Here is a 144,179-nt window from a genome sequence, read left to right on the forward strand (position 1 = left end):
TTCGATTATACCGATTTCGCCGCTTTTGAGAGATCGCCGGCCATCTCCTGATTTATGTCGGGAAATGGCCGGCGGTCACCTTCGAAAATAAGCCTGCTAGTTACTAATAACTGGGGTTAATTGCCCTCCTAAATTGCTCTGGCCAGATGATCCCCAGAGTTTCAGGGGCAGGTAAATACAGGGAAACCACCATGGCAGTATCTCATTACTCCTGGCATGTCCAGAGCGGAGCTGTGGTTTAATGGGTTAGCAGTGATTTTCAAGCTACTAAATGGGTAAGTGTCCAGATAAAGTTAGGACAGCGAAAAGGTCAAGCCTGAATATTTTTTTTTGTTACATTTGTACCCCACACTTTCCCAATCATGGCAGGCTAAATGCAGCTTACATAGGGCAATGGAGGGTTAAGTGACTTGCCCAGAGTCACAAGGAGCTGCCTGTGCCTGAAGTGGGAATTGAACTCAGTTCCTCAGGACCAAAGTCCACCACCCTAACCACTAGGCCACTGGTGCCTGGATTAGTCCTGGAATTGAATATCTGGGTCATATTCTGCCCATGGCAGTTAGTGCTTTTAAGATTTTTTTTTTACTGCCATGGGTTGAGTATGAGCCTGGTAGTTTAATTTAGCTTTGTTGAATAGTGTATGAATTTATAACATTTAACTCCACTATTTTGCATCTTTATGTTTGTAGGGAAGTAGATAATAAGCCTTGAGATAAATAAATACATTTTAGAAAAATTACATAATGAAGATTGATCCAATTCTGGCTTTAGCTCAAGGCCTGAATGGAGCTGGACTTCTTTCTTATAAGGGAACTAGATCAGGACAATGGAAACTATAATTCCACGCAGGCTGTGGAATGAAATCAGGACCTCAGGGGTGGACTGACAGTGATCTGGGACCCGAGCAGTAAGGGTCATTGGGCCCCCTGGAAGCTGCCTGATGCCCCTGCCATTGCTCTGCTGCCCCTCCCCACCACCATGCTGCCGTCATCCCCTCCTACACACTACAGCCCCCCCCCCTTACTGCCGCAGCTGCCACCCCCCCTCCCGCACATTACAGTCCCCTGACCCCCAGTGGGCCCTTCCTACCTTGAAGGGCCCTGGTGGTCAAGTAGTTTTTTCAGGGGCAAGAAAGAACCCCACTTTTTCCTGCCCACTACCGCTATTCTGTCCAGCACCGCCATTGTGTTTTCAAAATGGGTGCTGAGACTTCCCGCGGTAATCTTGCAGATCTCGACACTCCCAAGAGACTGCCGCAGGGAGTCTTGGCAGCTATTTTTAAAACACGGTGGCCCCAGGCAGAATAGCATCAGTGGCAGGAAAGAGTGTTGTTCTTTCCTGCCCCCGCAGAGGCCACTAGACCACCAGGGCTCTTTAAGGTGGGACTGAGGAGGGCCCACTGGCTTGGGTGGCTGTGGTGTGTGGCTGCAGCGGGGGAGAGGGGAGAGCCCCTGGGTACTCAGGCACTGCCCAGTTGCCTGATTGGTCAGTCTGCCCCTGCAGGACCCCAACGACAGACAGCCTTAAGTGAAGCTGAATAGCTCAGACATAAGTATGGCGCTTCTTGTGAATCTGTATGTCACATACTTTCCTGTAAGGAAAACGAGCAGTAGAACAAGGGTGAGGCTGCTTGGGAGAGACTTAGGATTAACATACAGAAATATTTCTTTATTGAAAGGATGGTAGATACATGGAACAGCCTCTTAGGGAAGGGGTATTCAAGAAAGACTGAGTTAAGCACAGAAGATCCTTAATGATGGACAAGTCCATAGACCGTTATTAAACGGACTTGGGGGAAATCCACTATTTCTGGGATAAGCAGTATAAAATGTTTTGTACATTTTTGGGATCTTACCGGGTATTTGTGACCTGGATTGGCCACTGTTGGAAACAGGATGCTGGGCTTGATGGACCTTTGGTCTATCCCAGTATGGCAATACTTCTGTACTTATGTACTGGGGATTCTGAATGGAATCTTGCTACTTTTTGGGGTTCTACATGGAATGTTGCTACACTTTGAAATTCTGCATGGAATCTTGTTATTCTTTAGAATCTTGCTACTCTTTGAGGTTCTATATGGAATGTTGCTATTCTTTGTTTTCCTGCCAGGTACTTGTGACCTGGATCATAGGAGCCAGCTCCGTGGGTGCTGTGGGTGCTTGAGCACCCCCAATATTGAGAAAATTCCTTGTATGTGTCCAGGGAGGGGTTATTTCCACTGGGCTTAGCACCCCCAATAATTTTGAAAAGTTGGCTCCTATGACCTGGATTGGCCACTGTTGGAAACAGGATGCTGGGCTCGATGGACCTTTGGTCTTTCCCAGTATGGCAATACTTATGTACTTATGTAAGTGAGCAGAGCTACCAAATTACCCAGTACCAGGAGGAAAACGTTTTGATCAATCCTGGCTTTGAACTTTCATCCCAATGTACTGTGATATTTATCGTGTCTGATTCTACCCATCACAATGCACAGGATGGGGCTGTCAGAAATCCAGGGCTGGCCTCCCTCCTGGAACTGGCCAGCTAGACAGCTCTTAGTGAGGGTACAGGCGGAGATCAAATGGAACCTTGGGTCTTGCAATAGGAAACGGAAATGAGCAGACTTGTGGTTGTTATTTGAGGGTATAGTTCACTAGTGAAAAGCACAATACATTTCGTCTTCACTGATGCTTGTTCATTTCCCGTGTGTAAGGTCTCTCTGTTCAGGGATGAAGTACTCTAGCCAGTAAATTCCGAGCCTCAGCATTAACCTGCTAATGTTCTGAGTAAATAGCTCCAGAAAGCTAGCATCGCATTTCCACCTGAGAACGTGGTGCATGTAAAACCTGAGTTCTGAGTCTCTGGGAGAGTGCCCAGGATCATCCGGGTCTCAAAGCCTTAAAAATAAACAAACAAAAAAAAAACCGCTACGGCAACAGGAGAGGAAAGTTCCTTTCCTGGGCACACGCTGCTCCAGAGCTGCCAAGTTACCCATTCCAGGAGGGAGAGACTTTTTGACCGGTCCTGGATTTCTGCCAACTTCATCCTGGTGCACTATGGGATCTGCAGCACTGATTGCAACGGATAGAATCATGGACTACAAATACTACACTGCTTTGGGATGCAAGTTTCAAAATCAGAACTGGCCAAAAAGTCTCCCTCCTGGAATGGGTAACTTGGCAGATATGCTGCTCCCTGTGAGTGGTACCGTGGCAACTCTTTCAGATCAACACAAAGCTGCTGATCCAGTCCCTGTTTTGCCCTGTGCGTGTATGGGGTTGTCTTCTAACTCAGAAACATAGAAACATGCTGCCCAGGAAGCTGGCTCCTTCCTGGGCAGCCAGCTTTGGAACGCCTTGCCTTTAGATTGTAAGCTCTTCCGAGCAGGGACCGTCCTTAATTGTTAATTTGTACAGCGCTGCGTAACCCTAGTAGCGCTCTAGAAATGTTAAGTAGTAGTAGTAGTAGTAGTAAGATCCATCTGAACTATCAGCAACCATCTACCGTTCAGGAAAATGCTAAAGACCCACCTTTTCAAGACAGCTTACCCGAATAACCCAAAATTCGCACTTTCCTTTCTGAGCACACTACCAGAACCCTCATCCACACTCACCTCTCACCTCTCACTTAGACTATTGCAACTTGCTTCTCACAGGTCTCCCACTTAGCCATCTCTCTCCTCTTCAATCTATTCAAAATTCTGCTGCATGACTAATATTCCGCCAGCGTCGTTACACTCATATTAGCCCTCTCCTCAAGTCACTTCACTGGCTTCCTATCCGTTTCTGCATACAGTTCAAACTCCTCTTATTGACCTATAAGTGCATTCACTCTGCAGCTCCTCAGTACCTCTCCACTCTCATCTCTCCCTACACTCCTCCCCGGGAACTCCGCTCACTGAGTAAATCTCTCTTATCTGCACCCTTCTCCTCCACACCTAACTCCAGACTCCATTCCTTTTATCTTGCTGCACCATATGCCTGGAATAGACTTCCTGAGCCGGTAGGTCAAGCTCCATCTCTGGCCGTCTTCAATCTAAGCTAAAAGTCCACCTTTTTGATGCTGCTTTTAACTCCTAACCCTTGTTCACTTGTTCAGAACCCTTATTTCATCATCCTCACTTTTAATATTCCCTTACCTCATATTTGTCCCGTTTGTCTGGCCTAATTAGATTGTAAGCTCTGTCGAGCAGGGACTGTCTCTTCATGTTCAAGTGTACAGCGCTGCGTACGTCTAGTAGTGCTATACAAAATGATAAGTAGTAGTAGTAGTAGTAAAATAATGACCTACCCTTTTACCCGCTGTGTTAAAAGGGGGCCTCGGCGCGTGCCAAAATCACGTGCCAATGCCAGCGCAGGCCCCTTTTTGCCATAGCTTGGTAAAATGAGCCCTCTAGTACTTATGCATGCTCCTAAACAATAAAACCTAGGGCACTTAACACGTGTAGGTACCAGTTAATCCTGCATTTACGGGTTTTAGATGTAATTCCTTTATGTGCACTGGATGTTCTGAAGCTCTTATCGATCAGTTACAGACCATACAAAATATGGCCGTCAGGTTTAGTTTTGGTGTGAAAAGATATGATTCGGTTAAAAGTTATTACCTTAAATTGCATTGGTTACCTGTTAATGAAATGTATATGCTTTAGGGTATCTGTGACTGTGTTCCAAATCTTATATGGTGACTAGTAAAAAAGGCCCGTTTCTGTTTGAAAGGAAACGGGCGCTAGCAAGGTTTTCCTCTGAGTGTGTATGTTTGAGAGAGTGTATGTGAGAGTAACTGTGTGAGAGAGGCTTCTGTTCCTGCTGCTGTGCATTCCCAGTGTTGTGCTGATTCGCTGCTCCCTGTATCGTGGCTCCGCCCCTCTCCCTTCTACTGGCCAATCTGGTGTGGGTTGTGTGACGTCACTATTATCTACTACATGAGGGACACCACCTCCAGCGGAAACAATGGTTCCAGGCAGCCTCAGAATGTTGGAGGTGAGAATTATTATATAGGATGTTCCTTCTTACGTGATTGAATTGGTCTCATTTTAACACAAAACAAGGAATCAGCACTACAATTCCCATCCATTGGCAAGTTAAAATCAGTTAAACATTTTTCTGACTCTCTCCAATATCAAATGCCAAATATGGAATTCATTGCTTTTATCGCTTCGATTTTGTCCTCATTATCTGTGCTTTAGGGAGCTTTTAAAAGCGCTATTTTTCAAGCAGGATGATGTTTAAATTAGCTGATAAATCACTGGATATGATTATGTAACTCATCAGAATGTTTGTTAACTGTTGTTAGATTGTTGATTTGGATGATAATTTCCTGGAAATATTATTTCTAGCTTCTTGCTGTTGTTAGTCGCCTACAACTGAAAGGTATTGGGCAGGTGATAAGACTTGGAACAGCATAGCATTTATGTATTGTATTATTTACAATTTCAGATTTTTGTGTCAGTGTTCATTTACATGGTACCCCTTATTTATAGTCCTTTTATTTCTGCCTGTCTATTTATAAGCTATTATGATTTTTACTAACATTTTAACTTGTTCTATTTGCCTCTGATGCAGCCCTACTGAGGGCGGAACAAGGCCGTTTTGGGTAAGGCTGCCAACCGAATCTAATTTTGCAGGACAGGGTTGATCCAGTCCTGGGTTTACCCCGTTGCATGCAGGGACTTGCAGTTCTCATGTCCTTAAAAAAAAAAAACCCCAGCAAGACTACAAGTCCCAACATGCACTGAGGTAAACAGGCCTGGGTTTACCCTGTTGCATGCAGAGACTTGCAGTTCTCATTTCCTTAAAAAAAAAAAAAACAGCAAGACTACAAGTCCCAACATGCACTGAGGTAAACAGTCCTGGGTTTACCCTGTTGCATGCAGAGACTTGCAGTTCTCATGGCCTTAAAAAAAACCCCAGCAAGACTACAAGTCCCAGCATGCAGTGTGGTAAACCAAGGGCCGGATTAACCCAGTTGGCAGCCTTAGTGTTGGGCAACATGTTTTAATCCTTGCATGTGTCATAGCTATTTAATAAATGTGTTTATAAACCATCCCTATCTGGTTTGCTACTATACTCCATCTTGGCGGATGGACTGTTTTATTGCTTTCTTGGACCTATATACTAGTTAGGCACCCTGCTGAATTAAGTACTCTACTTGGGATCATTTTGAAACTGCCCAGGTTGGACCTGCAATTTTATAGGGAAACTCCTTGCAGTCTTTACTTTTGAAAATGTGAGTTGGCAAGCAACCGTGTGGAGTATATGTGCAGCACCTGCCCTTCCCTGCTCCAACCGCCTGTCTGTTTCATTCACAGTTAGAAATGTTTTGATTTGATTTGAGTCAGCACATTCGGCAGACTTTTACCTGCACTGCATGGCTCTAACTTACTGAGAACAGAATTTCAGTGCAGATGAGAAAAGTCTCTTATTTTATGTCATGAATTGGCTCACACCTTTTTCACGTGTAGCTCAAAGCCAGTTACATTCAGGTACAGTAAGTGTTTGTATGGCAGAGGCAGATAGGGCTGCAAGAATCATGTGGGAGGACACAAACCCCTAGTGCCATGGTCCAATTTATAGGCTTCAAGTTCATGGTGACCTGGCACCTGTACATACACATGTATTTTATAAAATATGCATGTAAGTGCTAACCTGTGCCCAATTCTGCCCTCCAAAATGCATCAGCTCCGGTGGGATAAACCTATGTCCTCACAGACTGTACGCTCATATTTATACTTGCATATAGTTCCTGGAGGAAAAGTCCACAGTCTGCTGTTGAGACAAGACCTGGGGAAGCCATTGCTTGCCCTGGGATTTGTAGCATGGAATCTTGCTGCTACTTGGGTCTGACCCAGTATGGCTATTCTTCTGTTCTCAAGTTCATAAATATGTGTTTTATGCGGGTAAATGAACTAGGTCTGGATTAATGACTGGAAACTTTTAACAGAAGACAGAGTGAACATGAAGATGAAAAACAAAAGGGTAACATTTTATTTAAGAAAAAAAAGTCACCAATTAATAAACAGAAAAATTTGTTTTGTGAACTTTTCCTTTGCCCATTAACACAGAATAAAAAAAGGCAAGGAAGGGAATGTAAGGAAAACATCCAGCCTCTGGCTCCAAGGACTAGGATGTCTGCTTCATTCAATTGGCTGGTTGAAAATCTTCCCTGCAACTGGAATTTTGGGAAAGTGTGAGACCCTCTGCACACACACCCTGCAAAGTTCCCAGTTGTCCTGTGATCTGCTGGATCTGGAGGGGGAACTTTTCTGCAGGAGCAAGTGGGGAAGCTGGAATGCAAAGAGCCCGACAGAGGGGAGGGGGGCACTTGGCAAGAGGCTGCGAAACAATAGGTCCCTTCCTGCCCCAGCCTCTGCCTTTTCCTCGGGCTCTGGGAGGGACCCGCCTTTCTGATGAAGCAGCAGGGGAAGGAGTGGAAGGCGGCCTAATATGGATGACGTGAGCAGAGGCAGCGGAGGAGGGCACAGACTTTGCAGTGCAGGGCAAGTCCACCTTTGATTGTTAAGCTGGAATGTGATGGTGTGAGCCCTGCAGTGCAGGCAGTCAGAGGAGGAGGAGGGGGCCAGGGGTTTCCTGGGACACGGATACAGCCAGCAGTGGAGTGGAGGGGGGCTCCCCCACTTCCAAGTCAGCCCGGACTCGTTGCATGCTGTGCTATGGACCTGCCGATCCTCACATGGCGAGGTAGGAAAGCCCAAATTCCGGTACTTTTATTGTCTGGCAGAGTGTGCGCTGGGGGGGGGGGGTCAATTTGTGGATGGACTTCACTAGGTTTCTTCAGGAAATATCACTGTTTTTGGCCCATCGGCACAGAATTTGGGAATCTGGGCTTTTGGAATGAGGCCCTGATGTCTCCCCGACCATCTCTCTGCCGGGTGTATATGTTCTTTGGCTCGGGCGCTGCTGCCGCTGTATTGCCCGGCTGGAGAGATCAGGTGTCCTGGTGGGGATCGCTTCCTGTCTTGTTCTCTAGCGGGGGGGGGGGGGGGGGGGGGGGGGATGGGGTATTCTCTGTAGGCAGGGGAGATTTACCGCAGGCATGCTGGCAAAAGTAATTCAATGCAGATACCATTCCGGCTCTCCTCCCCCCCCCCCCCCCAAAAAACAAAGCAGGCGAGTCCAGGCAGGAGCCGATCCTCTCTAGAAGCTGGCCCTGCCGGGGGAGGGTGGCTGAGTCCGGAGCTCCGGTTACATGGGCCGAGGAGAGAGCTCCGTACCCAGCGTCCCGGGCCTGACGTGCACTCTCCTCCGGCCGCAGGAATGCATGGCCATCCCGTGCTGCCCGCCTGGACTCGGCTTGCATTTCTGGCTGCATCCCTCTGCTGGCAAGCCCTGCAGTAGTGCAGTCCGCGGCAGAATCGCATGGATGTTGCTGCTCCGTGTCTTTTGCACTGCCGGAGTTGCTGGGATGCTGCTAGGTGCTTACTGAATCTACAGGGACACTCTTTGTCTCCCTTGCCCGGTTCCAGGGGCATCACTTGGGTATGCTTTGCACTAGCTGGTTATAAGGGTACTGCCATATGTCTCTTCCACACAGAACTGAGTGTCCAGTTCCTCACCTTAGCGGAATGGTAGGGACCCAACTGGGTGCATAGGAGCTGGTGCTCTGTGAGTGGACACCCCCAGTATTAAACAAGCTCCTTCACTGTGTCCAGGGAGGAGTAATTTGTATTGTGTGTGGCATCCCCAAATCATTTTCAAATGTTGGTGCCTGTGACTGCCTGTCTCTTGCTTTAGCAGGGTTACTGGGATATTCTACTAGCAGACACAGGGATGTTGCCAATATGGCCCTCACACTGGCAGGGTTATAGGGGCACTTTTTCTTCCCAAGTCTGTACATGAATTAGAGGTGAATTGATGGGATTTGGTACTCCTAGATCAGTTCAGGCAAATTAAAGATCACTTTATAAAGCTTTTTTGGCCCTGGTATGGCCTTTCTTACATGCAGAGAAAGTATGTACCTGTTTGGGTTTTTTTTTTTTGTATTTGGCATGTAGGCAATTTGGGCAGACTCGAAGGGATGCTGTGATTATGGGCATGCATTACAGAAAATACATACACACACATAGAATACATTCACAAATTTACATCTTTGAAGCAGGTCATTTGGCATTTGTGCGCTGTGGGGTCAACCCCAAACAAGGGCATCAAAGGACGTAACCTGTACGACGGAGTGGCAACTACTACCCAAAACAACTACTACCCAAAACAAGGGCAGATGGATTAGGGCATCAAGGGATGTACCCCGCATGGAGTGGCAGATGCATCTATAGCCATCTTACTAGTCAGACTAGATGGACCATACTGGTCTTCATCTACCATCATGTACTATGTTGCCTTCTTAAAATAGGTGCCTTGTTATAAAACGTAGCCCATTTTGGTTTGTAAGTGAGGTTCTTGGAAAGCCACAGTCTAAATAGTTTAGTGAGTGAGTAGGGGATCCATCTTTGTACCGAGTGCCTGGTATGATCCTGACATAACTTGTATATAAAGGAAAACAATTTGCTGGTTACTAGGTGTTGGTTCCTAATGGTTAAATGTAGTCAAAGCAAAATACCTTCAGATAAAATTCTTCTGCATCACAAATAATTATTTTGATCAGAAATACCCCCCGGGGAAGATATGTTCTCACTCAGTTTACTCTCAGGAATGTTTTGGGTTTCTGAAGATGCACCAGTCCCCAGGCACCTTGGATGAGCTGACACTAGAAAGGGGATGGGATTTCTGTGGTTACAATCAAAGTGGTTTCCGTGGTATATACCAGGTACTTATTTTGTACCTGGGCAATGGAGGATTAAGTGAGTTGAACCTGGAACCATTAGGCTACTCCTCCACTCTGAAGCAAAGCTGGTGTGGTACTTAACCTGCCAAGAGCTTGACAGCTCTGACTGTAAAACACATATTAGCGTCCCACACTGGGAGCAAAAGTCACAGCTGCTCTGTACTCTCAGTTTCTGAGGAGAGAGTCGCAGTGCAGGGAAAAATGTTTTCAAATTGAAGCTTGAACATGGCAAAGCCTCGAGCTCATGATTGGATAATGGCAACTTTGAAAACGATAGGGGGATACAACTGAAGCACGCAGGGGTCAAAGCATGGTGATGGATTGAGCGGGGGCTAAATCTGTGGTATGTGGGGCCTGAGTTGTGGCCTATTCTATTGGGGGAGAGGGGGCAGAGCACTAACCTAATGGTTAGAGCATTGGGCTGGGAACCAGAAAGCCCAGGATCAAATCCTACAGCAGCCCTGGGCAAGCCTCCCAACCTCTCATGCCCCCAGGAGAAGGCAATGGCAAACCACTCATGCATCATGCCAAGAAAACCACAAAGTGTGTGTGTGTGGGGGGGGGTCCCCTTATTGCATGGTTACTTGGAGTTAATTCTGACCCAAGGGCACATCTGGATCCATGGGTTGGAGGAGGAGGGGGGGGGCAGGACTGGGCAAATGGGACTAGGGCAGAAAACTACAAAGCAAGGGCATACACACATTTTAGTGTATAGGTCTGGGCTGGATCAGCCAGACCAGTTAAGCAATAGATTGGGAAGTGTGAAAGTGGGAAGTCCCACAGGGAATGTCCCAAACATACCAGGCTGTAGTCAAAGGCTAGGGTTAGAATACATGAGGCCGGCACACAAAAGTTGCCCTAGAATTGTATTGACCTGAACTGAATTGTATTGACCTGAACCTTGGAGGAAAGGAGAAATGGGTGATATGATACAGATGTTCAAATATTTGAAAGGTATTAATCCGCAAACGAACCTTTACTGGAGACGGGAAGGCAGTAGAACTAGGTTAAAGAGGGGCAGACTCAGGAGCAATGTCAGGAAGTATTTTTCACAGAGAGGGTGGTGGATATGTGGAATGCCCTCCCATGGGAGGTGGTGGAGATGAAAACGGTAATGGAATTCAAGCATGCGTGGGATAAACACAAAGGAATCCTGTTTAGAAGGAATGGTTCCTTGGAATCTTAGCGGAGATTGGGTGGTGACGCCGGTAATTGGAAACAAAACGGGAGCTGGGCAGACTTCTACGGTCTACGCCCTGATTTTGACTGAATAGATAGGGATGGGCTGGAGTATAAATTTTAAGAGGCTTCGATGTTAGCTTCAGAACTTAGTACAAGAACAGTACTGGGCAGACTTCTACGGTCTGTGCCCTGAGAAAGGCAAGGACAAATCAAACTCGGGTATACATATAAAGTATCACAAAAACAAATGGGGTTCACACTTTCCACAAAAACAGAACACAACAAAAACAGGGTGGAAAAGAAACAAGTCCAAGAGATCAGTCCAAACACCAGGATAAGATGCTCCAAACACAACTTTATTTGGACCCTACATGGTCTGTGTTTCGGCTACAAAAGCCTTCCTCAGGGGCCAATCGATGAGTGCTCAGTTTTATATATCGACTGATGATGGAGCGCATGAATATATATCTCTTAGGATCTTCAATCAGTGGAACGCAGCCTGGACGAGTTGTAACACTGATTGAAGATCCTAAGAGATATATATTCATGCGCTCCATCATCAGTCGATATATAAAGCTGAGTACTCATCGATTGATCCTTGAGGAAGGCTTTTGTAGCCGAAACATGGACCGTGTAGGGTCCAAATAAAGTTGTGTTTGAAGCATCTTATCCTGGTGTTTGGACTGATCTCTTGGACTTGTTTCTTTTCCACCCTGTTTTTGTTGTATACATATAAAGTATCACATACCATGTAAAATGAGTTTATCTTGTTGGGCAGACTGGATGGACCGTACAGGTCTTTATCTGCCATCATTTACTATGTTACAATGTTACTCTTTGGGGTTCTACATGGAATGTTGCTACTAATTGGGATTCCGGAATCTTGTAACTCTTTAGGATTCCAGAACCTTCAGAACTTTTAGTGCAAGAAGAGTGCTGGGCAGACTTCTACGGTCTGTGCCCTGAGAAAGGCAAGGACAAATCAAACTCGGGTATACATATAAAGTATCACATACCATGTAAAATGAATTTATCTTGTTGGGCAGATTGGATGGATCCTACAGGTCTTTATCTGCCATCATTTACTATGTTACTATGCTTTTAGAAGAGGACTAACACGGCTACCACATCTCTCTTGCCATTTTGAAAAACAGAAAGAAGAGGTTAAAAAAAGGCTTTCAGGACACCTGTACAACTGAGCAATGGGGTCCAGTGATTGGTGGGTTAGAAAGAAGGACTGTGAAAGTGGGTTGCCAGTCTGTATTGTTTCAGTGCTATCTGAGCCTGTGGCATGTGCACACAGATGCTTCAAATGATTCTCCCAACAGAATGTAATGTTCTAGTATCATCCCTGTGAATTGGGTGATCAATGCAGCCATACACAGGGTTAACTTCGTTTCCCAGGTTTAAGGAATGTGCCAAAAGGCATCTGTTACAAAGGGGCTTACATACAAAAAAATGGAAAACACTCCAGAAATGAGTGATAAAAGTGAACATATTCTAAATGAGAGTTTCCCCCCCCCCCCCTAAATTTTTGCAAAACATTCCTGTCACTTTAAAGGGCAACTTCCTCTCCGGGAGGTCTTTGGGGCTTTGAACTCCCCAGTAATTATCTTTATAGATTTGTAGGGAAGTGTGTGGGTTTGTTGTCTGGTCCAGTCTGGAGCAAGCAGAACACAATATTCCTCACCCCCTTCACTCTCCTTCTTAAAATTTCAGGTGCTGGACCTGGAATGTAAGTTCTGTCAGTGTAAGGGCTGTGGTGTTCTGTTATGTTCTGTAGTTATACAGTGGATTGGTGCAGTGGATATCAATTCATCTAATTTCATTCCTAAAGGAAGGCAAAAGGCCTCACATGAGCTTCAGGTAAACCCAATTCCCCCCCCCCCCCCCCTCTCCCCCAAGACGCAGAGGAGGACAGATCTCCGGATCAATACAGTGTTTGTCAGTTGCAATCTCTGCAGATCTGCGTAGGCAGTTGGTGCTGTTAACCTCTGGAAGTTCATGCAGGTGGCCTGAAAACGCTTAGGAACCACGGGTAGTTCAGGTGAGCAGAAGCAGCCGCTTTTATCAGGAGCTTTTACCACATTCTGTGGCTTTTATGTCCCTGCTCAGTCTTTGGCATCTCTGCACCTGTGTTTTACCTCCAGGCCTGGACCCAAGTGTCTGTGGGGCTGCGGTTGTAACTGGAGGCCTGGTCCCCGGTACCTTTGTGGCCTTGTCCCTGGTGTCTGTGCAGGCCTGGCTTTTACCTCATGCTTTCCCTGCTACCTCTGATCTTACTTTTTAACTTGCTTTGCTGGCAACCTCTGTCCTTTTGGCATTCTGCAGCTGCTTCCTGTTGTGTATCCCTTCCACCAGACATCTCCAAACCTGTGCTAACAGTCAGAAGCGGCAGTGATCAGGTTCCTGTTGATATTTGTTGTTATTATTATTATTATTAAATAAGTGTCTCAAATTCTTTGTGTGTGTGGGGAGGGGGCTGGGGCTGTTCCTACCCATGTCCCCTCTTAATTTTCTCCAGGTTGTACATGTTTCTTGGTTTGTTTGTTTGTTTTCTTCCTTCTGTATCTCCTTATCTTTTTCTCTGCCTTGTTTGTATGTGTCTCACCGACCCTCTCCTTCCTCCGTGCTCTTCCCCATCATTGTTTCTGTCCTCCGTCTCTTTCTCTGCATTGTAGCACCTGGTCAAAAACATTCCTTTACAGTATCACAAGCTGTGTCGCATCACGGCGGCCGTAACCACTACTCAGATATTCTGAGCATGTTTCCTCTAAAATGCTTTAGCTATTTTGGTGCAGGCAGGCATAGCTCTGGCTTCCTGCCAAGCATGTGCCTTCCATCTCTACATGAACGGATAGCTTGCAGTATTGACACTTTCTCCGGTTCTTAGGGGTCCTGGTTGCACTCTCGGTGGGTGACAGAGAGCCCTGGCTCTGCCCCTTTTTGGTGCTGCATTGCTCTCAGGGGTCTCTCTGTATCTGTAAGGGGGAAGGGGTAGGGGAGAAGAATGGCGTTTAAGGTGTGGGGATCCTGCTGCCAACTCTTCAAGTACAGGAAAGGTAAGGGGGCCACCAAAGTTTTGTATAATGATGAGTGGTATTGCTGGAAGTTAAATTTTCTGTGGTGAAAGCCAAATGGGGAAATATATCTGGGTTCGCTTCCATTTATTATTATTATTAACATTTGTATAGTGCTACCAGACGCACGCTGCGCTGAACACCTGACACAGAGAGACAGTCCCTGCTCGATAGAGCTTACAATCTAAAAATACAGACAGACAATTAAGGAGCTCGTAATTCTTGCCTGGGAAAAGTCTGCAGCCTTTTCTAAAACTTGTGGATTTTCCCTAAAATTTACTGCTAGCTAGAGGTGCAGGCTTCAGGGCATTCCAGTTTAAGGGGCCCCTCCCTGATGCACCCAACTGGCAGCTCTGTGCCCCTATATAGTTGCAAAGCATCCTCCCACTGCAGCAGAGAGTGGTGTCTTCATCAGTGTCGCCACTGCATCTGGAGGGGGAGGTGACCCATGACACCTGCAAGGGCTCAGTCACAAGCTGTGAGCTGCTGGGGGCTGCTTCTGTCCCCCCACAGCTGCCTTTCCATCTCAGAGGAATGCATTTCCTTTCCCCAGGCAGTTCTTGTATTTAGCAGATTGGCCTCTTTCATATTGCCCTGTGTGGGTTCTGCATCTTGATAGTGGTAAAGTGATTTCCTAAATCCAAGCAGCTGTGCTTTAAGGGAGCAATTTCAAAATTGTTCGGTGAGCTCCTAGGACCTGCAAGATCATTTTTTTTTTGTAGTTAAATATTTTATTGGCGGTGATATGAATGGTAATACAGTTCATAACACATCAACAGTTTTATCAGTGCAAGCTTCCTACACACGCACCCCCCCCCCCCCCTATAGAAGAAGTACAGCACAGGCACCAGCAGTGCAAACTTCCATCAAATGTAGACACTGCTCCACTACAGAGCAGATACATTATAAGCAGCAACAGGCGGATACAGAAGAGACGGTGGCAGTGCATACTTTCCTCACACACAGCCTCAACACAGAACATGTACAGGGCATGCTTTCCTCACCATGGAACACATATAGCATGAAAGCAGCAGGGCATGCTTCTCTCACACCCAGCCTCACCATACAGCACGGCAGCAGCAGAACATGCTTCTCTCACACGCAGCCTCACCATACAGCACGGCAGCAGCAGAACATGCTTCTCTCACACACAGCCTCACCATACAGCACGGCAGCAGCAGAACATGCTTCTCTCACACACAGCCTCACCATACAGCACGGCAGCAGCAGAACATGCTTCTCTCACACACAGCCTCACCATACAGCACGGCAGCAGCAGAACATGCTTCTCTCGCACACAGCCTCACCATACAGCACGGCAGCAGCAGAACATGCTTGCCTCACCATACAGCACGGCAGCAGCAGAACATGCTTTTCTCACACGCAGCCTCACCATACAGCACGGCAGCAGCAGAACATGCTTCTCTCACACACAGCCTCACCATACAGCACGGCAGCAGCAGAACATGCTTCTCTCACACGCAGCCTCACCATACAGCACGGCAGCAGCAGAACATGCTTCTCTCACACGCAGCCTCACCATACAGCACGGCAGCAGCAGAACATGCTTCTCTCACACGCAGCCTCACCATACAGCACGGCAGCAGCAGAACATGCTTCTCTCACACGCAGCCTCACCATACAGCACGGCAGCAGCAGAACATGCTTCTCTCACACGCAGCCTCACCATACAGCACGGCAGCAGCAGAACATGCTTCTCTCACACACAGCCTCACACGGCAGCAGCAGAACATGCTTCTCTCACACACAGCCTCACACGGCAGCAGCAGAACATGCTTCTCTCACACACAGCCTCACCATAGAGCACGGCAGCAGCAGAACATGCTTCTCTCACACGCAGCCTCACCATACAGCACGGCAGCAGCAGAACATGCTTCTCTCACACGCAGCCTCACCATACAGCACGGCAGCAGCAGAACATGCTTCTGTCACACGCAGCCTCACCATACAGCACGGCAGCAGCAGAACATGCTTCTCTCACACGCAGCCTCACCATACAGCACGGCAGCAGCAGAACATGCTTCTCTCACACGCAGCCTCACCATACAGCACGGCAGCAGCAGAACATGCTTCTCTTACACGCAGCCTCACCATACAGCACGGCAGCAGGAGAACATGCTTCTCTCACACGCAGCCTCACCATACAGCACGGCAGCAGCAGAACATGCTTCTGTCACACGCAGCCTCACCATACAGCACGGCAGCAGCAGAACATGCTTCTCTCACACGCAGCCTCACCATACAGCACGGCAGCAGGAGAACATGCTTCTCTCACACGCAGCACCATACAGCACGGCAGCAGCAGAACATGCTTCTGTTACACGCAGCCTCACCATACAGCACGGCAGCAGCAGAACATGCTTCTCTCACACGCAGCCTCACCATACAGCACGGCAGCAGGAGAACATGCTTCTCTCACACGCAGCCTCACCATACAGCACGGCAGCAGCAGAACATGCTTCTCTCACACGCAGCCTCACCATACAGCACGGCAGCAGCAGAACATGCTTCTCTCACACGCAGCCTCACCATACAGCACGGCAGCAGAAGAACATGCTTCTCTCACACACAGCCTCGCCATACAGCACGGCAGCAGAAGAACATGCTTCTCTCACACACAGCCTCACCATACAGCACGGCAGCAGCAGAACATGCTTCTCTCACACACAGCCTCACCATACAGCACGGCAGCAGCAGAACATGCTTCTCTCACACACAGCCTCACCATACAGCACGGCAGCAGCAGAACATGCTTCTCTCACACACAGCCTCACCATACAGTACGGCAGCAGCAGAACATGCTTCTATCACACACAGCCTCACCAGAGAACACGTACATTATGGCAGCAGCAGGGCTGCTTCTCTTTTACACGCTTCCATTATGTAGAAGGGGTTCATACGGACAGAAGCAGGGCTGTGGAGTTGAAAGGAATTTTGGGTGGACCCAAGAGGCAGACAGAGATCCGAAGTCTCAATGCATGGATGAGACGGTGCAGGGAGGAGGGATTTAGGTTTGTTAGGAACTGGGGAACATTCTGGGAAAGGCGGAGCCTATTCCGAAAGGGTGGACTCCGCCTTAACTGGGATGGAACCAGGCTTCTGGCACTAACATTTAAAAAGGCTATAGAGCAGCTTTTAAATTACAATGGGGGGGGGGGAAGGGGGGAGCCAACAGCCTCTCAGGAGTGCATGGTTCAGAGTGAGGTATCCTTGAAGTATGCTATTATAACAGAAGAGTTAGGGAATCCCAATAGACAAGTTTCAATAAAGGCGAAAGAAAGCCAGGAGTGTTTAAGAGTAGAACACAGCAAAGGTTGCAAAGTATCCCTGTCAAGTTCTAAGCAGCTTGGAGATGCAAGGAAAAAACACATTTTGACGTGTCTGTATACAAACGCTAGAAGCCTAAAAAAATAAGATAAGAGAGTTAGAGCATATATTACTAAATGAAGAAGTAGATATAATAGGTATCTCAAAGGCCTGGTGGAAGGAAGACAATCAATGGGACACTGTGTTATCAGTCCCCCTCTCAACTCACCACTGTTATATTCCGCTGTTCTTTTCCCAAATGATATCCTGAATTTACTCTGTCTTCTATAACTCATCATAATGTAATCCATAATCGTACTGTAACCAATTGAACTTCCATCATTCTCAAAGTATTGTAAGCCACACTGAGCCCACAAATAGGTGGGAAAATGTGGGATACAAATGCAAATAAATAAATAAATAAATAAAGAAATAATGATAGGGTGGATCAAATTGGAGGGGGGGGGGGGGAAGTTGCACTGTATGTTAAACAGGGAATTGAGTCAAATGAAATAAAAATTCTATGTGAAGCAGACAGCAATGTGGAAGCCTTATGGTTAGAAATTCCATATGGGAAGGGAAAGAATATATGCATAGGGATATACTACTGTCCACCAGGCCAGAACGATCAGACAGATGAAGATATTTTAACAGAAATTAGAAAAACTAGTGGCAACCAGTATAATAATGGGTGATTTCAATGACCCCAGTATTGACTGGTTAAATGCCACGTCAGGGAGTGCTAGGGAGGTAAAATTCCTAGACGTAATAAATGACTGGTTCTTGGAGCAACTGGGAATGTATAAGAAGGGGAGCTGTTTTAGATCTAGTCATTAGTGGAATGCAGGACTTAGTTCAAGAGGTAACGGTGTTGGGTCTTTTGGGAAACAGTGATCACAACATGATCAAATTTGACTTAAAAACTGACGTGCAGTCACTAAAGAAATCTACTATTGCAACATTTAGCCTTCGAAAGGGTAACTATGATAAAATTGAGGAAAATGGTAAAAAAAAAAAAAGCTGAAAGGCTCAGCTGCAAAGGTACGGACTTTAATTCAAGCATGGACATTGTTTAAAATGACCATTTTGGAAGCCCAGACCAGATGTATTCCACATATTAATAAAGGTAGAAAGAAGAGCAAATGACAGCCAGCATGCTTGAAAGTGAAAGAGGCTATTAAATCCAAAAGAACATCTTTCAGAATATGGAAAATGAATGAAGAAAACATGAAGTAATATAAGCACTGGCAAGTTAGATGCAAAACACTGATAAAGAAGGCCAAAAAAGAAACTTGCCTCAGAGGCAAAAACTCATTGTAATAACTTTTTCAGGTATATCAATGTGTAATTAAACTCTGGAATTGGTTGCCAGAGAATGTGGTAAAAGCAGCTTAGCAGGTTTATAAAAGATTTGGATAATTTCCTAAAAGAAAAGTCCATAAGCTAATATTGAGATGAACTTGGGAAAATCCACTGCTTATTTCTAGGATAAGCAGCATAAAATCTGTTTTACATTCTGGGATTTTGCCAGGTATTTGTGACCTGGATTGGCCATTGTTGGAAACATAATACTGGGCTTGATGGACCTTTGGTTTGTCCTAGTATGGCAATGCTTATGATCCTTTGTTCAGAAAGCCTATGAGGGAATTATTGGGACTGTTAGATCATCAAGGACTTAAAAGGGGCACTCAGGGAGGACAGGGCCATAGCAGAGAAGCTGAATGATTTTTTTTGCCTCGGTCTTCACTGAAGAAGATGTATGAAATCTACCTGTACCAGAAATGGTTTTCAAGAGTGACGATGTAGAGGAACTGAAAGAAATATCAGTGAACCTGAAAGATGTACTGAGCCAAATTGACAAATTAAAGAGTAGCAAATCCCTGGACCGGATGGTATACACCCCAGAGTACTGAAAGAGCTCAAATATGAAATTGCAGATCTGCTGTTAGTGATCTGTAACCTATCATTATAATCGTCTGTAGTACCTTAAGATTGGAAGGTGGCCAATGTAACTCCTATTTAAAAAAATGGATCCAGGAATGATCCAGGAAATTACAGACAGGTATGCCTGATATCAGTGCTAGGAAAACTAGTTGAAACTATTATAAAGAATAAAATCACTGGACATATAGACTAACATGGTTTATTGGGACAGAGTCAAAATGAAGTCAGCCAAGGGAAGTCTTGCCTCCCCATTGTGCTTCATTTCTTTGAATGTGTGAATAAACTTGTGGATAAAGGTGAACTGGTTGGTGTAGTATATCTAGATTTTCAGACTGTGTTTGTCAAAGACCCTCATGAGAGACTCCTGAGAAAATGTAAAAACCCACAGGATAGGAGGCAATGTTCTGTTGTGGATTAGGAATTGGTTGATGGATAGAAAACAGAGGGTAGGGTTCGATGGCCAATTCTCTCAGTGGAGGAGGGTGAATAGTGAGTGCCTCAGGGATCTGTATTGGGACCAGTGCTCTTTAACTTATTTATTAATTATTTGGAAATGGGAACGACAAGTGAGGTGATTAAATTTGCAGATGACACAAAACTAGTCAAAGTTGTTAAAACACATGCAGACTGTGAAAAATTGCATGAAGACTTTAGGAAGTTGGAAGACTGGACATCCAAATGGCAGATGAGATTTAATGTGGACAAGTGCAAAGTGATGCACATTAGGAAGGATGATCCAGATCATAGTTATTTGATGGTAGGTTTCACCCTAAGAGTCAGCACCCAAGGAAAAGATCTAGGTGTTAACGTGGACAGTACATTGAAATCTTCTGCCCAGTGTGTGGCAGCAGCCAAAAAGGCAAACGGAATCTTAGGAATTATTAGGAAAGGGATAGAAAATAAGACAAAGAATATTATAATGCCTCTGTATCGCTCCATAGTTCGATCACACCTTGAGTATTGTGGAATTCTAAGACATAAGCATCGCCATGCTGGGACAGACCAAGGGTCCATCGAGCCCAGCATCCTGTCTCCGACAGCGGCCAAAAGAACAAGCATTTCGTCCCGCCCATCCCAGAAATAGTGGATTATTCCTACCTCCATTCAATGACATTGTATGTCCTTTTCCTCCAGGAAGCCGTCCAACCTTTTTTTAAACTCCGCTAAGCCAACCGCCTCAACCACCTTCTCCGGCATCGAATTCCAGAGTCTAACCACGCGTTGAGTGAAGAAAAACTTCCTACGATTCGTTTTAAATTTACTACACTGCAGCTTCATCGCATGCCCCCTTGTCCCAGTATTTTTGGAAAGCGTAAACAGACACTCCACATCCACCCGTTCCATTCCACTCATTATCTTATAGACCTCTGGTCACTGTATCTTAAAAAAGATACAGCAGAATTAGAAAAAGTTCAAAGAATGGCAACCAGTATGATAGCGGGGATGGTACTCCAGGACTCTGTCTGGAAAAGAGATAGCTGGGGGGGGGGGGGGGGGTATATGATAGAGGTAAACAAAATACTGAGTGGTGTAGAATGGGTAAACGTAAATTGATTTATTTACTCTTTCAAAGAGTACAAAGACTAGGGGACACTCAAGGAAGTTACATGTTACTGCTTTTAGAACAAACAGGAGGAAATTTTCACTCAACGAATACTCAAGTTCTGGAACTCGTTGCCAAAGTTTGTGGCATCAGCAGTTGATGTATCTAGTTTTAAAATAAGGTTTGGACAAGTTCCTGGAGGAAAAGTCTATAGTCCGCTATTGAGATAGACATAGGGAAAGCTACTGCTTGCCCCTGGGATCAGTAACATGGATCTTGCAACTATTTGGGATTCTGGGACTTGTGACCTGAATTGACTACTGTTGGAAGCAGGATACTGGGCTAGATGGACCATTGGTCTGACCCATTATGGCTATTCTTATGTTCTTATGTTACTGACTCCAACTTCAAAATTACTACTACTACTATTTAGCATTTCTATAGCGCTACAAGGCGTACGCAGCGCTGCACAAACATAGAGGAAAGACAGTCCCTGCTCAAAGAGCTTACAATCTAATAGACAAAAAATAAATAAAGTAAGCAAATCAAATCAATTAATGTGAACGGGAAGGAAGAGAGGAGGGTAGGTGGAGGCGAGTGGTTACAAGTGGTTACGAGTCAAAAGCAATGTTAAAGAGGTGGGCTTTCAGTCTAGATTTAAAGGTGGCCAAGGATGGGGCAAGACGTAGGGGCTCAGGAAGTTTATTCCAGGCGTAGGGTGCAGCAAGACAGAAGGCGTGAAGTCTGGAGTTGGCAGTAGTGGAGAAGGGAACAGATAAGAAGGATTTATCCATGGAGCGGAGTGCACGGGAAGGGGTGTAGGGAAGGACGAGTGGGGAGAGAGACTGGGGAGCAGCAGAGTGAGTACATTTATAGGTTAGTAGAAGAAGTTTGAACAGGATGCGAAAACAGATAGGGAGCCATAATACTTGACAAATTTATCATTTTATACTTATATATACAAACCTTTTGTTCTGGATCTATGTTTATACTTACCAGTACTTTAGATCCAGAACAGAGATATATTCACGGTGAGCCAAAAAAAAAGTAACCCCCTAGAGTGTTTTGCTGTTTTCTCAGTAACCGCTTGGAATTTCAAAGTGAAATTTTACCACTTTATTTGTTGTTACTGTCTACGTTTACATGCTGAAGGGAGTGAGATTATCTTTAAACGCGGCAAAGCTACAGACATTTTAGCCTGACCACCCAGCGGCTTTTGCTTGTTCAAAAATATTTGCACTGTAAAACTACCATTATTTGAAAAAAGAAAAACAGCGTCCCAGCTTACTGTTAATGAGGTCACAGTGATGTAGACTTTTGTAAACAATAATTTGAATTTGTGTAATTTGTCGGACCTCAACCCCTTGGACTATCGTGTCTGGGGAGCAATGTTGGAGGCCTATTTATTTATTGATTGTATTTGTATCCCACATTTCCCCACCTTTTTGCAGGCTCAATGTGGCTTACAATGTATCGTTCATGGTGGATGATAGAACAGTAAATAGACAGTTAGTGTTACATAGGGATCGAGCATAACATAATAGAAAGTTAAACAATCTTACAATGTATCGTTCTTGGTGGATAATGGATCGGAAAATAAACAGTATTGCGAAAAGGTCGTGCATGACATAATAAAGAATTAAGCAAATATATGAAAAAGAACAGATCCGATTATAGGTAAAGTGGAGATGTGTTACATTTACACTTGTTGGTCTTTCTGGTATGCCTTGTCGAAGAGGTGGGTCTTCATCACAAGCTCCACCCAAAGCCACAAACAATCGCCAAACCGAGGGGTCCTTTTATTAAGCCGCAGTAAAAAGTGGCCTGCGGTAGTGTAGGCTCATGTATTGGGTGCACGCTGGGCCAGTTTTTACCGCATCTACAAAAAAACTGGCCTGAGTCCTTAACACCACCCACTGATCTAGCGGTAAAGGCTCACGCGCGGTGACCGGTTGGCGCGCACCCATTGCCGATTACCGCCGGAACTGTCATGCGTAGGAGAAAATAAATAATTGAACCAGGCGTTTTGGGCGTGCGCCAAATCTGAAATTACCGGCAGGAGGGCGCGCTGGCCTGTCTGTAGTCTCATTTTGGAGCACGCGGCACACGCTAAGAGCCTACCCCGCCTATTAAAAGGGCCCCCGAAGGAAGCGCTGCAGATGATCTTGGACAGCCCTGCCACAGGGACCAATCGACAAGGCTGTTAATAACGTCCCAAAGCGACTCTGTTAAAGCATTCACAGCTACTGACACATTGTTAATTGTATCATTGGGATGATGTTATTGTAATGTGTTTTAGCTCATACATTTTTAACGCGCAAAAATTGCCAGATGTTAATGCTAAAAGAAATGGAGCAGGAAAATTTCCCGTTGAAAATATATTTGTAGGCTTGTGGGTGCCAGATAGCCAAGAGCCTGTAAGCAGTGGAAACAATTAAAGTTGAAACTCTTTTTGTGTTTCAGTTACGTAAGCATCTTCCCTCTCAATTGTTCATTTTCATTAACTTAGTGTTTATTCAAAGTTTTGTAAAGTTACAATAGCAAAAAGCAAAAACAGACAACCATCTAAAAGAGTACAAAACAACCTACCAAAGAACCCCTCCCCCCTTACTATAAGGTAGTATAGTTTCTGTTGACCATCACGAACCTCAGCTACACAGCAGCTAGTTTTGGATCCGTTGACAAACAGAATTTAGATATCTTTGTTGAACAATATCAACTGTTCTTTACAATCAGGCACACTCCAAACATTAGGCTGAAAGGCCTTACTCCTCCTCTTTCAGCCATATTTATTCTTCCACGACCACCTAGGTGTTTATCATCACTTACATCATACAAGTCTTCTTATGGGTCTGACGTTACCTCATTCTTTATCTCTCCCCTCTTACTAATAGGTATCTTCAGAACTTTACTCAGGTTAATGGACATCTTAGCAATTCTAAGGTGGTCTTTCAAGATTAGTAGAAGGTTTGTTGAGTTTCTTAAGCGCCTTTGATAAAACGACATCTGGGACTGTGCCTATATAATCGGAATGGAAAATATTAATTGTTGAAATGATTAAACAGGAAGTAAAATCTTACTGTTCAGCCATTTAAATATTAAGCTATATTAGCACAAGCCAGGAACCCACTCAAGTTGCCCTACAACTGAATATAGGGTTCTCCTTTCCTTGAGTAGATTGGGATTCTATTAGTCAACCCAAGGAGCGTGTGGGGGGGAGTGTGAGACTTCTGTAGCTGCAGATGGCTCTTCATTATTTAGGGGTAAATTCTATAACCGAGTACCACAGTGTAGGCACCTAGATGGGGCACACTCACACTTGTATAACGGCATCTAGCGTTAGTTGGCATCCATGTGAAAGGTGTAAAAGTGGGCACCGAGATTCTGTTATAGAAAGCTAGCATAAGTTGGTATCAATGTGCCTACATTTAGGTGCACCCATTTATCCCATGTCAATAGCAGGCATAAATGTGGCACTTTAGGGGGTCTTTTATTTTTATTTTATTTATTTATTTATTTGCTGCATTTATATCCCACATTTTCCCACCCATTTGCAGGCTCAACGTGGCTTACAATATAATACAACAACAATCACATTGATGGAATAAGAAAATCAGAATATAGATAACAGATAAGGTGCAAAAATATATCATGGCAACCACATTAACGGAGTATGAATTTCAGCATTGTTGCAGATAAGGTGCATAAGAAAATTATGTATAATAAGATAAGAAGTGGATAAATGGGTAAAAGCATAACTTAATAATAACAGGACAAGATATAATGATTCCGTAATTAGGGTGCAAGTTAAATTAAGCAAATTAGAAAGGTCCATTATAAATGTATCTGGTGAAGCTTAGGTGTCAGTTTCTTATGGGGGATCTTTTTTGTACGTCTTTTTGAACAAGTAAGTCTTGAGTAACTTCCGGAAGGTCAACAGGTCATGTGTTGTTCTCAAGGTGGTCGGCAATTCATTCCATAGTTGTGCGCAGATGTATGAGAAACTAGACGCATGTATTGATTTGTATTTTACTAAGCCGCATTAATGTTTTTAGCTTGCGGTAGAAATCAGCTTATTATCCTATTACATTGCACACAAAAATTTAGACTACGCTTAAATTTGTGCGTGCAATTTTCGGTGACCTTTATTGAATCAGGGGTATCCTTGATTCATAAAATTATCTATGAAGATGCCCCGGTCTACATGTTAGATCTTATTGACCTACCACCCAGGAATATTAAAAGGTCTTCACGCACACGCCTAAATCTTCACTTCCCTAGCTGCAAAGGACTGAAATATAAGTTAATACATTCATCCAGTTTTTCTTATATAGGAATGCATTACCACTTGATGTGAAAAAAATAAGTGACCTTATCAATTTTCGGAAATCACTGAAGAACTATCTCTTCAATAGAACATATCATAATCGACCCACCACTTGAACTCTAGTCAGAGCCGTAGCGAGGGGAGATGACACCCGGGGCGGGTCGCCATTGCGCACCCCCCCCCCCGGGTGCAGCACGGCGCACCCTCCTCCCGCTGGAGCGCACCCCCCCCCCCCCCCCGGAGCGCATACCTCCCCCCCCCCCCACCGGAGCGCATACCTTTCGGCGAGGGACGGGCGGGAGGGCCGATCCGCCTCGAATGCACGTTGCTGGGGTGTGTCGGCTCTGCGCTGGTTCACTGCCCTCTCTGTCCCGGAACAGGAAGTAACCTGTTCCGGGGCAGAGAGGGCAGTGCACCAGCACGGAGCCGACACCCCCCAGCGGCGTGCACCCGGGGCGGACCGCCCCCCCCATCCCCGCCTCCCCCTTCCTACGCCACTGACTCTAGTAGATTACTGTTTTAATTGTTATTTCATTATCGATCTTGTTATACCTAATGTTTTATTCCACTGTGTTACTCATATTCTTGTGTTATTATTAATTGTAGGGCAGAGCAATGTAAGCCACAATGAACCTGCAAATAGGTGGGAAAATGTGGGATACAAATGCAACAAATAAATAACAAAAGAGTTTAACCAGCCATGTCTGGGGAATCTACAATATACAGAATGGAGAATTACAAACAATAAGTATTAAAAACAAAAGCTAAAAAGAATTGTTTCTAGAAAAGTTACCATTTTTCAGTGAACAACAAATAATTAGGAAAAAGGGCAATGTATTCCATAGTTTTACATTTGGTAGGATAATGTGGATGAAAAAAGACGCTTGTATTTTACATTTTTAACAGGGATAATTCAGGCAATTTTACTGTCTAGATTTTATAGTTTTCACAATTAGTGGAACGTGTGATAAGTTGGTTCAAGTAAGATGGGGCCAAACCAAACCAAATTCTATGAATAAACAAACAGCATTTAAATTTGATACGTGCTTGTGTTGGAACCAATGTAATTCAATGGGGAGAGGGATCAAATTTTCTAGCTGAATATGAGAGTCTTGGGCTGGTATTTTGTAAAGTGTGGAATCACCTAAGCACAGAATTTGAGCAGCGGGAATATGAGGATGGATCATTGTCCGAATTACTGTTTGAAAATGATCTCCTTTAAAAAAAAAAATAATTTTAGTGTTAAATTAACCATAAATGGGTCAACACTAGTAAAAAAGGCCCATTTCAAAACACAATGAAACAGGTGCTAGCAAGGTAAATTCCCACCCATCCTCCCTCCCTCCTTGCCGATTTCCATAACCCCCTCCCTTTCTCCCTCCCTCCGTCCCTTCCTCCCTCCCGAGTTGCAGATACCCTTCCTCCCAGTTCAAGGCCCCCTTCACGCCCCTCCCACCGAGTTGCAGACTCCCCCCTCCCTCTGATTTGACCCCCCCTTCACGTTACTGCCTGGCCCCCCCATGGCGCGACCCTCTGGACACCACCCTTTCCTCCGGAAAACCTCCCCCGAAGCCTCTGCGTACCTCTGCTGACGGAGGCGAACTTCTCTACTGGGCTGCGGGGCGTTCCTTGTTGAATGAGCATCTGTTGAAGTTTCTGTCTTGTGCGTCTGATGTCAGACGCACGCAGGGAGACTTGGACAGATACTCCTTCATCAAGCCACGCCCCGCAGGCGAGAAGAGAAGTTCGTCTCCGTCAGCAGAGGTAGGCGAAGGCTTCGGGGAAGGTTTTTAGGAGGGAAAGGATGGTGTCCAGAGGGTCGCAGCAGGGGGGTCCAGGGGGCAGTAATGCGGAGGGGGGGGGGTGTTCCAATCGGAGGGAGGGGAGAGTGCATAACTCGTTGGTAGGGGCGTGACGGGCCTTGAAGTGGGAGGGATGGAGGAAGGGAGTGACGTGTGTGGGTGGGGGCAGGTGTGTGGATGACCGTCTGTGTTCCGCCCTCGGCGTCATCACGTCTGACGCGAGGGCGGTGCACAGAGACATGGTGAGTTGGATGGCTTCACCACCATGAACTAACGAACCCTTCAGGGAGTGTGCTGATGGCTTCAGAACGTTGGCTTCAGAACGTTGAGGGTGCGTTTTATTATAGTAGATGTTTTCTTTCTTTTGATTTTAAAATGTTTGTTGTATCTTTAAAAGTTTAATAACTTAAAAAAAAAAATTTTTTTTAAAGATTTTATTATAACCGCTCAAAAAAAAAAAATCCCTAGAAAAAATGGCCATGTGGTAAGATTACTCTTACCACGTGGCCATGTGGCAAAGGGCTCCTTAGTACACGGCCATTATTACTAAAATGGAAAATGCAGTCATTTTACAGCTATGCTAAAAGTGGCCTCAGCACGTGGAAAACCCGTGCACTAGTCATAGTGCAGGCTGCTCTCTAGCGCAGCTTAGTAAGTGTGAAACTGGCGCTTACATTTAGGTGGCAGGGTATAGAATGAGGGGGGTTATTGTTTAAATGCTTAATCATTTCAATTTCAGAAATTGAAATGGTTAACTTTTTAAAGGCTACATAATGCCAAGGCCTGTATTTTGGGGAAGAAAGGCATTGTGATGTCATCGATAAAAAATTGTTTCAAGTAAAGGGTACATAATGCATAAGTGGAAAAGAAACTAGAGTAACGGTTAATATAAGACTGGAAAGAGTGAGACTAGAGTGTGACACAGGGACATATTTATTCACAGAAAAGGTGTTGGGTGCATGCAACTTCCTGATGGATATGGCATGTGGCAGAATAAGTATCCAAATTAAAAAAGGCATAGCAGAGGAACAGAGAGGACCCAGTGCATTGGGAAAGCAAGGGTGAAGTTGGAGACTCAGTAGGGTGCGCTGTGTTGCAGAAGGTAGAGAGAATTGGCAGACTCTCTGGACCTGGTGTCTCTTACCTGCCAAGTAGCTTGAAGTGGTTATGTGTCCCAGGAAGTTAGTCTTTTTTTTAATGAGCAAAATCAGTTTGAAGTGCTTGGATTGTATATTACTGCATTTGGCCAGTAACAGCAGCAATGAAGCTAGAAAGCGGTAAATTTAAAACGAATCGGAGAAAATATTTCTTCACTCAACGTGTAAATTCTGGAATTCATTGCCAGAGAATGTAGTAAAAGCGGTTAGCTTAGCGGGGTTTCAAAAAGGTTTGGCTGGCTTCCTAAAGGAAAAAATCCATAGACTATTATTAAAATGGACAGGGAAAATCCACTGCTTATTTCTAGAATAAACAGCATAAAATGTATTGTACTGTTTTGGGATCTTGCCGGGTACTTGTGACCTGGATTGGCCACTGTTGAAAACAGGATGCTGGGCTTGATGGACCATCAATCCGTCTCAGTATGGCAATACTTATGTACTTATGTAACCAAAAACTGTGGGTTAGTGCTTCCACAGCAATCAAACGAGCAATCCAGAGAGTGGAAGAGAGAGTTCCAAGAACTGCCAGAAGTCCAATTTCTTTAATATAAAAGTAGCATATACCGTCCAAGACCCAACAAGGGCCGTGTTTCGGCAGTGTGCCTTCTTCAGGGGTCACAACTTAACGGATTACAAAAGACAATATGGAGAATAGCCACAGTGTCAGCAGACGAACTCAATAGCCAGCAACTGCAGCCGACACATTGCATTTCAGAGTAAAGGGTCCCAGTCTATACTCAGCCCTCAGGTGTGGCCCAGATGAAGGACCTTGTGTGTTAGCCAAATTTCCATCCACATCGTTATACCAGAATTCTGTCCAGAAACGCCTGTTCCCTGCACATCAACCATAATAAGTGCAGACTGTGTGGCTTGGAACAGTGTTGGTTTGTTTTAACACCCAAATTCCTTTTCTGATTTGTCTTGGCTAGATGTGACTCATTCAGTAGAGTGACACGCTTGCTTGTTATTGTGGTTTACCTTGATCACTGTGCATTTGTTGCATTTAACTCATTCGCTGCCAGTGATCTGCCTGCTGTCCTCGAATGCAGGGCTGCGGAGCTGGTACACCAAGGGGTCCTTTTACTAAGGTGCGCTGAAAAATGGCCTGCGCTACTGTAGGCGTGTGTTTCGGACGCGCACAGATCCATTTTTCAGCGCACCTGTAAAAAGTACCTTTTTTTTTTTTTTTGCCGAAAATGGACATGCAGCAAAATGAAAATTAGCGTGCATTCCATTTTGGGTCTGAGACCTTACCGCCATCCATCCACTTAGCGGTAAGGTCTCACGCGTTAACCGGGCGGTAATGGTCTACGTGCATCAAATGCTTTTTACCGGCCGGTAGCGCCTGGAAGCCGGTGGAACCTTAAAAACAATGGAGTAACCTGGTCCCTAAAATGGACTTTATCTAATAAATGGATGGCTGCATTTTGCTTCTCTCCTCAATCCCCACTGTTATAATCAGCTCCTCAGCCATCTCCTCCCCTCTAGTGTTGGCCAACTTTGTGGACCAGCTCTAGCTTCTAATTCCCAAAATCAAATTCTCTTAACCTCCTAGATGTTTTGGAATTACTAGTGGCTTTTTCCCTCTCCATACTCCTGAAGCTCAGCCCATTCCTAAATTAAAAAAAAAAAAAAAAAATTCATTTCATTTATTAAAAACTTACTTATAGATCACAAGTGTGGAAGAAGTCGCTCATAGAGGTTTACAAAATATTTAAAAAATACTTAAAATTCATCCACTGATCATAGAGGGGTTGATATTCAGTGGTTCTTCTCAGATTTTCTGTGGCATATAAACCAGATAGTGTTGCTGAAGATCCGGGTAGCTTTAGGGTGGTCTGGGGCGGAGCCAAGACATACTCGGGCACCACTGATTTTTCAGCTGCAGAGCCTGGATAACTCTTTAACTAAGGACAGCTGTTGAATATCGGTGTTATTTGGGTAACTCCCAGCAGGCCGCCGACTGCCCGGATATCTGGGCAGGTGCCAGGCCTGAATATCCAGACACAATTCAGCCAATGATGATCAGCATTTAAAAAAAACGCTGACTGCCGTTGGCTGAATTTTAACCTCAAACTTTGATTGCTTTTATTAGCTTGTAACATAGTAACATAGTAAATGACGGCAGATAAAGACCTGAATGGTCCATCCAGTCTGCCCAAGAAGATAAACTCATTTTACATGGTATGCGATACTTTATATGTATACCCAAGTTTGATTTGTCCTTGCCTTTCTCAGGGCACAGACGGTAGAAGTCTGCCCAGCATTGTTCTTGTACTAAGTTCTGAAGCTAACATTGAAGCCCCTTAAATTTACGCTCCAGCCCATCCCTTATCTATTCAGTCACGATCAGGGCGTAGACCGTAGAAGTCTGCCCAGCTCCCGTTTTGTTTCCAATTACCGGTGGTATATAAGAATTTTATAAATAATAATTATAAACAACTGCTTTGGTTGTACCGCAGAAAGGCAGTATATCAAATGCATTATCCTTACCCTTACTCTTTACTTAAATGGAGCCTGACTGGACAAGTGACTGCTCACTAATGGCCCCCTTTACCAAGCTGTGGTAAAAGGGGCCTCGTGGTAAGCATCACCATGTGAATTTGCCGTGCACCAAGCATGGGCGTAGCCAGACCTCGATGGGGAAGGGGGCCAGAGCCCAAGGTGGGGAGGGCATATTTTGGCCCACTTCCCCGCCGCCGCCCTCCCGCCGCCACTTCTCCCCCCCCAGGGGGTCACTGCCTCCCTGCCACCGCTTTCCTACCTCCACTTCTGCCCCCTGCCACGACTGCCCCCTGCCACTTCGAAGGTATCTTGGCTGGCGGGGCTCCCCAACCCCCGCCAACTAAAGCGTTTGTCCCACACTGGTCTCACATTTTGCCTGGCATTAAAACGAGCGTGCACAGAGACTGAAAACAGAACAGGGCGCCATCTGGCGGGGGGTTGAGGACCCCCCCCCCCCGCCCGCCAGCCAAACCGGGGACCCCAGAGCCAATTTGGGGGGCCCAGGCCCTCGTGGGTCCCCCATAGCTATGCCGCTAGTGCCAAGGTCCCTTTTACCACAGCGGGTAAAAGGCAAAAAAACCTGAAAATGTCTGTGTGGTAAGTGCACACTTGCTGTGTGGCCATTTCTGGGGGGAGCCCTTACCGCTACCTAATTAGGAAGCGCTAAGGGCTCCCAAGCTAACCCGGCCCCTGGCACTAAAAAAAGAAAAAAAATTGACTGTCATTATGGAAATAGCGCACTCTGGGGTGGCAGTACCACCGGCTTGATGTCCGCCAACACCACAGTAGCTTTACTGCGATGTTGTAAAAGAACCCCTAAATTTATTATCTAATCCTCATCTTTTTATTTTCATTTATTGTTTTTGGTAAGTTCCGTCCAGCACCTCTGTCAGCATCTCCCCGACCGATATCTCTTTTTCCCACCCACTTGTGTCTCTTCAGATCCTAACCCATAGGTCTTGTGTTTTGCTCGTGCCTCGGGGATTCTGATTCATTCCGCCAGCGTTAACTATCAGTAATAACACCCTATGCTTCTCCATTTCTGTTCTTTAAGTTTCATCACCTTGATCCCGGACGTCTGCTGCTCCTCAGGCACTTGCTTATTTCCCCTACTTCTTCACTGTAACATTTTATTTATTTATTGCATTTGTATCCCACATTTTCCCACCTATTTGCAAGCTCAATGTGGCTCACACAGTTTTGTTAACATTGTCATTATAGGATAACAGGTACTGATATCAGTCTCTTCCTCTCATATTCTACTGCAAAAAGGCTGCACTTTCTTTCAGCATTCATTTCTCCCTCTCTTCCTTCTCTTTCCATTTCACTTCATAGTGAACGCCTCATAAAATGACATTTAATAACCTATATATATATTTATGGGGGATAGGGTATGGACATTTGAATACCTCTAATGAATAAATAATGCAGAAAGGACCCCCTTATTTATGGTCATTTAAGTCACGTACAGGCTTATTTTCGAAAGAGAAGGACGCCTATCTTTCGACACAAATTGGAAGATGGGCGTCCTCACAGGGTTGTCCAAATCGGTATAATCCAAAGCCGATTTTGGATGTCCCCAACTGCTTCCCGTCGCAGGGATGGCCAAAGTTCACGGGGGCGTGTCGGAGGCATAGCGAAGGCGGGACTTGGGCGTGCCTAACACATGGACGTTCTCGACCCATAATGGAAAAAAAAGGGCGTCCCTGACGAACACTTGGACGACTTTACCTGGTCCTGTTTTTCTTACAAGCAAGGCACAAAAAGGTGCCCAAACTGACCAGAGGACCACCGGAATCAGGGATGACCTCCCCTTACTCCCCCAGTGGTCACTAACCCCCTCCCACCCTCAAAAAAATCTTTAAAAATAATTTGTGCTATATGCCAGCCTCAAATGTCATACTCGGGTCCATCACAGCAATATGCAGGTCCCTGGAGCAGTTTTAGTGGGTGCAGTGCTCTTCAGGCAGACCTAGGCCCATCCCTCCCCCACCTGTTACGTTTGCGGTGGTAAATGTGAGCCCTCCAAAACCCACCACAAACCCACTGTACCCACATCTAGGTGCCCCCCTTAAGGGCTATGGTAGTGGTGTACAGTTGTGGGTAGTGGGTTTTGGGGGGCTCAGCACACAAGGTAAGGGAGCTGTGTACCTGGGAGCAATTTTTGACGTCCTCTGCAGTGCCCCCTAGGGTGCCCGGTTGGTGTCCTGGCATGTCAGGGTCACCAGTGCACTACAAATGCTGGCTCCTCCCACGACCAAAGGGCTTGCATTTGGTCGTTTCTGAGATGGGCGTCCTTGGTTTCCATTATCGCCAAAAATCAGAAACAACCAAGTCTAGGGACGACCATCTCTAAGGACGACCTAAATTTCAAGATTTGGGCGTCCCCGACCGTATTATCGAAACGAAGGATGGACGTTCATCTTGTTTGGATAATACGGGTTTCCCCGCCCCTCCATCAGGACATTTTGCGAGGACGTCTTCAGCAAAGCTTGAGCGTCCCCTTCAATTATTCCCCTCTTAGGGGTCCTTTTACTAAGGTGCACTGAAAAATGTCGTGCGGCAGTATAGGAGCAGGTTTTGGGTACGTGCAGAATTATTTTTTAGCGCACCTGTAAAAAAGGCCTTTTTAAAATTTTATGACAAAAATGGACATATGGGAAAATGAAAATTGCCGCGCGTCCATTTTGGGTCAGAGACCTTACCGCCAGCCATTGACCTAGCGGTAAAGTCTCACGCGGTAACCAGGCAGTAATGACCTATGCACACCAAATGCCACTTGGCATGCGTCCGATACGTGGCTCGGTAAAAGGGCCCCTTATAACCTGCAATTCAAACATGCGTGGGATGTGCATAAAGGAATCCTGTGCAGAAGGAATAGATCCTCAGAAGCTTAGCTACAATTGGGTGGCAGAGCAGGTGGGGGGAAGAGGGGTTGGTGGTTGGGAGGCGAGGATAAGGGAGGGCAGACTTTTATACGGTCTGTGCCAGAGCCGGTGATGGAAGGCGGGACAGGTGGTTGGGAGGCAGGAAAAACTGCTGGGCAGACTTATACGGTCTGTGCCCTGAGAAAGACAGGTACAAATCAAGGTAAGGTATACACATGAGTTTATCTTGGGCAGACTGGATGGACCGTGCAGGACTTTTTCTGCCGTCATCTACTATGTAAATCTGTTCGACCATCCTATGCCGCAAACAACAGAAACCTACATGATAAAAGTACATTAAATCATAGGCACTCTTGACGACAAATATCAACTACAAAGCAAAAATAGTTTTTATATACTTCTCTCTTTATGCCAGTCTGTCTCTGAATTTACTGCAGCCTATGTAGCCAAAGGAAATCCGCATATAGTTCAAACTCCTATAACTGTATTCACTCTGCAGCTCCTCAGTACCTCACTCTCATCTCTCCATACATTCCTCCCCGGGAACTCCGTTCACTGGGTAAATCTCTCTTATCTGCACCCTTCTCCTCCACCACTAACTCCAGACTCCGTTCCTTTTATCTTGCTGCACCATATGCCTGGAATAGACTTCCTGAGCCAGTACGTCAAGATCCATCTCTGGCCGTCTTCAAATCTAAGCTAAAAGCCCACCTTTTTGATGCTGCTTTTAACTCCTAACCCTTATTCACTTGTTCAGAACCCTTATGTTATCATCCTCACTTTAATATTCTCTTATCTCTTGTTTGCCCTGTTTGTCCTAATTAGATTGTAAGCTCTGTCAAGCAGGGACTGTCTCTTCATGTTCAAGCGTACGTCTAGTGGCACTATAGAAATGATAAGTAGTAGTAGTAGTCTTTGGAATTCCGGAATCTTGCTACTCTTTGTCCTTATCCCTTATTTGTCCTGTTTGTCTGTCTTAATTAGATTGTAAGCTCTGTCGAGCAGGGACTGTCTCTTCATGTTCAAGCGTACGTCTAGTGGCACTATAGAAATAAGTAGTAGTAGTAGTCTTTGGAATTCCGGAATCTTGCTACTCTTTGGGATTCCGGAATCTTGCTACTCTTTGTCCTTATCCCTTATTTGTCCTGTTTGTCTGTCTTAATTAGATTGTAAGCTCTGTCGAGCAGGGACTGTCTCTTCATGTTCAAGTGTACAGCGCTGCGTACTTCTAGTAGCGCTTTAGAAATGATGAGTAGTAGTAGTAGTCTTTGGAATTCCGGAATCTTGCTACTCTTTGGGATTCCGGAATCTTGCTACTCTTTGTCCTTATCCCTTATTTGTCCTGTTTGTCTGTCTTAATTAGATTGTAAGCTCTGTCGAGCAGGGACTGTCTCTTCATGTTCAAGTGTACAGCGCTGCGTACTTCTAGTAGCGCTTTAGAAATGATGAGTAGTAGTAGTAGTCTTTGGAATTCCGGAATCTTGCTACTCTTTGGGATTCCGGAATCTTGCTACTCTTTGTCCTTATCCCTTATTTGTCCTGTTTGTCTGTCCTAATTAGATTGTAAGCTCTGTCGAGCAGGGACTGTCTCTTCATGTTCAAGTGTACAGCGCTGCGTACTTCTAGTAGCGCTTTAGAAATGATGAGTAGTAGTAGTAGAAATCTAAGCCAGGAACTCACAAGCTGAGGCTCAAAGAAGAAGTATCAGAAGCTATTGGTGATGGGGAGCAGGCAGTGGAGACAGGGACAGTAACAGAATTCTAAGAATCCTGGGCTGAGCATGGGGGAGTCATTAACTGCACGAAAGTGAAATGATAGCCGGAGATCACCTCACGTCCATATCAGTGCACATACGAGAAAACTGGGCAGAGCAGGTTAGCTGTATGGTTTGCACCTGATAATGGATTGTCAGTCCATAATACCTCTTCCAGTTCAAATGCCCTGAGCTTGTTTCCCCCCCCCCCCCCCTTTGTTACCTCATCTGCCATCGCTGTCTGCAAAAATGCTAACTCTTCAATTCTGGCTTCAAAGTGTGACACATCAGAGTCCTTATCACTTTAGGGAATGAATGTGTGAAGCTAGCGCTGGGTGCATGTTGACATGTGCTCACTGGAGTGGAAATGAAAGGAAGAGAATGGGTCCTTCCACAAAGTGAGGCTCATATTGGGCCATTGTCAAAATTTGGATTCGGACAATGTCAAAAGATATCCAAGTATTGGAGAAAGCAAAAAAGGGACCCTAAAGTAATGAAAGAAATGACCGTACTGTTTTGAAACAATCAAGTACAAGCTATCATATATCTGGGAGCCCTATAGGGATCTTTACCTCCAAAAAAAATTAAACAGAGGGACATCCTTTTGGACTAAGAGGGAAGGATTCCACCATTTTCAGAATAAAGGTTTATTCAGTGGCATTATGGACTATTTTGCTGACTGAAATGGTTGTTTCCTCTATAAAATTAGACCAGGATGAAGGGAGAGGAATCAGTGTGTAAGGTAATAAGGTGCTAATCTAATGTGGAGGAGTGGCCTAGTGGTTAGAGCACCAGTCTTTCAATCCAGAGGTGGCTGGTTTAAATCCCACTGCGGCTCCTTGTGATCTTGGGCAAGTCACTTAACCCTCCATTGCCTCAGGTACAGACTTAGATTGTGAGCCCTCCTGGGACAGAGAAATATCCAGAGTACCTGAATGTAACTCACCATGAGCTACTACTGAAAAAGGTGTGAGCAAAATCTAAATAAATAAATAAATCTGGGGACCGGTGCTGACTTCCTTATTGAAGGCTAAGACTGATTTTTTGTTTTTCACTGTGTAGCTGAGTTGGCTACAGACACTGGTGCTTTTCCCTTCTCTAGCCCAGCATGGAGAGATTATTGTCTGGCAGTCAGAGGAGGGTGTGGAACTCCATGGACCATGGATCTTCTTTCAACCCACTGTTAAGCAGGGTAGGAAGAGTGGATTTAGCTACATTCCTGCATGTAGGCTCAGAACATGCTGCCACACGATCTGTCTTCTTCTTTACTTCAGGTGTTGGTGTAATTTCATACAAGTAAATGTATCTTCTTGAAACATGCTCTGAATGTATGAGAGACAGGACATCTGCCAGCAAAAGGATGAAACGGTTCGCATGCAAGCACTTGGTCTGTGGTAAAATCTGATTTTGGCATTTTTAGTAAGGGAGTGTAGGTATTGTAAGGGGGAAGGAATATGTGGCAGGAAATGGAAGAAGCTGGGGGAAGGAGTATGTAACAGAGAATAGAAGAGGCTGGGGGATGGAATACGTGGCAGGGAATGGAAGAGGCTGGAGGATGGTATATGTGGTAGGGAATGGAAGAGGCTGGGGGATGGAATACGTGGCAGGGAATGGAAGAGGCTGGTAGGGAAGGAATGTGCAAGGGAGTGGAAGAGGCTGGAAAGTAAGGAAGACATGGCAGGGAATGGAATGGAAGAAGTTGAGAGGGAGGAATACATGGCAGAGAATGGAAGAGGCTGGGGGAAGGAATACATAGCAGAGAATGGAAGAAACTGGGGGATGGAATATGTGGTAGGGAATGGAAGAGGCTGGGGGAAGGAATACGTGGCAGGGAATGGAAGAGGCTGGGGGATAGAATATGTGACAGAGAATAGAAGAGGCTGGGGGATGGAATATGTGACAGAGAATAGAAGAGACTGGGGGAAGGAATACATAGCAGAGAATGGAAGAAACTGGGGGATGGAATATGTGGTAGGGAATGGAAGAGGCTGGGGGAAGGAATACGTGGCAGGGAATGGAAGAGGCTGGGGGATGGAATATGTGACAGAGAATAGAAGAGGCTGGGGGAAGGAATACGTGGTACGTGGTAGGGAATGGAAGAGGCTGGTAGGGAAGGAATGTGCAAGGGAGTGGAAGAGGCTGGAAAGTAAGGAAGACATGGCAGGGAATGGAAGAGGTTAAGGGGGGAGGAGTGCATGGCAGGGAATGGAAAAGGCTGGTGAGGAAGGAATATGTGTGTGGCAGGGAATGGAAGAGGCTGAGGTGTTGTTGGAAGTACTGCATAACAGGGAATGCCCGAGGCTGCTGGTAACTTGTTCTTCAAGTTAATATTTTAAAAGAATGCCAAAGATGTAAGATTCCTAGAAAAAGCACCAATTTGTATGTTTTTGCTTCAGTTGTGGGCAATGATTCACTGACTGATCCAAGTATTCCTGGTGTGTTTTGCCACTTGCTTTCCTGTAGGTGTAACTTCAGTGAAACTACCCTCTCCTCTCATCTTCTGTCTTTGTACTGAATGTAAAACCTTGCTGCTTCTTAAGGATGTGAGGGAGAACCCTGCTTCTCATCATGAGAATACCGAAGGGTGGAGAGAACCCGAGGGAGAGGAGAGCTCTAAGTGATGACAGGATTAGGGCTGGAGGGGGGAAGTCTGAGGAGTGAAGGAGTTCCAGAAGGGTGAGGGGTTGAAGTATCAGAGGTCCCAAGTGATAGCGAAAGGTGGGCGTGGTCTGGGACAAGAGGCAAAAAGCGGAGGTGGTGGGAGGCCGAAGGACAGCAAGAGACTAAAGCCAGGGGTGGGGGGGGGGGGGTGAGAGAGGTCTGAAGGATTCATGGTGAGCACTAAGGCCTGAGGGATTTGGGGTGAGTGCTGAGAAAGGGGGATGACGGTTTCCAGCTGTTCCTAAATACATACAGATGGTGCCTCCAGAAAAATTCTTGGATCCTTCTGCCAATTTCCACTTTGAGCTGTTAATATGTGTCTTCTGCTGACTGTGTTACATGGTTGTAGAAAAAGCAGAGAAGGCCCTGCTTTCTGACTGGCTGCTGACTGTTCTGCCCTTTCCCGTAACGTTGGATTTCAGACCTGTAAAAATAGCTTTGATGAAATCATTCTTTCATTGCAATAAAACACACCAGGTGCATTTCTGTATCAGCACTAGGTACAAAGCACAAGGTCAAAAAACGCACCTGGGGCGTGCCGGTATCTGCCCACGATATACACCCTGTCTTTCCTTATTGTTTAATTACAGAGGAGTGTAGTCGATCTGAGTATGCTGCACAGCGTTCTTTTATACAGGCTGATTACATGATTGCTTTATGTTACTGGTTGACACCGGGTGGGTGGCCGGATATTATTTAGGTACTAGTAAAAAAGGCCCGTTTCTGGAACGAATGAAACGGGCGCTAGCAAGGTTTTCCTGGGAGTGTGTATATTTGAGAGAGAGAGCCAGAGTGAATGTGCGGGTGTGTGACAGTCTGTGTGACAGTGTGTGTGTGTGAGAATGAGAGTGTGTGACAGGGCCCCCTCCCCTGTTCCTAATGCCCCTCACCCCGTTCCCTCCCCTCCTTTTCCTCCTCCTTCCCACACTTTGGGTTCCTTAAGGCTTTCAAAAGTCTATGTACCCCCGTGGCCCTAACGCCCAGTATCCGGATACCCCACCGCTTTCCTCCTCACCCCTCCCCCAAGATGTAATACTTTCACGTCCTTCATTTTTTAAAAAAAGTGTCCTATCTACCCTGTGTACAAATGCCCGACATTCAGATTGTGTTCCTCTCATAAATTTTCATTTCTTTCATTCATTCAGAACTTGCCCCCCCCCCCCCCCTCAACACTTTTGGTTCCTTCAGTCTTTTAAAACTCTCCTATCTACCCTGTGTTCTAATGGCCAGCATTCAGATTGTTTTCCTTTCCCAAATGTTCATGTCTTTCAGTCGTTCAGAACTCCCCCCTCCCCCCATTTAACATTTTCGGTTCCTTCAGTCTTTTAAAACTCTCCTATCAACCCTGTGTCCTAATGGCCAGCACTCAGATTGTTTTGCTTTGCCAAATTGTCTGTCACTGATGTCACTGAGGTCAGTGCATGCCTGCCTAGCAAACCACTTCCAGCAGGCACGGTCCCAAGCACATCCTGTTGGAGGTGAGAATTATTATATAGGATGGCGTTGTGTCAGTCCATGGCAGTGTACAGGTGCATTGCGGTGTGGTATTCTGCAGATACCAGTGTGGTGCGGTGCAGGCACGTTGTGGTATGACTGAATTGCAGGGACCCAGCCGTGATTAATGTGGATGTGCCTAGAAAAGAAAATGACGGGGAAAATGCTTATAAGGTCTTGAGTTGCTGGTACTATACCCCAGACAGATTAAAAGCTATGTACCCAACAGCTGTGGATATATGTTGGCGCTGCGAGCGGGGAAAGGGAACATACTATCATATCTGGTGGGAGTGCCCAAATATACAGGGGCTCTGGAAATTGGTCGCGGAGCATATAACTTTAGCAATTGGGGTCCAGTTTCCGTATGATCCCAAATGTTGCCTACTGGGGTATGAGAATAAAAAAGGGAAGAAATGGCAATGTAGACTTAAAAGACTATGTCTAGCAGCCGCAAAGCTAATTATAGCAGCGAAATGGAAACAGACTTTGGGTCCCACGGGTCAAGACTGGAAGGTAAAATTACGTATGCTGGTAGAACTGGAAAAGTTGACTGATAGGCGCCGGGGACAATATAAACCAAATGCAGAAGAATGGTTGCAGTTAGAGGGGGTTTTGGGGGGAGGGGAGGGTAAGGGATAGAGGACTTCGATCAATGAGGAAATTGGTGGGGGGGATTGAAGGGGAGGGGTAGGGGAGGGCAGGGTGGGGGGAGGGAGAGGGAAGCATGGAGGGGGGGGGAATAAAGGGGCAGTGGGGGGAATAAAATGGATAAAGTCGGAACATATATGTTGTTGTTTTTGGGAATGTAAAGGAGACAAAGCTTTTGTGAATTTGTACTACTGTTCTCTTAATAAAGATTTTCAAATAAAAAAAAAAAAGAAAATGACGGGGCCAGTATGAAACCCGCAGTAGTCTGCATTTTTAAAGCGCTTGCTGCCATGAGTAAAATGCACCGGATATCTAGTGTGCTGGTGTCTGGATTCCAGCCAGTGCAAAATATCTGGGAATCAGCACTGGCCAGTAATGATATCCGGTTAGCAGTGACGCTGAATGAAGTTAGGAGAGGTCTGACTTGATCTGGTTAGCGGTCTGAATATCACCACAAACGTGATAACTCCTGGTTCTGCTCATGAACCATACCGGCGTTGCCTGGATAGTGCCAAGGTGGTTAGAGGGAATATTCCTCAATACTATCCGGCGCGTAGGTGCCAGTGAGGGGCATAATCGAACGGGGCCGGCCATCTGTAAGGCGGCCATCTCTAATGACGGCCCCGTTAAGCGGCGTACCCGACTGTATTATCGAAGCAAGATGGCCGGCCATCTTTCGTTTCGATAATACGGTCGGGGCCGGCCAAATCTCAACATTTGGGCCGCCCTTAGAGATCGCCGCCATTGGTTTTCGCCAATGTGTATAAATCAATAATTGGAATGAAATGAAATATCTCTGTCCCATCGTTTCTGTTGAATTTTTGTTTCTCTCGTTCAGTCGGGCTTTAAAGGTCCAGACTGATGTGAAATTTAACAGGAAAGGAAGTGACAGGACAAAGGTGGTCTTTAGGACAGACGATAGGGTCTTGCAGGTCACCCTTTTCTTGTCTGCAATGCATCCCCTTGAACTGGTTCCGTGATAATGCTCCGGTTCGAGGTGAGTTATGGGGACGTAATTTTGTGCAGGGAACAAATATATTTAGAAAACTTGGCATCAGTCAAATAAATATTAGGAGCTGGGGAAACTGTTTTCTGTACTTTTTTTGCTTTTTGTTATTATTGGTGTCATTTTGCTTACGTTTTTTTTTCTTTTGCTGGTTTAATTTAGTGTCTGTGTATATGTAATTTTAGGCACCCAGGTGGCCTGGCTGTCAGAACTTTCCGCCCCTTGACTTTTGTTTGAACCAGTGGTTGTACAATCCTTATCATCCGATTTCACCAGATATAATTCGTTCAGGATTCTTCATTGTTGAGGCTCTCTTTTTCCTAGAAAAATAGTATGTCAAAGTACTTTTAGGCCTGCGACCCACTTCTAGCTATTTGGGGCCTCTCCATTCTTTTCTTTGTAAGTCTGAACAGTATGTAGCCTTTCCCTATTGTGCTTTCTGCAACTAGGAAAAAAGTAGGCACATCGGGATGAGTGATGCAGTTTCCTCACAGAGTATTATTACTCATCATGCCCTTTGACCTGAAGTACTGTCATGGAATGTGGTAGCGTGTAGACAGGGTTCAGGGATGGCAGCAAAACTTGTGCCCCATATCTCTGTAGACTAGGGGTTCTCAACCCAGTACTCGGCAAACAACGGGGCCAGAGCATGCAAATTTATCTCCTGCATATTCCTTGTGGATATCTTGAAAACCAGATTGGCTTGATGTGTCTCAAGGACTGGGTAGAGAACCCCTGCTGCTCGGGAATAACTTGTATAAGATGTTTGGGAAGTTGCCAGGTTCCCTTGACCTGGATTGGCCGCTGTCGGGGACAGGATGCTGGGCTCGATGGACCTTTGGTCTTTTCCCAGTATGGCATTACTTATGTATGTACTTGTGTTCAGACATATTTTTTCCACAAGGAAAAGGGGTTGAATCCCAGTTTGCCTTGACGTATCGTGCAGCTTTTTTTTTCCATATGAAAATGGTGACAAAAGAGTGATGTAACCTGCCACAAGATATATATATATGATTTGTAATTCTCACCTCCATGTCCAGCAAACCTCCTCTCTCCCCTGCCCGCCCCTCCCCTGATCCATGTCCAGCAACCCTGCTCTCTCCCCTGCCCTCCCATCCATGTCCAGCAGCCCTCCCCCCATATCCAGCAACCCTCCTGTTTCCCTTGGCCTCCCCCCCGTCCACCAACCCTGCTCTCTCCCATGCCCTCTCCCCATGTCCAGCAACTCTCCTCTCCCCTGCCCTCCCCTCCATCAATCCATGTCCAGCAACCCTGCTCTCTCCCCTGCCCTCCCCCCCCATGTCCAGCAGCCCTCCTGTCTCACCTGGCCTCACCCTGTCCACCAACCCTCCTCTCTCCCCTGCCCTCCCCACATATCCAGCAACCCTCCTGTTTCCCTTGGCCTCCCCCCCCCCCATCCACCAACCCTGCTCTCTCCCATGGCTTCTCCCCATGTCCAGCAACTCTCCTCTCTCCCCTGCCCTCCCCCCATGTCCAGCAACTCTCCCCTGCCCTCCCTCCATGTCCAGCAACCCACCTCTCCCCTGCCTACCCCTCCCCTCCATCAATCCATGTCCAGCAACCCTCCTCTCTCCCCTGCCCTCCCCCCATATCCAGCAACCCTCCTCTTTCCCTTGGCCTCCCCCCACCCTGCTCTCTCCCCTGCCCTCCCCCCATGTCCAGCAACCCTCCTCTCTGCCCTGCTCTCTCCCCATGTCCAGCAACCCTCCTCTCTCCCCCCTGCCCTCCCCCCATGTCCAGCTACCCTCCTTGCCGCTCCCCTCCGCATCGGGCCCCCTGCACTGACATGACAGCGCCTCTCACCTCCGTGTGAAAGCGCTGCAGGCAGCAGCAGATCGCTGTGCTGCTGCCTGCAGCGCTTCCACACGGAGGTGAGAGGCGCTGTCATGTCAGTGCAGGGGGCTTGATGCGGAGGGGAGCGGCGGTGGCGGCGACGACAGGGGAGGGGGTTGGAGGTTGGTGCGCCGGCGATGTTCTTTCTTCGTCTCCAGGCTCCAGCGGCAACGGCAGTGTCCGTTTCCGCCCTCTGACGTCATCACGTCTTGACCTGAGGGCGGGACAGAGAGGGAAGTCTCTACTACGCATTTGCAGGTGAGTCGGTCACTTGCCATTTATATATGTAGATACATATTTTTCAAACTAGGGTGTGAGGAAGGGACAACCATTCTTTACTATACGTGGATTATTCACCCATAATCTCCTTTGAAGTGGATCATTGCCAGAGAATGTGGTAAAAGCAATTAGTTTAGCAGGGTTTATACAAGGTTTAGATAATTTCCTAAAAGAAAAGTCCATGAGCCATTATTAAGATGGACTTGGGAAAAATCCACTGCGTGTTTCTAGGAAATCTGTTTCACATTCTGGGATTTTGCCAGGTACTTGTGACTTGGATTGGTCACTGTTGGAAACAGGATACTGGGCTAGATGAACTTTGCTCTGTCCCAGTATGGCAAAGCTTATGTTCCAACAATGGGGGAGACTTATGAATTAGTTAAAACAATGATATTTATTGTGAATAGGTGACTCAACACAGCCGTGTTTCGGCGCCGTAGCGCCTTCCTCAGGAAGATAGTAGCATAAAGGAATGCACAGTTCCTCCTTGAGAGCGAGCGAGTGGCGATGCAAAAATCTCGAGTGTTATCCATCTAACCATTGAATACTCCTTTGGAAGAAAGGATTGTGTATTCCTTAGTGTTTTTTTCCCAGTGTGCCAATCACCTTAAAGACCGAAACACTTCCGGAAGACTTCTGAGGAAGGCGCTACGGCGCCGAAACACGGCTGTGTTGAGTCGCCTATTCACAATAAATATCATTGTTTTAACTAATCCATACGTCTCCCCCATTGTTTGAATAGAGCCTGTTTTCCCCACCCCTTCTCTGTTTTCTCCCTTTTGTCCTGTGGGGATCAAGTGCACCTCCACACTCCGTGTGGTTTTTCTTTAAAGCTTATGTTCCCTCGTTTTTGTGTCCGTGGTTCAGTACCTTATTATTCAGACACTGTGTTAGGGAGAGTGTGGGTTGTACTGTATCCTGGTTAACAACTGTGGAAACAGTGTGATGATAAGGTATCCGTTCACAACATATATTCCCTGACCAAAGACTGGTTGATTTTCTTTCTCTTTTTCTTGGATTATCAGGTAGACAGAGAACCACAAGGCGATAAGAAAGTTTAGCACAGAGGGCGTCTGGTCTTCTTTCAACCTTACTATTGGCTGTTTCCATTTCCAATACCGAATTTTTCCATAAGCACAGAAGGGCAAAAACAAGTAGCTACATACTGGTTAGAACAGCAGGATGGGAACCAGGAAGCCAGGGGTTAAATTCCTGCGGACTCTATTTGTGATGTCTGTGGGAAAAGGTGACCTAAAGTAGCAGATCCGAAATGTTGAGAGTGACTGATTTTTCATGTCATAGGTTCATAAGAAGTCCGCAGAAGTTGCATGTTTGAATTTCTGTAACTATTTTTTTTAATTTTTTTTTTTCACACAGAAGGACAGGGTTTGGATTGTTGTACATAGCAAACTGTTTGCTACCTAGAAGTGTATTCACTGTACTGCTCCCCAGCACCTCTCTTGTCTCTCCCTACACCCCTCCTCGGGCACTCCGTTCTGTTGACAAATCTCTCTTGTCTGTCCCCTTCTCCTCTACTGCTAATTCCAGACTCCGTTCCTTCTAGCTCGCTGCACCACACGCCTGGAATAGACTTCCCGAGCATGTACGTCTAGCCCCGTCTTTGCCCGTTTTCAAGTCCAGGCTAAAAGCTCACCTCTTTGACGCCGCTTTTGAGTCCTAACCACTGCTCACTTGCCTGTACCTTTTATCCCCTCCTCTTTAATTCCCCTTACCCCTTAGTTGTTCTGTCTGTTACCTGTCTTATTTAGATTGTGAGCTCTTTGAGCAGGGACTGTCTTTATGTGTATGGTGTACAGCGCTGTGTATGCCTTGTAGCGCTATAGAAGTGATAAGCAGTAGTAGTAGTAATGTAGAAGCCTGTCCTTGCAGATCAGGAACGCGGCCGCGCAGGCTTCTGCTTCTGTGAGTCTGACGTCCTGCATAAATTCCATTGCAGTAGTCTACGTGGCTTAGTACCATTGATTGTATCAGGTCGCGAAATATAGAGACGATGAATAATTTTATAATGTAGTTCCTTAGTGGAGGAGTGGCCTAGTGGTTAGGGTGGTGGACTTTGGTCCTGGGAACTGAGTTCGATTCCCACTTCAGGCACAGGCAGCTCCTTGTGACTCTGGGCAAGCCACTTAACCCTCCATTGCCCCATGTAAGCCGCATTGAGCCTGCCATGAGTGGGAAAGCGCAGGGTACAAATGTAACAAAAATAAAATAGATACTATTGGAGATTCTACATGGAATGTTGCTGCTATTGGAGATTCTACATGGAATGTTGCTATTCCACTAGCATCATTCCATGTAGAAGGCTGTGCAGGCTTCTGTTTCTGTGAGTCTGACATCCTGCACATACGTGCAGGACGTGAGACTCACAGAAGCAGAAGCCTGCGCGGCCACATTGGTGATCTGCAAGGGCCGACTTCTACATGGAATGTTGCTAGTGGAATAGCAACATTCCATGTAGAATCTCAAATAGTGGCAACAGTGGAGGAGTGGCCTAGTGGTTAGGGTGGTGGACTTTGGTTCTGAGGAACTGAGTTTGATTCCCACTTCAGGCACAGGCAGCTCCTTGTGACTCTGGGCAAGTCACTTAACCCTCCATTGCCCTATGTAAGCCGCATTGAGCCTGCCATGAGTGGGAAAGCGCGAGGTACAAATGTAACAAAAAAAAAAAAATACACGTTCTGTCAAATCCATTGCCCCCAACACACCTTGAAATTCTCCAGAAGTATATTCAGTTGCTAAATTACGGGCCTATTTCTGGACTGTGTGCTGGAAGGGAGTAGGTTGAAATATTATTGAAAAGCTGTATTAGTCCACACTGCAATATAATCGTTCACCAGACTTTCCATGTAGCGGGAAGCCTGAAGATATAAATAATCAGAGGACTGATAACTAGCAGTGCTTCAGAGGATAACCTTTGAACATTCCCATCCTGGTGCAAGCGTCCTAAGGTTTTAATTCCTTTCTCTTGCCATGCTCGAAATCCTACCCCACTCAGCCCCTGTAGAAAATCCCCATTGCCCAGTAAGGGTCGATAAGGAGAGCACGCAAAGGGCAACCCAAGATGTTTTCTACTTAATTACCGTGCCCGTCTCACTGAGTCAAGCAAAGGATTATGGGAGAGTTTTAAAGAAGAGCTCTCTCTCGCATGAAGCGCTCAAGTTAAACAGTAATGGCTCACATCTGGGATTCTAGAGCTAAATTACAATACGCACTTGTGCCCAAAACCCAGTCATGTATGGGCTTCATTATTTATTTATTACATTTGTACCCCGTGCTTTCCCACTCAAAGCAGGTTCAATGCGGCTTACATAGTAATTGGGATTACAAAGTATTGGTGGAGAGAAATAAGTTGAGTATTATCGGAGTAATAAAAGAAATAAGAATGAAGGAGGAAGTGACGTCACCGCTACTGATGGCAGCCTAGCTCGATAGCTCCCGATCCTCGAGGCCATAAAAAGCAATAAAAAGCAGCCATCGGGTGTTTTGAACGGCGAGCAGCACGTTCCCGCAGACTCAGACAACCACCCGAAATGAGTAAAGCACAGCCGTCGCGAAATAAAGAGACGGAGAAGCCTGCAGGCGGCGGTTCCAGTCGGGCCTCAAAGCGCCACGAGGTAATGGCGCCGGGCTCACCATCTGACTCAGATTCGGCGCTTTCGTTGGCGGAATCGCGTAAGCCACCCACAAAAAAGGGAGTCTCGGCTGAACTTCGGCAGATTCTATCCGGTATTCAAGAGAACATTCAAAAATCAAAAGATGAAATACTGGAACGAATGGAGGTTCTGAGCTCTGACCTAAAGGAATTGGGGGGCAGAGTGGAGGATGTGGAAGTGAGACTGGATGAGTACGCGGAATCCCTGACTTCCCATGAGGCAAAAATGCAAGAGATAGACCGTAAAACCCAGGAATTAACCTACAAAATTGACGACCTTGAAAATCGGGGTAGGAGAAATAATCTCCGCTTTCGTGGAGTCCCCGAAGGAGGTGACACGGAGGATGTGTCGCGAATTGTGCATACCTTGTGTGCCTCTCTGCTGGGTGATGAGGAGGCTGATGCAGTGTCTATTGAGTTGGACAGAGCGCATAGAGCCCTGGGCCCGCGGCAAGATAATAAAGTGCGAGACATCATTGTTCGGTTCCATAAGTTTGACGTCAAGGAGCAGATACTAACCTGTGCCCGGAAAACGCAGGACTTGGAATTTGGAGGAGCAAGGATCTCTGTCTATCAAGATTTGTCCCAGTTCACTTTGCAACAGAGAAGGTTGTTGAAGCCAGCATTGGATGTCCTCATAAAGGAACGTATTGCATATAGATGGGGCTTCCCCTTTTCGGTGATCTTTACAATCAAAGGGACTAAGCATAGGGCTTGCTCATTGCCAGACGCATGGGCGTCCCTGCATGCGGCAGGGCTGGTAAACGCAGGCGCACCCCCGGGAGCGGTGGCTCCCGCCACTAAAGCAAAATTGCAAAAGTGGCAACGGATCCCCGAGTCCAACAAGAAGAACAACTCGAAGCGGCGGGCTGCAGCAGAGGGAACCTGAACTTTGGTGAAGTAAACCATTTGGGGTCTGTAGTGCTTGTCTTTGCAAATAAGAGGGCGAGATGGACAAGAGGTGAAATGGTGTGGTATAACAGACTGTGGCTATTAAGCCTAGAAGTTTTTCTCTCTCTCCTCTCTCCTTTGCTTCTACATGTCCTAAGGAGGTCCTAAGTTGGGACCAGTATGTATATTTGTATAGCAGTTGGGGGGAAAACTTAAACAAGAGGGGAACTTAAGCTGTGAAAGTGTTTAATGTGATGCGGAGGGTGGGCAATGTTTAAAGTGGCATGAAGAAATGGGAAACAAGTGTGTTATATTTGAAAGCTGTTCAGAGTGGAAATGTTTAAATAGACCTGATGGCAATTGGGAGATGGCTGATGGGGGGGGAGGGGGGGAGGTGGGGTGTCTGGCATGTGGTGGGTTACTTTCTCTTCTTCTTTTTTCCCATTTAGGGGACGTGTTTCCCTGGCTGGTGTACGGAAGTGGGGGGGGAGGGGGGGAAGTCCGGACTTGCATAAAAGGAGAGTTGCAGAACGTAGAAACATTCACTGGGCAACGACGAAATGTCCGCCCAGTCTTAGATATCAGCTATGAGTGCGGATATAAAGGTTTTATCATATAATGTGAAAGGTTTGAACATGCCCCAAAAACGGCAAAAATTATTTAAAGAGCTCCAACACTTGAAGCCTCATATAGTGCTGTTGCAGGAGACGCACCTCCGTCAGCGGGACGAGAGACTCCTATCCCAGCCACAATACTCTAGGGTTTTTTTTGCCTCCTCTGTAGATGGTTCTAGGAAAAGGGGTGTGGCGGTCTTGATTCACAAACAGGTACCTGCCCAAATAGTTAAAATGAAACGGGACCCTGGGGGGCGTTTTTTGTTTTTACACATAACCATAGACCAAGTGGATATAACTCTAGCCTCAATATACGCACCTAATGACCACCAAGGGGCATTTTACACTAAGGTGAAGAACCTTTTAGCTGCCTTCGCTCGGGGCTCTCTGATTCTGGGGGGTGACTTTAATGGGGTCATGGACCCGGTATTAGATAGGTCTGGAACTGCCCAGTCTGTGGGGAATAGGGACTCTATGGCCTTAGGATCGCTGGCCCTTTCTTTGGGAACCCTTGATGTATGGAGGCTCAGTTACCCACATGCGAGGGACTATACTTACTTCTCTTCAGTACATGCTTCGTATTCCCGTATTGACTATATCTTCCTTGATGTAACGCTCTCAGAGCGGGGCCCGAGGGCAGGCATAGGGAACGTGACAATTTCTGATCATGCGCCTGTCTGGGTGACGCTGCCTTCTATTAAGGTGGAGGTCAAAGACCAGAGATGGGCACTTAATGCTAGTGTGCTGCAGGAGGGTGAGGTAGTGGAGGGCTACAGGAGGGTGTTGAAGGAATACTTGGAATTGAACAAAGAGTCGGGACCCCCCCTTAGTATAGTGTGGGATACAATGAAAGCAGTGTCCAGGGGCTATTTTTTAAAGATAGCTAGCCAACGTGCTAGGATACGTAGGAAACAACTGGCACAATGTCTGGACAAGATTCGGGCGCTGGAAGCGAGACATAAGGCATGTGGTTCCCAGGCTACTCTGGAGGAACTGCGCAATCAGCGACTTCAGCTAGACTCTATTTACTCAGAACACTTATGCCAGCTTCAATCCAAAATGACAGCTCGGGCATATGAATTTACTAACAAAGCGGGCAGACTCTTGGCCATACGGTTGCGCAAGCAAAAGGTGTTGCGTGCAGTTACACATATCCGGGGGAAACGGGGGGATATTCTAAATACGTCAGAGGACGTGCGGCGGCGTTTTGCTGAATTTTACCAGGAGTTGTACACTAGGGAAATTAACCCTTCTGTGGACTCCATTACAGAATATTTAGCTGAGAGCGATCTTGCCTCGTTGACAGTTCAACAGAGAGCAACTTTGGAGGAACCTGTTTCTCCGGTTGAAATTCAGCAAGCAATTCAACATTTGCCATCTTGTAAATCCCCGGGGTTGGATGGCCTCCCGAACGAATTTTATAAAAAATTTGCCCCTGAGTTAGCACCACTTCTGGCTGAGTTGTTTAACCAAATTGGGAAGGGGGAGTCGCTTCCTTCCTCTATGCTGGAGGCATGGATAGCTGTGCTACCTAAGCCTGATAAAGACCATGCGGATTGTGGATCGTACCGCCCTATCTCGGTCTTGAATGCCGATGCCAAAATACTAGCTAAGGTCTTGGCTAATAGGCTGGGCCCTTTACTCCCTGCAATAATACATCCTGATCAAGTGGGCTTTGTCTCACACCGTAAGGCAACAGACAATACGCGGAGAGTACTCGATATCATGTATCTAGCTAAAAAACTAGGTAGGCCTCTATGTCTTTTGAGTCTGGACGCTGAAAAAGCTTTCGATAGGGTCCACTGGCCCTTCATGTATAAAGTGTTGGAGACCTTTGGGATAGGGCCGCAGTTTAGAGGGTGGATACAAGCGTTCTATAGCTCGCCCAAAGCTTGTATTAGAGTTAACGGGGGTAACTCTGGTATGTTTGCATTGCATAGGGGTACAAGGCAGGGTTGCCCTCTTTCTCCGCTATTGTTCGCCATGGTTATGGAACCGTTTGCATCAAGGGTCCGATCTAACCCAGGGTTCACTGGCATAACCATAGGGGGGAGAGAACATAAGTTGTCTTTATTCGCGGACGATGTGTTGTTGTTTGTCCCTAGACCTCTAATTGCCTTCCCTGAGCTCTTGAGGGACATTGAAGAGTACTCTGCAGTTTCAGGGTTTAAAGTAAATATGTCAAAAACTGAAGCCTTAAATGTGACTCTCCCTGTAGGAACTGTGGAGGAAGTCAAATCGCTGTATGCTTTTCGGTGGGCCCACCAGAGTCTTCGTTACCTGGGAGTGAATATCACTGCTCAGCATTCGGAACTCTTCACTGCAAACTATAAGGGTCTGTCTCGGGTACTTGCTGAGGACATGGAGAGTTGGGGAGATATTGGGCTTTCCTGGTTTGGTCGCATAGCCGCCATTAAGATGAATATCCTGCCGCGCCTGCTGTACCTGTTCCAGGCCCTCCCAATAGAGATGCCCCGTAAATTTTTAGCTGCGCTGCAAGATCGTATTGTGCGGTTCATTTGGGCAGGTAAGCGCCCTAGGCTAGCAAGGGCTTTTCTGTATCAGGAGAAAAACAGGGGAGGGCTTGGGGTCCCCAATTTGGCTAGGTACTATCGGGCAGTACAGGCGCGGGCGGCGGTGGAATGGTACCAGGATTACCCAGACAGGCAGTGGGTGCATATAGAACAGTCTATAGTGGGTGCCCGGCCCTTGAAAGCGCTTGTATGGATGCCGAATTCTCTTCGGTCTTTGGGGGAGGGTTTGTGTCCTTCTGTATACGTTACCTTTACCAACTGGGATAGTCTTTTTCCAAAGCGTCAATGTACACTATCTCGCTTGTCCTCGATAGCATATAATCCCTTGTTTTACCCGGGAACTGAGGTAGGACCATTTACTAGGTGGTATGAGGGCGGTTTGCAAACATGGGGTCAACTATTTGAGGGGGAGTCCCTTATGCCATACCAGACGGCCCGAGAGCAATTCCCAGTAGTGGGGACAGATGAATATGCATATTTGCAATTGACTCATTTCCTTAAGACGAGGGCAGTCCAGGAGGTGATACAGAGAGAGCATTCAACTCTAGAAAAACTTTGTGAGGGACAGGACATGTCAGGAGGGTTGATATCCCGATTGCATCATATTCTTAATCAATCTATACCTCGTCATACATTACATAGGAAGAGCTGGCAAAGAGAGCTGGGTATAGAAATAGAGGAGGTGGCATGGGATGGAATGGAGCGGGCCGCGGCGGGGGTGTCGTCTCATGTACCCTTCAAAGAAAATGCTATCAAAGTAATGTATCGGTGGTATATGTCACCGGAGCGTCTTCAGCGCATTTACCCTGCTTTGTCGGGTTTGTGCTGGAGGGGCTGCGGCCTCAAGGGATCCATGGGTCATATTTGGTGGCATTGTAGGAAAATTAGAGCCTTTTGGAAAATGGTCCGAAGTAGATTGCAGATTTGGCTGGGTGGGACAATTCCCTGGCACCCAACCATTTTCCTTTTCTCAGCAAGAGTGGCGGGATTTTCCCCCACCCAGCGAGATCTTTTGCGCTATGCCACGTGTGCAGCTAGAATTGTAATAGCAGCCTGTTGGAAACTACCAGTGGTCCCACCGCTGGGTAGATGGCTTCGAAAGATGGGGTATGTCTGTGAGATGGAGCGGCTCATGGCTGAGAGACGAAATCTAATGCCTAAGTGGCACTTAACGTGGGATGCTTATCTCCGCTATACTCATACATGATGAAGGTGTGAGAACTAGTGATGCAAGTCCGGACTGGGAGGGAGGGGGAATGAGGGGGGTAGGGGTTTGGGTCTGGTTATCTTTAGACAAAAGTTCTATAAAATTTGAAGTTTTTATGGCCTCGCTGTTCAGGGGTATTGTAGGTCTTCTAATAGCAGGGATAGGGCATATGGGTATAGCAATGCGCTGTTAACTGAACGATTTATTTTTCACTATGATCTTTCTGGTTTCTGTTCAGTGTTATGTATTAGGATTTAAGCCCTATCTTGTCATACTTTACTGGATTGCTGTATTGTCTATCAATAAAGACTTCGTACAAATAATAAAAAAAAGAAATAAGAATGAAGAAATGCAGGGATGAGGGAAGTAGGAGGAGTATGAGCAAGGGTAAGTGAGCAATTGGAGGGGTAGATGAAGCGGAAGGGGATGGGCAAGAATGAAGGGAGTAGGAGAGGTGTGAGTAAGGGTAGGTGAGCAATTGGAGGGGTAGATGAGGCGGAAGGGGATGGGCAAGAGTGAAGGGAGTAGGAGAGGTGTGAGCAAGGGTAGGTGAGCAATTGGAGGGGTAGATGAGGCGGAAGGGGATGGGCAAGAGTGAAGGGAGTAGGAGAGGTGTGAGCAAGGGTAGGTGAGCAATTGGAGGGGTACATGAGGCGGAAGGGGATGGGCAAGAGTGAAGGGAGTAGGAGAGGTGTGAGCAAGGGTAGGTGAGCATTGGGGGAGGGGTCGATGAGGCAAAAGGGGATAGAACAGGGGATAAGCAGGGGAAAATGAGCTAACAATGTTATAGACCTTGATGTATGGAAGACCCAATCCCCCCCCCCCAACTCCCATTTAACAATGTCAGACGCATACGTATTTTTCCCCTATCCATCTAAACGTTGCTGGTATTTTGTTCCATGTTCTCAGGTCTCCATTATTAATCTTAATGGGCAAAGGGTTGTAGAACATAAAGCCATTATCATTTTAACCAATTGTATTCTCTTCATAAGGGACAAAGGTATATCCTTCCAATGGATCAGCAATATATTCGTCTCGTCTAACAATGGTCCCATATTTAAGCCATACAATCGACTAAGATGCCTAGGGATAATAATTCCTAAATATTTTAATTGTCTTTTTGCCCACTGTAAAGGAAAGGGACCTGGCCACTGGCTGTCTTTTTCCGCTGTAATCTTAACATTATAAATTTGGTAGCATTAATCCGCAACCCAGTAAACTGACTAAAATTATGAAAAACACTGTTTTGATGTCATAATTTCCTGTTTGAATGCCCTTCAGTAGCAGCATCTTGACGGAATTTCCTAACTAATGGGGTCTACACACAGGACAAAAAGAGATGGGGAGAGTGAACATCCCTGATATTTGAGCTTGCGTAGGACTTCCCAGAGGTAGGACCAGCTACAGTATCAAATGCCTTCTCAATATCTAGGCCTACTAAAGCCGCATCAGTTGTATTGTTCTGCATGTCAAAAACTTCTGCAATTGTGCTTTTAATATTAGGGCAACTATTTCTCCCATGCACGAAGCCTGTTTGTTGAGGGTCCACTAAGGGTGGTATTATCTGATGTAGTCTGCTCATTGTGATTTTTGCATATATTATGAGGTCAGTGTTTATCAATGAGAGAGAATGATAGGACACCACTTGTTCTAAAGATTTACTCTGTTTCGAGATTGCTGTATTTAAGTGGGGAGAGAACTGTCCTTTGCTTAGGGCATTTTCAAAGACTGCTGCCAAAGCTGGCATTACATGTTGTCCAAGAGATTTATAAATTTCTGTTGGCAGCCATCTGGACCTGGTGATTTATTTTCCACCAGTTGCCCAATAGCCTTGGTTATCGCCTTTCCACTCAAAGGAGCATCATGTTTAGCAAGGTCTCCCTTACTCAAGTGGAGTAGGTCAGCCTCTCTCAAGAATGTCTTCAGAAGGTCCAAATCGCTCAAATGGCTCTTATAAAAATCAGAATAATAAGTTCTAAATGCCTGATTAATAACGATATTGTTTTTCACTATTGTGTTATCTGCATTCCTTATCAGGGGAATGAATCTAGGACCTTGTATTGTCCACACCAAACGTGCCATATCTGTCTTTGCTTTATTGCCATGGTAATAATATCTATGTTTACTATATAGTAGTGTTGTGGTAACTTATCAGTAATTTTTGAGTAGCTAAAAAAATGTTCCCTATTAGATGGGGGTAAATCGTTTGGCCAATTGTGTTTACGTCTGTTGTAAAGTTTTAGTACGTTCTAGCACCTCCAGTGTCTGTTTCCTGTTTTTCATATGTGTGTAGGTGATTATCTCTCCTCTCTTCATAGTCTTTCCTGCTTCCCCTAAAATAAATGTAGGCATTATACAGAGAGTGCATTTCCCATTTGTATTGTAATAAAGCTGGAAAGGCAGCATCGTCTCCCAACCGTCTAGGATATCGCCAAAGAGGCGCCTGATCCCAATGTGAGAAACTCCAGTGCACAATAACTGGAACAGGTTAATGTGAGCAGGTAGCAACAGGTTCTTTATACCAATATAACATTCTGGTACTTTCAAAAAGAATAATGCATAATTTTGCCTAGGTAAAGAATAATTAGGCATATTACGCATTAGGCAAAGAATACATTATTGTGGTTTGAACTACCCCCCAAATCCTAAGAATTATTTTGGTCATATGGTTGTCAATCACACTTTGTGATGTAGTGTAATTTCAGTTTGAGTCTTGGCCACACTCAACATGCGATATATAGGCATAATGAAATGATATATAAATGATCAACTACATCAATGTAAATATCTATATATATAAAACTCACCCTCAACGTTCTGTTGGCTTCTGACATCACTGAAGCCAAGGTTCGTATGTTCGAAGCTCTGAAGCCTCGAAAATCACAGTCTCTGGGCCCCGCCCTCACGTCAAACGTTATGACGTTGAGGAGGGAGGCGGAGCAATTCACCGTCCTCGCGTCAAACGTTATGACGTTGAGGGCGCAGGCGGAGCAATTCACCCACATCGACGACGGGTGGGGGTGGGGGTGGGGGCACAGGAAAGCCTTGCTAGCGCCCGTTTCATTGGCTCCAGAAACGGGCCTTTTTTTACTAGTACTAACATCAAATACATTATTATTGTCCAATCCTACAGTTGAGAGCTTTTGTGGATCAGAAAGACTTGGCAGTGGTCACTGATGGCTACGTTTGATTATTGTGATGCATTGTGTTAAGGACTTCCTAAGAATTATATGTGTGCTTTACAGTTGGTTGAGAATACAGTGGTTGGGCTGTTGTAGGGTCTGAGAAAATATACTTTTATTTCACCCTGATTTCTTCTTATCTTCTCTGCTGTTTACAAACCCTCCATTATTCCGCTGCTAGAGTGATCATGTCACTCCACTTTCCATCAAGTTGTGTTGGTTGCCTATCCCCAATAGACACTGGTTCAAAGTTTTTTGCCTTACTCACAAAGTACTTCACTTAGGATCCCCGTCTTATTTTTCTTTTACTACTATTCCTTATGCTCCAGAACAACGTTCGTTATGTTCACTTGACTCTAACCGATTGGTTCTTCCTTCCCCCAAGTTAGCTCACAATGAGACAACCCGTTCATCTGCCGCCTTCTTTTTGTCTCCATTTCTTTGGAACAATTTGCCCTCGCACCTAAGGTCTGAACTGGCCTTCTCCAAATTTAAGGTTCTTTTGAAGCAGTGGCGTAGCCACAGGTGGGCCTGGGTGGGCCGGGACCCACCCACTTAGGGCTCAGGCCCACCCAACAGTAGCACACGTTTAGTGGTAGCTGGTGGGGATCCCAAGCTCCGCCAGCTGAAGACTTCCCCTTGATAGTAACGAAAACGCTACTCTCCATAATAACGGCACCTGCGCATGCTCAGTATTCGGTGCATGCCTGCTGCAAACTGCCAAGATGGAAAGAAGCGTTTTCTCACCAGCTGAGATATTTTTTGGGTGGTGGTTGAGGGGAGGGGGAGAGAATACTTGGTGCCCACCCACTTCTTGCCTAGGCCCACCCAAAATCTGTTGTCTGGCTAAGCCCCTGTTTTGAAGACCCATTTCTTTGAGGAATCTTACTGGCCCATGGTTTTCCTGAGGTTCTGTGGTGTTGCGAGGATCAAGGTAATGCAGTATATAGTGTCTGCTTTTATCTGGCTTCTGGTTTGAATGGTCTACTCCTTTCCTGTACAAAATTTGGCACTTAAGTGTTATTCTATAAGCAGCTCCTAAAGTTTGGTGCGGTCTATAGAATAACATTTAAGCATTATGGTCGTGAGTAAATTTAGGCGCGACCATTTGCACCAGGAAAAATGTGGTGCAAATGCCCATGCCTAAATTTACCCTCGGTGCATCGTTATTCTGTAATTATGTGCGTAACTCAAAGCCACGCCCCCATTCCTCCCCCAAATGCCATGACTGTACCCTTTCCATGCCGCATGGAATAATTGATTGTTAAGCCAATTATTGGCACTAGTTGGCTCATCCTGTTAAATTGAATGCGCAAATCGGGACCTTGCCTAACTTTTTGTGCACAGTTTTCGGGGACCTGTATAGAATCAGGGGGTTGTTGTTCTTAGCCCACTGTGCATGCAGGTTCATTTTGTATACCCTTAAAGCCCAGCTGGATATGTCCCGAGGACTGAGTTGAAAATTACTGGTGTCGAAAAGGGCTTTGAGTTTCTGCAACATTAGAAAACTAGTAAAAGAGGCCCGTTTCAGAGCAAATGAAACGGGAGCTAGCAAGGGGTTCGTCGCCAACACCCCTCCCTGGCCAACCCCTTCGTTATTCTTCCATTGCTCCTCCCCCAACGTCATGACGTTTGACGTGAGGGCGGGGCCCGGAGCGATTTCCCACCGCCTCCCTGCCTCCCTCCCTGCCAACCCCTTCGTTGTTCTGCCATTGCTCCGCCCTACAGGGCGGGGCCCGGAGCAATTTCCCACCCCCCCCCCATGCCTCCCTGCCTCCCTCCCTGCCAACCCCTTCGTTGTTCTGCCATTGCTTCGCCCTCGAGGGCGGGGCCCGGAGCGATTTCCCACTGCCTCCCTGCCTCCCTCCCTGGCCAACCCCTTCGTTGTTCTGCCATTGCTCCACCCCCAACGTCATGACGTTTGACGCAAGGGCGGGGCCCGGAGCAATTTCCCACCCACCCCCCGCCGCCCTGCCTCCCTCCCTGCCAACCCCTTCGTTTTTCTGCCATTGCTCCGCCCTCGAGGGCGGGGCCCGGAGCGATTTTGGTGGCTTCACCACCACGAACCTTCGAACCTTTTTGAAGGAAGTCAGGGCTTGGCTTCACTGACGTCAGTGTCCTCAGAACTGTTGAGGGCATCGGAGCCAACTTTTTAAAATTATTGGGGGTGCTAAGCCCAGTGGAAATAATCCTTCCTTGGACACATACTAGGAATATTCTCAATATTGGGGGTGCTCAAGCACCCACAGCACCCACAGAGTCGGCTCCTATGGTTGAGGGTGAGTTTTATTATAGTAGATTTTCGTAGGAAAAATCAGGCTGTATTTGGTTGATGAATTGCTTTGGAACAGGACCAGACCCATGAGTTAGGGAAGAATAATACGTCGGAGTACTAGGTCAACTAGAAGTGAGGAGGAATGGGCTGCCCAGCTAGGCTGAGATAGATGGCTTAGGTTTATGGAAATGATGCTGGAGGGAACAGGAACAATCATGAACTAAATATTCTGGGCAACTAACAGTTGTGTAACGACAAGAAACTCAGGCTCAATTAGCAAAATATATCTTATGAAAGAAGCATGACAAATAGAGATGATGATTCAAATCTAATAACAATCAGTGCGGGAGTCACCGAGGCTGGATGGGAATAGACATATGACTAGGCAATCAATACAGAAATGCACATACTTAGAATACATTTTGCATGTCTGATAACATGCATGATGGGGGTGGGGGAAGGGTTCTGTTTTATGTATGAAGTCTAAATTATGTGCCATCTCCAAGGAGATCATTAGTAGAGAAATGGATGAGGGAGTGGAGGCTTTATGAGTCAAAATTAAGAGCAAGACAAACATGAGAGAAATAAGTGGTTTATAGCATACACTAGCATTCTACAGAATAAATGATTTACTATGATGATAATATTAGGAAAGCAGGTCATACTGAGATACAGCAATAAAAGGGGGACTTTATTCAGAACTTGACTGGGATAAGGATCAAAATAACAAGACCGTAAGACACACATTTCAGAAAGCATTTTTTTCCCCACTCACTAGACAATAAAGCTATGAAATCCGTAGCCAGAAGATGTAGTCAAGGCATCTTTATTACCTTTATTTTTGCTTATATGCTGCCAAGGTGATCTAAGCAGTTTACATAAAATCACACTCACCCCAAACTTCTCATTGGGTTGGGAAAAGGTTTTGAAAGATCAGTCTGTAAACCAGTGTTAGATAAGAACATAAGCGTTGCCTGAGGAACTGAGTTTGATTCCCACTTCAGGCACAGGCAGCTCCTTCTGACTCTGGGCAAGTCACTTAACCCTCCATTGCCGCATTGAGCCTGCCATGAGTGGGAAAGCGCGGTGTACAAATGTAACAAAAATAAAATAGATACTATTGGAGATTCTACATGGAATGTTGCTACTATTGGAGATTCTACATGGAATGTTGCTGTTCTAGCAACATTCCATGTAGAAGGCTGCGCAGGCTTCTGTTTCTGCATGTACGTTCAGGACGTCAGACTCACAGAAGCAGAAGCCTGCGCAGCCACATTGGTGATCCGCAAGGGCCGACTTCTACATGGAATGTTGCTAGTGGAATAGCAACATTCCATGTAGAATCTCAAATAGTAGCAACAGTGGAGGAGTGGCCTAGTGGTTAGGGTGGTGGACTTTGGTCCTGGGGAACTGAGGAGCTGAGTTCAATTCCCACTTCAGGCACAGGCAGCTCCTTGTTACTCTGGGCAAGTCACTTAACCCTCCATTGCCCCATGTAAGCCGCATTGAGCCTGCCATGAGTGAGAAAGCGCAGGGTACAAAAATAAAAAAATACTGGGATGGACCAATCCAGGTCACAAGTACCTGCAAGATCCCAAAACAGTATAGTACATTTTATGCTGCTTATCCTAGAAATAAGCAGTGGATTTTCCCCAAGTCCATATTAATAATAGCTTATGGACTTTTTTCTTTAGGAAGTTACCCAACCCTTTTTAAACCCTGCTAAGCTAACTGCTTTTACCACATTCTCTGGCAACAAATTCCAGAGTTTAATTACACATTGAGTGAAGAAATATTTTCTCTGATTTCTTTTAAATTTACTACTTTGTAGCTTCATTGCGTGTCCCCTAGTCCTAGTGTTTTTGGAAAGAGTAAGAGTAAACAAATGATTCACGCCTACCTGTTCCACTCCATTCATTATTTTATAGACCTCTATCATATCTCCCCTCAGTTGCCTTTTCTCCAAGCTGAAGAGCCCTAGCCGCTTTAGCCTTTCCTCATAGGGAAGTCGTCCCATCCCCTTTATCATTTTCGTCGGCCTTCTCTGTACTTTTTCTAATTCCACTGTAACTTTTCTGAGATGTGGTGACCAGAACTGCACCAGTAGCCTTGGGGAAAGTCACTGTTTATTTCTGGGACTGAGCAGTAAAGCATGGATCCATTTTCTGGGATCTACCAGGCACTGAGACAAGATGCTGGGCTTGATATATTTTTTAGTTTCATCCAGCGTGGCACATCATATGTTTTTGTACAAGTAGATGAACAAGGCCTGCAAGGACGAATACCTCTCCCAGCTGGTAAAAGTCCACCATGGCTGTTCTCCATTAGGAGGTCACAAATCAAGAAGGGATTATGAAGGACCTGCGACAATGCATCTACTGCTTATCACTACTGCTTATCACTTCTATAGCGCTACAAGGCATACGCAGCGCTGTACACCATACACATAAAGAAAGTCCCTGCTCAAAGAGCTCACAATCTAAATAAGACAGGTAACAGACAGAACAGGTAAGGGGAATTAAAGAGGAGGGGATAAAAGGTACAGGCAAGTGAGCAGTGGTTAGGACTCAAAAGCGGCGTCAAAGAGGTGGGCTTTTAGCCTGGACTTGAAAACGGGCAAAGACGGGGCTAGACGTACATGCTCGGGAAGTCTATTCCAGGCATGTGGTGCAGCGAGATAGAAGGAATCTAGCCTTCAGAAAATCATTAGCACCTTACAATATTATTTCAAATCGGGCTAAATGCAGAAAAGAGAGAGAGAGACAAAAGAAGAAACTGAATTTCTAAAAGAGCAGTTTTAGAGAGGAAGTTATACACAGGCTTAAAGGAAGCTAATGCAGAATTTATTGGTAAAAATGCAGATGGAAGGTCTTTAAAGACATGTTAACGTTTCTAAGAAGTGTGTTATACCCGTGGGCAAAAGAAAATGCAGGACAAGAAGGTAAATTCCATGTGGCTTGAATAAAAAGTCTGGTGGGGGGGGGGGGGGGGGGGGAATCTCAAAAACAGTAAAATGAACAGTGATATTAATCCTGTGACAGAAAACAAAACCAGTCCCAAAAGAGGGATGCCGCAAGGTCACTTTGTAGATGGGGATGGAACAAAAATTACTGGGAGATAAAGAAAAAGAACAAAACTATTGCCAACCTGGTCCTCGCTGCATATTCGGTGGCACAGAATCGGATAAGGCTCTGGTGGTACGATCTGGTTAGCGGTGGTGCTGGGCTAGTCCGGGAGTGGAGTCAAGATGGAGCCAGGAGTCACCCAGACACAACCAGTATTCAGCGGCAGTACCCGGATAATTGTCTGGTTAGGTTAGGAATGCAAAAGGCTGTCCCGTTAACTGGGTAGCTATTCAAGTGCCCAGGGTGCCAAAATGCCTAGCCTCTGACCTTCCCTGGTCTACAGGTTAAACCTTTTACTCCCCCTCTCTTGATCTGGTCTCTCTCCCCTTGTCTCTTCCCTCTCCCTGCCGGTCCGGCACTGCTCCTTCACCTTTCTCAGTGCTCTGAGGTCCTGTAAAGTTTACGCCACTCGATCACTGGAGGCAGCGACAGCAGCATGATAGGCTGCCTTTGGCCAGCCCCTGGGTCTTCCCTCTGCTGTATCCTGTCTCCTCTGATGTAATTTCCTGTGGGCAGGATGTGGCAGAGGGAAGACCCAGGGGATGGCTGAAGGCAGCCTATCATGCTACTGCTGCCGCTGGTGACTGGCGTAAACTTTACAGGACTGCAGGGGAGTGAGGGAGCAGTGCTGCACCCACGGGGAGGGAGGAAGAGCGTGTGGACTGGGGGGCGGAGAGATGCCAAACCCATGGAGGGAGGTGGAAGCGATGCAATGGGTGGGGTGGGGTGGGGGGGTGCTGCCAAAGCAAGATGGCTTAGGGCGCCGCTATCCCTTGAGCCGGCCCTGCAAGTACCCCTGCCAAATATCGTCAGTACTCAGGTAACACCCAGCTGGCCGTTGAGTACCTGGATATTCGGTTCTGATACCTGGATAGGGTTTAATTCAGCTGGTGGATGAAATTCTCAGGGCTGCATTGCTGTGTACACAACCTAATCACTTAATACATCAGAAAAGTAATAATCATTCAATTGCTTAATCCCACAGATCTCGGTACGGAGTTCTGTTTTTGTTTATGTTAATGCACACCTGTGTTTTTTTGAGAATTTAAATGTGGGATTTTATAACTTTTTTGGTGGTATTAATTGATATGATCACAGTACTTACAATAACACTATAGTTTGTCTAGGATTGATTATTTCGCCAAACTGGTAAAAACCGTATCGCTGACCTTGGTTTTCATGTAGAGATTCCTACCCTAATGAGAGTTAACGTTTTTTACCAGTTTGGTGAAGTTTGGACTTTTGCACCTGCTGGTATCCATTTGCCCCTGAAGCAGCCCCTTTTGTGAAACATGGCCATGTTGGGCATGTATGTAGTGAATAAAGCCTTCATCTGTACATGGTCTGCTTTTTTTTTTGCTAATCATATTGGATTTTGCAAACCGTTTGCATTGCCGTTTCCTAAAATTGATGATTGACAGTACTGGGCCAACACATTTCAGCTGATTTATTAGCTGTAATAATGTACTTTGAGTCTGATAGTCCGTTACACGTCATTTTTGAAAATGTATGGATGTGTTTTTCAGTTACGGAGGACGGGTTTAAGAAATACCTTTGATGGGTTGAAGGTCAGGAATGTGCTTACATAGTTGACTGGGTTGAAAGAAGACGCCAAGTCCATTCAGAGCAGGAGTGTCCAACCTAGGCCCTTCAGGGCCACAGCCCAGTCGGGTTTTCAGGAGTCAGTGCATGCAAATAGATCTCATGAATATTAATTAGGGAAACCTTGAAAACTTGAGCAGGTTGTGGCCCTCGAGGCCTGAGGTTGGACACCCCTTGATGGCTCTTTCTACATGGTGTTTTGGGTGAATAAACACTGCTCACCGGAGTGGAGGTGTGGCCTAGTGGTTAGGGTGGTGGACTTTGGTCCTGAGGAACTGAGTTCAATTCCTGGCACAGGCAACTTCTTGTGACTCTGGGCAAGTCACTTAACCCTCCATTGCCTGCCGCATTGAGCCTGCCATGAATGGGGAAGCGCGGGGTACAAATGTAACAAAAATAAAATAAAAAAAAAAAATATTCCTCTTAGCGTGTGAGGCTGTCCTGTTGTGTGAATTGTTGCCCTTGAGGTATAACGATCAGCTACAGGCGCTATTCCTCTACCATATAAAACTCCTGACAAGCTGTGCAATATAACATTTAGGGGTCCTTTTACTAAGGTGTGCCGAAAAATGGCTTTCACTGTTGTAGACGCATGTATTGAACAAGTGCAGGTCCATTTTTCAGCGTACCTGCAAAATGACCTTTTTTTTTTTTGTCTGAACATGGACGTGCGACTAAATAAAAATTGGCGTGCGTCCATTTTGGGCCTGAGACCTTACCGCCACCCATTGACTTAGCGGTAAGGTCTCATGCGTAAACCAGGCGGTAATCATGCGTGTGCGTATTAGACGAGTGTAAAAAATGGAATCACCGCCAGGGGCTCGTGGTAGCCAGGCGGTAGTTCCAAATTGACGCACGCCTACCCGCCATAGTTAAAGGGTCCCTTAGTTTGGGCACCTTGAAGGCGACAGGTTGAGGCCTATAGCCGGTAGATCGTGTGATATTTGCTTGACTCACTTGAAGTGAAACCGGTTTGGAACGCAAATCATCATGGCCTTGTAAGTGCTGTAAATCTTCACACTTATCCAGGAGACCTTGTCTTTACCACCTTTCTGCACAGCATGTGATAAGTGATGTGGGTGGAGTCCTTACTTCCTGACTTCCCAGCATGCCAAGTCCATGGTAGTTGATGCTCAACGTGCCCTGGTGGGTGTGGGTGGAGTTCTTTTTCCTGATGTTCCCATCATGCTAGGCCCATGTGGATGAGGTTATGTTTCCTGACTTCCCAGCTGGCAGCTGTGGGTCTTACATAGGAAGGTCCCGCTTTTCTGCTGAGCTGCAAGCCGGTGTTTCCTGCCTTTTTGTCATGCTCAGTCTTGCCCTTCTTGTGTTGACGGTCTGTCCTTTTCTTTGAACCAGACAAGGACCGATTGTGACTCATGTTTTTGTAACTGGTAAAACAAATTAACTTGATTTAATAGTGTTTTAGTAAAGTCATTGCAGCAGACTCAAAAACACACTTATTTGATCTTGAAACTTCCTGCGGGCTTAACAATTTCTAAAAATAAATGCGAAGTGGGTCTGAACTGACTCTACAGAAACATGCCTGGAATGTTCTTGTTTTGATAAATGTACTATTTTTGTCTGTGAGAAATGAACTGTGCTACCTATCTAGTGCAGTACGGGCTCAGTTCTGGAGCTGCACTGACTGTGCAACCTTGACGAACGGCCTATCCAGCCCATATTTCAACCCAAATCGGGAGATGGGCGTCTTTCTCCTGTGGGCGCCTAAATCGGTATAATCAAAAGCCGATTTTGGGCGTCTTCAACTGCAATCTGTCGCGGAAACGGGCAGAGTTGACGGGGGAGTGTTGGAGGCGTGGTGAAGGCAGAACTGGGGCGTGTTTATCGGCCGAGGAGAGATGGGCGCCCTTGGCTGAAATTTGAAAAAAGAAAGGCGTTTTTAGCGCGAATTTGGGTCACCTTTTTTGGACCCTTTTTTTTCCACGAATAAGTCCCAAAAAAGTGCCCTAAATGACCCCCTTCAGCCATAAGTGCTATGGTAATGGTGTAGAGTTGGGGGCAGTGGGTTTTGGGGGGGGGATTTGGGGGGGGGCTCAGCACCCAAGGGAAGGGAGCTATGGACTTGGGAGGTATTTTACTTTTTTTTTTAATTGTTACAAGTGCCCCCTAGGGTGCCCAGTTGGTGTCCTGGCATGTGAGGGGGACCAGTGCACTACGAATCCTGGCCCCTCCCACGACCAAATGCCTTGGATTTGTTCGTTTTTGAGCTGGGCGCCTTCAGTTTCCATTATCGCTGAAAAACGAAACCGCCCAGCTCAAATCCGCACAAATCCGATGCATTTGCCCGGCACAAACCGTATTATCGAAAAAAAAGATGGACGCCCATTTTTTTCGAAAATACGGTCTGTCCCGCCCCTTCACGTGCCCGTTCTCGGAGATAGACGCTCCATGGAGATGGGCGTTCGCATTCGATTATGCCCCTCCACGTCAGCCTAATACAGTACTGTGAGCTGTATCCCAGAACTGCAGTGACACTTCACGTTAGTAACTTTTATACAGGCACATAGGGGTAGATTCAAGAAAGAGCACCCAAAGTTAAGCACGAAAAATATTGTATTGTATTATGCTGCTTATATACTGCTTTTAACCGCAAGGATATAAAGCGGATCACAATAAGAATAATTTCACATGTGAAGCAATTTACAATAATCATTATTCAAGTACAAAAAACAAAACATAAATAATAAAAAATAAAATATACTAATTCCATATCAATTGACACATTCGGGCTACTATGGTTGTTTTGTAAACAGATATGTTTTAAGCGCTTTGTGAAAAAGTATATATATTTTTTGAATCTGAGCTGGGATATCGTTCCATACTTTAGCATGAGAGGTCGCAGCAGACTGGTGCCGCAAGGGACAGGAGAGATGGGGCTGCGCTCTTGTCCCCAGTGATACTGTTGGATCATCAGGGATACAGGTAGACCCAGGGAGAGGGCCTGCCTGCACGGCTGGGGAGGGGGGGATGTCTTGACGCGGGCTGGGAGGGAAAGAGGGGACATTGACAGGGGGGGGCTTGAGGTAGCCCGGGGGCTTTAAAAAAAAAAAAAAGTTGTGCGAGCCTCCCAACATAAAGCAAGGGGTCCGTTTGCAAAAAGGGAAGTTCCACTGGGCTACTGCAGCAGCTTGGCGATAGTTCCCACCCCCAGTGTGCATCATATCCGGTGCTACAAAAATATTTTTAGTTTTTGTAGCGCCGGTGTGTACCTGATGGTAATCAGGCAGTACCGCGTGCTGCCTGGTTACCGACAGGTTAGCACGGGAGCCCTTACCGCCACTTTGAAGGAATGGTTCCGTGGAATCTTAGCAGAGATTGGGTGGCTTCGCCGGTAATTGGAAACAAAACGGGAGCTGGGCAGACTTCTACGGTCTACGCCCTGATCGTGACTGAATAGATAAGGGATGGGATGGAGTGTAAACTTTAAGGGGCTTCGACGTTAGCTCCAGAACTTAGTACAAGAACAGTGCTGGGCAGACTTCTATGGTCTGTGCCCTGAGAATGGCAAGGACAAATCAAACTCAGGTATAAAGTATCGTATACCATGTAAAATGAGTTTATCTTGTTGGGCAGACTGGATGGACTGTACAGGTCTTTATCTGCCATCATTTACTATGTTACTCTTTGGGATTCTACATGGAATGTTGCTACTAATTGGGATTCTGGAATCTTGTAACTCTTTAGGATTCCAGAATCTTCAGAACTTTTCATACAAGAACAGTGCTGGGCAGACTTCTACGCTCTGTGTCCTGAGAAAGACAAGGACAAATCAAACTCGGGTATGCATATAAAGTATCACATACCATGCAAAATGAGTTTATCTTGTTGTGTTACTGTGTTACTTCAGTGGGTGACGGTAAGTGCTCCCCCCCACCCCGAAATGGCCATGCGGCAAGTGCTTCACTTGCCGCATGGCCATTTCCTGAAAAAAACCAAAGACCTGCCTTTTACCCGCTGTGGTAAAAGGGGGCCTTGGTACACGTCAAAAAACACCCGCCGCATCAGCACAGGCCCCTTTTTGCCGCAGCTTTATAGAAGGGGCCCTAGAGCGACCTGTTGTAAAATTATTCCCTCAAAGTTCAATCAGTCAGTTACAGGGTCTGAAACTTAGAGGGCAGTTCTATAAAGCATGCGAAGAGTTAGGTGCCACGCTGTAGCACACTGAGTGCAAATTCTGTAACAACATCTTGGTGCCTAGATTCCATAATAGAACACTAACATAAGTTGGCATTTAGGTGCCAACAGTTGGGTGTGTCCACTTATGCCTTGTCAGCAGCAGGGGTGTAGCTACATGGGGCCACGGAGGCCTGGGCCCCCGTAGATTTGGCCCTGGACCCCCCCCCTGCTGACGACCCTCTCGACCCCCCTCCCGCCGTCGCCGTCTGCTACCTTTGCTGGCGGGGGACCCCAACCCCCGCCAGCCGAGGTCCCCTTCTTCCTTCTGACGTCAGACTCAGAAACAGAACGAAGGAAGAAGAGGACCTCGGCTGGCGGGGGTTGGGGTCCCCCGCCAGCAAAGGTAGGCGGTGGGAGGGGGGTCGAGAGGGTCGTCAGGGGGGGGGGGGGTCAAAGTTGGTGGTGGTGGGGGTGTCGACAATGGCAGGGGGTGTCGGCGGTGCCAGGGGGGGCTAAAATGTGCCCCTTCACCTCGGGCTCTGGACCCCCCTCCCGCCGAAGTCTGGCTATGCCCCCTGGTCAGTAGCAAGCATAAATGCACGTGTCTAAATGTGGCAGTTTACTGCGTAAATAACACTGTTGTTTAAGTTACACATGTAATTATTGGACATACCTGTGCCCCTTGCATTTTTTGCACTAAGCAAGTTGCATGTTAAACGTTATAGAATACTGTGGGCCCCTGGTTTTGCTGGCGGGGTCCCCAAACTCCACCAGCTCAAGCGTTGTCCAGCAGCGGTCTCTGGCGCTGCCGTGTTGCCTGAACTGCTCTGTCTTCCCCTCACATCCGGCGTGCTCCCTTTAGTGAAACTGAGCGTGCTCAATTTCACTAAAAGGAGCGTGCAGGACGTGAGGGGAAGACAAAGCAGGGCAGGCAACGCAGCGGCACTGGAGACCGGCGCTGGACAACACTTCAGCTGGCGGGGGTTGGGGACTGCCGCCAGCCAAGGTATTTGCTGTGGCAGTGGGTGGGGAGCAGTGAGGCGGCAGGGGGTGGCAGACCAAAATGTGCCCCCCCCCCCCACCTCGGGCTCTGGCCGCCTCCTACCACGAGATCTGGCTACGCCCCTGCTTCTTAGCAGAGCACCTCCGTTTCGTTTGCTTCTTCAGGAGACCAACCGCACTGCACTAGTTTTGCCGTGCACCCTTCTCTTTTTCCGTCTGTCTTCCAAACGACCCCTGTTGAGCAAACCAACACAGACAACACTACATAAAAAGATAAGTACTGGTGTTGTCCCAGATAAAAGTATATGTGAAATTCAGAAACAGAAATAATGAACGTTTGAAATGAAATGTAAGGTCAAAATATAAAATAAAAAAATTTTGCTCCTGGAGGTTTTTAGGCTAATGAAGAAGTCAGCTCAGCAGCGTATAAAGTGATAAGCTTAACATATATAAGCATACCGAATATCAGAAGTCTTTTCCTCCTACCCATAAAAAACAAGATAATTTTTTAAAAAATAGATTAAAAAACAGTTAAAGAAAAGCAGATAAAATTGGTCTGAAAGAAGAAAGTAAAGAACAGAACTTGTTGTAAGTTAAATAGAACCATTTCATGGTCAAGTTCTTAGCCTAGTTGGATATATACTTTCAACAAACATTTTCAGTCCCAAATCTAGAAGGTACTTTGAACATTTAAAGGCACTTGGTTCAGTTTTTTCATTTAGAAAATAATTCAAATGTTTGAAGGCACTTAGCTTGACTTTTTGCCCAATGGGGCTCTCCGTTTCACTCGTGCTTCCAGTTTTGTCAGGGGATTAAGTGCTTCCCACTCATTTTATTTTGTTCCGCAGTCCAACATGGCGTCCTGTGGTTCAGTCGACGCCGACCTTTCTGAAAGAGGTTTTTGACTGATGATAATATTGGAGTCCATATAGAGCCAGCATTGAGAAATTTTGTCTGCTGCCGTGCGAGGACTTTTGAGGTCTTTTCCTCCCTCAGTAATTAAAAAAAAGAAAAATCTCTTTAAAAATTTGAAAACTGAAAAGAAATTGAGGTTTAAATCGGGCATAGCTATGGGGGGCCACAGGGGCCTGGGCCTCCGCAAATTTCATCCAGGCCCCTGGTTTGGCTGGCGGGGGTCCCCAACCCCCGCCAGCCGAAGCCTTCTTCAACGCCGGACTCCAGCGCAGCCGCGTTTGCTGACCTGCTCTTCTTTCTTCTTGCATCTCCTGTGGTGTTTGTGAGGGGAAGCGGCAAGGAGGCGAGGCGGTGTGGGGGATGAGGAGGCGAGGTGGGGGGGCGAGGTGAGGTTGTGGGGGGTGAGGCAAGGTGAGGTGGGGGGGCGAGGCGTGGCGGTTGGGGGTGAGGCATGACGGTGGGGGGGGGGCGGCTGGGCGGCACTCAAAATGTGCTGCCAATCTCGGGCTCTGGCCCCCTCCAACCATGAGGTCTGGCTACGCCCCTGGTTTAAATAAGTCTCAGAGTGAGGAGTTTTCAAAGAATTTTTTTTTCATTATTGGGAGGCCATTTTAAAAATGACCGCGTGAGCACCCACTGCCACCCATTTTGCAGGCAGTAAGGGGCTGACGCAGTATTCCTGCTCTAACCAGTTAGCGGCTGCTAATGTAGTTGCTCTAACTGGAATGCCCGCTCTTCGCCCCCTAACATACCCCCTCAAAAAAAAAAAAAAATTTTCTTAGCACACAGCACACTCTAATTTGGCAGTTAACGCAAGACGCCTGAGTGCGTCCCACGGCATGCCATTCCAAGCTGCGTTAGGCGCATGTTAGCGCTTAATGCAGCTTTGTAAAGGGGCCTCTTAGATTGTAAGCCCACTAGGGACAGAGGAAGTATTTGTATGTATTGTGTAAACCGCTTTGAGTGTACCACAGAAAGGCAGCATATGGAATGCATGAACCTTCCCCGTACCGAATAGGCTCGATTTTAAGGACATCTTTAGAAAGGTAGAATGTGACAGCAGCTACGGTTCATAAGGTCCTTCTGGGCTGCTTGACATACTTTGCACAGCTAAATTACAAGGGAGATGTCATCGAGGTGTCATTCATGGTTTCTTGCTGTGTAAGGATACTGGTTATGTCATTGTGACACACATTTGAACTATGGAATGTATGCAGTGTGTCCGTACTGAAAATATATCTTACATCCTTTGTCAGCTGTTTCTGCTGTAGTGATACTTTGGATGTCTCAGTGAGCTACTCTCTACTCCTCCTAAGATTTCTCTTCAGCAGTTTCTGCTGTAGTCACACTTTGGGTGTCTCGGGGTGTTGCTGCTGTCTTTCTTGAGGTCATAAAAAATTCTCTCTGTAATACATGTGCAGATGCACTGAATGAGGAAAACGTCCCGTCCAAGCACTCACAAAAAAAAGTGGAGAAAAAAAGGCCTCGGTAAAGCCACCCAGCCGACCAGAGTTTTAAGGCCTAGGCACGGCTCACCATCGTGGGTCTGAAAAAAAAGGCCACTCAATCAGGGTGCAAAGAATAACCTTTCAAAACTCAAGACAGAGTAACAAAACACGTGTTCAAATCCACAGGAAATTAAAATTATAGTCACCGTTTTAACAAATTGGTAACGTATTTCTGGGTCCACTTATCTCATGTTGTCTTCTTCTCGATTGTAGAGCTGGTGGCTCTACCGAGGCCCTTTTTCCTCCACTTTTGTTTGTGAGTGCTCGGATGGACGTTCTCCTCATTCAGTGTATCTACACATTTATTTATTTTATTTGCTGCATTTGTATCATACATTTTCCCACCTATTTGCAGGCTCAATGTGGCTTACAATATATTACAACGACAATCACATTAGTGGAATAAGAATTTCAGAATATAGATACAGATAAGGTGCATAAGAAAAACATGGCAATCATATTAATGGAATATTTTTTAATTTTTATTACATTTATTTATTTATTTTGTTGCATGGGATCCCAGGTTCAATGTTGTACCCCACACTTTCCCACTCATGGCAGGCTCAATGCGGCTTACATATTATATACAGGTACTTATTTGTACCTGGGGCAATGGAGGGTTAAGTGACTTGCCCAGAGTCACAAGGAGCTGCCTATGCCTGAAGTGGGAATCGAACTCAGTTCCTCAGTTCCCCCAGGACCAAAGTCCACCACCCTAACCACTAGGCCACTCCACTGTTGCTACTATTTGAGATTCTACATGGAATGTTTCTATTCCACTAGAAGTCGGCCCTTGCAGATCACCAATGTGGCCGTGCAGGCTTCTGCTTCTGTGAGTCTGACATCCTGCACGTACGTGCAGGACGTCAGACTCACAGAAACAGAAGCCTGCGCAGCCTTCTACATGGAATGTTGCTAGTGGAATAGCAACATTCCATGTAGAATCTCCAATAGTAGCAACATTCCATGTAGAAGTCAGCCCTTGCAGATCACCAATGTGGTCGCACAGGCTTCTGCTTCTGTGAGTCTGACGTCCTGCACATATGTGCAGGACGTCAGACTCACAGACACAGAAGCCTGCGCAGCCTTCTACATGGAATGTTGCTAGTGTAGAATCTCCAATAGTAGCAACATTCCATGTAGAATCTCCAATAGTATCTATTTTATTTTTTACATTTGTACCCTGCGCTTTCCCACTCATGGCAGGCTCAATGCGGCTTACATGGGGCAATGGAGGGTTAAGTGACTTGCCCAGAGTCACAAGGAGCTGCCTGTGCCTGAAGTGGGAATCGAACCCAGTTCCCCAGGACCAAAGTCCACCACTCTAACCACTAGTCCACTCCTCTTACAAATGAGATGCATAAGAATATCATGTAGGGTTAGAAGTGGATAAATAGAAAAACATAACATAATGATATCAGGACGAGATATAATATTCAGTAATGAGGATGTAATTAAAATAAACAAATTAGGAGAGTTCCATAAAAGTTGTATCTGGTGAAGTTTAGGAGTCAGTTCGTTATGAGGGATCCTTTTTGTACGTCTTTTTGAACAAGTAAGTCTTCAGTAATTTCCGGAAGGTTGTCAAGTCATGTGTCGTTTTTATGGTGATCGGCAGTTCATTCCATAGTTGTGTGCAGATGTATGAGAAGCTAGATGCATGTATTGATTTGTATTTGAGTCCTCTGCAGTTGGGATAATGGAGGTTTAAGAAAGTGCGTGATGAACTTTTGTTGTTTCTCTCTGGTAAGTCTGTTAGGTCTGACATGTAAGATGGGGCATCTCCGTGAATAATTTTATGAACCAAGGTGCAAATTTTGAATGCAAATTCGATCTTTTAGTGGGGGCCAATGTAATATTTCTCTAAGGGGTCTGGCACTTTCATATTTCGCCTTTCCGAATATCAGTCTGGCTGCGGTGTTCTGGGCAGTCTGGAGTTTCTTAATGGTTTGTGCCTTTTTTTGTGTGACATTTTCAGATTTGACATTTGGACTTGTGTGAATTTTTTTTTCTTGAGGTCATGCCTGACAATCTTGGTCCCTGTAGCAGACACACAGTTTCTCCTGTCATTGATGGCGTCATCCTTTTGAAAAGTCCCCTTTTAGTAACATAGTAAATGACGGCAGATAAAGACCTGAACAGTCCATCCAGTCTGCCCAACAAGATAAACTAATTTTACATGGTATGTGATACTTTATACCCGAGTTTGATTTGTTCATGCCTTTCTCAGGGCACAGACCGTAGAAGTCTGCCCAGCACTGTTCTTGTACTAAAAGTTCTGAAGATTCTGGAATCCTAAAGAGTTACAAGATTCTGGAATCCCAATTAGTAGCAACATTCCATGTAGAACCCCAAAGAGTAACACAGTAAATGATGGCAGATAAAGACCTGAACGGTCCATCCAGTCTGCCCAACAAGATAAACTCATAAATGGTATGTGATACTTTATATGTACGTTGTGACAGTCCTTCTCTGGGACATCTCTTAGCGCTTGCATTTGAACTTTGGATTTAGCTCACGCCTCTCTCAGTAGTTCAAGGTGAATTACATTTAGGTACACTACCTATTTTCCTGTCCCTGGAGGGTTTACAGTGTAAGTTTGTGCCTGAGGCAGCAGAGGGTTTAGTATCCTGCCCAAGACCACAAGGTTCAGCGGTAGGATTGGAATTTGGCACCCCTGGTTTACAACGTGTATCTCTTAAAGTTTCTGTCTTGCTAGTTTTGATTATAATTAGTGGTACAGTGTTACCCGTTGTAGAAGTACATGCTTCTGTGTGCTGGTCAGTACATGTATGTACAAGTGAATGGTCCATCCAGTCTGCCCAACAGTCACATTCATTCTTAATTCTAGATTAAATCAACATGCATGTCTCTTCTACCATGAGTGTCTATATAGGAGTGGAGCAGTAGCCTAATGGTCGAAGCCAGTGGTATAGCTACGTGGGGCCTGGATCCCCCTCCCTCTAAATTTCCTCTGGGTCTCTGGTTTTGCTGGCGGGGGTCCCTAAACCCCGCCAGCTGAAGCATTGCCTGCCTTGCTCTATCTTCTCCTCACGTCTTGCACACTACTTTTACTGAAACTGAGCATGCTCAGTTTTAGTAAAAGTAGCGTTCAGGATGTGAGGGGACGACAGAGCAGAGCAGTCAATGCAGCGGCGCCGCCAGAGACCGACGCTGGACAACACTTCAGCTGGCAGGGGTTGGGGACTCCCGCCTGCCAAGGTTTGCTGTGGCAGTGGGTGGGGAGTGGGGTGGCAGGGGGCTCAATGGGGGGGGGGCAGACCAAAATGTGCCCTCCCCACCTCTGGCTGTGGCCCTCTCCCACTGTGAGGTCTGGCTACGCCCCTGGTCGGAGCACTGGGTTAACAACCAGGGAAGCCTGTTTCAAATCTCACTACTGCTGCTTTTGATCTTGGGCAAGTCACTTAACCCTCCAATGCCTCAGGTACAGATTGTGAACCCTCCATGGATCTGAATATATAATTCATCTTGAGTAATTACTTTAAAAGGTGTGAGCTAAATCCAAATAAAAATAAATACCCTCGGTACTTGCACATCCCTTGTATAGGCTGATCAATGTCTGCATGTTCCATGCTGGTAGAAGCATGCAGGACACTCGCATTTCTGTCCAGGGAGGAAGGAAACACGTCAAGGAAGGATCCACGACAGCCCCGTCTCTCCTGCATGATTCATGGCCCGTCTCACATCATTGCTTCTTATCCCTTATGTGCCCACAGTTGTCGTCATCAGCACAAAAACTGCAAGGTGACATCTGGTTTGCAAACCATATTGTCTGCTTTAGGAAGCTCAGACTGTGTTTCTCCTGACACTGTATGTGTATTATTGTGCATTCAAGCTCTGCAGACCTGTTAGGTATTATTGCAAATAGAATTCTAGGAATTATTAGGAAAGGAATGGAAAACAAAAATGAGGATGTTATAATGCGTTTATATCGGTCCATGGTGCGACCGCACTTCGAATATTGTGTTCAATTCTGGTCGCCGCATCTCAAGAAAGATATAGTGGAATTAGAAAAGGTGCAGAGAAGGGCGACAAAAATGATAAAGGGGATGGGACGACTTCCCTATGAGGAAAGGCTAAAGCGGCTAGGGCTCTTCAGCTTGGAGAAAAGGCGGCTGAGGGGAGATATGATAGAGGTCTATAAAATAATGAGTGGAGTTGAATGGATAGATGTGAAGCGTCTGTTCACGCTTTCCAAAAATACTAGGACTAGGGGGCATGTGATGAAGCTACAAAGTAGTAAATTTAAAACTAATTGGAGAAAAATTTTCTTCGCTCAACATGTAATTAAACTCTGGAATTCGTTGCCAGAGAATGTGGTAAAGGTGGTTAGCTTGGCAGGGTTTTAAAAAGGTTTGGACGGCTTCCTAAAGGAAAAGTCCATAGACTATTATTAAAATTACTTGGGGAAAATCCACTGCTTATTTCTAGGATAAGCAGCATAAAATGTATTGAACTTTTTGGGGATCTTGCCAGGTATTTGTGACCTGGATTGGCCACTGTTGGAAACAGGATGCTGGGCTTGATGGACATTGTCTGTCCCAGTATGGCAACGCTTATGTTCTTGTGTTTTAATGTGCTAGCTAGGGGTGTGCTGGTAAATTTTTAACAAAAGGCTCTCTCTCCAGGCGTAGCCAGCCCTGCAATTTTTTTTTGGGGGGGGGAGCCAGGAGTGGACTGGCAGGGGCAATGCATGCCTCTCTCCCCCCTTATGCGGTCATACTAGGCATACCTTTGCTAGCAGGGATTCCAAGCCCTACCAGCCAATACATGGGCTGCCACCATTCCCCGGTGCTTGTTTCTGGCTCAGAGCAGCAAGCTGGGACTTCTCTTGCATGCATGAGAAGTCCCAGCCTGCTGCTCAGAGCTGGAAACAAGGTGCGGGGAGCAGGAGCAGTCTATTTACTTGGCTGGCAGGGCTCCGCATCCCTGCCAGTATTATAAACCAGAATTCTGGAGGGGGCCTGAGCCCACATTTTGGAAGCCAGTTGTTAAAGTAGCCATGGGGGAGAGAGGGCTCCCAAAATTCTTAGAAACTTAACAGACAGCTCTTGCAAGTCCCTGAGAGTCCGCTCCAGCACACCACTGGTTCTAGCCTTTGTCCCATTAATGACCACACTCTTGTGCATTAAGCTCTGTTTCCAACCTCCAGTGTTCTGACCATAGTGCAAATGGATCTCTCCTTTCTGCAGTAGCCTGGTTAGGCCACACTCATTTCCTGCCCTTATGAAGGAGAGTGTGACATTGTTCATCCTGTAAGAGATGGAAGGCCCAGTGTTCGATGTTGGAATCATCCAGTACACTGAAACCTTGATGAGTCCCGTGCACAGGATTGCATGCTGTAATGAACCTCTTGCTTTGCAAATTTAGGCTCATGAATTCAGTGAGATGTGCTGTACACAACTGTGAAAAATTATTTTCTAAGATGCAAACCTGGGCTGACAGCATCCTGAGACAAACTATACTTGACAAACCTTTTAACGTCTCAGTGGTTAAAATTCCTTTTCAAGCCACAGGGAAAATATTTCTCTTTCTGCGTCTGGCTCGTGCATTTCCCGAATGCTAGCAGTTTCTGTAGGAGTCTCCATGCTTAACCCTCTGTTTCTGACATGATATGGCCGGAAATTAATCACTTAAACAACTAGGCTGAGTAAGGAAAGAAATATGCAGACAATGCTCCGACCCAGGCCTCTCGCTGTTTCCTGTCTGTGCCATGCCTTCCTATAACCACTTCAGTAACCTGGGAAAAGGGAAGGGAATGAGGGTCTGCTCCTCGTTCCAGCACCAAGAATACTGGAATTGCTAAAATGGCAGAATCTACTGAGATCGAGGCTTTTAATTAGGTTTTCCAGCAATTTGCATGTAGTAAGGTGCAGCTGAACAAGGCCTGCTTTTACTGTTTTCTGTCTGTGTTATTTATAGTCCTACCTGTGCCAGAGAAATTGTCAAGTGCCAAGAGATACTACTGGTGTAAAACAAAGACTGGCTCAGCATGTCCCATCTGACATGGGGCTTGTGAGCAGCCTTGGCTGGAACAGTTGCAGTTGTTAATAGGGCTGAAAGAAAACCTGGAGTCTTGGTGGCACTAGGAAAGGGGAATGGGATGGGATTTGATGTACTGCCTTTCTGTGGCTACAACCAACAAATTATATACAGATACTTATTTTCTACCTGGGGCAATGGGGGGGGGGGGGGTTCAGGGGCCTTTTCACTAAGCCGCGTAGGTGCCTACGAGCGCCAATTTGGAGTTACCGCCCAGCTACCGCATGGCCCGTGTGGTAATTTCATTTTTCACGCGCACCAGAAAATATATTTTATTTTCTGTTGCACGGTGAAAATTGGGCGGTAACTCCGATGATGCGTGTAGGCGATATACCGCACGATTAACGCAAGAGACCTTATCGCTAATCAATGACTGGCAGTAAGGTCTCAGACCCGAAATGGACGCGTGGCAATTTTTATTTTGCCGCACGTCCATTTTCGGCAAAATTTTTTTTAAAAAAGGCATTTTTTTTTTGCAGGCGCGCTGAAAAATGGATCTGTGCATGCCCAAAACCCGCGCCTACACTACCGCAGGCCATTTTTCAGCGCACCTTAGTAAAAGGACCCCATAATGACTTCCCTAGAGCAGTTGTAGCACTCCATGGTGCGACCGCATCTTGAGTATTGTGTTCAATTCTGGTCGCCGCATCTCAAGAAAGATATAGTAGAATTGGAAAAGGTGCAGCGAAGGGCGACGAAAATGATAGCGGGGATGGGACGACTTCCCTATGAGGAAAGGCTAAGGAGGCTAGAGCTTTTCAGCTTGGAGAAGAGACGGCTGAGGGGAGACATGATAGAGGTATATAAAATAATGAGTGGAGTGGAACAGGTGGATGTGAAGTGTCTGTTCACGCTTTCCAAAAATACTAGGACTAGGGGGTATGCGATGAAACTACAGTGTAGTAAATTTAAAACAAATCGGAGAAAACATTTCTTTACCCAACGCATAGTTAAACTCTGGAATTTGTTGCCGGAGAATGTGGTGAAGGCGGTTAGCTTGGCAGAGTTTAAAAAAGGGGTTAGATGGTTTCCTAAAGGACAAGTCCATAAACCACTACTAAATGGACTTGGGAAAAATCCACAATTCCAGGAATAACATGTATAGAATGTTTGTACGTTTGGGAAGCTTGCCAGGTGCCCTTGGCCTGGATTGGCCGCTGTCGTGGACAGGATGCTGGGCTCGATGGACCCTTGGCCTTTTCCCAGTGTGGCATTACTTATGTACTTATGTCCTCTACTTGGCTCACCTTTATTACATAGAGCAGTGATTTAACCTATTGTGATGTCATAGTGGCTCATTCCACCAATAAGAGCCAACCTCATTAGTGATGTCACAATGGCTTGATTGTATAGAATGTTTGTACGTTTGGGAAGCTCGCCAGGTGCCCTTGGCCTGGATTGGCCGCTGTCGTGGACAGGATGCTGGGCTCCATGGACCCTTGGTCTTTTCCCAGTGTGGCATTACTTATGTACTTAAGGAGCTGCAGTGGGAATCAAACCCAGGTTCTTAGGGTGCAGAGCATTCCGAAATTCATATGGCGGTTATAAGCAGGACACAGACTGGTCACGTCTGTTCTGGAGCAGATTCTTCAAGTGACGGTTGGGCATCTTGAAGGACAGGACCAGATCAGCATAGTCCTTTTTCTTTTTTTTTCAAAATAAATAAAATCAGTTTGGGTTTTAGGAGCTGTAGGCATTATCAAAAACCTCATCACTCTTTTAACAGGGAAAATGCCTTCCAAATTCTCCAAACTCCAACTTGCCTGGGTTGATAAGAAATATTTGGAACTGTAGAGATGATTCTTCGGTTACTTAAGAGCAACATGAGCCGTTTTAAAGCTTTGCTTTCTTCAATGTCCCAGCATGTCTTAGCCACCGTGGGGCTTTTAGGACATGTTGGGCCCAATATTCAGAAAATGCTGAGCTTTTAGGTTAGCCTCCTAAATTTGTGCCCTATTTTGAGCCAGATTTAGGAGGAGAACTTTTCAGCTGAAAATTCATCTTGATTAGGAGCGTAAAAGTTACGCTCTTAATTTAGACCTGCCATTTATTTGCTAAGATGTACGAGTCTAGTGCTGAAAATCAGTGCTGAGCGCCTACCTTCTTTTCCCTGCCCTAAATTCCCTGTTACCGCCCACTTTATGTGCTCCTCAATTAATAGTTTAATGAACTTTTGGGCCCAATATTCAAAGGATTTGTGCTCCTAACTTTGAGAGCCAGGCTCATCAACTAACCTCTTTGAAAATTTATTAGGGCCGAGCGCATACATTTTTACTCAAAATTTCACTCAACTCTTAATTTTAGGAGCATGAAAAGTGGGCGGCAACAGGGGCAGATTTAGGGCAGGGAAAAAGGTTAGGAACTGAGCGCACTGATTTTCAGACGGGTGGGCAACCACAGTCCTCGAGGGCCACAAGCCAGTCGTTTTGAAGATTTTCTCCATGAATTTGCATGTACTCTATTCTATGCATTCTTGAAAATCTAACTGGGTTGTGGTCCTCAAGGACCGTGGTTGCCTACCCCTGATCTGGAGAGAAAAGTACCACGTCTTTGGAGTGGAGTGGATAGCTTATGTGTGCGTTCTTTTATGTGCATGCTGTGTGAATTTGTGCCATGCTTCTGTGTGTATAAGAGATAGGGAGGTGTCAGAGGTCACGACGAGTCTGCTGCCTCAGCTAGGAATGGCGTCCATTGTGACCTACATTATAATAATAAAGACTCAGCTTGCTTACAAGGTTCAAGTAAATGAAATCCTGTCCATCAAGTCTGTGCTGGTTTACTTATGCAACAATATGAAAATGATGGGATAAAAATGTCTCTCTCCAGAATGTTACACACCCCCGTGTACACCAAGGTCTGTAATTACAAAGCCGCATCATTCATTTAAGCTCTGGACTTCACTGCAGCCGACTCCTAGAATCATCATCCAGAATCAATTTCACATTTCCTACAAGTTAGCGAAACAAGATTTCCTGTCTGGAGGAGGAAAGTAGGATGGCCTGGGCATAGTAAGATCCAGAGGTGGGATGCGGAGATGGACAGTTGTGTGGTTTTGGCATGGTCGGTGCTATGGATTGTTGTTTGCCTGGGAGATGAGCAGTGTGGTGTGGAGAGGCAGTTTTTGGGTCTAGGCGGGGGAGGATGGTTGTATAGCTTTTAAGATTCCCGTCACTCCGACCTGAAAATGGATGGTTACATGACCTGGTGCTGAACAGCGCTCTCTGCCTTGGAGAAGGATGATTGCATTGAGAGAGTTATGTGGTACGGACATAGAGGCCGGTGAAGAAAGCTACCTTGACTTAACTGCATGCTTACCACGGGTTAGACGCACACGTTACTGGCTCAGCAATGCAGAGAGGGGTTGAGCGCAGGTGTTAACTCACGCAGAAGAAATGGGTTCACACTGCATTAAAGTGAAAATGCAGGCATTATGTATTTTGTTGTGATGCACAGAAGAAATGCTAGATTTGACATGTGCACAACGCAGCATAGAAGGGTTGGTTGAGAGGATTTCGTGCCCTTGTGATTTAAAATGCCTCGTTTTTGTTTTGTTTTTTTTGTCTTGGAGGAACAGTATCTGCAACTTTAAATCGCAGACAAGACGTAACAACAATAAAGTGTGAACAAAAATGAAATATTTATGGGCAGAACAGCCGCCGCAGATGCGTGCTGGTACTTCCGTTTTCTTTGGACGTGCGCACAAGAAGCTGGGCTTACAACTGAACCTTTGTGCACGTCAGTGGCGTAGCTAGGTGTGGCCTGCCCCCCCCCCCCCAAATTTCCTCTGGGCCCCTGGTTTTGCTGGCGGGGGTCCCCAACCCCCACTAACTGAAGCATTGTCCAGCACAGGTCTCCAGCGCCACCACGTTGCCTGCCCTGCTCTGTCTTCCCCTCACGTCTGTCACGCTCCTTTTAGTGAGACTGAGCATGCTCACTGCATGTGTCTGCAAGGCATCCCTGATCGGTGTGTGAGTTCTGCATGCATAAATTTTGCATAGAAATATCTTCATGGTGCACGCTAGAAGCCACTCGCTTGGCAACTCTATACTGTCCTGGGGAATCATGATTTCAGCTGCTCCCCCTACAGATCGTTCCCTGGTTTTGAACTGTTGATCACAAGCCTCCCGGTTCACCTTTCCAGTGCATTTGAGTACAGCGTGGTTCCTGCAAATGCTTTCAGGGATTTAAGTTCCAGGATTCACTGGCATGTAAGTGAAACGGCGTTGGAGCCGTCTTCTCCTCTCACCGATGTCCTTAACCCTGTGGGAATTACTGAACATTCCCAGTTCCTTTCTGGCACTGGATCTGTGAGCAGAAACCGTGCCTGTGGTGCAGGCTTGTGCTTATAAATAAGATGAAAGATGATCAGCCTAGACTTAAAGTTGGAAGCAGTTCAGTGCATAAATTGGAGAAATGGAAAGGGAGCCTGTCTGGGGAGAATGCATGGGAATGACTGACAAGTATTTGCAAATGTGGTGTGGCGACTTGGGTATATGAACCGGAGCAGCAGGCTGCGTGGGCTAAATTTTAGTGCAACAGTAGTGGGGTAAATGGATAACAAGTAAAAACTGACAGACGATGGCACAGTAAACATTTGTACACTGTCTTTATCTCCCGCTATTTTCCCTGTACTCGTTTCTGTTTTCGTTTTGTCTCGACTCTCTTGGTTTTCTTTGCTGTCCATTGGATATTTCTTCCCTTTATAATATCCGGTGCTGTTTGTCCTAGCTGTAAGCTTTCCTGCCATCTCTCCCTAACTCTCCATATTCCTTTCTTCTCCTCTTATTCTCTTTCCTGTCCTTTTCCATTCTTCCCCCTTTTTGTCTTCCTTTTCATGTCTCCTTGGTATGTCAGCCCTGCTTTTTCTCAGGTTCTTTCACCTACCTTCTTGAATCTCCCTGCTCTGAATGATGACTCTTTCTTCCAAGGTTCTTCTTCTTCCCTCTTTTATTATTTTTCCTGCCCTTTGACTTTTTCTGTTCCAACTTTAGCTCCTGTAGGTTAGTCTCTCTTTTCTCCTGCCACCTTTAAGTTATTCCCCTCCTTTACCCCCAACATTCCTTCAGTTCCTTCACCTTCCCAGGGCAGAATTCACTCTTTGGCGAGCCCTAGACAAACAAGCATGTTGACCCCCCCACCAACTATAATGTAATCTCTATTTGTAAATGAACACATATTCCCCCTTCCCCAGTGAAAATGTGTGAGATCTATATGCATGCCCTACCTTCATTGTATGGCAATAGGTCTCTTGCATATTTATTGTGGAAATGTTGAAAGCTCGACTGTGTGCGGCCTTCGAGGGCTGAAGTCAGATATCTCTACCCTAGTTCAACCAACCCATTCAGCTCATCATCGAACCCGCCTTCTGGCATTTGTGCCAATCCTGGCCTGCTCCATACCAGAGTACTGAATCAACAGGGCCAGCCCATTCCAGTGAGCTACACCACAGAAAACGGAAAGTAAGCATTAGGTATGGACAGCTGTGTGCAGCAAGACCAGGCTCTTTGCTGCCCTGTGGTTTACTGAGTCTCCCTGCATTCTTATATTTCAGGATTTCTCAACTCAGTCCTCGGGACACACCACACCAGATCTGGTTTTCAAGGTAGCCACGTTGAGTATGCGTGAAATAAATGTGCGTGGCCTGCCTCCATTGTACGTACTCTCTCTGTCAAGAAAGTTGGTGGCATTGCACTTATAATATATAAGACTATTGTTGAGGTTAATTTATTGGAATCGATAAATACCCCTGAATTGGAGATGTCTGCTTGCCGATTGAAAGACACTACACTATCAGATTCTCTTACCTGTATTCTCTGCTGTTGTCTCCCAGGGAAATGGGTTAAAGCATGTTCTTCCTTTTATGAGTTTGTGTTTAGGAACTCAATTCCTACCCCTTACAACCTTGATCTTAGGAGATATTAACCTTCACTTAGAAGATTCAAGTGATACGAGAAAGGGGGATCTCTATTCTTTTCTTTCTTCATTGAACTACTCCATCCACCCCCCTTGTCCAACTGATGAAAAAGATCACCAACTAGATCTGGTGTTCTGTAATGATGCACTGATGCACTTATCCAGCTCAAATACCTTTTGTATAGTAGATATTACCTGGGAAAAGACACTATGGTCGGATCATTTTTTAAGTTAGTTTATAATAAATTGGAGACAGTTTTAAGGGTTTATCTGGGAAGCAAGCCATTTGTTATACCACTAAGGGAAAAGTTGATCCTTTAAGTGTTTGGATGATTTTTTTCTTCATTAGACAGTAACTCTTCGGAGTTCGTGGAAGCTTGGAGGAGGATTAGTACTGAAATGTTAGATGGAATAGCCCCATATCACACCGAAGTACGACATCCAAGGCAGAGTAATCAATTGTTTACATTGGAATTACTTAATTTGAAACGGCACTGTAAAAAGCTTGAACAGAGATGGCAGAAAGATAAAACTACTCTCTACCCTATCCACTCCTACCCTAGCTGAGATAATATCTAACCATCTCTCTGACCTCATGTGCACCTCTCTTTAAATTAGTCACCTTTTTTTTCTAACACTTCTTACTCTCTTACCTATCTATATGTTCCATCTTTGCTTATACCCTTCGCTGTCAATTAAAATGTTCTATTACGTAATGTGTTGACATTGTAAGTAGTCTACCATGCCATACTTTGCATTGTTACTTGAATATTTTTACTGCTGTAATTGCCTGTTGCTCATGTTTGATCTATTCTTACTGTACACCGCCTTGAGTGAATTCCTTCAAAAAGGCGGTAAATAAATCTTACTAAATAAATAAATTCTAATAAATAAAACAGAGCTCACTAGGTCAAACTGGAGGAAGGCAGTTCATAACTATAAAAAGATGCTTAAAAATGATAGGAAAAATTACTATTCCAAAATGATTGGAACTGACCACTAAGCGGCTCGTTCAAGTTGTTAAGAACCCTCATGGATACATCTCCCTTTCAGAATTCAGTCTCAGAGAAGAGCCCCATAGCTGATCAATTAGCTGATTAGTTCCAGAGTAAATTAAGTACTCTTAGGGGGTCTTTTGCTAAGGCTTAGCCGGTGGTGGGAGGCAGGGCTGGTGGTTGGGAGGCGGGGCTGGTGGTTGGGAGGCGGGGATAGTGCTGGGCAGACTTATACGGTCTGTGCCCTGAAAAAGACAGGTACAAATCAAGGTAAGGTATACACAAAAAATGGCACATGTGAGTTTATCTTGTTGGGCAGACTGGGTGGACCGTGCAGGTCCTTTTCTGCCGTCATCTACTATGTTAGTATGTTACTATCTGTAGCAGGGCCCATAGCAGATAACTTCAGCTAAGCTTTTGTAAAAGACCCCCTTAGATCTTTGCTTCCCGATACAATTTCAGAACATACATTTCCAGCAGTTGGGAAGGAGATACCAGTAGATAGAATCTGGACAAATTTTTCCCCTCCCCAGTGGCATGATTTTCTTTCTCTATTTAAGAAGTTCTTGCATGCTTGAAACTTGCCCTTCGTATATAATGCAGTCAGCTCCTGTAACTTTTTGCACCGATCTCTTTGATTGGATACAGTTACAACTCTCTTTAGGGTAAATTTCCCCTGTGAGTTAGAGGTGAAATTATAGTTACTCCAATTCTGAAAGATCAAAAACAACCTAAATATCTTGGGACTGATATTCAGACCGCAGGAGGCAGCCCGGTTAACTCCCGCGGTCGACGGTGAGCCCAGATAATCAGCGTCGGGCCGTTTCTGGTGACCGGTGTTTATTTATTATATTTGTGTCCCGCACTTTCCCACTAAAAGCAGGCTCAATGCGGCTTACATAGTAATAGGTAACACAGAATTTTGTTATGTAAAGTAGGAAATTAAGTATAACATAATAGAAGGATGGATAGGTAGTAAATGGATGGGTAGGTAGGTAGAGACAGGTGATAGAGAGAGGAGGGTAAGGTGGGAGATAGATTCTGGGTCAATGTCGTTTTCTCTTCAGTATATGTAAGGTAGATTTTTATTTATTTTATTTTAGTTTAGTTACATTTGTACCCCGCGCTTTCCCACTCATGGCAGGCTCAATGCGGCAGGCAATGGAGAGTTAAGTGACTTGCCCAGAGTCACAAGGAGCTGCCTGTGCTGGGAATCAAACTCAGTTCCTCAGTTCCCCAGGACCAAAGTCCACCACTGGGCCACTCCTCCACTCCATGGGTTCATGAGATTAATCTGGGTCTTTTGGGTAGGCTTGTTTGAATAGATGGGTTTTTAGTTCTTTTCTGAGTGGTAGGTGGTCACGGATTGCTCGGATAGGTCTAGGGAGAGCGTTCCATAGACGGCTGCCCAGGAAGGAGAAATTGGATCCATAATAAGTTTTGTACTTGAGACCTTTACAGCTGGGGTAGTGCAGGTTGAGGTACTTTCGTGAGGATACAGACATGTTTCTTGCTGAATATCCGGTTTAGTTTTGGCTACTGTAAGCTTAGCTGGCTAAGTCAATATTCAGCGCTGGCCAGCTAAGTTCATAACGGCTAATTTGGCTGCAAAACTTAGCCGGCCAGCGTTTGAATATTCGTGGCTAACTTGCTATATTGTGCGATATAGCCGGGCCTCTGTGTGCCACACCTTTCTGTTCTCTTCTTCTCTCTCCCCTTCTCAGTAACACACTGAGTTTTTCCTGTAAGTGAAGTTTATGAAAGTGAAAGTGCAGATGCTCTCTCAGAGGGGAAGACAATTCCTGTTCTGCTCCATTCGCCTGTGGCTGGCAGATGGGTGGGTAGATAGGAAGAAGCACTGACAGCTTCTCCCCCATCAGATCAAGGCCATGGTTGACTTCAGTATTAACCCTGAGTGCATCTCTTAACGTATTATTTCAGACAAAAAATGCACTGCTGAGTCACTGACACTTCTTAGTTTCTCCTTATTTGAGTTCTTTGGGACCTGGAATGTTCCTGAAGTAGCCATCTTGGATGATCAGGGCCCATCCCTGCTCCAATAGTGACACCTAGTGTTCAAGTGGTGACAATCCTGTGGCAAAGGGTTTTGTGAAAAAAATCTGTAGCAGCAGCTGGCCTTGGCTTGAAATTCACCTGTTCATGTTCCATGTTGGGCTGCTGTGGAAACCAGTACAGGTATCACCTGGCAGTTGTCTTTGTTCCAAAGCAGCTCTGAGTAATAAGAGAACGTCATGTGATATAACTGCTGTCAGAGGCTGGAAAGGTCTTGCATCAGGGTATCATCATTTCTCTGCACTGCTATAGAAACAGAGAATTAAGGGATAAGACATCTCCGCCCCTCCAGAACGCAATTCTGTTGTTGCCTTCACCTTTTAAGACTGGTGCATGCTGGTTCTCCGTGGAGCATTGAATGGTGATCTTTGCTGACATCATTGTTATGATGACACAAAGTTACTCATGTCCTTGTCAGAAGTTGAGTGAGGAGGTGTACAAGCATTCATAGATTGTAGGAGTAGCTCAATGCAGAGCTTCCCAAACTATGGGTCATGACCCCAAACAGGTTACGAAACCTATGTTTTGGGTTGCAACCTGGGCAATTACTCTATAGGATGTCATAGTCCTACACTGCCTGGGGCTCAGGCACTTTCTGAAGCTCATGAATTGGGGGCATGGCTGCAGAGAGATTGGTTAGCACTGGCCTAATGGTTAGAGCAGTGGGCTGAGACCAGGGAAGTCTGGGTTCAAATCCCACTGACAATGGAGGGTTAAGTAACTTGCCCAACCCTCCATTGCCTCAAGTACAGACTTAGACTAAAGCCTTCCAGAGACAGTAAAATACCTACTGTACCCAAATAAAACTCACCTTCAGCTATAACTGAAAAGGCATGAGCTAAATCCAGAATCCCTTCCACCTCTACTGGAGCTCCTGGAACTTTAGACCACTATCTTATTTCACATAAGCCACCTGAGCAAAGATTTGAACAAGGGTAGCAAGCTTTGTAAGGCTGTTACCATTCCTCTCCACTAATGGCGAGAAACTCACCCAACCGATCTCCTGCTTGTGAGATGGCATTCCCTGAGACTGTGCTTATCCCACTGCTAACCTATAAAGACTGTTGAATTTCTCTTTCTATATCATCCTAATTTGCACCAGTCAAGTCCAGACGCCTGGGAGGAGAGGGGGCCCACCTTCTCCACTACTGCCAACTCCTCCCTTCTCCGCTTCTGCCAACTCCAGACTTCGCTCCTTCTGTCTTGCTGCGCCCTATGCCTGGAATAGACTTCCTGAGCCCCTACGTCTTGCCCCATCCTTGACCATCTTTAAAACTAGATTGAAAGCCCACCTCTTTAACATTGCTTTTGACTCGTAACCACTTGTATCCACTCGCCTCCACCTACCGTCCTCTCTTCCTTCCCGTTCACATTAATTGATTTGATTTGCTTACTTTATTTATTTTTTGTCTATTAGATTGTAAGCTCTTTGAGCAGGGACTGTCTTTCTTCTATGTTTGTACAGCGCTGCGTATGCTTTGTAGCGCTATAGAAATGCTAAATAGTAGTAGTAGTAGTCTCTTGTAACCAGAGCTAATATTGTGATGTCATAATGCCTCAGGCCACCAATAAGAGCCAACCTCATCAGTGATGTCACAATGGCTTGATTGTCCTATACTTGGCTCACTTTTATTACATAGCTCTTTGAGCAGGGACTGTCTTTCTTCTATGTTTGTGCAGCGCTGCATATGCCTTGTAGCGCTATAGAAATGCTAAATAGTAGTAGTAGTACTTCTGTCTCGCTGCGCCCTATGCCTGGAATAGACTTCCTGAGCCCCTACGTTTGCCTCATCCTTGACCATCTTTAAAACTAGATTGAAAGCCCACCTCTTTAACATTGCTTTTGACTCGTAACCACTTGTATCCACTCGCCTCCACCTACCCTCCTCTCCTCTTTCCTCTACACATTAATTGATTTGTTTGCTTTATTTTTTGTCTACTAGATTGTAAGCTCTTTGAGCAGGGACTGTCTTTCTTCTATGTTTGTGCAGAGCTGCGTACGCTTTGTAGCGCTATAGAAATGCTAAACAGTAGCAGTAGTAGTAGATGGAAATGACTGGAAACTGATGACGTTCAAGTCCTGCTAAAGTTGAAAAGTTCTAGCTAGACATACCCTTTCGTTTCATGGTGCTCACGTCTTTCCTCATTCCCAAGTTCAGAAAATATGTATGAAAGTCTTTCTGCACGAGCACCTAACTATTTGGCAGATCTGCCATATACTCCACTTCATTCTTTGCTCCACTTTTAACTCTTCCACCTCCATCCAGCCTATAACTGGACCTGTCCAGAGATACTGCTTTCTCATATTTCAGCCCATCTCTTTGGAATTCACTCCCCTTCAAGATTACGACAAGAACTCACTTTCCTGTACTTCAACAAAGCATTTAAACCTGGCTATTTGAGTTAGTCTTCAAATAAATTTCCAGCGAATACTCTTCCCCCTCCCTCCACCTCATCCCCCTTTCCAGGGAGAGGGCGGTGGATACCTGGAATGCCCTTTGGGAGGTGGTGGAGATGAAAGCGGTAATGGAATTCAAAAATGCGTGGGATAAACACAAAGTAATCCTGTACGGAAAGAGAATGGAACCAGACTTAACGGTGCCTAGATGGCAACTCCAGCAATTGGGAAGCAAAACCAGTACTGGGCAGATTTCTACAGTCTGTGCCCTGATCATGGCTGGACAGATTTGGATGGTCTAGAGTGGAGCTTCGATGGCAGCTTCAGTAGATGGAGAACAAGGCCGGGCAGACTTCTACAATCTGTGCCCTGATAATAGCAAGGACAAATCGAGATGAAATGTGAATATGTAGTATTGCATCATACCTTATGCTATGAGTTTATCTTGTTGGGCAGACTGGATGGACCATACGGGTCTTTATCTGCAGGGCTGGTCTTAGCAAGTGTGGGGCCCTGTGGAGACCAATTTGATGGGGCCCTATCCTAGCCCGCCCCACCCTAGCCACAACCCCTAGCGGCCATCCCCTCCGAGCTCCAGGGCCCTCCCAGCTCCAAGGCTCCCCTCCTTCCGAGGCCTCCCTCCAGTCCCCCTCCCTCTGAATTTGAAAAGTTACCTCGTCAGGTTACAGGCAGTGGCAGGTAGCAGCAGTGAAAAGCGTGTGAGCTCAGCGTTTCAGGAGCCTTCCTTTCTCTCTCTCAGCTCTGGTCCCGCCCTCATTTCCTGTTTCCACGAGGGTGGTGCCAGAGCTGAGAGAGGGAAGGGAAGGCTCCTGAAGCGCCGAGCAGCTCGCATGCTTTTCACTGCTGCTGCCTCCGCTGCCTGTAACCCGACGCGGTAACTTTTCAAATTCAGAGGGAGGGGGACTGGAACTCGGGGCGGTCGGGGCGGAGGCGCGCTGTGCGGGGCCCCCTTGAACGCAAGGCCCTATGCGGTCGCCTCACCCTAAGACCTGTTTATCTGCCATCATCTACTCTTACTATGTGCTTCCCTTTCGTTCTTCCCCTCCCCATCTTGATCTAGTCTTCTTATTTTCTTTTCTCTCCCCCCCGTCTCTCTCCTTTTTTTTTGCTTTCATGATTACATTGTATTTTCATTTTCCTTCTTTTTTAATGTTTGTATTGTAAACTGTACAGCAGTGCAATGTGGAAATATATCAAGCAATTATAAATAAATGCGTACATACCAGGATGCCTTATTATGTTTCTATAGGGAAAACAAGATCTGGACCTAAGGTGGTTACTGGGTGGTTTATAAGCTACTGCTGTCCATCAGTGACCATGTCATCATGGCCATGAGAGTACCACCCATGAAGGTGTCCTGTGTACATCACGAGGGACAAAGTGCAAACTTGGAAGGCCACAAACCAGCTGGTTTGTCAGGATATCCTTAGTGAGAGATTTGCGTACACTGCCTCCATTCTATGCAGATATCTATCATCTATATATATAAAAGGCACTTTGAAGCCTCAAGCCGGAAACTTGAGGCCCCGAGATATCCGGTTTGGCCTGCAGGCTCCAGTCACTGTAGCTCCGCCCTCGCGTCAAAACGCGATGATGTTGAGGGCGGGGCGGCCCTCGCGTCAAAACGCGATGACATTGAGGGCAGGGCGGCCCTCGCAACCACGTCACTGAGGGACGAAGGGACGAAGAGGAGAGGTGTGCAACTCGGAACGGAGGCACGGAGGGGGTGTCTGCAACTCGGGAGGGAGGGAGGACTGGGGGGGGGGGATTACCCTGCTAGCGCCCGTTTCATTTTTGCCAGAAACGGGCATTTCTTACTAGTAAGAACATAAGCACCGCCATACTGGGAAAAGACCAAGGGTCCATCAAGCCCAGCATCCTGTCTCCGACAGTGGCCAATCCAGGCTTCAAGAACCCGGCAAAACCCATTAAAAAAATTAATTTTTAATAATGTTCAATGAACTTTTCCCTCAGGAATCTGTCCAAAACCCCTTTAAACTCCGTAAGGCCAGCTGCTGCCACTGCATTTTCCGGCAACGAGTTCCAGAGTCCGACTACACGCTGAGTAAAGAAAAACTTTCACCTCTTTGTTTTAAATCTGCCATATTCTCGCTTCATCTTGTGTCCCCTAGTTCTATTGTCTCTTTAGGGATACCCTGAAAACCTGGCAGGTTTGTGGCTCTCCTGGATTGTACTTTGACACCCCCCCACGTGTAAGTGGTACAGCAGAATGAGAGCTACAGTATTAACTTACCTGCCTTATAACCAGCATTTCCAAACCATTGGTTCATGTTGGCTATACGTATGTAAGGGGTCCTTTTACGAAGCTGCGGCAAAGGTGCCTGTGCTGCCATCACGCTGAGGCCCCCTTTTACCGCGGTGGGTAAAAGGCAGGTTTCCCTTTTCTTAAAGAAGTGGCCATGCAGCAAACCACTTGCCGTTCGGCCATTTCAGGGGGGGGGGGAGCTCTTACCGCCACTCTTTGAGGTGGCATAAGGACTCCCCCCCCCCCCCCCCCGTGCTAACTCGGGCAATGCGTGGATTACAGCAGGGTACACACACTGGCGCTACAAAAATTGAAATATTTTTGCAGCACTGGAAATGGTGCATGCTGGGGGAGGGGAAGTACTGCTGGGCTGCCGCGTTAGCCCGACGGTACTTCCCTTTTAGCGATCAGTAAGTCTACTACTACAACATTTCTAAAGCGCTACCAAACTTACGCAGCGCTGTACAGTCAAGCATGAAGAGAGAGACAGTCCCTGCTCAAAAGAGCTTACAATCTAAAGGACATAACAACAGAGACAATCAAATTAGTTCATAGGGACAGACTAATAGATCTAAACAGCTAAAGACAATTAAGGTATGCAAATGCATAATACAGACAGATTGGTAGTGGTATTGAATAGAGGAGTAATGGTTAGGTTAAGTGCCAAAAGCAGAGTCGAAAAGATGGGCTTTGAGCAAGGATTTGAAGATGGGTAGGGATGGGGCCAGACGTATCAGTTCAGGAAGTCTATTCCAGGCAAAGGGTGAAGCGAGGCAGAAAGGGTGGAGTCTGGAGTTTGCGGAGGTGGAGAAGGGAGCAGAAAGGAGGGATTTGTCCAGTGAGCGGAGGTTCCGGGTAGGAATGTAGGGGGAGATGAGGGTGGAGAGGTAAGGAGGGGGCAGCAGATTGAGAGCATTTGTAGGGTTAGTAGGAGAAGCTTGAATTGTATGCGGTAACGGATCGGAAGCCAGTGAAATGACTTCAGGAGAGGGCTGATGTGAGCATATCGGCTCTGGCGGAAAATAAGACGTGCCGCGGAATTCTGAACAGATTGAAGGGGGGATAGATGGCCAAGTGGGAGGCCAGTGAGGAGCAGGTTGCAGTAATCTAGGCGAGAGGTAATAAGAGTGTGGATGAGGGTGCGTGTCCACGTTGGGCCCGCTTTGTAAAAGGGCCCCTAAGTTAATACTGCAAACTAGAGTTGCCATCTGGCTCCAGATGTTCAGGGCAGGTAATCCAGGCCTAGTTTTATCCCACAGCTGGCCTGGACTTGTTTTTTCTGTTATTGATTTTTCTCATGAAAAGCAAGCCTACAGACTGATGCATTCCGTCAGGTAAAACCAGGACCGGGTTATCTTTTCCTGAAAATCTGGAGGCAACTGGCGATCATACACAAACACGTGCGACTGTGGGAGGCAGGGTAAGCAGTGTGGGAGAGCTCTGCCAGTTCAGGCTGGTGAATGTGACTGGAAAAGGGCGCGGCTGCCCATTTTACTGTTGGTTGTGATGGAGATGCAAAAAACCGTCTCCCACAGGATCCATTTCTTTAAGTCAAACTTTAAAACAGTCCTTTATTTTTATCCTAATGGATTGTGATGACTCCAGTCCTTTCATCTGCAACCAGAGCTACTGCTTACCAGAAAGCACCAGGAGTGGCCTAGTGGTTAGGGTGGGGGACTTTGGTCCTGGGGAACTGAGGAACTGAGATCAATTCCCACTTCAGGCACAGGCATCTCCTTGTGACTCTGGGCAAGTCACTTAACCCTCCATTGCCCCAGGTACAAATAAGTACCTGTATACAATATGTAAGCCGCATTGAACCTGCTATGAGCGGGAAAGCGCGGGGTACAAATGTAACAAAAATAAAATAGATACTATTGGAGATTCTACATGGAATGTTGCTACTATTGGAGATTCTACATGGAATGTTGCTATTCCACTAGCAACATTCCATGTAGAAGGCTGTGCAGGCTTCTGTTTCTGTGAGTCTGACGTGCAGGACGTCAGACTCACAGAAGCAGAAGCCTGCGCGGCCACATTGGTGATCTGCAAGAGCCGACTTCTACATGGAATGTTGCTAGCAACATTCCATGTAGAATCTCGAATAGTAGCAACAGTGGAGTGGCCTAGTGGTTAGGGTGGTGGACTTTGGTCCTGGGGAACTGAGGAACTGAGTTCAATTCCCACTTCAGGCACAGGCAGCTCCTTGTGACTCTGGGCAAGTCACTTAACCCTCCATTGCCCCAGGTACAAATAAGTACCTGTATACAATATGTAAGCCGCATTGAACCTGCTATGAGCGGGAAAGTGCGGGATACAAATGTAACAAAAATAAAAATAAAGGGATCAAAAACACCAGAAGCTGGCCCTCTTTCCAAACTCCTGGGTCACACTGAAGCTCATTTTCAAAGCACGTAGACGTACAAAGTTCCATAGGTGACTGTAGCAACTTTGTACGTCTACGTGCTTTGAAAATATGCCTCATTGCATCTCTGTGTCTTTGGAACTGGGTTTGTAGAACACCCAAGGCTGCAGTCAGGAACATTTCCAGCTAAGCACAGAATTCTTAATGTATATCCGTAGCCCTCTCTTTCCTTCCTTCCCTTCCTATCCTCCTCCTCCCAAAAAAACCTGATAGGAGCTAAAGCTCAGCTCTCCGTCCTTGTCAGAAACCAGACAAGCAAAGGTCCCTGCAGACATATTCAGGGTTGATAACATATTTAAAGGTCTGGGAAAAAAAAAGCATTTTAAGTTGCCGCATGGTAGATAAAGCTGCTAAATCGGCCACGTTAGACTGCTTGGATGTCTAGAATTACAGGTTGGCACTTAAGATGTAACAAACACTTTTCTTGTTGATGTAAGAATAGATTTTTGGATTGCTGGCTTCACTTTACAGACGATGATCAAGGTGGCCTACTGTGTAATTAGAATTCAGATACAAGTCTGCGTTCCAGAGAGCTGCTGCAACTCGTCAGCGGTTGGCGCAATCTAACTGTAGCATTGATAGGAGCAATCTTAAAGACACTCTTGTATATAAGTCCTTATCAAAAAAATATGGGGGTCAATATTCAGCCGATGGCAGTCAACAGTTTTTTTTTTTTTGGCCACTGCTGGGAGTATCCCCGGATATTCAATGCCAGGCCATGCCTGGGCACTGGCATTGAATGTTTGGTTATACGTAGCCAGATAACACTTATCCGGTTAAGTGCCATATTCAGAACTTAACCGGATAAAGATAGGACTGTGTTTTATGCGGTCCTATGTATCCGGTTATCGTCTATTCCATTTGATATACCATTTTACTTATGGTCAAATCAAAACGTTTCACAGTATGCAAACAAAACAAAAAAAAAAACACACCCAAGACTAGACAGTCACACAGGCATAACATACACTCGTATCAAATGCTAATGTTTATTAAAAATCCAGATAGCGTCTGACTCACCCCAGACCGCCCACAAAATAGCCAGTTTCATCTCGGGCACTAACCCCGGGATTCTATATATCGCGCGTTAATTTCCACGCAGAAATCGAAGCATATTCTATAACAGTGTGTGTAAATTAATTGGTTAACTAGCTAATCAGCGCCGTCGGTTGGATGTTAGCAAGCAATTATTAGCACTAATTGGCATTAAGAGTTAACGCGCACAACTCACTACATGTATTCTATGCACTTCGTTATAGAATACACCCGCTCTGTGCCTAATTTAGGTATTGGGATTTACGCCAAGTAAAACATGGCCTAAATGGCTGTGCCTAAATTTGGTTGTGTGGAGAGGCACTCAGCGTAGTCTATATACCGCACGGAAACTTGAGCGTATTCTATAAAATATAGACGTGCTTTAGAGAATACGCCTAGGCATACTTTTTTTTCCATGTGGAATTTTCAGGCATCATATATAGAATCTTGCCCTAACTGGGTACATTCAGTGGCACTATTCGGTTAAGGGCTATTGATTATACCCGGTTAGGCCCGGACAAGCGATTAAAATGGCCAAGGAGCCTCTCGTGGCTGTTTAAATGGCTTTGAATGTTGTCTCCTAGATTTTTAGGCTGATAATTATAGTTTGAACCTACAGAGGCTGGGGTTTTTCTTATACTACTGTGGGTTCATGTAGAATGGACCCTGGATCTTGATGGGAGTGGAGGAGTGGCCTAGTGGTTAGAGCACCAGTCTTGCAATCCAGGAGGTGACCAGTTCGAATCCCACTGCTGCTCCTGGTGATCTTGGGCAAGTCACTTAACCCTTCATTGCCTCAGGTACAAACTTAGATTGTGAGCCCTCCTGGGACAGAGAAATATCCAGAGTACCTGAATGTAACTCACCTTGAGCTACTACTGAAAAAGGTGTGAGCAAAATATAAATAAATAAATGGTTAAGGATTATGTTCCTTGGGAAGAGATAATTATAGTAACATCAGGACACAGGAAGGTTATTGGCAAGATAGTCATTCCATTTGCATTTCTCACAATGGGGCCCCTTTACTAAGCTCCGTAAGCCTCTACGTGCGCCAAAATGGAGTTACCGCCCTGGCTCTTGCGGTAATTTCATTTTTGGCACGCGTCCGATAAATAATTTTTATTTTCAGCCTCGCGCCAAGTGGCATTTGATGCACCTAGGTCATTACCGCCCGGTTACCACGTGAGACTTTACTGCTAGATCAGTGGCTGGCGGTAAGGTCTCAGACTCAAAATGGAAGTTAAATTTTCATTTTGCCGCATGTCCATTTTCGGCAAAAATTTTAAAAAGGCATTTTTTTTACAGGTGTGCTGAAAAATGATTCTACGCACACCCAAAACATGTGTCTACACTGCCGCAGGCCAGGGCTGCCGAGAGGGGGGGCGGGGGGGGGGGGACAAAATTCCCCGAGCCTGGGCACCATAGTCCCACCCGCCCTCCGTCATCGACCGTCTGCCACCGGGCCGGGCCCCCTGCATTGAAATCACAGCGCCTCTCACCTCCGTGTGAAAGCGCTGCAGGGCAGCAGATCACCTCCCTTCGGCCCTCCTTCCCTCCTTGTGTACCGCCCTCGTGGAAGTTACGTTAGACGAGGGCGGGACACAGGGAGGGAAGGAGGGCCGAAGGGAGACGATCTGCTGCCCTACAGCGCTTTCACACGGAGGTGAGAGGCGCTGTGATTTCAATGCAGGCGGCCTGGCCCGGTGGTGGACGAGGGGGCGAGTGGAGGGGCAGCGGCGGCGACCTCGGGGGAGGGGGGGGGGGGCGGCCCAGTCTCTCGGCGGCCCTGCCGCAGGCCATCTTTTAGTGTGCCTTTGTAAAAGGGGCCCTAAGTTAGAGCTCTATTGAGTGAAGGACACTGGAGGTCCTCTACCTTTTCTTTCTTTGTTATCACTCTCTCTGATTTCCTCCTTCCTTTTCTTTGTAAGAATGTTTATCTTTCCTATTATTAATGGTATTTCTTTCTTGCTGCTTCTTTTATTAGCCTGTACACCGCTTAGCTCTGCCATGGCGCCTTGAGTGGTCTAGAAATTTCAAATAAACCATAACCACAAATTGGCTTTGCCCTCCTGTCCTCCTCAGTTTGCATAGGTGCCGTTTAGCCTGTGAGCTGTAAACGCTGAGTTCTGTCATCCAGAGGTGGCTGGGTTGTCCCTCAGCTAGAAAGGCTGGCAGCTGATTTCCAGATGTTGTCCTCAGCAGTGGTGGAGTTGGCAATTTCCCTTCACCAGTTGCATCACAGCAGCTTACAGGCCATGGACCTAAATTACTGGCTGTTCTAACTGCCCCCCCACCACCACCTTCGGATACAGGGAGGCTGGAGGGGGAGAGAGTACACTGATGGCATAGCTTAGTTCAGGGCACACTCAGCCAGTCAGGGTTTCAGGACACCCACAATAAATATGCTTGGGATAGATTTGCATTCAATGGAGGTGTTGAATGCAAATGTATCTCCTGCATATTCATTGTGGGTGTCCTAAAATCCTGACTTGAAGGTGTGTCCTGAGGACCTGGGTTGACAACCCTGGCTTAGATGGTGCAACAGCGGACTGCGATGTCAGATGAAGAGGAAACTTGGGGGAGCCTAACGCAATCCAAGACCCTTATCACAGGTAGACGCACAGATAATGCGGTGGTGTGATTCTGAGAGCTCCAGTGAAGAATTGGGGATTTCGAGATGTAGTTGGATAGATAGTTTTGAAAATGACTCTCTAAGCTTAAAGATCATGAGTACTTTGCTGTTGTGACCAGGGCTGTGGAGTCGGTACACCAAACCTTTGACTCCAACCCTTCTATTTTTCTACTATCTGACTCGAACTCCGACTCCTACTGATATTAGACTTTAAATTTATTGTTCTGGATCTAAAGTACTGGTAAATAGTAAGCTATATTTACCAGTACTTTAAATCCAGGACAAAGATAGTTATGTAAGTATAAAATGATAAATTTACCATACATTATAATGTTATAATTTTTTATTTTGAAGCTGAAGCCGGAGTCAGTACATTTTTACTGACTCTTGACTCCAATACCAACTCCACCCAAAATTGCTTCCAACTACACAGCCCTGCTTATGACCTTGCCCCTAATTTTCAAAGGCAGAATATACTTGGTCTTTGAAAATTGTCACAGGTGTAAAGTAGCTTCACATTTTTGAAACTGTTTCTTTCTCTGGCAAAATTCCTATGCACAAGAGTCTGAAATGACAAGCTGCCCGCATTATTTTGTCAAAAGGCCTTGTGATCGGAAACTGTACCCAACTTTTAGCTTTATTGAGTGACAGTAGTTTCCAGACAAGCCAGTTCATCTGGGTAAATGGCTTTGAGAATTTCCTTGTATGTGATTTAAAATAACAGGCCCAGTATTTAAAATGATTTAATCGGACAAAGATGGTGTCCTAACTTTATCCAAGTAGCTGTCTGAGTACCAGATAACATTTTGACGGCTTAGGCTCAGCATTGACTATCCAGGTGAATTCTGCCTGTTGCGGTTAGCAACTCAAAAATTGCTGACCGCCATGAGCTGAAGTTTGAGCTCAACAAGCAGCTGGAGACATCCTATATAATAAAACGCACCTCCAACATTCTGAAGCTGACTGCATGGCTGAGGCATTCCTGCTCTCTGTATCCATCTCCTGAATTGACATCACGTACTTCCGGGTTTGTCACAAGCAGAAGTGACCAACCACACGAGGTTTCTCGGCTTCAGAATGTTGGAGGTGCATTCTATTAAATAGGATTGGTCAGTTCCTTGAAGCACAGCCAGAGCTCAGCGTCCTGCACAGTAACGCTCAGATACCAGAGAGACAGAGGGGGGGGGGGGGCTGACACCAGAGAGAGGGAGGGAGGGAGGGACGGAGGGGGGAGGTATCTCTGTCACACACACACTCTCTCACAGTCAATGTCTTTCTCTCTCTCACTCTCACACACTCTGTCTCACACTATCACATTCACTCTCTATGTGTCACACAGTCACTCACACACTCTCTTGGTCTCATACACTCAGTCTCACAGAGAGTCTATGTCTCACACACACTCTCTCTCTCTCGCACACACTGTATCTGTGTGAAACACTCTCTCACACTGTGTCTCACATACGCACTTGCACACACTCTCATTCTCACACACACACTCTCTCTCTCACAGACACACTTGCACCCAGACTCACTATCTCTCTCTCACACACACACACACACACACTCGCACATTCACTCTCTCTCTCACATACAGTCACATACACTCTCTCAAACATACACACTCCGAGGAAAACCTTGCTAGCGCCCGTTTCATTTGTGTCAGAAACGGCCCTTTTTTACTAGTTTCTTAATGAATCTTGCCTAACATTTTTGAAGATGGAAACTGATTTACCCAGATGAAGGCCATATAATAAAAAAAAAAAAGTCCTGCAGGCTTTTACATAATAAAATCCAGGACTTAAACTGAATAGAGATGTTTTCCTGACACCTTATCCTTCACTTTGGACCACCATGATTTTTTTTTTCCTGATGTTTTCTTATGTTTTGTTTTAGGTTAAGATGGGCTGTGTTCTCCAAACAATTTCTGCGCCACAAGAGGCCAAAGGATAACAGCAGAGCTAAGTGGAGGCCTGGTGGATCTAACAGGAGCCTTCTGCTCCAGACCACAAGAGCTTAAGATGACGGAAGTGACGAGTTTCAAGGAGCCTTCAAATCGCCACCTGCGGTTTAAACTGCAGAGCCTCTCTCGACGCCTCGATGATCTGGAAGAAGCTACTAGAAACCTGCAGAAAGCAGAGGAGGAGGTGCTGGACCTGCAGGACAAGATCATCCAAGCAGAAGGCAGCAATTCTAGCATGCTGGCAGACGTAGAGGCCCTAAGGAAGAGGGTGCTGAAGATTGAAGGGAAGGATGAGGAGATCAGGAAAGCAGAAGAACTCTGCAGGCAGGTGAAAGTGAAACTGGAAGAGGAGGAAAGCATCTCCGGACAACTTAGATCTGACGTTGTGCAGCTCCAGAAGCAGATGGCTGACCTGGAGAAACTGGAAGAGGCCTTCAGCAGGAGTAAGAGTGACTGCATGCAGCTTTGTATCAGCCTGAATGAGGAAAAAAACTTAACCAAAAAGCTGTCTACTGAGCTGGAGCTGCTTCGAGTGAAAGTGAAGGAGATGGAGTCATCAGAGAGCAGGTTAGAGAAATCTGAGCAACAGCTGGCAAGTGACTTGGAGAAACTTAAATCTTTAACTTTGAATTTTGCCAGTGAGAGGAAAGGCCTGCTGGAGAAAGAGAAGCAGAGTGAGAAACTAATTGAGGAGCTGACACAGAAGTTAGAGCAAATTAACAAAAGCAATGCAGATGACCAAACAAGGAAGGCGCACAATCGCCTAGAAAGGTCATCAGATGCTTTCATGGAGAGAAATGATCTGAGGATTGAGGACGATTTGATTCCCCGGGAAGGCAGAAGAAAAAGGAGCTTCGATTACCTGAAGCTGCCAGACAATGAAACCAACAAAGTTGAAAATGAGAAGAATAAGAATCAGGAGGATAATAAAATCAAAGATCTTAATCAAGAAATTGAGAAACTCAAAATTCAGCTCAAGCAATTTGAAGCAGTGGAAGAGGAGCTGGAGAAAATGCAGACCACAAATAACAAGCTACAAGAGAGGTATTTGAGCGAACAGAATAAAGCAAGACTGTTAAATGACCAGGTTCAAGAGTTAACGATGCACATGAAGAAGCAGAAAGATCTGGAAAATGGCGAGGCCGAACGTGAGGAAATCCTCTCACACGAGAAGCTTCGACATGACCGAGCCAAGAACAGAGGCACTACTGCTGAATCTCCTACTGCAAAGCATACATCTCGAGAGATGTCACCCCAGCAGGGGCGGGATCGGCTCCGACACAGGGAGCCATCAGATGGTAATCCCCAGGGCACCAGGCATTCCTTGAACACCAGTGCTGCTAACAGGAGGGCAGCAAAATCGTCCTCTCTCACAGATGCAGAAAATGATGTAAAAAGAACAGGAGAGAAAGTGGTATTGTCCACTAAAGAGACGGTCTCCGTGCCACCTGAGATAAAGAAATCCAGAGAACAACCATCAGTGCTAAGCCGTTACCCGCCTGCAGCCCAGGAGCAGCACACTCAGAAATCCTGGAAGGTATCTACTAGATTGGGTAATAAAGGGGAAAGAACATTAAGGACCTATGGGGATGCTTCGTCCAGTAATACTGTTGCACTTAATGGCGACATGGGTGGGGTAATACCTGCTACAAAGGCAGCTGAAAGAGAGGCCCAGACAAGTCATTTAGAGAGTCTTGATCCCTCTTCGGAGAAGGCTTCTCTCAGAAGCGATGATGATCCCTCCAATGAATCAGGTCCGTCTTCTCACGCAGCCCCTCTGAGTTTGGAAAGCAGTTCTAGCTGTTCTTCAGCCGTGGTGGAGTCTTTGGGTTCATCTCAGAGAGGCTCTTTCGAAGTGAGAGTTCTCAGGGCAGCAGGGAATTCCGAAGATGGGGAGCTGTCAGACATTGACTCTCAGGGGACAAACTATCCAAGTTGTTCAAGGTCTCAAAAGCAGACCTTGCAGACAGCAGCACTAGAGGAGTTCAAAGGTTCGGCAAATTATGACACCTGCATCACCACTCAATCAGAACAAGGTCTGAAGTCACAAGTCAACAGGAGGGGTGGTATGAAGCCAAAAATAGCCACCAAACCAGTTGACAGTGAAAAACTTAATACCGATGCTTCATCTAACAAAGTCCTGGGTAACACTATAAACTCAAACGACGAGAAAGGAAATACTTTTGCTCAACTAGAAATGGAGAACAAAACACCATCCAGCCCCAGGGTAGGCTTAAGGGCCAGAGGGACAGGAAGGACTGCTGACTTTCAAAGTGATAAAACAGAAAGCGGAGCAGAGGAAGAATCGGAAAGACCTATAAAAGCAAAATCAAATGCCATGGAAAAAGAAGACCCTTCTCTTCGGCTCGCAGGGAAGACAAAAAGACCTTTTAGTCCCAGGGAAGCCTTGCAGACCAAAGCCATCATTAAACCAGCTATTATTGAAAAAGATATAAAAGAATTAATGAGTGGGGCTGGATCTGATGGGCGGTCAGAAAAAGGAAAGCGCTCGCCCAGAACTGTGTCTAACAAAATGACAAGCAGCATCATGATCTATCCATCAGAAGTTGTTACTCCAAGGACCATCAATACTGAGAACAGTGCCAGAGAGAAAGAGTTGTCTGAAAACTCAGACACGGTCACCGCGAGGACCAGCAGTCACGAGAGAGCCAGAGAAAGGAACACCTCTGAAAACTCAGAGACTGTCACTGCCCGGATCACTGTAACTGAGAATGGCAGAGGAAGAAAGACCTCTATGTACAAAGACTCATTCGCTGTATGGGCCAACACTGGTGAAAAAGACAGAGGAAAGAAAACCTCTGAAAACTCAGAGACTATCACCTCAAGGCCCAGCATAAGTGATAGCCTCAGAGAGACTTCTGGAAACTCAGACGCTGTTTCTGCAAGGACCGGCATTGAAGAGACAGCCAGAGAAAGAGACACTGACTCTACAAGGACTACCACAAGTGAAAGCAGCAGGGAAAGAAAGACCTCTTCTGTGATTGGAAAGACCTCTGAAAACTCAAACACTGTTACTGCAAGGACCAGCAATGGTGGGAACACCAGAGACCAAGAGACTGCCAACATATCAGACAGTCTCTCCGATAGGATTAGCATTAGTGAGAGAGCCAGGCAAAGAGAGACTGCTGAAAACTCAGAGACTGTTGTTGCAAGGACCACATCAACTGATAATCCCAGAAGAAGAAAGACCCCTATCTACTCAGAAACCATTACTACATCAAGGACCAGTACGGGTGAGAGCCCCAGAGGAAGAAAAACCTCTACGTACTCTGACTCAGTCACTGTGAGGACCAGCAGAGCTGAAAGCACCAGAGAGAGAGAGACTGTGGAAAACTCGGACACTGTGACCAGCACCGGTGAAACAGCCAGCGAAAGAGAGACTTCTGAAAATTCTAACACTGTCTCTGCAAGGATTAGCTCTGGAGAGAGAGACAGAAAAAGACCTACCTCCGAAAATTCAGACACGTCTACAAGGACCAGGATAGCCGAGAACGTCCCAGGAAGAAGAGCTCCATTGTACTCGGAAACAATTATTTCTCCGCGGACTAGTGTGGTTGAGAGTTCTAGAAGAAGAGACACCTCTGAAAACTCAGAGCTTGCCACTGCAAGAACAAACGTGCGTGATAGTGCCAGAGGAAGAGACATGCCCACATACACAGAAACTGTTACAGCAAGAACCGGCACCGGTGAGAGCGTCAGAGAGAGACATACTTCTACAAGTAATATCAGAATAATTCCAAATGAGTTACCGGTGGTGACAAACAGTATTAACACACCTTTTGAGATCTCTATTAATAAAAGCGATGTTAGCTTAAAAGTTTCTGAGCTAGAAAAGTCAGGGGACTTAAGCCCTAAGAACAAGGCTGACATTTTAATCTCCAGAAGCAGTATTACAATAAAGCCTCTGGACCCTGCTGAGAATAAGAACAATGGTAACCAGGAGCTTGCGGAGAACATTAGCTGGAAAAGCCATTCTATAGAATCGGACCCTGTGGAAGTGAAAAGTGCCCGAGCCGAAAGCTCCTGGCGGGCACGGCGCGCCTTAAATTCTTTAGAAGAGCTTGATGGCAAAGTCGATACAAGCAGGGATTCTGCCGACACAGCCTCGGCAAAGTGGAATCGGCCATCTCTGTTGGACGTAGAGGCAAAGCCAGGGAAGACACGAGAACCGTATTCTAGAAGGACCAGTGCTATAGTTCATTCCTGGAACACTCCAGAATTAGTTTCCAGAAGGAGCAAAAGCAGCCTGAGTGCTTCGGAGATCGGGACTCGGAGGAGCTATAACCCTGACTTTCTACTCTCCTCATCTCTGCTTTCGTGGGATCAAAGTCGAGTCTGGGTAAGTGAGACCCCCTCTTCTGTTGTAGTATTTAATCACGTAGGCATATGTAATGTGAACAACTTCTGAGCAGAACATTTAATTTATGAAAAAATGAAGAAAACAGGGAGGGAGTTCATTTACCCATTACAGCTGACACTTCAGATTCTGATCTGATGCTGTCATCGGGAATTTATAACCTAAGCAAAATTAGTGAAATGCAAAGCCAGTTCTGCACGTACCTTTCTAAAGTAAAAGCACAAAAGCATTGTCTGCTGAGGTCTGGAAAGCAACTAATTTAAGAGGTCCTTTTACTAAGGCGTGTAGGTGCCTGCGCATGTAGGACGCACATCAAATTGGAACTAGCGCCGGCTACTGGGTGCCCCGGGCGGTAATTCCATTTTTGATGTGCGCCCAAAACACGCGGTAGAAAGTTTCTACCATGCGGCGCTTACCCGGCGGTAATCGGCAGTGTACGCGCGCTGATGATTACCGCCCGGTTAATGCGCGAGAGCTTACCGCTAAGTCAGTGGGTGGCGGTAAGGTCTCATGCGGAAAATGGACGCGTGCTGGTTTTAATTTTGCCGCACGTCCCTTTTCGGCCACAAGAAAAAGAGGCCTTTTTTTTCGCAGGCGCTCTGAAAAATGGACCTATGTGCGTCTAAAACACACACCTATACCAACGCAGGCCATTTTTCAGCGCGCCTTAGTAAAAGGGCCTCTAAGTCTAAACCCAGACCTGGCGAATGCTGTCCCTTCAGGATATAGAGGTGGGCGTTTTTGACTACACATGAGCTGGTTTTACTGCATTTCTGACACTCCTTACCTTGGGCTGACAAATGTTGCTGTTTTTGTTTGGTTTGTTTCTTATGGAATTCTCCAAGATGTAAGTTTGGGGCAGAAATTAGTTTAAAGTGTCCCAAAAGTCAGCAGGTCACTTTTCTCACATACCTTTGCGTTGCTCCAGGGGAGTTCATTGTTAGGATCCTGCATTTGAAGCTGGGAAGTGGTGGGTTCAAATCCCAAGACGTCCCAGTTGGAAAAACAGGCTGCGACACATTACTACTAATCATTTCTATAGCGCTACTAGATGTAAGCAGCACTGTACACGTTATAAGTAGGTACTTTCTTTGTCCCTAGAGGGCTCACAATCTAAGGTTTTGTACCTGAGGCAATGGAGAGTTAAGTAACTTGCCCAAGGTCACAGGGGGCTGCAGTGGGTATTGAACCCAGGTAGCCAGGATCAAAGCCCACTGCACTAACCATTAGGCCACTCCTCCACTCCACTCCCCCACACTAGAGAACTAAACAAAGGTGAAGCCTTTACAGACAGGCTCAGAAATCAAACCAGATCTCCTGACTGGCAGCCTGGCCATTAAATCGCAGTCAGATCACCTTTCATCTTATATGTTGGTAGAAAACCAGACAGTGGCAGACAAATCTGGGTGTTTAATGGTGGCCGTTAAACAGGGGTGGAAGCAAGGTACAAGCAGGGGCATAGCTAGGTGGGCCCCCACAGATTTAGCCCTGGCCCCCTCTACTTTTGACCCCCCCCCCCCCGCTGCCACCAACCCTCCCCCGCCACCGCTGCCAGGTACCTTTGCTGGCGGAGGTCCCCAACTCTCGCCAGCTGAAGTCCTTTCCAGGGCCGGTCTCCGGTGCGTTCGCTGATCAATTTCTGTGAGTCCTGACTCCTGACGTCCTGCTTGCACGTTCTGCACAGAAAAAGATCAACGAACGTACTGGAGACCGGCGTTGAAGAGGACTTTGGCTGGCGGGCGTTGGGGACCCCCGCCAGCAAAGGTACCTCTTGGAGGTGGGGAGGGGGGGTGAAAATGGCGGGAGAGGGGTGGCAGTGCCGGGGGGGGGGGGGTTTGAAAGTGGCAGGGCTGGGGGAGGTGGGCTAAAATGTGCCCCCTCACCTTGGGCTCTGGACCCCCCCTCCCGAGGTCTGGCTACGCCTCTGGGTACAAGGCTTTTGTCATGCTGCATGGATGTGCAGTTTGTTTTTTTTAGTTAACTTTGTGTGCTGGAAAAAAAATTTAAAAAAGAGGATATATAAAAACATGTAATTTGCTGGTTATCTAAACTGGGATTATTTTCTTTGGAAAAGAGAAGTTGGTTAGGAATTATAATTATGCTACACCAGTATAGTAACAGATCTTACAAGGATCTTGGAGCCCCTCTCCATCCTAGAACAAGAATTTAATATGTTCATTTCTTTTTCCTTCAAATTTTTATTAAAGAAAATATAAAAATATAATACAAAAGCGATGCCTAAACAACCGAGTGAATAGCACATACAGTGGGGGAAATAAGTATTTGATCCCTTGCTGATTTTGTAAGTTTGCCCACTGACAAAGACATGAGCAGCCCATAATTGAAGGGTAGGTTATTGGTAACAGTGAGAGATAGCACATCACAAATTAAATCCGGAAAATCACATTGTGGAAAGTATATGAATTTATTTGCATTCTGCAGAGGGAAATAAGTATTTGATCCCCCACCAACCAGTAAGAGATCTGGCCCCTACAGACCAGGTAGATGCTCCAAATCAACTCGTTACCTGCATGACAGACAGCTGTCGGCAATGGTCACCTGTATGAAAGACACCTGTCCACAGACTCAGTGAATCAGTCAGACTCTAACCTCTACAAAATGGCCAAGAGCAAGGAGCTGTCTAAGGATGTCAGGGACAAGATCATACACCTGCACAAGGCTGGAATGGGCTACAAAACCATCAGTAAGACGCTGGGCGAGAAGGAGACAACTGTTGGTGCCATAGTAAGAAAATGGAAGAAGTACAAAATGACTGTCAATCGACAAAGATCTGGGGCTCCACGCAAAATCTCACCTCGTGGGGTATCCTTGATCATGAGGAAGGTTAGAAATCAGCCTACAACTACAAGGGGGGAACTTGTCAATGATCTCAAGGCAGCTGGGACCACTGTCACCACGAAAACCATTGGTAACACATTACGACATAACGGATTGCAATCCTGCAGTGCCCGCAAGGTCCCCCTGCTCCGGAAGGCACATGTGACGGCCCGTCTGAAGTTTGCCAGTGAACACCTGGATGATGCCGAGAGTGATTGGGAGAAGGTGCTGTGGTCAGATGAGACAAAAATTGAGCTCTTTGGCATGAACTCAACTCGCCGTGTTTGGAGGAAGAGAAATGCTGCCTATGACCCAAAGAACACCGTCCCCACTGTCAAGCATGGAGGTGGAAATGTTATGTTTTGGGGGTGTTTCTCTGCTAAGGGCACAGGACTACTTCACCGCATCAATGGGAGAATGGATGGGGCCATGTACCGTACAATTCTGAGTGACAACCTCCTTCCCTCCGCCAGGGCCTTAAAAATGGGTCGTGGCTGGGTCTTCCAGCACGACAATGACCCAAAACATACAGCCAAGGCAACAAAGGAGTGGCTCAGGAAGAAGCACATTAGGGTCATGGAGTGGCCTAGCCAGTCACCAGACCTTAATCCCATTGAAAACTTATGGAGGGAGCTGAAGCTGCGAGTTGCCAAGCGACAGCCCAGAACTCTTAATGATTTAGAGATGATCTGCAAAGAGGAGTGGACCAAAATTCCTCCTGACATGTGTGCAAACCTCATCATCAACTACAGAAGACGTCTGACCGCTGTGCTTGCCAACAAGGGTTTTGCCACCAAGTATTAGGTCTTGTTTGCCAGAGGGATTAAATACTTATTTCCCTCTGCAGAATGCAAATAAATTCATATACTTTCCACAATGTGATTTTACGGATTTAATTTGTGATGTGCTATCTCTCACTGTTACCAATAACCTACCCTTCAATTATGGGCTGCTCATGTCTTTGTCAGTGGGCAAACTTACAAAATCAGCAAGGGATCAAATACTTATTTCCCCCACTGTATATGCAAATGGAAAAATAACCATCCACACTTAATGTTGCTTCATAAATCCAAATTCTGAAAGGGTAACATCGCTACTTAAAGCTTCACATTGGATCCCCAAAATAGCAAGGATAGAATTTAAAACTTTGTGTTTAGTTCGTAAAATAATAAACACAACTGAGCTTTAGTGGGTTTCCTTCTGCCATTGCAGGGAAGTTTTGTAGCTACAACCTTCACTTGCTTTAAGATGGACTTGAGCTCTGTGGGTTTGGCTGTGATTCTGGGAGCCGCAGCACGGTTGACTTGCTATCGGCCCTCTAGTCTAGTAGATGTGGAAGGCATGAGGCACAACATCAGGTTAACATGCTCAGGATGTTAACTGGGAAGGAGTGGGAGCAGAATGGTTGTTGAGTTTGAACGAATGAACTTTGCTAACTCTAGAGCAATGTCGAAGGGTTCAGTCTGGAAGAAGACATGTCCTCCAACTTCTGGTCAGCAAGATGGGGTTTACTGCCCGGAATAAAACAAGATGTTTGGGACATAGGGTTTGGGAAAAGAAAGAGCTTAGGAATAACGATGATGAATTGAGATGGGAGGTGCAGATACTGAGAGATGGATTTGCATTTTTCTGGACCACCTGGAGAGGAGCTGCAAGCCAGGTAGAAGAGGGCTTAATATGATTAACCTCTTCTAACCTAACCAACAGTGGAGTGCCCCAGGCATCTGTACTGGGACCAATGCTATTTAACATATTCATTAATGATCTGGAAGTGGGAAGCACGAGTGAGGTGATTACATTTGCAGATGACACTAAGCTATTCAAAATTGTTAAAATGCATGCGGATTGTGAAAAATTGCAGGAAGACCATAGGAAATTGGAAGACTGGGCATCTAAATGGCAAATGAGATTTAATGTGGACAAGTGCAAAGTGATGCACATTGGGAAGAATAATCCAAATCAATTTGATGCGAGGTTCCACCCTAGGAGTCAGCACCCAAGAAAAAGATCTAGGTGTCATTGCGGACAATACGCTGAAATCTTCTGCCCGCTGTGTGGTGGTAGCCAAAAAAGCAAACAGAATCCTAGGAATTATTAGGAAAGGGATAAAAAAAAATAAGGCAAAGAATATTATAATTCCTCTGTATTGCTCCATGGTGCGATCATACCTTGAGTATTGTGTGCAATTCTGGCCACCATGTCATAAAAAACATATGGCAGAATTAAAAAGGTTCAAAGAAGGGTGACCAAAATGATTAAGGGGATGGAACAGCTCTCATATAAGGAAAGGCTTATGAGGTTAGGACTCTTCAGCTTGGAAAAGAGAAGGTTGAGGGGGGGATATGATAGAAGTCTGAAAAATAATGGTGTAGAATGAGTAAATGTAATCAAATTTTTACTCTTTCAAAAAGTACAAAGACTAGGAGACCCTCAAGGAAGTTACATGGCTCTAATTTTAAAACGAATAGGAGGAAGTATTTTTTTCACTCAATGAATAGTTAAGCTCTGAAACTTGTTGGTAGAGGATGTGGTATCAGTGGTTAGTGTATCGGTTTTAAAAAGGTTTGGACAAGTTTTTGGAGGAAAAATCCATAGTCTGCTACTGAGATAGATAGATATGGAGCAAGCCACTGTTAGTCCCTGGAATCAGTAGCGTGAATCTTGCCACTATCTAGGATTCTGTCAGGTACTTGCGACCTGAATTGGCCACTGTTAGAAGCAGGATACAGGGCTAGATGGACCATTGATATGACCCAGTATGGCTGTTCTTATGTTCTTAAGGCGAGAGGAAATGGATTAGTATAAAGTAATACGGCCAACAATGCAGATTGTTTTTAATCAGCTTCTTACAACATTATTCTGTTCTACATCCTCCTCAATCCGGATTCCGATCAAATCAGAGCACAGAAACCATAACCATTGCCTTTCTTACTGAGAATCATTCTACTCTTGATTCAGGTAATTTGGTTCTTCTTCTTTCTCTTGATTTTTCTGCTGCCTTCAACCTCATGGAACACTCCTTATTTATTTATTTATTGCACTTGTATCCCACATTTTCCCACCTATTTGTAGGCTCAATGTGGCTTACAAAGATCTGTTATGGCAGCACCATAGCAGGGAAGAAATACAATTGGTGTTGCAAAGAGATAAAAGAAACAAGAGGATCTGGTTATGCAGCTGTACAGTGAGACATTCTGGATGAAGGAGTGTAAGGGTAGTGTTCAAGTAGTTATGGGTTCTCGTGGTAGGCTTTGTTAAAGAGAGAGGTTTTCAAAGCTTTGCGGAAGCTAATTAATTCGTTGATCGTTTTCAAGTGGGTTGGTAGTGCATTCCCCATCTTCGTACTTACGTAGGAAAAGCTGGACGCATGTGTTAGTTTGTATTTGACCCCTTTACAGCTGGGGAAGTGTAGGTTGAGAAAGGTGCGGGAAGATCGATTATTACTGCCAAGGCTCTCCAATATTGGTCTGGGGGGGGGGGGGGGTGCTGTTTTAGATGGGTTTGCATCTTTACCTCTTTACAATCCTCTGCTTCCCACCAACTCACGTGTGGTGTTCCCCAAGGTTCTCTCTCCTTTACTTTTCAATATTTTCCTTAGTCCGCTGGCAAGAGTAGTCCAGGACTACAACATTAGAACTTTTTATTATGCCAAAGATAGCTTTTTACTTTGCCCAACTTCACCTTTTACACTAGACCTTAAACCATTGAAAAATTGCCTGTCAGCCCTGTCTCACTGGTTCCATGTGCATAAATTAGTTCTAAATCCAGAAAAGACAGTAACGTGTTGGATGCCTGATTATCATCCGCAACTGTCCCTGATCCTGCATCTATTTGGCATGGACACATACCACCCTGTACAGTCATTTCATTACCTAGGGGTGGTAATTGATTCACATCTGACTTTCGAAGCTCAGATTTCTCGTCTGGTACAACTTGGTTTTCTGACACTTCGTCGTCTTCGCTTTCTACGCAGTCTCAAACTATTCTACTATGCATACTGGTAGCAGATATTCTTAATGTCATGATTTGACTATTTTACAAACGTTACATAACGCTGTTGCTCATTTCTTATGTTGTGCAACAACAAAAAAAAGATATTACTCCATTACTACGGTCTTTACATTGGTTAACAATTCATTTTCATACCCAATTTAAGATCTTGTGTTTGCCCTTTAAGGCCTACCATTTGGGTTCCCCCTCTTATTTGTCTAGCATGGTTATTCCACATACCCCCGTCTCAGTGGTCACCATTTTATTCTCCCTACACCAAAGAAGGTGCACTATGAAAATAACAGAACATCTGCATTCTTTTGTTTAGCTCCAAAACTATTGAATGATCTATCCACCTATATCAGATGGGATCTCTTCTTTTCAAAATTTAAATCCTACTTGAAAACATATTATTTTGAACTGGCTTATGGATCACTAAGTTCCTGATCCTTTTTCGATTTGGTTATGTCTGATGGACTTGTGCGCAATCTCCTCCCCTCATCATCTCAGAATTTTTTCTTCCTGCTTCTTTGGACATCCAGCAATAGTTGGAACCTGCCTGTACTGGACTGTGGCCCGTTTATGTTTTAAACTACAGAAGACAGAATTTAAGAGGTGTTTTCAAGGGACTGATTTAAGGGAAGGTTGCAGTGACTCCTAGGGAAAGTGGTATAACCAGAAAATAACAATGAGCTGTAACCCCGGGGGGGGGGGGGGGGGGGGGGGTGGGGGGGGTGATTACAGCACATTTCACTTCCATTCAGCACCTTGGTCTGGACAGCTCCTGGGACCGACAGATATTAGGGATGTGTTCAGTTCATTAGTAGGCCTTAAAAAATCAATTTGATATGCATTAACCTATGAACTACTATGCATTAAGTCAGCATGCATTTAAAGTTTTAATGCATATTAAAAGTGTGACTTGAGCTGGGGAAAAAAGTCTGAAAATCAGGAAAAATGGCCATACCAACCAGAAATGGAACCAAAATGTTTGTTGTCTGCAAATTCCTAATGGCTATCCGCATTTTGAAACTCTTGCAGAATGCTAAAACCATAAGTTACTTTTCATGGAAAAAGCCGGAGCTAATGTCGTTAGACGCTTTCTACTGCGACAGGTTTTCAGGCAAATGTCTTTCACTTTGCAAAATCAATGGCTTAAAACGTACCCAGAGACTCCCTCCCTTCATAGACAGTTCAAAAATTGCCCCATAAATAATATTCTTAATATTTCTTTGGTAATTCTGATTTCTATTTCATTCCTGAGATGATAAAAGAATTGAAAGGTCTTTGACAGCTTCTGCTACTTCTGAGTTGGGGCACTTCTCAAGTTTCTTTCTTAGATCCTGTATCCCTTTTAGAAAAAAGCTGCCTCAGGGAAAAATTTTCAGAAAGTCTACATATCTCCAGATTAAGTGGCTGGTTTTAATGTATGTACTATGGGTGAATTTTCTGAGAGAAATGACCTGCTGTCTTAAAACACTCCCCAGGAAACACCCCCTCCAAATGCGGCTACAGTTAATATGCATTGTGGAGCACTGCAGCACTTTCAGGCAGGAGGACAGCCTACAAATGGCCGACTTCCACATATCAATTCTAGTTGCTTATTTAAGGGCCCTGTTTACTGAGCTGCATTGTAGGCGTGCTAATGTTTTTAGCATGCGCTAACACTAGAAACATCCGTAGGAATATATGGTATCTAGCGTCAGTGCGCGTTAATTATTCACCTAGTGAAAAAAACAAACAAAACAAAATAAATAAGATCTCTTCGCAAATAGTACATGCTAGCAGAATACCGCACTGTGGTCACACATGGAAATCACATGATTCAACAACTATATCACAAGGGACCAGAGATCAATATGAAGGCAAAAAAACCGAAATGGAAACCTCAAGAAGTATTTATTCTACCTTTGTTGTCTGAGCATTTTATTTTTTTGTTCCCTTTGGTCCCAGTGTCTCTTTTCTGCATCTCTGAATCTTTGCTCTAGCCTGTCCATTTGACATTTCTTCTCACTTCATGTCCACCATCCTTATCTATCCTAACATCTTCCCTTTGTGTCCCTTACCGTCCTCCATTTTCAGCATCTGCCCTCTCAGTGTCCCGATCTAGCCCTTATATTCAGCATTTCCCCTCTGTGTGTGTCTTGCCCTATCCTGCATTTCTTCCTCTCTTTCTCTGTCCCTATCCCTCACCCTATGATCAGCATTACTCTCCTATGTCCCTGTCCCTCCCAGTGTCCAGCATTACCCCTCTGTGTCCCTATCCCTTCTCTCTCCATGTCCAGCATCTCTTCTCTGTCTCCGTGTCCCTCCCTTTTTCTTCTTCCTGGGGCCAGTATCTCTCCCTGTAGCTTCCCACACACACACCACACCCTCCACCCTGCGTCCAGTATCTCTCCCTGTCTCTTCCCACCCACATCCTCACACATTTCAGTATGGCTCACTCCTGGGTCTCCAGTGTCTCTCCCCCTCTCTTCCATCTAGCATCTTTTCACATTTCTTCTCCCCCCTGTCTGTATCTTCCTCCCCTCCACCAAGCTGGTCCAGCATCTATCCCTCTCCTTGCTGTCCCTCCCTCCCCTCCCCTCTTCTGAAGCACTTTGACTCCAGCCACTAGGAGTCACTCTAAGCTATGACAGTGACTCCATCTGTCCCAGAGACTGTGAACACCAACTCAGGGATTGAACGGGGCACAGTCTACTGGTCTGGAACTGAATTTTAAATAGCAAGAAGTTCAGCTCCTCTCTTCCTCTCATCAGACATACGTTAATCAAAAATAAAATGCCCCTCATATACAGTGACAGATCTAGGGTTCACCTTTGCCACTGTCTTCCTCTTCCCAACCCCCCTTCCTTTGACTCATTCTATGGTCCTCTTCACTTCTGAAGTGGGAGAAGCTGCTGGACTTGCCACAGTAACAGCAGCAGGCAGTGAGCACAGGGACTCAACTATAAGGTGCTCGCAGGAACCCATCCTCTGTTCTCAGTGCCTGTTGAATACAGGCTCCTTGGTGCAGGGAGTCTCTCTCCTATGTGTCTGTACAGTACTGTGTACAGCTTTGTAGCGATCTATCAAAATGTAGTGGTACTGCTAAGATAGCAGCCCCTGAGCTTGAGACTGACTGCACCTTATGGGGACATTAAAATGGAGACCAGAAGTTGAGGAGAGGAGACAAGGTTACCCATAATATCTGATGGGGGGTGGAGGGAAGAATTGGGATAGGTCATATTGATGTTGGAATGTTGGAAGTATTACATTGGCCCCCATCAGTGGCATAGCCAATGGGGGGGGGGGGGGGAGAGAGAGCCTCCTTGGGCTCAGGCTCCTTCCAAACATGCAGTTCCCATTAAATGGCTGCTGGTGGGGATGCCAAAGTCCTGCCAACCAAAGAAATTTGTTGCCGAGCTGCTCCCTTCCTCCTCATGCTGCTGCAGTACCAGAAGTTATCAGCAGTGTGTCTCCAGCTGCCGATGCTGGGACTCCCCGAGAATGCTCGAGGAGTCTCAGCGTTGGTGGCTGGAGGCTCGCCAACTATTACTTCTGTACTGCAGTAGCATGCGGACGAGGTCTGGCTGGTGGGGCTTTGGCATCCATGCCAGGAACGATACTATTTTGATAATCTGGTGGGGTGGGGGGCAGAGGGAGGGAGGGAATGCCCCCCTTCCAGTCCATTGCTTCTCCCTAGATTGGATGGCTGGCTACACCCCTGGCGCCTATTGAGATCCCTCCTCACTTCTAGAAAAGTTCTGCCGTTCTTGATTGTACTGTATTCCAGTTTCATATTTACAACGTCTGCTCATTCCCTCTGCTCCCCTTCGCACACTCTGGTCCTCTAATGCTGGTCTCCTTTCCCTCCCTCCTCCTCCTGTCATTCGTCTGGACGTTACTCGTGCCTCTGCTTTCAGTTATATCAGTCCTATGCTCTGGAACTTACTCCCCTTGCAGATTCGCTCTGAACCCTCTTCCGTTGCTTTGAAAACTGCACTCAACACTCACCTTTTCAGATTGGCTTTTCCATCTTGTCTTCCTTATTTCGTATCTTTTGTCTTTTTCTTCTCAGGTGTCCACATTTTTATATTGTACCCTGCTTAGATACCATTGTTTTTGGTCCCTTGTGGTATATCAAATTGACAAATGATGATGAAGATAATGAGAGTGTGTTTTTTCAAATCAGTCGTCATTAATGCATGTCAGATAATTACTGGACATATTACAGCATTGTACTATAATAGTTTGTGTTGGTGAGTTATGGCAAGGTATTACAGCCCTGAACAAAGGTATGGGGGAGGGGTAACCCGTATGGAAAGGTAGCAAAAATCCTCACCCTCTACCCATGCAGAAAATGGCCCATCTTAGGCTGTATTCGCTGTCATTGACTGTGTCACTGCACTGCTGTTAGCTTGTGACTGTGCTGTACTTCATCATTGTAAAGGAAAATTTGCCACCTATTGTTACATTACTGTGCTGAGGGATAGCTGTGTTTGCTGGTGCAGGAGGAGAGCTCAGACCTGTTATACAGCACCAGAAGGAGACGCGACAGAGAACGGGCTCGGAGGCTGGACCTTGCAGGGAACAGATCGTCCCCCAGAACTGCACTCCAGACAGATTCCTATCCAAAGGGCACCAAGGTGGAGGAGAGGGTGCGGCAGCTCAACCATTATCTGGAGGAGAAATAACTGCTGTGTGGTAAGAGCCTTTCTGGGAGTGGTCATGTGACTTAATATGCCATAATTTACTGACACTACGCAAGCAGCTTTCAGGCCCTGAATGGGAGCCGAAAGCAAAGAGCTCTGCAGAGTGACTTTACAGTGCATTCTATGTCTCAGGAAGGGCCCAGACATCTTAGGATGGGTGTGGTGCACAAAAAAACACTTATCAGTACTGACCAAACTGTTTGTTACACAAACATCTAATCCACGATGAGAAGCTCTGCTAGTAAAAATAAGAGGAAGCAAGAAAACATTCAAACTAATTGTATAATTCTATTTAATTTTATGGACCACCCATCTGGTAAAAAATAAAACCAATCTAGGCAGTTAACATGGTCAAAAATCAGACAAACATACAACAGACTAAACATCAGATAATACCTAAAACTTGTGGGGATAAGAACGTAAGAACATAAGCTTAGCCATGCTGGGTCAGATCAGTGGTCCATGTAGCCCAGTATCCTGTTTTCCAAACAGTGGCCAAGCCAGGTCACAAGTACCTGGCAGAAACCCAAAAAGTAGCAACATTCCATATAGAACCCCAGAGAGTAGCAACATTCCAGTCAGAATCTCAAATAGTAGCAACATTCCATGTAGAACTCCAAAGAGTAGCAACGTTCCATTCAGAATCTCAAATAGTAGCAACATTCCAAGTAGAACCCCAAAGAGTAGCAACATTCCAGTCAGAATCTCAAATAGTAGCAACATTCCATGTAGAACTCCAAAGCGTAGCAATGTTCCATTCAGAATCTCAAATAGTAGCAACATTCCAAGTAGAACCCCAAAGAGTAGCAACATTCCATTCAGAATCTCAAATAGTAGCAACATTCCAAGTAGAACTCCTAAGAGCGGCAACATTCCATTCAGAATCTCAAATAGTAGCAACATTGCATGTAGAACCCCAAAGAGTAGCAGCATTTCATTCAGAATCTCAAATAGTGGCAACATTCCAAGTAGAACCCCAAAGAGTAGCAACATTCCATTCAGAATCTTAAATAGTAGCAACGTTCCAAGTAGAACCCCAAAGAGTAGCAGCATTCCATTCAGAATCTCAAATAGTAGCAACATTCCAAGTAGAACCCCAAAGAGTAGCAACATTCCAGTCAGAATCTCAAATAGTAGCAACATTCCATGTAGAACTCCAAAGCGTAGCAATGTTCCATTCAGAATCTCAAATAGTAGCAACATTCCAAGTAGAACCCAAAGAGTAGCAACATTCCATTCAGAATCTTAAATAGTAGCAACGTTCCAAATAGAACCCCAAAGAGTAGCAGCATTCCATTCAGAATCTCAAATAGTAGCAACATTCCATGTAGAACCCCAAAGAGTAGAAGCATTCAATTGAGAACTCCAAAGCGTAGCAATGTTCCATTCAGAATCTCAAATAGTAGCAACATTGCATGTAGAACCCCAAAGAGTAGCAACATTCCATTCAGAATCTCAAATAGTAGCAACATTCCATATAGAACTCCAAAGAGCAGCAACATTCCATTCAGAATCTCAAATAGTAGCAACATTCCATGTGGAACCCCAAAGGGTAGCAGCATTCCATTCAGAATCTCAAATAGTGGCAACATTCCAAGTAGAACCCCAAAGAGTAGCAATATTCCATTCAGAATCTTAAATAGTAGCAACGTTCCAAGTAGAACCACAAAGAGTAGCAACATTCCATTCAGAATCTCAAAGAGTAGCAACATTCCATATTACAAATCCCAGGGCAAGGAGTTGCTTCCCTTGTCTGTCTCACTAGCAAGCTATGGACTTTTCTACCACGAATTTGTCCAAACCTTTTTTTTAAACCCAGATACACTAACCGTTGTTACCACATCCTCTGCAAAGAGTTCCAGAGCTTAACTATTCGTTGAGTGAAAACATATTTCCCCCTATTTGTTTTAAAAGTATTTCCATGTAACTGTGTCATTCTCTAGCCACTGGTAAAGCATTCCTCACCCTTCCTGAGACTACAGACATGTCACTACACACTCACCTTCTTTTGTTGTGAGGGATGCACATCTATTAGCCACCTTAGCTACAAAAGGAATCTGCAGCCCTATCACTCCTCATGACTTTCCAACTTAATCCTTAACTACCCTAAACAATTCCCGAGGGAAATCCAACTGCATGAATTCTCTGGCAGAAAATTTGTTGTAGCCTTTTGAAGTATAACTATTCATCAGCTGTAAATATTCTTCCATCATACTCTACCCCCATCAGTAACAAGGAGCAATAATAATGTCATTATTGATTTCCAATCAGTGATCAATTGCTTGGCACAGTTCGCCATTGAGAGAATAGCAAAGAAGGATAAACCATGACAGATGATTGGCCATGCACAAGGTGGAATTTAGTCCTCAAGGCACAGAATTGATCATGAAAGATCTGAAATTTTTAAGATAACTGCCCTGAGTTGTTGGAGTGGAGGAGTGGCCTAGTGGTTAGGGTGGTGGACTCTGGTCCTGAGGAACTGAGTTCAATTCCCACTTCAGGCACAGGCAGCTCCTTGTGACTCTGGGCAAGTCACTTAACCCTCCATTGCCCCATGTAAGCCGCATTGAGCCTGCCATGAGTGGGAAAGCGCAGGGTACAAATGTAACAAAAATAAAATAGATACTATTGGAGATTCTACTTGGAATGTTGCTACTATTGGAGATTCTACATGGAATGTTGCTATTCCACTAGCAACATTCCATGTAGAAGGCTGCGCAGGCTTCTGTTTCTGTGAGTCTGACGTCCTGCACGTACGTGTACGTGCAGGACGTCAGACTCACAGAAGCAGAAGCCTGCGCGGCCACATTGGTGATCTGCAAGGGCCGACTTCTACATGGAATGTAGAATCTCAAATAGTAGCAACAGTGGAGGAGTGGCCTAGTGGTTAGGGTGGTGGACTTTGGTCCTGAGGAACTGAGTTCGATTCCCACTTCAGGCACAGGCAGCTCCTTGTGACTTTGGGCAAGTCACTTAACCCTCCATTGCCCCATGTAAGCCGCATTGAGCCTGCCATGACTGGGAAAGCTTGGGGTACAAATGTAACTAAAATAAAGTTTGTTCAGTCAAATCAGCAAACTAAATCCAAAAGAGATTTGGAAACCTTTTTTTGAATTTTCCAAAACTCAGAAGTGGATTTGGAGATATGGATGAAATAGCCTTGGCATTTTGGGAAGATTTATACTGCACTGGGCTTCGCCGTTTTTTTTTTTTTTTTTTTAATTTTTCAGATGTCCCCCCAGGTCTTTTGAGGGAATGCCAGCTGAAAGCCTCCAGATTGAGTTTAACTGTGAATTGTTTGAGATTATGTATGTGCTGATCACCACTGAACAGTGACAGTGATGTCCCCACTATAAGGCCGTCGATTACTGTAAGCCAGGCTTGTCCAACCCTTTTCCATCGGAGGCCACGTTTTATCTTTTGTAACATGCAGAGGGCCAAAAACACGCACCATCTTATTTTGCCAAATAGTGGCAAATATGACAGTGCATCGTCCTCTCCCCAGCTTTCACCTATTCTCGCTGTCATCCCCCCAAAGCCTTCACCCAGTCTGTCATTCATGTAACCCCCCCACAAAGCCTTCCTTCAGTCTCTGTCATTCATGTAACCCCCCCCAAGCCTTCCCCTAGTCTCTGTCGCGCATATAAACCCACCCAGCCCTTACCCAGTCTTTTTCACTTATGTAACCCCCCCCCCCCCCCCCAGCCTTCACCCAGTCTTTCTCAGTCATGTAGACCCTCTAGCTTTCACCTAGTTTCTTTTCCCTCACCTGGTGGTTTCGGCTGCTTGAAAAACAGCAGGATTCCTGCTTCCCCCACCCTGACCTGGCTCTCTCTGCAAGCTTGAGCCACAAGGTGTCAGATGTTCAGGTTGGTCTTGTGGTTTCAAGTCTCGATGTAAGCATTTGTGGGGGCCAGGTTGGAAGAACCTGCTATAAGCCATTGAGTATCAACAATTAATCTCCTTCAGAGGCTTATCATTTGTCCTGTCTGATTTTTCCTTTTCCCCACCCATTATTTGCAATTAGGGAGTTTATTTTACTTTGCTCCTGAGTGCTATAAAGAAGATAATGGGGTATTTGTTTGCTTTTCTATTAATTTCCACGCAGCTGCTTGTGATTTCTGTCATCCATTTATTCAAAGGCAGAGCTTGAGGTGTCTACAAAGTCAGTTGGTTTATTAACCCATATTTTCTTCCAGATAACCTGATGGCTGGCTACAGAGTCAACCAAAAAGATGGCTCCTGGTGTTCTGGTGAAAGTTCCACTCCGTTCCACTTGGCTGAAAGAAGGACAAGAACCTCCAGGAATCAATTTTCACGCTTTGTAAATAACCTCCTTAAAGTCCTCTATTTTTTTTTTGGCCTGTTGGTAGCTTTTCCGGCATATTGTCTGAACATGCAAGGAGAGGAAGTGTATGGGCGTTACTCAGGGTGACACGTGAGCCCACCTCTCATGGTTCTACCACGTGGCTGGCCACGGACTTGGCTGCTGTCTGTTCCAAAGGAAGGGAAAGTCTGTTCTGTGGTAGTAAAAGCATTTGGGGTGAATGGTCACCAGCCTTGGCAGATGCCATAAAAGTATAGACTTAAGTACAAAAGAGAGAACTTTACTAACCCTTTTAATTTATAATGGATGCGACATCGATTTAAGAAGCTTACTTCAGTTTCCCGTGCTCTTCTCTAAAAAAGCGTGATGCCTTGGCCTTTTTGAACACGCAGGTTTTGTGCATCACCTCCGCGCTCATATCCAACTTCCATCATTCCAAAATGAAGACGCATCATTTGCCAGCACTTCTTAAAGAACAGGGGCCAGGACGCAGCCCCTAAAGTGAAAGTATAGGAAGGTAACATAGGACAGTGCTTCAGCCAACCCCACTGAAGAAGACTGGGATATATATATATATATTTAAATATATATTTTTAAATTATTTTTAGTTTCTGAGACTTTTTTAAGCTTCCTGATCTTTTTTTCTGTTCCATGCAAGTGTTCTTCATGATGTGCCGGGCCAAATGCTAAATAGGTCATGTTATGTATAAGACGGCTGTATTAGGTAAATATTTGACGGAGGCAGGTGGCACCTTATAGACTTAACCAGTTTATTGAGGCCTGAGCTTTCAAGGACTGAAGTTTGCTGTGTCATCTCTGTAAATTATCATGTCCATTTGCAGCTAAAGGTATTAAAACTTAGCTCCTTTTTTTTGCAAGCTTACAGAGCACGGAAAGGAGACCTGGAGAATGGTGTTCTGGACAAGTCTCCCTTGCTTACAAACCAGTGACAACATTGCAAATTTGTTTAATCAGCTGGGGAAAATACCATTATGTACTCTAGACGTGCTTAACAGGTGATACTAGAGGCAACCCTGAAACCACACGGTCCTGCCACTCTTGAAGTTGTCCTGGGGAAGAAACTGCAGCCTCAGAGGACATATTGGCTGTTAAAGGCTTCGCAGTAGATTAGAAGCCAAGTGGGGGCATGATTGGTATTCCATGTAGGTGCTTACGTTGTTCTTTACAGGAAATTCATCCACCCTTCAAAGTGCTGTGTAATTTATGGCGGATGATTTAACTTATAGAACCCTATCACATCTGATGTGTTCCTCCCCTAAAACCAGACCTGGGCACTGATTTCATTTTAAGCAGAATGTCGTCTTTCTAGCACCTACGTTCATGGACAGGCAAGCACTGGGGTCTTGAAGTGAGGAAGTGGAATGGTCTTATAACGACCCCTTGCTGTAAGGAGGAACATATCACGGCAGGTGGGGTTGACGCTGTCATAAGTGGAATATTTTTTATATGGATTCTAATAAGGGTAGTTAATTCTATGCGATAAGCTCTACAAGCGAGATACATCTAGGTATCAGAAAAGCAGAACACTCCTGAAATGGACATTTTAAAAATTAAACCAGTGGGACTTGTTCACAGTCTTAAATTAAAATATATTTTAGATAAAGCCCCCTTTTCATGCATTTTGTCTATAGAAGCCTCGCTGTGCTTTCTGTAAATAACCTTCCTCTAGCGCAGCAGTTAAGTAAAGCTGGAGGTGGATTCTGTCCTTGTGGGTTGCATGGAGTGAAGAAAGCTGCTTCAGTTTCTTCTTGTATGTATTAAACAGGCCTTTTTCTTTATGCACTACAGCTAAGAATTTTGCACTGTATTACGTTTAAAGCAAGTTAAAACAGGATCATCTTTTCTGGCCTTGAAACAAAAAGAGAACTTTGAAGCTGAGGCTCGAACACTCTCACTCCAGAATTCTCACCATGTGCTAGTGATAACGATGAGGTTCAGTTTCTGTCATGCTACAAATCAGGTCGCCCTTTTGGAGATGCTGTCTGGAATAGTTGGGGGGGGGGGGGGGGGGGATGGGGTATGTGGAGAAAAGGGCGATTTAAACAACACAGAAGCTGTAAGCTCCATTTCTTTTGCTGTTATTGCATTGCTGGGGAGAAGCCAGCCAGCTGGATTTTCAGGCTCTTCACAGCGATTAGTCATTGTGGATATTCTGAAAATCAGACTGGCTGGGGGGTCTCCCCTAAGCACCGCTCAAAGGTTTTGGAGGCTTCACCTCGTTTGCCACACCCATAGTTCATGAACAGGAACCATTCGTAATCTTGCTGTATTGATCCGTCACAGACAGGCATCATATACGCTGGGCAAAGCAGGAATGGAACCTGCAAAACTGAAAAGGAGCCTGCAGCAAAGCAAAGGAGGAACCTCAGTGGTTGTTATAAGAGATGCATAACTTCAATACCAAAAACTTAGAAACCAAACTGCTGTGCCAGAAAAGCAAGGGGACTTTGGAATAAGACCACAAGATGAAGAAGCTAAGAGCCAATGCTGAAGCAGATTGTTACTTTGAGAGTTCTAGAAATTCTGCCTTAAGTGCCAATTACTGTGCTGTGTGAAAGATTGAGTCATTTTTCTTTTGAGTTTAGATTGGTTGAAACATATGCAGGCTTATAATTAATTGTATGCAATCTCTTTCCTGTTCCCGACCCAGTTAATTAATGACATTTGGCCTTTTGCAGTATTTTACTTTCCCATATAGCATAAGATGCTCGATGAAGAAAGAGGTTCTATTAAGATAATTGTGCTCTTTTTTTCAAAGCACTTAGACTTACCAAGTTACATACTAACCTGTATAACTTTGTAAGTAATGTGCTTTGAAACTGAGTCTTAATAATGGCAGTCCTTGGATGTGCCCTGGCTAAGACTGTAAGTGAGGTCTCTCAAACAAGGCATGGGTCTGTATAAAATACGTATTCCCCTCTTTCTCTTCCCTGGGGTAATTTGCAGTAAAAGGTGAACAGATCACCTGCTGAGCAGTGTTTGGGGGTTTCCCCCCCTTATTTCTAGAGGCTGTGAACATTGCCATGCAGTAGCCTCAATGGTGGGGGTAGGAAGCCCAGAGCTGGGAATCAAACCCAGGTCCTTTTGCGTGGCAGTATGCAACAGTTGCCATTGAGCCAAGCAGCTGCAGTAACTGAGTTCAGTGCTATCCGGTAACTGAGATCTCAGGAGAGTGCTGGAGTCTGCCTTGCTTTTTTGCAAAGGGTCTGCAGCACCAGGTTCCAAGTCTTCCTACAGTGATGAAAGAAGAAGTACATAAGTATTGCCATACCGGGACAGACCAAAGGTTCATCAAGCCCAGCATATTGTTTCCAACAGTGGCCAATCCAGGTCATGAATACCTTGCAAGAGCCCCAAAAAGTACAAAACATTTTATACTGCTTATCCCAGAAGTAGTGGATTTTCCCCAAGTCCATTTAATAATGGTCTATGGATTTTTCCTTTAGGAAGCCGTTCAAACCTTTTTTAAACACCACTAAGCTAACCGCCTTTACCACTCTGGCAGTGAATTTCAGAGTTTAATTACACGTGGAGTGAAGAAAAATTTTCTCAGATTCGTTTTAAATTTACTACATTGTAGCTTCATCGCATACCCCCTAGTCCTAGTATTTTTGGAAAGCATAAACAGACGCTTCACATCTACCTCTTCAACTCCTCTCATTATTTTATAGACCTCTATCATATCTCCCCTCAGCCGCCTTTTCTCCAAGCTGAAGAGCCCTAGTCGCTTTAGCCTTTCCTCATAGGGAAGTCATCCCATCCCCTTTATCATTTTCGTTGCCCTTCTCTGCACCTTTTCTAATTCCACTATATCTTTTTTTGAGATGCAGCGACCAGAATTGAACACAGTATTCGAGGTGCAGTCGTATCACGGAGCGATACAGAGGCATATCATTAAAGTGGAAACAGAAACGCCCTCACCGTCTCTGCTAGATGTCCAACCGCGTGGTCATGGTTTGGTGACAGGAGATTGCGGACCAGGCCCAGTTTGGGTAGGGTTATCCTGTTGTGGACTTGTGGCAGGTAGTCTTGCTGTCCGTTCCCGCTCCCCAGAAAAGCAGAATTACATCTATTCACGTTTCTCTCCCCCACAAATGCCTTTTTGTAGATGTTAGAACAAGCCAACTGTCATTGTGACTGTAATCAAAGGTTCCTTGCTCGTCAGATGTTTGTCATATTACAAGCAGATTTAACAAAGTGCCAAAGTGAACCCCAGTATTGCCTGCAGTGCCAACTCACAGAAAAAATAGTGACTTACAAAGAGAAATCTTTAGTTAACTGGCATTCTCCCAGTCTCTTCCTTCTTAAATAGGCCTGATGGAGATCAAGGGTAGTGCTTAAGCCTCATTTGCCAATAACACTCCTGACCAATCCAGCAATAATCATGTGCCTCAGCCATATTATTATGCGCTAACCCAGGATTCCAGTTTTTTTTTTCTTCCATTAGGCCAGCATCTTGCTTTCTACTTCCTGCCAACAGGGCATCTGTTTCCCCACCTCCTACCAGGCCAGCATCCTGTATTACCGAGGTTCTCAAACCTGTCCTGGAGGAACATCTGTCAGCCAGATTTTCGGGATATCCGCAATGAATGTGGATGGGAGATACTTGTGTGCAGCGGACACAACATATGACATCTTGTGTGTATTCATTGTGGATATCGTGAAATCCAGACCAACCAGAGGGTTGTTTCAGCTACACTGCTGTACACCACCCCTACCTGCTTCACCGCGCTGTATGTCGTCACCTACCAAATCACCAATCTGCACACTCTAGGGAATTTTGATTTATGGTGCTATGTGCTATTTCTGCGCGGAAAAGCATTATAATAGAAGCAGGACACCGAAAGGAACCAAAAATGGCAGATCCGCACAGAACTACACTTAGGTGCCCTGTTATAGAATAGCGCCTAAGTGTTTCTGGACGGATCTGAAAAAGGGGTGTAATGCTGGGAAGGGACATGGGTGGGTCAGGGGATCACGTCCAAAGTTGGCCTCAGATTCTGGCGCTAGTGCTACTCTGTAAAGGGAGCCTATCGCGGAGTGCCCTTTATAGAATACCGTTCAGCGCCATATATCGAATCTAGTCCACTATGTCCTACACCTTCAGCAACTTTCTGCCACGTCGTACCAGTGCACCACTCCGTACCCCACCTCGTACTAACCCAGCATCCCACTCACCACCTCCTACCGTTCTGCACACAACCTTCTTACAACCGAGCAGCTTGCCTCTGCCTCCTGGTCAATGTTCCCTCTAAGGAGTGACATGCAAATTTTTTTTTAAAACGAACCATTTTTGAGCGCCAGTATTAGCGATGTATTTCATGAGACCGGAAGCGACAAAGAAACAACCGCACAGACCATATCATATGGTGCAAATGTATTTGAAACTCGTTCGGGTCGGTAATTGATTTAGTTTAATTAATCTGTATTGAAATTTTTATAGTTTAATTTTGTTTGAAAGCTGGGCAGATATTTTGTTGAGCGATGCTCCTAAAACGTATGAGCAGTCGCTCATGTGCTCCGCTTAGAGGGAACATTGCTCCTGGTAACCAGCATCCTGTTCCCATCAGCTCAGGATTCCATACAGCACTGTCCACATTGCCGTCAGTCGGCCCTTTTCTTCTTCAGTCTTTACTAACTTAAGAACCTGGTTTACCAGTTTCACATCTCAGGTCTACCTCATAGCAACACAGCATCCCATGTACCTACCACCTGCAGCCTGGGATTCATCTGCAACTAAACTTGAACTCCGTATACATCCCAGAAACAGAAATGGTAATAGCCCCTCATGAATCACACACTCCTCCTCAATTCCGTAGAAGCCCATAGCGTTCACTGATCCTTCACTCTTTTAAAGCCAGTAATATGGTGTGATAAATATTACTCTTTCAGTCTCATGCAGTATGTGGTGTGTTGCTGCTCATGGGTGTCTGACTTATAATACATATATGTGAGCTGTGAGTCTCACGGAAGGTGCTGGTGCCAGAAAACCATTTCTAAAAGGTGTTCTGCGTAGAAAACTCTCCAGCAGAGCCCTTGAACCCGAGTGCAATAGGATTTTCATTGTATCCTTTCAAATTGAAAGTTGATTTTAACACCACGTACTGTTTTTTTCTAGCAAGTTGCACACGTTAGTACAGCTCTGAGCTATCTTAATTCTTAATATTAGGAGCAATAGGAAGATGATCTGTATGCCTGTAAATGTAGCATGTAAATATGGTAAGGGTCCATTGAGTCTGGCAAAACTGTATTCAGTACCAAACATCTATGCATGGAGGTAGGATGTATTTTAAATATTTCTGCATGAGTATTTAAAGACTGCAATTTGTATAAACTCTTTTGCAGCCTGATCACCCCTATCTGTTACCAGCAATAGTTGTTGATGAATGCCATTGTGCTTTGGGCTTCGCACATTTATAATTTGGGTTTTCGTTTGGGAGGGGGGGGGGGGGAGGGTGGTGATGAGCAGAACAAAGTTTAGAGACTGAAGGGTAAATTCATTGCCAAGGAAAAGCTACGTTCTAGGCTTGATTCATGAGGCGGGGAAATTCCGCCCTCTGCTGGTGGTTCTTCTCACCTCTCAAGAGCTGCTCAGCAAGTTCTTATTTTCAGATGCTTCCACTGAAATTTATGAGAAGTATTTTATACCCTGCGTTCGTCACCTGTCAATCCACAATACAGTTCTGAATATCCTGAAAACTAGACTGACAACCACTATTCTACCAGATGGGAGACTGTGCCTGAACAGCTCCTTCAAGACTAGAACATGGCTGCCATAGCGAAGGGCCCAAGAAGTCTTAAATGCTATGTGAAGGACATGGGCTGGAGCAGGACACTTCCCCTAGTCTGCTCCATGCACAACTTTACTTAAGCAGTGTGGGAAAACCCCCCAAACACCCATGAAATGCTTATATAGAACTTACTGTAGACTCTAGAACTCAACTGACCTCAGGAGCTGTATGCGAAATTGTTATGTGCAAACGGCAGACTAAGGTTCAGAAAACTGCCCCATGTCATAGTAACCAAGTAGGTGACTGCAGATAAAGCCCTGCACAGTCCATCCAGGCTGCCCAACAACATAAACTCATTCATACGAGGGCAATGAGCACATATACTGCAGCTACATTTTATCTGAATTTACAGTGCAGTAAAACCTTGAGCCAGGCCTTGCAGGATAAATTAGATGAACTGCTTATCGGCAGTGCTTCCCTTGTCAGTGGTCATCCCTCTGTGGTTGATGAGGTTACTATAACCCAGAAGTAAGAGGGGATAAGGCACATCACCCCTCTAAAAAAAAAAAAAAAAAATCTGATTCTCTCCTTTGGTTCTAAATTATGCTATTCCTGAAGGGACATGCATACATCACATCAGTGTTTGAATAATAAAGCATGGATTCAGGAAGTATAAGTTTAAAAAATGGCCGGAGGTGATAAAAGGCATGCATTCAAAAAAAATAAATAAATCTATCATCCCCTCTTTTAAACTTTGAGGCCCACACCTGTCACCCATAAGCAGGCCTCGGTGATGCCTGTGCGCCCTTTCTGGCCAGAATGACTAGAGAGATATCTCCCAATATTTACTCTCCATGCTGCTCTTTCAGGTAGCAGAGGGGGTTGAGTATCTCATATTCCCTGCTGGCTGGAAATGATACATAGAATAACAGAGCGAAATCATACAGCGTTGTAGTCTGCCTTTTACCTTGTATTCCGAAAAGATCTAAAACCACAGAAAATTCAATTTATTAGCAACAAAGGTAACCTAATCAAGAAACAAGCAGTCCGGTGTTTTAAGGATATGCCGCTAATATTTCATTAATGGCAAACATACCCTGTTTTCAAAGGTGTGCGCCAAAGCCCTGCTTAAATTGTTTTAAATAGGGCCTTACCAGTCAGCTGTTTGCTCAGAGAGGGCACTAGCCTATGTCAGCTTTGAGAAATGGCAGAATCTTAGCAGAGATTGGGTGGCACCGCCAGTAATTGGGAAGCACAAACAGTGCTGGTCAGACTTCTACGGTCTATGCCCTGATAGTAACGGAATAGATATGGATGGGCTGGAGGGTCTTCGACCTTAGCTTCAGAACTTTTAGTACAAGAAGAGTGCTGGGCAGAATTCTATGGTCTGTGCCCTGAGAATAGCAAGGAGAAATCAAACTTGGGTATAAAGTATCACATACCATGTAAATGAGTTTATCTTGTTGGGCAGACTGGATGGACCGTTCAGGTCTTTATCTGCCATCATTTACTATGTTACTCTTTGGGGTTCTTCATGGAATGGTGCTACTAATTGGGATTCCAAAATCTTCAGTAGAGTGCTGGGGCAGACTTCTACGGTCGGTGCGCTGGGCATGGCAAGGACAAACCAAGCTCTGGTATACATGATCAAGTATCACATAACATGTAAAATGAGTTTTATCTTGTTGGGCAGACTGGATGGACCGTTTAGTGTCTTTATCCGCCGTCATTTACTATGTTTTATTGAATCTCAGCCTAAAAAGAGCTTCCAGTAAAGGAATTTTTTTAAAATCCTTCTACTCGTACACTTCATGTCTCAAGACTTTTCTGCTCATATACCTCCCTCCCCCCCCCCCCCCCCCCCCCATCCGAACTTGCAATGCTGTAGACATGATCCAGGTTTCTACAGCTGTGACATAGCCACAAAGCCTGCCTCCAGCCTCTCTCTGTGAAAGTCCAAAGTGAAAGGGGGCTTTCTAATGCTGCTTTAAATGTGCTATAAAGGAGAAGATGGAGTCTTCTCACCTCGCTTTTTTTTGTTTTTCAGACTATATGGAATGTATTTTGTACAAGAATAAAAAGCTATATTTTTTCTATTTTCTGAAAGTTTGATTGGGATGATGGGGGTGAATTGTTGAAAACGGTTGCTTGGCTGGCACGAGTGGCACAGAAGCTGCTCAGTTTTCATCTGTATTTAAACGCTCCTGCTGCAATGCTGTATATGTTAACCCCCCTTTGAAGCGAACCCTCCAAAATCTTTACATTAAAGAAAACATGGCTGCATTGCAAAGGGAGAGCCATCACCAGCATACATGAATCACCTCATTTTGTTCAGAGGACAATGAACATGCCAAACCGTGCTAAACTTTTTTTTTTTTTTGGTGTTACCTAAATGTACACTGGAGGCAGTAAGGGAACTTGCTCGGTCCCACGCGCTTTTCCCAGCGTTGGCCATTGTCTGCATGTCTAGTCTGGAGGTCTCAGAGTTTGTCTGCATGTATATCTTCCATCAACTATACAGAAAAATATGTAATCAATAAAATTATCAGTTTGTATGCCCTGTGTTTGAATTATTTGGTGACAGTACTGTTTTAACTACCTCTTGTTCTTGTTGTCTTTAATTTCCTTAATGGTTGTGGTGTACGTCTTCTGTTCTTGTCTCATGACCTTGTGTTCTAGACTGAGTCTCCTTCATGGCTGCAGCCAGATGTCGTTCACCTGACCTGGCTCTGTTCTCTTTCTCCAAAAACGTCCTTTGCCAAACACCTAAACTGTTTCTCTCAGAATCCTTCAACTTGTTAATCATGGGACTAAGAGCAATTCATGGAGTGGCCAAGTGCTGCTGAGCTGGGAATAACATTTTGGTTCAGGTGGTGAAGAATCTAACTTGCTGATAAGCTACCTCGACAACCTCTGCTCTGCCCACAAAGTGGCCCATACACACATTTATTCCAACTGAAAGATATTTACTCTCTAGTGCTGGAATGTCTTCCAAGCACACAGCCCCTATCCGTATCTTCTGTGGAAACAATTTGGATGCTTTTTTGTTCCTCATGTGAACCCCCCTGAAGTCCAGGTGAAACAAGCTGTTCCATGTTACGTTATCTAATGCCTTCAGGGCAAAAATGTACAAGATGTGGCAGCTCTTGAACCTGCTAACCTTCAGCGTGAGCAGCAGTGTTAAGAGAAATGCTGCTTACAGGAGAGGTGGCTGAGGTTTTTTGGGGTGTATGTACTGGAAATATATTTGTGACTGTTTTGAAATATCTAGACCAATTGTACACAAAGGGAATAATTCTCTGAAGGTCACCTAAAGTTGGGTGCCGGGATGTTGTACACTAGGCACAGATTCTGTTACAGCAATTGCACACCTAATTTAGGCATGAGCTCTTACACCAGTCAAGTGGCTTGTGTAAATGCTCACGCCTAACTTCAAGTAGTCTAACTAGCGTGCGCAAGCTAGGCACGCCCCTGACACATCCATACCCCTCCCGGGTCCACCCCACCCCCCCATAGCAGTTATGCACCCTGAAATTTGTGTGCACAGATTATAGAATACTGATGAATCAATACACTCTCCTTGAATTTCATCTCAGCCCACATTTCCACCACAATTAATACTCCAACCACAAATAAAATTGTTATTCCCTAAGGTTATCCGCTATTGTTCTATCGCCCTATCTTCTCCCCATTGTATCATTCCATTGTTCTACGCCCAAAGATGTTCTGACTTGACTCTTGTCTCTCATAACTCTTCACAATGTAACCATAATTGTACTGTAACATATTGTATTTCCATCACTCATAATGTATTGTAAGCCACACTGAGCCCGCAAATAGGTGGGAAAATGTGGGATACAAATGCAATAAATAAAATAAATGACTAGGGCCAGTTACATATGTAACTGCTAATTTCAATGATAGGTTGCTAACGCCAATTAGCAGCTCGTTAGTTAAGTTCCGCATTTAACAGACCCTGTTCTATAAACTGCATGTGGAACTTGGGCCCCGATGATCAAAAGCAAATGCGGGCGCTACAGGCCATTAGCGCCGGACTAGCACATGCGTTTGCCTACGTCCCAGCGCTGGGTGGGGCTTCAGTACCATATAAGGGAGTTTCTCCCTTATATGGTAGTGAAGCCCCACCCAGCATGCACTGGGCATGGCACTGTCATTTTGCAGGTGGCACTGAAAGGAGGGGGAGTGCTACTCCCTCTTCCGTCATATAAAGATACCGGGGGGGGGGGGTAGTTCGGTGCCTCTACTCCACTAGGTTGGGGGAGGGGGCAGGGTCGGGCAGGCTGGAGGTCCACTGGACCTACAGGCCGCATTGATGTTTAACAGGTCCGGGCTGTCAACTTCTGTGGGAGGACTGTGCCTTGGGCATGTGCCCAGGCACAATCCTCCCACAAAAGTACCCCTATGATCAGAGCTAATAGCATGCCTAAATTTAATGCCCCACGCTGTTCTGGCGCTAATTTTAGAGCGCTGTTTGGAACAGCATGGGACTTCTGATCATCGGGCTGTTGGTGTGCTAGTCAGAGTTGGGTAGGCAACTTTACAGGAATTAGGGGAAAATGTATTTTTAAAAACTTTTCATCACCCTCTCAAAACCCTACTGTGACATGCTGGACAAGACTTGCCTCTAAAGACAGTTCTGCTACTGGATCAGTTTAGTTCTGGAGTTCTTGCAGCTGTCTTACGAGAAACATGTCACAAAATCATGCCATGAGATGGTGCTACAGGTATAGTATCATGCTTAGGTAGGAATATTTTCATATTAGTTCTGTTTTAATGGGCAGGGCTGGGAAAAGCTTAGGTGCTAGAAAAGAGCTGAAGGCTGGTAGGAGCTGGGTCCAGGAGCAACAGCAGCTGCGGTGCTGCAGGTGGCAGTGAAAAAGGCTGAATGGGAGGAAACAAGTTGAGAGAGATAGAGGACAGCAAAGTTTTAAAAATTAGATTAAAAAAGGATAAACCATGGAAAACCATTTTCCCCCGTGGCTCTCATTAATTTTGGCTAGTGCCTCAGTTTTCTAAAAAATGTTCCACCCAGGATAATGGAAATGATACAATTTCCTGCTGCCAGGCTTGATTTTGGCCTCAGGATTTCCTATAGAGGATGGGCATATAACAGCATATTTAGAAACAGCCCAAACAGGGACTGATGTATTGGCAAGTGGGTTTGGCTTTATGCCCGTTGACTGCACTGACGTCTGCTCTGTATATTTATAATACCCAATTCCAGATGCTGCTGACTAAAAAAGGGATAAATGATCCTTGGTGAAACGACTCAGAATAGAATAAACCATCTCCTCATATCAACTGCATTAACAAAAAGACAGTAACAATTTTGTTGGAAATGCAGCATTAGAAGTAAATCACCATATGCTCCTTTTCACAGGTAGGGGCAAGTTACTGGCCCCCCAGAGGCGGCCTAGTTAGGAAACGAACAGTCTGATATATTTGGAGATACGTAGCCAATACATTTTGCCCTTGGGAGGGAACCAGAAGGGGGAGAAAACCAGGTTGAGAGATTGAATATGTTATCAAGGACCTTTTAATAAAAAATTTTATTTTCAAAATAAAAAAACGGTACACAAATAAACATAATTACTATAGTAAATCGCTACTGGAACAGTAATCAGTTACTTAACAGGTTGTAAACCTCTTGTGAGAAGTATAAATCCACTAGTAAGTCAGTAGGTTCCTTTTGCATCAAACTAAAACTTTGCTCCAAGACCTTACGGTCAGAATCCCTGCCATGATTCGTTAACACGAAATCCAGGAGCGTCTAAGCCGACCAGCATCAAAAGGCTACAGGGGAAGGGGCAGCAGACACAAACGTGGAGAATGTGAATTTTAATGCTGGCAAATACTGCGGACAATTACCAGTCACAGTTTTACTGCAGACGTGTGAAATGTGGTTGCTCAGACTGGTACACATTCATTTTCTTTTACTGGCCCGGTCTGCTGCTGCCTGGGCATTGGTGTGCTTCAGTTCCGGCAAGGGCTTGCTTCTGCACACTTTCTCACATGCTCGGAGATGGCTGGGCGGGGACTCCTGCCGTTGCCTGACGAGGTAGAGTATACATAGCACCGAGAAACTGGTCTGCAATACGTCCTGCTTCTCTCAAACCACTCAGCAGAGCCCCGTGGACTGTGGCTGGGTAATTCCGAATTGTATGCTCTCCCGCAAAGAACAAACGAGGAATGGGCTGGAAGGGGACAGAAAACATAAAGCCAAACATGACAACGTGGACATCTAAAACTGACATTTTCTGAGAGCATCAGCTTGGAAAAAGGTAAAATTATGTATCATACCTGATAATTTTCTTTCCATTAATCATAGCTGATCAATCCATAGACTGGTGGGTTGTGTCCATCTACCAGCAGGTGGAGATAGAGAGCAAACTTTTGCCTCCCTATATGTGGTCATGTGCTGCCGGAAACTCCTCAGTATGTCGATATCAAAGCTCCATCCGCAGGACTCAGCACTTAGAGAATTACACCCACAAAGGGACACTCTGCCCAGCTCACCACCGCCGAAACGGGGGAGGGGAATTAACCCAGCTCATCCCCCACACAAGTGGGGGAGGGGAATCCGTCCAGCTCATCCCCGCGGAGCGGGGGAGGGACACCACCCCGCCGATGCGGGGGGATCTGGCTTATCCTGCAACCGCGGGAGGAGCTGACTGACCCTAACACCGCCGAAGCGGGAGGGTTACAAAGCTGCCCTACAGCCGCACGAAGCGGGAGGGAGTGCCGGCAGAATTTAAGTCTCAATCCAGCCCCGTAAAACGGAGGGGAGAGGAATGCAGCAGCTCACTGTAACACAAACTCGTCTCAACTCTTGAAGAATCCAAGTGAAAAAAACTTGAACACGAAGTCCTCCTGAAGTAACTGAAGACTAAACTTGAACCTAAAATTCAACCAGAATATAAACAGTACAGATATCTGGGAGGGGCTATGGATTGATCAGCTATGATTAATGGAAAGAAAATTATCAGGTATGATACATAATTTTACCTTCCATATCATCAAGCTGATCAATCCATAGACTGGTGGGATGTACCGAAGCAGTACTCACCCAGGGCGGGACATAGAAATCCATGACCGCAACACTGAAGCTCCAAACCGGGCCTCCGCCCGAGCAGCCACAGTCAAGCGGTAATGCTTGGAGAATGTAAGGGCCGATGCCCAAGTTGCCGCCTTGCATATCTCTGCCAAGGAGACGGACCCGGCCTCTGCCATCGAGGCCGCCTGAGCTCTAGTGGAGTGGGCCTTCAACGGAATAGGCGGCACCTTCCCCGCGGCCACATAAGCCGCTGCAATGGCTTCCTTGACCCATCTTGCCACTGTAGGCTTAGCAGCCTGCAGACCCTTACGAGGACCTGCAAACAGGACAAACAGATGATCCGATTTCCGGAAATCATTGGTCACTTCCAAGTATCTGATGATAACTCGTCTCACATCCAGATATTTGAGAGCAGAGTATTCCTCTGGGTAGTCCTCCCTACGAAAGGAAGGGAGACAGAGCTGCTGATTCATATGGAAGCGAGAAACAATCTTGGGCAGGAAGGAAGGCACTGTGCGAATAGTCACTCCTGCCTCAGTGAACTGCAGAAAAGGCTCTCGACATGAGAGTGCCTGGAGCTCGGAAACTCTTCTGGCTGAAGTGATAGCCACCAAAAAGACTGCTTTCAACGTCAGGTCTTTCAGAGATGCCCTCGACAAGGGTTCAAAAGGCGGCTTCTGTAACGCTCTTAGCACCAGGTTGAGATTCCACGCAGGCACCACTGAGTGCAGAGGAGGGCGCAGGTGATTAACTCCCTTGAGAAAACGCACCACATCTGGCTGCGAAGCCAGGGAAGCACCCTTCAGGCGGCCCCTGAAGCAAGCCAGAGCCGCTACCTGGACTTTAAGGGAACTGAGCGACAGGCCTTTCTCCAGACCTTCTTGCAGGAACGCCAACACTGAAGAAATTGGAGCAGTGAAGGGAGAAAGTGAGCCTGCTTCACACCACGCTGCAAAGGTACGCCAAACCCTGGCGTAAGCCGTAGAAGTAGAGCGCTTCCTCGCTCTCAGCATAGTGGCGATGACCTTGTCTGAGAAGCCCTTCTTTCTCAGCCGCTGCCGCTCAATAGCCAGGCCGTAAGACCAAAGGGGGAGGGATCCTCCATCACCACGGGACCCTGATGCAACAGGCCCTGCTCCACTGGCAGCCGCAGAGGATCGTCGACTGAGAGCCTGATCAAGTCCGCATACCAGGGACGTCTGGGCCAATCCGGACCCACCAGGATTATCCGGCCCGGATGCTTTGCCACCCGGTCTAGCACCCTGCCCAACATGGGCCAGGGCAGGAACACATAGAGAAGCTCTTGTGTCGGCCACTGTTGGAGAAGAGCATCTACTCCCAGGGATCGAGGGTCCCGTCCTCTGCTGAAAAAGCGCGGCACTTGGCAATTGGCCGATGACGCCATCAGATCTAGGCTCGGCTGGCCCCAGCGCTTCGTGATGTCCAAGAACGCCTGAGCAGATAGCTGCCACTCTCCGGGCTCCAAAGTATGGCGACTGAGAAAGTCCGCCTTGACATTCATAACTCCGGCAATGTGGGCCGCTGACAGCTGTTCCAGGTTCGCTTCCGCCCACTGGCAGAGATTCATGGCCTCCTTGGCTAGAGGGGCGCTCTTGGTACCTCCCTGGCGGTTGACATAGGCCACAGCCGTGGCATTGTCCGACAGGACCCGTACAGGCTTCATCGCCAGTACCGGGATGAACTCCCAAAGCGCCAACCGAATGGCTCTGAGTTCCAGGAGGTTGATAGACCACTTGCCTCTGCAGGAGACCAGAGCCCCTGCGCTGTCCTTCCCAAGCAGTGGGCTCCCCAGCCCGACAAAGAGGCGTCCGTCGTGACGACAATCCACTCCGGGGTCACCAGAGGCATTCCCGCAGACAACTTGTCTGTCTGCGTCCACCAGCTCAGCGCCTTGCGCACTGCTGGGTCCAAGGGAAGGCGCACAGCATAATCCTCCGACATCGGAGTCCAGCGCTGCAGCAGAGAGTGTTGTAGTGGTCTCATATGAGCCCTGGCCCAGGGCACTACTTCCATCGTGGCCGTCATAGAGCCCAACAGCTGCACATAGTCCCAAGCCCGAAGAGGAGAGGCTACTAGGAACTGGTCCACCTGAGCCTGAAGCTTGACAATCCGATTGTCTGGCAGGAAAACTCTGCCCACTTGGGTGTCGAATCGAACTCCCAGATACTCCAGGGACTGAGTTGGGCGCAGCTGGCTTTTCTCCCAGTTGATGATCCACCCCAGGGAGCTCAAAAGAGCAACCACCCGGTTCACAGCTTTGCCGCACTCTGCATAAGAGGGGGCTCGGATCAACCAGTCGTCCAGATAAGGATGGACTTGTACTCCTTCCTTCCTCAGGAAGGCCGCGATGACCACCATTACTTTGGAGAAGGTCCGCGGAGCAGTAGCCAACCCGAACGGGAGGGCTCTGAACTGGAAGTGTCGGCCCAGGACTGCAAAACGCAGAAAGCCTTGATGAGGAGGCCAGATGGGAATATGCAAGTACGCTTCCTTGATGTCCAAGGATGCCAGGTACTCCCCTGCCTTCACCGCCGCTATAACAGAGCGGAGAGTCTCCATGCGAAAGTGCCGAACTTTCAAGGCCCGATTGACCCCTTTGAGGTCGAGGATAGGCCGTACAGAACCTCCTTTCTTTGGTACCACAAAGTAAATGGAGTAACGCCCCTTGCCAAGCTGATTTTCTGGCACCGGAACGACCGCACCCAGGCGGATCAGGTTGTCCAAGGTCTGCTGCACTGCCACAGCTTTGACCGGAGACTTGCAGGGAGAGAGTACAAACCCGTCTCTTAAGGGTCGGCAGAACTCTAGCTTGTAGCCGTCTCTGATGACTTCCAGCAGCCAAGCGTCTGAAGTTATTGTGGTCCACTCGCCCAGAAACGAGGACAGCCGTCCTCCAATCTGCACTGGGGCGTGGACCAAGGCCCCGTCATTGGGTACGAGACCCTGGGGGAGGACCGGAGGGAGCACCTCCGGGACGGCGGTCTCTGCGAAAGGAATGCTGCTTGGGGGAGAAGTTCCTCTTGAAGGAAGAGGGGGAAGAAGAGCCCGACCTGCCCGGGCGGTACCGACGGGCTTCCTGAAACCGTCCTCTGGAGGTACCGGGGCGAGTACTAGCCCGAGCCCTGACCTCTGGTAACTTCATGCCCTTAGACGTGCCGAGATCGGTCACGATTTTGTCCAGCTCGACCCCAAAGAGCAGCTTGCCTTTAAAAGGCAATCTAGCCAGGCGGGATTTAGAGGCGTGGTCAGCAGACCAATGCTTCAGCCAAAGCCACCGCTGCGCAGAGATTGTCTGAGCCATGCCCTTAGCTGAGGCCCTCAAGACATCATACAGCAAGTCTGCCAAATAGGCTAAGCCCGATTCCAGGGCCGGCCAATCAGCCCTCAAGGAATGATCCAAGGGGGAAGCCCGCTGCACCATAGTCAGGCACGCCCTGGCCACATAGGAGCCGCAAACTGAGGCCTGCAAACTTAAAGCAGCCGCCTCAAAGGACGACCTTAAGGCCGCCTCCAATCTTCTGTCTTGGGCGTCCTTTAGGGCCGAGCCACCTTCCACCGGCAATGCCGTTTTCTTAGTCACCGCAGTGATTAAAGAATCCACTGTAGGCCACAGATAGGCCTCACGTTCACTTTCAGGCAAAGGATAGAGGCGGGACATAGCCCTAGCCACTTTAAGGCTCGCTTCCGGGACATCCCATTGAGCTGAAATTAAGTTGTGCATGGCGTCATGCACGTGGAAGGTTCTAGGCGGGCGCTTCGTCCCCAGCATAATGGCAGAGCCAACAGGGGCTGAGGGAGAGACGTCCTCCGGAGAGGAAATCTTCAAAATGCCCATGGCCTGCACTAACAGGTTGGGCAAATCCTCTGAGCTAAAGAGCTGCGCTGCAGAGGGGTCATCCGCTCCATCCGAGCGGGGATCCGTCTCCTCCAAGGAATCCGCAAAGGACCGTTGGGAGAACTCAGATACGCTGCCCTCATCTACATCGGAGGAGACAAAGTCCTCCAAGGCCTGGGAATCAACCCGAGGGCGTTTACCTCCGGGGGCCTCAACCTCTTTACCAGACGAGGGAGCAGGGGCAGCGTTTTGCATAAGGAAGGCCTGATGCAGCAGCAAAACAAACTCGGGGGAGAAACCCCCCAGACTGTGCACTTCCGCAGCCTGGGCTACAGCCCTAGACGCACCCTCAACCGGCGCTCGCAAGAGCGGGGGAGATACATGCTGCGCATCCAAGATGGCGTCCGGCGCGACACTCTGCGAAGGAGCCGCGCGGGAAGAAAGGCGCTTAACTTTAGCCGCTTTTGTGCCGTCGCCCAAATTAAGGGCGTTCATGGCATTAATGTCTCCTACCTCAAGGGCGGCCCAAGAAGAAGCCGTCCGAGCCGCGTGGCCGGCCAAGATGGCGGAGGCGAGCAGCGGGGGATGGGCGTTTATGGCGGGAAAAACCGCCACACCTGAGGAAGGACCGGGACACTCATCGGTCACGAAACTGTCACCCAACAAGGGCGAATCAGACTTCAAGACCCCCGCATCCCCTCTAGAAGCGCCCAAGCGATCCGGGGAGCGACTCTTTGCGCCCTCGCCCTCCGACGCCATAGGCCACGTGGAGATCAATCGGGGAACCCCCTGCCCGCTATAAAAAGGTAAAAATTACCTGCTTTCCGCTCCGAGCTATAACGACCTGGTGTCCCAGTGAGTAGCTGCAATAAACGTTTAAATAAACGTCGAAAATAAACGCCTTTAAGGACGTTCAAAATTTTTTTTTTTTTTTTTTTAAACGGAGCCAGCGGGAGGGGGGAGAAAAGGAGGGACCTGGCGCCACCAGGTTTGCACTTGCTCAAGAAGAGCCCTCAACCCCAGGCACTCAACAAAACCTAAAAATTAGGCTTGGAGGCCTAGCCAGAGCTGCTGCTGTGTGTGACCACCACCTGCTGAGATAGAGAACATACTGGGGAGTTTACGGCAGCACATGACCACATATAAGGAGGCAAAAGTTTGCTCTCTATCTCCACCTGCTGGTAGATGGACACAACCCACCAGTCTATGGATTGATCAGCTTGATGATATGGAAGGAGTCATTAGTGCAGGGAGAGGGAATGTGTGCTTCTCTTTGAGACAGAAATGAGGGGAGGCAAATGCCATGAATTACTTTCCCCAAATCCTCACACCCCGGGAATGCTATAGTCAGCAAGGCTGGGCATTACTCTGTCAAATCTCCACACTGCGTGAACGCTACAGTTGGCAGGACTGGGCATTGCTCTCCACAAAATTCCCACATTCCAGGAATGCTACAGTCGGCAGGGCTGGGCATTACTCTTCCCAAAATCCCTACACCCTGGGAATGCTGCAGTCAGCAGGGCTGGTCATTACTCTCTCAAATCTCCACACCGTGAGAACGCTACAGTTGGCAGGGTTGGGCGTTACTCTCCCCAACATCCCCACACCCCAAGAATGCTACAGTAGGAAGGCTGGCCGTTACTCTCCCCAAATCCCCACACTCCAGGAACAATAGAGTCGGCAGTGTTGAGCATTACTATCCCAAAACAGTACAGCGCTGGGCATTACTCTCCCAAATCTCTCACCCCAAGAGCATTACAGTTGGTAGGACTGGGTATTACACTCCCTAAATTCTCACACTCCAGGAAACTTATAGCCAGCATTGTTGGGCATTACTCTACCAAATCCCCATTCCTCAGGAACATTACAGCCAGCAGTGCTGACCACCACCTCACTCCAAATAGAGATTGGATTTTGCATTGTGCAGAGCTAAAATAAAAGGCACATGTTTTTTTTTACATTCATAACTGGAAAGCTGAAAGTTCACCTTGCAGAAAGACACAGAGCTGTGTAATTTACAAATGCTCACCTGTGGGGCTCCTGGAATGGCAGGTCCTGGAGTAATTGGTTGCGCCATCAGATCATAGTCATTTCCTGAAGAACCAGCAGCTACGTAAGAATAGGATCCACGGGCCCAAGGGTCAGCCCGCCAGCGAGACACCACCGTTTCCTTTGGCTGAGGATAGACAGGATACTCTAATGAAAACGTGCACAAGGAGCAGCATGCACCTCTTGCAAGACACTCTCATACCAAAATACACCTCAAATTGCTTTGTTATATATGTTATAGGCTTGCATGGTAGAGGGCACTGCACCATCTCAGGCAAGGAGGCTCAGTCCAATGATGCCACATGACTGGCATAAGAATTGGAGGGAGTCAATTCAGAAGGGACTGTCTCTTCATGTTAAAGCGCCTAGTAGCGCTATAGAAATGATAAGTAGTAGGTAGTAGAAGACGACAATGAACCCTTCTGCTTGGACAAATGAATTACTAGTCAAGATCTCTGAGCACTTATGGTGTCCAGACAAACTGTAAATGATTTTAGTACAGCAGCTTTAAAATCTAGGATATCATGGAGCATTCGGGACGATGTTAAATCATGCTGGTGAAGACAAAGGACAGACAGAAAACAAAACTCATTAAGCCTGGCTATCTGACACTACAGCTGTGCATCAATGTGTAGACAGATGCAAGAAGGCCACATGGAAAAATTTGTTTTACCTTATTATTTTCTTTCCTTTAGTCCTACCATACCAGTCCAGAGCAAGTGGGTTATGTCTGTCCGCTGGATGACAGACGTAACTCTCTTGTTTTGGAGTAGTCTGGTATGGATGATAAGGAAAACTATGTTAGAATAAATGCAGAGAATCTGAGACTATAAGGCTGGAAGTCCAGCGTCTTATAGATAACCTAGTTAAGAAAGCAAAACCCAAACTCTCCACCCGAAACATATGTTAGCCCTTCATCCTTGCTTCTTCCTCTATCACTATGTCTCTCTTTCATTCCCTGTCAGCCTTCCTTCTCCTATTAGGTTTGTCCTTTCATCCTTATGAAGCTTCCTAGGCAGAAAGGAGAATCTTCTGCCAAACTGGAATGGATTCACAACTGCATAAATGAAGAGATTCTTCTACATGGGCTGCCATCTACTGGCCAGTAGATAGAACTGCAAGTCCACAGGGGGAAGGGCAAAGGTGCTAACTAACCCTTACCAGAGAGCTGTGCACCCTACAGTCCCCAACAGCAAGACAGACCTCATACCAGCAGAGAGAAATGCAGTGGGAATCCCACAGCCTGAAATGAACCATGGCTAAATTACAAGGAAGTGTGTGGAAAACAGTATATGACAGGCCCATTTATTCTGCCCAATATTTTCTGGTGCATTGCCATAAGCCCCCAGTTAATCTCTGGTTTTCTTGCAAGCAGGGATTTATGTGTTATCCTATGGCCTTAATGAATTCTTCTACTACTTTTATCCTCACCACTTTTACTGGCATAACTAGTCTACCTAGCAACAGAGGCTCCCACTCAGTGGCGTAGCAAGGGCGGGGCGGTGGGGGCAGTCCGCCGCTGGTTCCCTGCTCCCTCTGCCCCGGAACAGGTTACGTCTGTTCCGGGGCAGAGGGAGCAGGGAACCAGCGGAACCGACCCCCCCCCCCCCCCCCAAGCAGCGTGCAGGCAAGAATGCACTCGGGGGGGGGGGGGGGGGCGTCATGCTGCACCCGGGGGGGGGTGGGGGGGGGGGGGGGGGGGGGGGTGCGCAGCGGTGAACCGCCCCGGTGCAGCCGCCCTCGCTACACCACTTAAAGCAAGCGTAATGAGAAGGGGTAAGGTACTGATTTAATATACCAGCATTCTGTGGTACAAGCTCAGTGGTTTACATTTATCATACGTAGGTAATTTCTCTGTCCCTAATGGGCTCACAATCTTAAGTGTTGTACCTGGGGCAATTGGAGGGTTAAGTAACTTGCCCAGTCACAAGGAGAAGATGGAGGGGTAAGGAATACCTGAGGAACAGCGCTACTACTGCAAATATTCCTTTAAGGATTGCAAGGCAACGCCCAACGATGACATCATCACTGATGTTCTCCATAATCCCTGCAGCTTCCCCTGCCACCAAGGCCAAAGAATCGGTGCTGTTGAAAGAACAGAGAACGCTCTTAAGGTACGATCACAAAATTAAAATAACAAGCAATAAGTGAAATTCAAACAAACCTCAAAGCTGTGAAACTATCTTGTCTCCCAGCAGATCTATGACCAAGCGGTGCTGTAAAAAGTGAATGAGATGGGTGACATTCCAGGTTCTCGTTCCCAGGACTCCCCCTTCTTTCTGGGTCCTTTCATTTTCTTGGCTGGGCTAGTTATCTTTCTGTATGGTTTTATACATTGGCACTTCCATACTGGAACACAGCTGCACACCCAAAACTATTCTACCAGTAAGGACTATATCTAAAATAGCTCCCCTTCTTGTAGGTTCTTGGACCGGTTGCTCCAAGAAGCAGTCATTTATTACATCTAGGAGGGAATTTCACCTCCCTAGTGCTCCCTGATGTAGCATTTATCCAGTCAATATTGGGGTAATTGAAATCACTCACTATTATAATGTTGCCCAAATTGCCAGCTTTCCTAATTTCTGTAAACATGTAACTGTCTGTTCATTCTGCCCTGGTGGATGGTAGTACAGCCCTACCACTATACTCTTTCCCTTTACATATAGAATTTACATATAGATTCTGTTCATTCTGCCCTGGTGGATGGTAGTACAGCCCTACCACTATACTCTTTCCCTTTACATATAGATTCCATGCTGCTATCTTGTTTCATGTAGAATATTTATTACGTTTAACAATTCCCTCTTTAACATATAGCACAACTCCTCTCCAATTTGATCCTCTATCATTCTGATATAATTTGTACCCTGACAACACAGTGTGCCATTGACTGTCCTCCTTCCACCAGTTTTCTGAGATGCCTATTATATCTATCTCTTCATTTAGTGCCATATACTCCAACTCTCCCATCTTATTTTTTTAGTCTTCTAGCATTTGTATGTAGACACATCAAATTGCGTTTTTTCCCTAGCATCCTTGCATGAAATAGATTTGCATACAATGGAGGTAGTACATGCCTATTTATCTCATGCATATTTATTTCGGGTATCCTGAAAATCGGACTGGCTGCGTGTGTCCCTCAGACTGGGTTGAGGACCATCATCCTAAAACCATGTCTGCTACGAACTTGGAGGGTAAGACAGATGCCTGACATAAAACAGTCCCATTTCCTACACATGTCCTCTAATCACCTACCTGTTTTGACATTTTTGAGCCAGGATACTGGTCTAGAGGGGACTTTGGTCTGATTTGGCGTGGCCAGTTCATTGTACCACTAACATGTGCCATTGTGTACTGCAGTTTATGGGTTTATCATGTGCAAGATAAAATGAAGATCTTAACACAAGAGGTGATAAATGACTAATTACACTTAGAAGAAAAGAAAGCAGAACTGAACTGTATTCAAAAGCCACAGTAAGATGCCAAATGGCAGCATTCGGGTTTTCAAGGATCCCATGTACTGTACCTTTGTAGAGATTCCAGAAGAGAAATAGTTCTCCCCTGCTGGCGGTGGTGCTGCCCACATGACCAACAAATTCACACTAGGATCCCAAAATACACGATCAAAGCACAGCACCACCTAAAAATGAGACACAGGAGACAACTCATTCACCATACCCCTAAACATATACAAACATGGCATGGAGATCATTTTCAACCCAAAACTTTAACTCAAAAGCTTTGTAATGCATCGACCAAGTTCTGCAGGCAAAAAGACATCCATCAAGTGGATTGTTATAACTCTTACTTTCCAGTGAAAAAAAATGCGATACTCCTTCAGACTTCAATGTTTATATGACAGGAATGGAAGGGGACAGAAAATGCTAGAAAAGGGGGCGGGGAGGAGGGAAATATTTTAGAAACAGAATTTGCCTGGCCTACCAAAGCAGAAATGTCATTGTGATACAGGGTCCTGGAAACACTGATGGCAATATATGTCTGATGAGGAAGCGCTAACCTCAGGCGACTTATCACGACTGACAGGCCCAGCGTGCTTTAGCTAGCCAATTTAGGCAGGAAGGAGGAAAAACCCCTACATGTCATAGGGAAACCTCCCACACAACATTATACTAGAAAGTTACACCTCCTCCTAGGAACTGAATAGCTACGAAGGTTGTACTAAATGGGCAGATTATCTTCTCATTCCAAGACATAGTAACATAGTAGATGACGGCAGAAAAAGACCTGCATGGTCCATCCAGTCTGCCCAACAAGATAAACTCATATGTGTATACCTTACCTTGATTTGTACCTGCCTTTTTCAGGGCACAGACCGTACAAGTCTGCCCAGCAGTATTTCCCACCTCCCAACCACCAGTCCCGCCTCCCATCACCGGCTCTGGCACGGATCGTATAAGACTGCCCTCCACTATCCTCGCCTCCCAACCACCAACCTCTCTTCCCCCACCTGCTCCGCCACCCAATTTCGGCTAAGCTTCTGAGGATCCATTCCTACTGCACAGGATTCCTTTATGCATATTCCACGCATGTTTGAATTTCGTTACCGTTTTCATCTCCACCACCTCCCGCGGGAGGGCATTCCAAGCATCCACCACCCTCTCCGTGAAAAAATACTTCCTGACATCTTTTTTGAGTCTGCCCCCCTTCAATCTCATTTCATGTCCTCTCGTTCTACCGCCTTCCCATCTCCGGAAAAGATTTTTTTGCGGATTAATACCTTTCAAGTATTTGAACGTCTGTATCATAAATACTTGAAAGGTATTAATCCGCAAAAAAATATTTTCCAGAGATGGGAAGGCGGTAGAACGAGAGGACATGAAATGAGACTGAAGGGGGGCAGACTCAAAAAAGATGTCAGGAAGTATTTTTTCACGGAGAGGGTGGTGGATGCTTGGAATGCCCTCCGCCGGGAGGGTGGTGGAGATGAAAACGGTAACGGAATTCAAACATGCGTGGGATATGCATAAAGGAATCCTGTGCAGTAGGAATGGATCCTCAGAAGCTTAGCCGAAATTGTGTGGCAAAGACCAAAGACAGAAAAAGACTCAAAGTTCTTGACCCCCCCCCCCCACTTATCATCTGCAGAAAAACAGAATACAGGTGAGGAAAAGAAAAGGAGGGAAGGGATTTGGGATTTGATCACACCTTTTCAGTAGTAGCTTAAGGTGAGTTACATGTAGTTTCCTGTGCTGGAGAGCTTATAATCTAAGTTTGTACCTGAGGCAATGGAAGTTTAAACTGACTTGCCCAAGATCTCAAGGAGCCACAGCGGGATTTGAACCAACTTCCCCCGTTTCTCAGCCTGCATCTCTAACCATTAGGCCACAAGAGGGAAAAGAGAGGACTGCTGGGAAGGTGCAAGAGGAGGACAAAAAAGAAACTAGGCAGCTCTGTGCAGCCAAGAGTCCCAATCCACCTTAACGGCACGCACCACTGGATTTTACATCAAGAACTCGACACCTATAGTTTGGATTGGCTGGGGAAGGGAGGGTTGTATTCATAGCCTTCCCTGAGTGGAGGATATAAGAACAGCGTGGTATGGTCCTTGCAGTGATATTTAACATCCTTAAGTACAACTCACTAAATTCACCACTCCTGGCCCCATTCACCCCCACCACAGGCAGTTTCAAGAACAAAATGATGTGCAGCGAGAATTCTCTTTCTTTGCTCAGAATTGCAGTTAGGCAACAGAAAAACAGTTGGATTCTAGGGTCTTTTGGTCTTCATTCCAACTAGTTACAGGAAAAGTCCAGCTGGGATTACCTAAGACAGCTAAAGACATATGGACTTAAAGGATTTTAAGATTATAAAACTAAGAACCTCCAACTCCGTAAAAAAAGATTGTACCACTGCCTCCATAAAGTTATGGAAGGGGCCTGATGTACTGGAATTGTACTGCATCAAACCTGATCGCTTGAAGTAGTTTGGGGGGAGGAGGAAGTAGTTTGGGGGAGGAGGAAGCAGTTTGAAGCACAAAACTTGCATCATTCAGCAACTTCTAGGCAACCCTCCATTGCCTCAGGGACAGGGAAATATCTAATGTACCTCGATGCAACTCACTTTGAGCTACATCTGAAAAAAGGTGTGAGCAAATTAAAGTGCAATACCTAAGGTGTGGAATGGGGGAACAAAGGAGCCTCAAACCTGCAAGGTGGGTTGTTTCAGCGTTCTAGCCTAGTTGCAAGACACAGGAAGGAAGGAAAGATACCTTGTTCAGATTGCCAAATCCCATTCTCTGGACAGCAGAGGTTTTCCACTCCGGGAGAGCGGCACAAACTGAACAGCCGGAGGCTGCTGCTTGAGAACTCCGAGAGGCAAGGTGCACAGTACAGCATCACATTTATAAATAAGGTCTGGCTGGTGGAGCGTGTGTTCACAAGCAATCACCTCGCAACCTGTGGGAAAACAGAAAGCCAGCCACATTCAGGGAGACCAGAAAACCATTACACAGATGATGCAACATGATTAAGCGTAAGAACTTCTCTTTCAATACCAACACCTCACCAACATTAATACCACA

At 46.0% G+C, this 144,179-nt stretch overlaps 1 protein-coding gene and 1 pseudogene across 1 annotated transcript; one reads left to right on the top strand and one right to left on the bottom strand.

Moving 5' to 3' along the window:
• The first annotated feature begins 7,425 nt into the window (after positions 1-7,425).
• LOC115480879 (leucine zipper protein 1-like) lies at positions 7,426-119,436 on the top strand. The gene is made up of 4 exons (XM_030219847.1): positions 7,426-7,679; positions 97,613-102,039; positions 113,379-113,571; positions 117,779-119,436. The coding sequence occupies exons 2-3, from the start codon at positions 97,738-97,740 to the stop codon at positions 113,559-113,561; spliced, it is 4,485 nt and encodes a 1,494-aa protein (XP_030075707.1). The 5' UTR covers positions 7,426-7,679; positions 97,613-97,737; the 3' UTR covers positions 113,562-113,571; positions 117,779-119,436.
• A 10,774-nt stretch (positions 119,437-130,210) lies between these two features.
• The window catches only part of LOC115481014, a 78,793-nt pseudogene continuing 64,824 nt past the window's right edge, over positions 130,211-144,179 (bottom strand).

Source organism: Microcaecilia unicolor, chromosome 11, assembly GCF_901765095.1.
Source record: "Microcaecilia unicolor chromosome 11, aMicUni1.1, whole genome shotgun sequence".
Lineage (NCBI taxonomy): Eukaryota > Metazoa > Chordata > Amphibia > Gymnophiona > Siphonopidae > Microcaecilia > Microcaecilia unicolor.

Excerpts from the sequence above, each read along its gene's own strand:
- LOC115480879 (XM_030219847.1), top strand. The coding sequence starts at position 97,738 with ATGACGGAAGTGACGAGTTTCAAGGAGCCTTCAAATCGCCACCTGCGG. Across the intron at positions 102,040-113,378 it reads GGGATCAAAGTCGAGTCTGG|GAGGAGAGCTCAGACCTGTT; the intron begins GTAAGTGAGACC and ends TTGCTGGTGCAG.